The sequence below is a fragment of the Ursus americanus genome, chromosome 12 (genome assembly GCF_024610735.1).
Source record: "Ursus americanus isolate L20-20 chromosome 12, mUrsAme1.1.p, whole genome shotgun sequence".
NCBI lineage: Eukaryota > Metazoa > Chordata > Mammalia > Carnivora > Ursidae > Ursus > Ursus americanus.
In genome coordinates this window covers 63,227,667-63,371,845 of record NC_142138.1, presented here as the reverse complement: position 1 = coordinate 63,371,845, position 144,179 = coordinate 63,227,667, and the positions used below count along the sequence as shown (strand labels likewise).

Here is a 144,179-nt window from a genome sequence, read left to right as displayed (position 1 = left end):
ACAGATTCCTCATAATATATTCTGTGTTATTTTATTGAAAAAAATATAAGTATTGTGTAAAGTAACCAAAGACAAAGACTTTTTTTAGAGCTGTTTTAGGTTCACAGAAAAATTCAGAGAAAGGTACAAACATTTACTATATATCCCTCCCCCCCAGGCACAGCCCTCCCCATTACCGACATCTGCCACCAGAGTAGAACATTTGTGCAGCTGATGAACCTCATTATCATCCGAAGTCCATAGTTTATATTATGTTTCACTCTTGGTGTTGTATCTTCAGTATGGTGGGATCTGATTTGGTAATTTTTAAATTTTTTAGTTGTTGACCTAGGCTTTGTAATATACACTTACAACTAATCCAAATCTACTTTCAAATAACACGATACCACTTTATAGGTGGTATGAGTACCTTATAATAACAAAATAATCCTAACTCCTTCTTCCCATCCCATCTATCCCTGGTGTCATCGCTAACATTCATTTTACTTATATGTAAGACTACATAAGTAGTACATATACATAGAATACACATAAGCACACATAACTGAATACATTGTTTTGGGGGTTTTTAAATTTTTTAAAAAGATTTTATTTATTTATTTATTTGAGAGAGAGAGAGAGCCTAGGGGGAGGGACAGAGGGAGAGAGAGAAGCAGATTCCCTGCCGAGCAGGGACCTTGACGTGGGGCTCAATCTCAGGACCCTGGGATCATAACCTGAGCCCAACTGGGCCACCCAGGTGCCCCACTTGAATACATTGTTGCTATTATTTTGAAAAAACCAATTTCTGTTAGCTCAATTAAGAATACAAAAAATAAAAGTTTTAACAAATGTTGTTAAAATGTCCATACTACCCAAAGCAATCTCTACATTTAGTGCAATCCCTATCGAAATACCAACAGCATTTTTCACAGAACTAGAACAAACAATTTTAAAATGTGTATGGAACCGCGAAAGATCCTGAATCACCAAAGCAATCTTAAAAAGAAAAGCAAAGGTGGAGACATCACAATTCTGAACTTCAAGCTACATTACAAAGCTGTAGTACTCAAAACAGTATGGTGATGGCACAAAAATAGACACATAGATCAATAGAACAGAATAGGAAACCCAGAAATGAACTCACATGTATATGGTCAATTAATCTTTGACAAAGCAGGAAAGAACATCTGATGGGAAAAAGTCAGTCTCTTCAACAAATGGTGCTGGGAAAACTGGACAGCTACAAGCAATTGAAAGAAACTGGACCATTCACTTTCACCATACATAAAAACAAACTCAAAGTGGATTAAAGACCTAAATGTGAGACCTGAAACCATAAAAGTCCTCAAAGAAAGCATAGACAGTAATTTCTCTGACATCGGCCATAGCAGCTTTTTCTAGATATGTCTCCTGAGGCAAGGGAAACAGAGGCAAAATTAAGCTATTGGGACTACATCAGAATAAAAGGCTTCACCACAGCAAAGGAAACAACCACCAAAACTAAAAGGTGATCTTTGGAATGGGAGAAAATATTTGCAAATGACATACCTGGAAAGGATTCGTATCCAAAATACATAGAGAACTTATAAAACTCAACACCCCAAAACAAATAATCCAATTAAAATATGGGCAGAGGACATAAACAGACATGTTTCCAAAGAAGATGTACAGATGGCCAACAGACACACAAAAAGATGTTCATCATCACTTACCCCAGGGAAATTGCCTGTATGTCTTTTTGGTTCTTTCTTAGGATTTCCATCTTTCTGCCTATAATGCTTATCTGTTCTTGTATGTGGTCTACTTTATCCATGAGAGCCCTTCGCATATTAACCATAGTTGTTTTAAATTTCCTATCTGATACTTCCAATATCCCTGTAACATCTGATTCTGATTGTGATTTCTGTCTTTTCATATGCCTTGTAACTTCTTCTTGACAGCTGGACATTCTGGGTAAAACAAACTGCTCTAAATAGGCCTTGAGTAAGGTGGTGCTGAGGTCCAGGGGGAGGGGAAGACTTCTCTAGTCCTATGATTAGGTTGCAGACTTTTAGGAACCCTGTCCCTCTGGACTGTGAACTTCATTAATTTCTCAGTGTTTTCTTCCCTCCGGAAGTGGGACAGGATGGCCAGAGTGGGCAGGAGTCGCCTATTTTGTTTCTTTCCAGTGGAGGGCTAAAGCTTACTGGAGTTGGGTCTTTCCCTTCTTCTGAGTCAGTTCTTGGTAATACCCCAGCAGGTTAGGCCTTGGTTAATGAGTTTCTGCTAAAGGCAGGCATTGTTTGAAAGAACAGATTGCTCGGGTGTATTTAGAAATGGTTCCTTCTCCCTCCCCCGCAGGAAGCATGAGGACATTTTTTTCTGGTAATTACTGTAAGGATCTGGTAGAGAACCTAGACGTAAATCTCACAAAACTGTGGAGGCCCCTCATGACTGGGTCCCTGGAATTTTTATCTCAGAGTTGTCTAGAGCAACGTGTCAACCATAGTTCAGGTTTTCCCGCCCTGCTGCTGGTTCCCAGGGCGGTTTCTTTCTTCCTAGTACTTTTTTTTTTTAATAATTATATTTTTTATTATATTATGTTAGTCACCATACAGTACATCCCTAGTTTTTGATGTAAAGTTCCATGATTCATTACTTGCGTATAACACCCAGTGCACCATGAAATAAGTGCCCTCCTTAATACCCATCACCAGCCTATCCCATTCCCCCACCCCCTCCCCTCTGAAGCCCTCAGTTTGTTTCTCATAGTCCATAGTCTCTCATGTTTCATTCCCCCTTCTGTTTACCCCCCCTTTCTTTATCCCTTTCTTCTCCTACCGATCTTCCTATTTCTTATGTTCCATAAATGAGTGAAACCATATGATAATTGACTTTCTCTGCTTGACTTATTTCACTTAGCATAATCTCTTCCAGTCCCATCCATGTTGCTGCGAATGTTGAGAAATCGTTCTTTTTGATGGCTGAGTAATATTCCGTTGTATAAATGGACCACATCTTCTTAATCAAGTCATCTGTTGAAGGACATCTCAGCTCCTTCCACGATTTAGCTATTGTGGACAGTGCTGCTATGAACATTGGGGTGCATATGGCCCTTCTCTTTACTACATCCGTATTTTTGGGGTAAACACCCAGTAGTGCAATTGCTGGATCATAGGGTAGCTCAATTTTTAACTTTTTAAGGGACCTCCACACTGTTTTCCAGAGTGGCTGTACCAACTTGCATTCCCACTAACAATGTAGGAGGGATCACCTTTCTCCACATCTTTCTCCCCAGTTCTGCTCTGGTAAGCTAGGACTCTCTGTATTCACCTGTCTCTTCAATTTGGAGGGCAGTGGTCTGCCCTGTGGCGTCTTCTCTTTTATGAATCCAGGAAGAGTTGCTGATTTTTTTGGTCTGTTCAGTGTTTTACTTGTTAGGATGAAGTACCGACTCCCAAGCTCTTCCGTGTGGCACCAGAGATACGACATCCAGCAGTGTCTGTTTTGAACTCTCATTATTCGGTCTCATATACTGCTAATTATTAAGATGCTGGTCATGGTTTTAAACTTCAGAATCAGAGAACTAACAAGTCAGATTGAAATAATGAAGTCTAATATTATGAAAGAAAGATCAGGAGGGTCATTCTGGACATGTAAATGTCCTATTACTGCCTTGGACAGTAACCTTTCTGAATGATACATTTTAATAACCAGGTATACTGGAAATTTTTAAGAATATGTAGGAAGAAGGAGGAGGGGAAGAAAAATACAAAATGAAGTTAATGGCCGTTATTTTGGGATGGTGGAATAATTATGGGCTTTTTTGTGTGCATTTTTAATACATTTTCTATAATGAGTATATGCTATTTATAATCAGCAAAAGGTGTAAATGCTACAAATTGCTATTTAAAGTAAAACAAAATAAAATGCTCATTTCTTGATGCCTCCCTTATATTTGCTTTCTAGTTTTGCCAGTATTATTCTGCATAATTAGAAAACAGATTCAATTTTACAAATGTTTGAAAGTAGGAAAATATTATTAGCACAACTGTAAAGTATTTATGTCTGTGCTGGTTTTCTTTATTAAGATGTATCATGCTGAGGCAGGGAAGATATAAACAGGAGAAAACAAAAATATATGTAGGTCAGAGGCAGTAAGAGAACATTCATAAATCATTTTGCAGTACATGTCTATCTTTTCAAGGTAGCTATACAATTTCAGGGGCAAGCATTTGACAGAAATATTTGCAAGTACATTGGGAAATTTTAAAACAATCTTCAGACTACACAACCGAACTCATCACCCTCTTGCTTGGTACAAGTTCTGTGCTGGGTGCCAACAATGCAAAGATTCTACTGATTCCATAGGTTCCTTCTTGAGGTAAAGTTAGAGAGTCGAGGCCAAAGTATTAAGAATGGTGTCATCAGTCCTATACTGATGGCTCACTCCCCAGCTGGCCCAGACAAATTGCTGCAGGGAATCATGGAGAGGAAAGCTGAGAGCACATAAGAGCATACTGGGGAGGTGAGTGCTATGAAAGGTAGGTGGGAGGGAGTATCTTAAGCCAGGGATACCACCCAGACACAGGCAGATAGACACTGTCAGGGACCGTGGTCACAGCAGACCACCTGGAGGATGCCAGTTTAGAGAGATTACACAAGATACTGAATTCGAGGCTAAGATATTTTGATTTTTCCTTGTAGGCAGTGGAGAGCCTTTGAAGAATTCTGAACAATAGAACGGTATGTTAGAAACTATTCTTTAAAGTAACTTACTGTGCAGCCAGTTGTGTATGGGATTATCCACCTCAACTAGCTGGTCAGACTTGCAGGCAGAGATAGTGTCTGGTTTGCTGTTGTCATGGGACTCAGAACTGATACTACACACTTCAACACCCAGTGTGCAAATCGGGGAAGGGCGGCCTCTTTCCCAATCCTATAAAGCTAATGTTTAGTGAGCTGACCACACCAGTGTGAGCAAGACCTTCCAAGAAGAAGCAGTCCACACAAAGTTTCATGGGTTGGTAAGTACAGCACATTAGATTTCAGCCCTACTCATCCCTCACTCCGCCTAACATTAGGCGGAGACCCTGAGAAGCCACACACAGGGGACTAGTTCGGAAGTGATCCCACTAAGCAGTGAACCAGGGTAAGAGCAGTAGGGTTAGAAAGAAGAGGAAAGATCTGAGTGACACATAAAGTCTCTAGCTCCTGGACTAGAATGGCTCCTCTAAGAGCTCCTGGGTATTGTCTACCACAAGCACAGGCCTTTCTTAGACATTTGCTCCATTCAGCTCCTCAGTGATAGGAGATAGATTTCCTCTAATAGAAAATTCTGTTTTCAAAGCCTTGTCTGAAGGCACTGGTTTCTCCATAGATTGGCCCCAGCTTCCTCCAATCCCATTTGATGGTGTTCAAGCATAAAAGCTTACTCAAGGAAGCTTTGTTTCTTTGAGTCAATAGTACTTATAAATCCCTGTCCTTATGCTATCTTAGAAAGAAGCTGTGAAGGATGTGGAACAATTGGGTGTCAACGATATTCTGGTGGTGAAAAGGAAATGGCAGGGGTGGGGAGAGAGATTATTCCTTTTATGGGTTTCTGGGTTATCTGTGAAGACCACTTCTATCAAAGTGAGGTCCCTCTGAACCCCACACCAGTCAATGTCTACTATCCCAGAAACACTTGTTTGCCTTGTGGCATTTCTGGTTGCTCCGTCTTGGTCTCTTTCATTGGTGCTTCCTCTTTCACTGGATATCTCTTTGCCAGAGTTCCTTCTAATGTGGTCTTGTGTTTTATTTTCACTTACTTTACATACCCATTTAGCAGTCCTACCCACTCCCATGACTTCAGATGTCCCACTGCCATAATCTCCACTGATGACCTCCAGCTCATGCCTTTCTTCCAAACACTAGATCTTACAATACCTTGACCATTTGGCATTTCCTTCTAGATAGCTTAAAGATTTCTCAAAATCAACATATATAAAACCCAACTGATTAGTTTTCATCTTTTATCATGAAAGTAATATATTCTCATGGTAATAAGTGAACCATTTGAAATATACAAAGAAAAAGTAAGAACTCTACATTGCCTCTACATTTGTATACACATACCATTTAGGTTTTGTTTTGCTGTTTCTTTTTACAAAAATAGGATAATATTATATACACTTCCTCTGCATCCTGCCCCCTAACAATATAGTGTATAAATCCCCCCAACCATTGTTTGCTGCTATAGACAGAATTCACTCTTTAAATAGGTATATAGTAGTCCATGATATAAGGGTGCCATAATTTACTCTACTTCTGATTCCCTTTGTTTTGAGGTTTCTGCCTGGAAACGATGCTGTAACTCATTTATATCTTTCAGTAGTCTAGAATGGCTTAAATAATATAAGAAATGCCTTTTCTTCAAAGCTTAGATACAATTCATCTGCCAAAGCGTTCTGGCCTGGTCTGGTCCTATTAAAAGTGAAATATCTCCATTTTTTAATCTCTCCCAAGGCTACTGATATGTTTAATTTTTCTACCCCTTCTAGGGTCAGTGTTGGCAGTTTACATTTGACTCAAAAATCATCCATTTCCTCTAAATATTCAAGTTGACTGCCACAGACTTTATGTTCCTTTATGATTGTTTTCATCTCTTTCATACTAAATTTTTGATATTTCTCTCAAATCTGTTCTTTGTCCAGTTTTATGGAGATTAGAAAAAGGAACCACCATTACCCCCATATTGAAGTGATCTTTGACCCTTTCCCATCCTTCGCCTTCCACATTCAATCTTCCCTTCAACCCTGTCTGCCTCCCAAATAGCTCTTGGGTCTATGCAGCCAACCCTGACCACAGTGCCGCTGCTTCTCTACATCATCATCGCATCTTCCCTGGACTATTCCAGTGTAAACCATCCCTGCACTTCCTTCCTTGTACCTTGGCACCATTTCTACACCGGGGTGAGCAATCTTGTTGTTGTTGTTTTTCCAAACAGAAGGGGGGAAAAACCTGATTTAGGTATATATATGGGAGCCCCAAAGAGATGTAAGACTCCTAGGGTGAGTAATCTTAAAATTCTCATTGGATCATATCACTCTCCTGTTCAAACTCTTGAATGGAATTGCCATTTTTTAAATAATGTTTTTAAAGATTGTATTTATTTATTCATTTGAGAGAGAAAGAGCATGCACTTGAGCAGAGGGAAGAGCAGAGGCGGAGGGACAAGCAGACTCCCGGCAGAATGCAGAGCCTGATGCAGGCTCAATCCCATGCCCCCGAGATCATGACCCAAGCTGAAATCAAGAGTCAGATGCTCAACTGACTGGGCCACCCAGGCGCCCCTGGAATTGCGTTTTTGTGTTAAGTTCCAAAGTCCTTTTTTATGCCTACCATCTATGTGATCTGATTCCTGACTGCTTCTCAACTCTCATTTCTCACTAATCCTCTCCCCCATTCCCACAAAATTTTAGCCCCAGTTATCTTTTTTTATTTCTCTAAAAGCACCAACCTGGAAAAGATGCCTTATTTTAAAAATGCTAGTATAAAAACTGTCTCTCTACCCAGAAGAAAATTAAGTTTTCTTCACCCTACTGTTTTTAAGGTAAAATAAATTTGTATTTCTTAAATCTTGAAATAAATTTTAAGAGAACATATGTAAAATCTAGGAATTGGGTTTCAATCAAGAAACCCATAAGGTATATAAGAAAATACAGATATATTTGATGATACAAACATTAAAACTGATTATGTGAACGAAGGCACCACAAAAAACTAAAAAGGTAAATAATAGTTTGGGATAAAATATTCACAAGGTAAATGAAGAAAAAAGGACGATAAATGTGTCAACAAAGAGCTTTTACAAATGATAAAAAAAGACAAATATTCCAATAGAAAATATAGGCAAAGGAAAATAAAAGGAGAATCTCTTGCTCTCTCTCTCTCACGCACACATGCACACATACACACACATACACCATCATCACCACCACCACCACCAAATCAAAATGACCAATAAAATAGGAAGGACATTAAGCTCATCTTATAGTGCAAGAAATATAAAATAAGGAATTAAAGAAGTAATATTACTTTTTACCTATCTGACTGGCAAATGCTTTAAAAAGAGTAGAAAATTCTGTTGCTGACATGGATTTGGGGGAATTATCCTTCTGAAACATTGTCCGTGTAAGTATGAATCATTGTTACCTTTTTGGAAAGTATTCTGGCAATATCTATGAAAATTTAAAAAATATATATCCCAGAAATCTCGCCCTTCAAAATTCAACCCCCCAAAATAAATAATCATATATAAAAGTATCAGATACAAGTAATAATGATGATATCATCAATAATAGTAGTTAATATATCTTAAACACATTCACATCACGTACTGCTTTAAATATTTTTCAGACATTAAGCCACTTTATCTACATGACAAGCCAACAGAGATAAGTGCTATCATTAATTCCATTTTACAAGTAAGCTAGAAAATATAAGTACAAGAATGCATATTATAGCATTATTTATAGTGGAGACAAAAGGTTTGCCTGCCTATCAATGGTGGAGTAAAATGTGACCATCCACATCATACGACAGTGTGCCACTATTTGAAAGAATGATTAGAATTAGTGGTTCTCAACCCTGGCTAAACATACAATCATCTGGGGAGCTTTTGAAAAACACAGATGCTTGGACCCTACTCCAATTAAATCAGCATTTGAGAGTAGTAATATGTAGGTAGTATATATATAATAATCTGGAAAAAGTATAGAAATATACAGATAAGGTTATTGGTTAAGAAATGGGATACAAATGGCTCACGATTGGTGGACAGAGAGGAAGGAGGCAGAGACAAGATGGGAAGAAACTAAAAAAGAAAAAGAGGGCTTCAGCTGCAGTTTACCATATGAAAGAGCATATATTCTCATAGTAGTTATCTCAAGGAAGTGAGGTTTCAGGTACTTTATACTTTTCTGTATAAAATAGATTTTCTATAAGCCCACATCATTTATATAATCAGAAAAAAATTTCACGTTATTATTTTTTTAAGTGATATGTTGCTTTTAGCTCACATAATGCTCTCTGTTGGAACAAGGTCCCCTTGATTATTTGCCTGGCTAACTCTTATCCTTGAGGCCTCAACTTACATGTCAGCTCCTCAGAACTCCCTTGAGATGGATTTGTTCTCTCTCACACTCAATCCTGTCCCGCTGTCCTTTGCTTCTAAAGCACTTATCACAGTTTGAAATTATTTGTGTGGCTACTAGTCTGTCTTCCCCTCTAGAGTAGAAGCCACAAGAGGTCAGGGACCAGGCCTGTTTGCTCTCCATTGAATTCCTAGTACCATGCCCAGTGTTGGGCACATAGGGGTCTCCAAAAAATCGTGCTAACCACTTGGATCATTTTTCTGTATTTAATAACTTTCCACATGTTCCTACCTTGTGCTTGAATGGGATTTTGTGGTCTCTGATGTCTGGGACTGGGTCTTACATATTTTTATTCTCTTGAATGTTCAACAGATCTGTCTGTGGCTGATTGGATATGTTGCTGACCCTTGTTTCCCTCACGAGCAACACCATTTTCCTTTATATCATGCCCACTGCCACTGTCACCTTCTCCAGCTGCTCTGGGAGAAAGATAAATTGGGATAAGAGTCCCAACCATCCCAGAGGTTTCAGTTCTTTTGACTACACTTCAGCTCCTTTGATTATAACTAGATGATCATTAGTTGCCAAGTCAATTACAGTTCCCGTTTTTGTGAGCTTCCCCCTCCTCCACCGCCCCCAGTGGTAGAGTTTCCTGTCCTATCTTGGTATGAACTGAATTATGTCCCTCCCAAATTCATTTGTTAAATTCCTAACTCTCAGTACCTCAGAATGTGACTGTATATGGAGGCCAGATCTTTCAAGAGGCAATCAAATTAAAATGAGACCTTTTGAGTGGGGCCCTAATCCAATCTGACTGTAGTCCTCAGAAAAGGAAAAGACACCAGGATGTCTGCATGTGAGGATACAGGAAAAGGCAGTCATCTGGAAGGAGCCTCAAGAGAAGCCAACCCTACTGGCACCTTGATCTTGGACTTCTATCCTCCAGAACTGTGAGAAAGCTGGGGTGCCTGGGTGGCTCAGTCAGTTAAGCATCTGCCTTCAGCTCAGGTCATGATCCCAGGGTCCTAGGATCGAGCCCCATGTACGGCTCCCTGCTCAGAGGGGAGCCTGCTTCTCCCTCTCCCTCTGCCTGTTGCTCCCCCTGCTTGGGCTCTCTCCCTCTCTCTGTCATATGGATAAATAAAATCTTTTAAAAAATTAAAAAAAAAAAAGAACTGTGAGAAAATTAATTTCCTTGTTTAGACCACCCAGTCAGTGGTATTTTGTTCTGGCAGCTCTAGCAGACTAGCACATTCACTCGGGTTTCCCAGGGCTAGAGAGAGACATCTTAGTGGCATCACCCTTTGTTGTCCTCCCTGCCACCAGTCAACCAGTTGCCCCAGGAAGGTGGAACAACCTTCTAGCTGATGTCTTCTGAAGGGTGAGTTTTTTGCTTTTCTGGGACAGGTGCTGATGTTCTTCCCACCTCTCCCAGAAGTTGGGGACAGCAGTATCATTGCTCTTTACTCAAGAGTTTCAATGTTAGGTCCACAGGAAGCTCACTATTACCGCCACCCTACATACCCCTTTATTATTTCTCTTCAGGAGGCCTAGCAGGTACTCTTCAAATGAGTCTCCTGATGATCTGTCAAGGTAACATAGAGTTCTTGATGGAATCTACTAAAATAAAATCTTTCTTCGGACCTCTCCCTCAGGACTTTTGGAAACCAAGAAAGTCCACAAAGGCTACATTAGAGATAACACACTTACCTTCCTCTGAGAAAGGAAAAACTTCTCAAAGTACATGCTGGGGGCATCATCACGAAAAGGAACACTTAGACCCCACTTCTTTTTTTTTTTTAAGATTTTATTTATTTATTTATTTATTTATTTATTTGACAGAGAGAGAGACAGCCAGCGAGAGGGGGAACACAAGCAGGGGGAGTGGGAGAGGAAGAAGCAGGCTCCCTCAGACCCCACTTCTGTTTCACTACTTAGAACCCACAATATCTGTTATTGAAACATGATTAAGAAAACCAAATGTCAAGGAAAACGTGGCTTTTTATCATAGGTTTATGGCAGTTTATTATCTACAGTCAGTGTTGAGAAAATAAAATTTGGCCTTTTGGGCCCCTAAAAATAAAATTGATCAAGATCAAACCATCCAGAAAAAAACAATAATAACAACAAAAATAGAAAAAAAATTAATGAAGTCTGATACCTAAACATCAATGAGTCTTTAATTATTAAATATTTCATTAAAAATACCTGGTGGAACAGAGTGCCAAATGACTGGTACCAACTGAAATAACTCTTTTATATTTGGCTATAGTTCCTTAACTCATCGTACTGAAAATTTTTCATTACCAAGTCTCTGCCTCATATCTAAGCTTCTTTGGAGTCATGGGATAATGGAGTGAAGACAGAGACAAGTCTGATTTGCAGAACTTAGTATATTTTTACCATCTTCATTTTGCACTCTAGCATCAGAAATGGCAACATGATATTTCAAGCCCTATGCAGAAGAAGACTATGACAAAGTCCTATTAACAAAGGATATGTACCTTAAATCCCATTCTGCACTGCAATGCCTATCACAGCCACCTCCCAATTCATTCTCTCCCATTACCGTGACAATCCCGATCTGTCATAAGCAGCCAGAACAACCAGGAAGTAAAGACTAAGACTTTACCTCCAGCTCCTGTGGCTTTATTTCAAATAATAATCTTGTGTCTCTGTAAATTCTTGCCTTATTATAACATTGAGGAGTTAGTCATTAGCACGGGAGAGATCCATGCATTCTTGGGCTCCTGGCATCAACAACTGCTTAGATTCTGGTTTCCTCTTCAATATCCAATTGAGAACAAGATCATATAAAGCCTCAGCTTTCCAGCTCACTCTAATTATACCTCAATCATTAAATGAAACTTAAGTGATCTAAGATAAATGGCAATGTTGAATGACACCATGCAACAAATAAATCATACAAAAGCCCTATCAAAAAGGACATGAAAGAAACAGCATATAGGTCAACCACATCTGCAGTTTTTTGTACCTCAGCTTGAGGGCCTAGTACAGTTCACCATACCTTCTTTTGATTAACAATCTCTAGAAGCTTCCTAAACCAAAATATCTGTTATAAATAGTTCAGGTTAATTGAGATGATCCAGTTAAAGATATAACAAACCAGGGGCACCTGGGTGGCTCACTCATTAAGTGTCTGCCTTCGGCTCAGGTCATGATCCCAGGGTCCTGGGATTGAGCCCCACATCGGGCCCCCTGCTCCGCTGGGAGCCTGCTTCTTCCCCTCCCACTCCCCCTGCTTGTGTTCCCTCTCTCGCTGGCTGTCTCTCTGTGTCAAATAAATAAATAAAATATTTAAAAAAAGATATAACAAGCCATAGCTGTAAAAACAGGGGAATTACAATAGTTTTTCTTCACAAGCTGGGGACACAGTAATTATTCTTCATATAGTTTGTAACCCTGAATTGGGTAAAAGCCAACTACTTCTAGAAAGACTGCTATGTAAAGTAGACAGAAAAATACATAGCTGACAAATCTGTCTGCAATTTGAGGGTCTATCAAGAACTTGGTTTTAATCTCTTGATAAGTGAATTTTGCATTTCCTACCTTAAAGTGTTAAGTAAAGTCTGTAGGACAGCTGTGTACATTTAAGTTAAGCTGTAGAACACCGATAACACTTTTCATTACATTAAACATGGCACCACACTGAAATGTTGCAAACTCATCAAAGACAAATGAAAAGGACCTCTTTTAATGATGAGAGAAATATAGACAATTGTAACACAGAGTGTAATAAGTACAACAGATAAATACACACAAGACCACTGATGGTGTTAAAGTAAATAAAAGCAATGTTGCCCCGCAGGTTAGGGAAAAACTTCACTGAAGAAGGAACATTTAGACTGGGCCTTACAGGTGAAAAGGATTCATGAGGGTGTTTAGGAAGGGAAGGATGCTCATGAAAAGAAAATAACAGCTTCAAAAGCATGGAAGCAAGTGATGCCAGTGAAAATGGCAGAGTAAAGACCTTCAAAAATTCTCCCCTCCATAAAAATAATGAGAAAATTGGCAACAATGGGCAGAATCAACTTTTTCAGAAAGCAGTAAATTAACTAAAGCCTTGCAGGATTCTGGGCAGGATTTATTCAAGAACACCTGCTGAATTTTAGTAAGAAGAAAGAATTTTGCAATGTTTTAACTTTTTCTGTATTTCACTTACCAACTCTATAGTAGCCTTGAAAATTAACAGCCCATACTCATGGTGAAAACTAGCAGGCCGGCAGCCACCAGAGGAAACAGAACAGGGGTGGAGTTCCTCCAAAACCTCATTCCCAGAGAATTATCATTATTTCCTCTGGCTAGTAGTTCCTGTCCTTGCTGTCTATATCTGACCTCACTTGCTGTCTATATTTGACCTGACTCTGGGTTCTTCCAGTACAAACAGACTTTTCCCTAAGCACATTTGTTAGAAGAATTATAGTCAATTGTTTAACTTCATGGCTGCCTGAAGATGTGAATAATAGTGGGGGCAAACAATAACCAAGAAGAGCTGGAGAATGAGATGTTCATAGAGGCTTTGGAAAGCTCCCATGTATTTCTGGGACTCTAAAAGACTATGCCTATATACATTGTTGTGCACATTCCCATGGCTGTAAAAATGCTCAGAAAAGACCTGCTAAGGCCCTATGCTTTCACCTCTGGCTGACGAGGCTCTGCACAAGCAGGAAATGAGTGCTAAGGCAAAGTTGTAAACTGCCTGGCTGTTTGCTGAAGGTATACCGCCAACACATAACAGAGTTCCTTGGCAAAGAATGGGAATCATATTTGTTCCAAGTTGTTAAGGAAATCTCTGTCCAATCACCAGCTGACCTCTGAGTTAAATTAGCAGAGACTTCAGTGGCCACATACAACATAAAACACAGACTACAGAATTAGTCCAGAAAAATCACTAAACAAATACCAATAATCATAACACATAGAAACAACAACAAACACAGGGGAAAGGAAGAAGCTGATTTCCCCAATTGTCATGTTATATATTTAAGATGCCTAGTTTTCAACAATAAAAAATTATGAAACATTCAAAGAAAAAAGAAATGATGTCACATACACAAGGAAAAAAAGAGCAATTAATAGAAACGGTCCCTGAGGAAACCCACACATTGGATTTATTAGACAAAGATTTTAAGTCCATGATCTTATATATGTTCAGAGAACTAAAGGAACCATGTCTAAAGAACTAAAGGAAAATATACAATGTCTCATCAAATAGAAAATATCAATAAAGAGAATTTATGAAAAGGAACCAAGTGGAAATTCTGGAGTTTAAATGTGTAACTAAAATGAAAAATTCACTAGACAAGATCAATATCCGATCTGAACAGGGAGAAGAAAGAATCAGCAAACTTGGAGATAGGTCAGTTGCGATTTTCCAGTTGGATGAATGAAATAAAAAAGGAATAAAAATTAACAGAGCCTCAGAGACCTGTGTGGGAAATAATCAAATATACCAATAAATGCATGATAGGAATCCCAGAAGAAGAGAGAAAAGAGGGCAGAAAGAATATTTGAGGAATTCCTAAATTTGATGAAAAACATTATTCTACATATCTAAGAAGCCCAATAAATTCCAAGTAGGAAAAACTCAGAGATTCACACCTAGACACATCATAAACTGTTGAAAGACAAAGAATCTTGAAAACCTCAAGAGAGAAGTGAGAAATCATACAAAGGATTCTCAATAAGATTAACTACTGACTGCTCATCAGAAGCCACAGAGGCAAGGAAGTAGTGGAATGACATAACTGAGGTGCTAAAAGGAAAAGAAAAAACAACCTGTCAAACAAGAATTCTATAATAAGTAATGTTATCCTTCAAAATTGAAGATATACACAGATAATCAACAACTGAGAGAAATTATCATTAGCAGACTGGCCCTATAGAAATACTAAAAGGAATCCACCAAGCTAAAATAAAAGGACACTAGATAGTAGGTTGACTCCACATTAAAAATAAGGAGCTTCGGTAAAGGTACCTACACAGGTAAATAAAAATAAAATATAAATATGTATATTAGTTTCTAATTCTCTTTTCTCCTATCTGATTTAGAAGATAACTCCATAAAGCAATAATTATAAATCTGTATTGATGGGTACATAAACTATAAAGGTGTAATTTATACATCAATAAGAGCATGGCAGGGTAAGGAATAGAACTATACAGAAGCAAAGTTTTCATATACTATTCAAGTTAAATTGGCATCAATCTGAAGACTTGGACAACACTATAAAGCAACTAGATCTGATAGACATCTATAGAAAACTCACCTATCTACAGCAGAATATACTTTCTTCACAAGTGCACATGGAACATTCTCCAGGAGAGACCATATGTGTGGCCATAAAGCAAATATCAATACTTTTTAAAGGAGAGAAATCACATGAAGTATGTTCTTTAATCACAAAAGAATTAAATTAGAAATCTATAACAGTGGGCACCTGGGTGGCTCAGTCAGTTGAGCACCTGACTCTTTTTTTAAAAATAATAATATTTTTTTATTATATTATGTTAGTCACCATACAGTACATCCCTGGTTTTTGATGTAAAGTTCCATGATTCATTACTTGCGTATAACACCCAGTGCACCATGCAATACGTGCCCTCCTTACTACCCATCACCAGCCTATCCCATTCCCCCACCTCCCTCCCCTCTGAGGCCCTCACTCTTGATCTCAGCTCAGGTCTTGGTCTCAGGGTTGTGAATTAAAGCCCCACATTGGGCTCCATGCTGGTTGTGGAGCTTACTGGAAGAAAGAAAGAAGAGAAAGAAAGAAACAAACAAACAAAAAAGAGGAAGGAAGAAAGAAAGAGGAAGGAAGAAAAGAAAAGAAAAGAAAAGAAAAGAAAAGAAAAGAAAAAAGAAAAGGAAAGGAAAGGAAAGGAAAAAAAGATCTAAAACAGTAAGAAATTTGGGAAATTCAAAAATAATAAAGGGGTGCCTGTGTGGCTCAGTCAGTTAAGCATTTGCCTTAAACTCAAATCATGATCTCAGGGTCCTGGGATCAAGCCCCATGTCAGGTTCCCTGCTCAGTGGGGAGTCTGCTTCTCCTCTCCCTCTGTCCCTCCCTCATGACTCGTGCTCTCTCTCTCAAATAAATAATTAAAATCTTTTTAAAAATAGTAAAAATTAAGCCACACACTCCTGAATAACAGGTCGAAAATGAAATCACAAGGGAAATTTTAAAATACTTTGAAATGAAAAGAAATGAAAACACAATATACGAACACTTATGGGATGCAGGTAAAACACTATTTAACAGGAAATTTATAGCTGGAAATGCCTATATTAAAAACAAAGAAAAATCTTAAGTCAATAACTTCAACTTCTGTCTGAAGAAACTAAAAACATATGAGCGAACTAAACTCAAGGAAAGCTATAAATAGTAAGTAATGAAGATGGGAACGGAATTAAATGAAACGGAAAATAGAAAAATAATAGAGAAAAATCAATGAAACCAAAAGTTGGTTGTTTGAAAAGCTCAGTAAAACTGACAAACCTTTCGTTAGAATGACCAAAACAAAACCCAAAACAAACAAACAAAAAAACAAACCAAAACAGGTGCGGGGGAGAAGTCTCAAAATACCAAAATCAAGAATGAAAGAGGGCACATCACTAGTGATCCTACAGAAGTACAAAGGAAATAATCAGAAAACACTATGACCATTTGTATGCTAATAATTAGATAACCTAAATGAGCAAATTTTTGTAAAAGACACAAACTGCCAAAACCAATCCCAGAAGAAATAGGACATTTGAATAGACCTAAAACAATTAAAGAGTTTTAAGTAATCAAAAAACTTCCCAGAAAAAACACCTCAGACCAGATGGCTTCCCAGGTGAATTCTACCAAAAATTAGAAAAGAATTTACACCAATGATTTATGCTCTTCCAAAAAAAATAGAAGAGGAGGGAACACTTTCCAACTTATTTTACGAGGTCATTATTAACCAAATATGAAAACCTGACAAAAACATCATAAGCAAAGAAAACTATAGCCCAATATCCCTTATGAGTATAGATTGAAAAATCCTCAAAATACTAGCAAAGGAAATCCAGCAACATAGATAAGGACCATACACACACGATGACCAAATGGGATTTATTGCAAGAATGCAAGGCTGTTTTAACATATAATAACCAAATAATGTAACACATCATATTAACAGTATAAAGAACAAAGCCCACATGATAAGATCAGTAGAGGCAGAAAAAGCATTTGACAAAATCCAACACCTTTCATGATAAAAAAAAAAAAAAAGATAATCAACAAATTGTGAAGTTTGTTAGGCCATCTATGTAAATGGCCATCTACTAAAAACCCACAGCTAACATCATACCTGATGGTGAAGACTGAAAGTTTTCTCCCTAGGATTAGGAACAAGACAAGTATGTTCACTCTCACCATTTCTAGTCAACTTTGTTCTGGAGGTTCTAGCCAGGGTAATTAGGCAAGAAAAAACAAAAAAGGCATCCAGATTGGAAAGGAATGATCTCTATTTGCAGATGATATGATTTTATATATAGAAAATCATAAGGAACCCAAACACAAAACATAGTAGTGCTAATAAACGAATTCAGCAGAGTTGGTATATACAAGATTAAGATTAATTCACGAAAATCAGTAAAGTCATTTTCATTACTATACGATAGCAAAGAACAACCTGAAAATGAAATTAAGAAAGCAATTCTGTATATAGTAGCATCAAAAATTAAAAATACTTAGGAATAAATTTAACATAAGAAGTATAAGACTTGTACACTGAAAATTATAAAACACTGACAGAAATTAAATATGATTTAAGTAAGTGAAAAGATATTTCACTTTCATTGAATGGCAGACTTACTACTATTAAGATGGCAATACTCCCCAAATTTATCTACAAATTCAACACAATCTCTATAAAAATTCTAGCTACCTTTTGGGGCAAAAGCTGACCAGCTGATTCTAAAATTTATATGCAAATGCAAGGGACAAAGAATAGCCAAAAATATCTAAAGAAAGAAAAACGCAATTGAAGAATTCATACTTCCTAAACAAAACTTACTACAAAGCAACTGTAATCATGACTGTGTGATACTGGCATAGGTATAGATATATAGAATAATAGAATAAAATTCAGAGCTCAGGGGGAAAAAATCCCATACATCTACTGCCAATTGATTTTGACCAAGAGTGTCAAGACAATTAGATGAAAAAGAATAGTCCTTTCAAAAATGGTGTTGGGACAATGGATGTCCATACACAAAAGAAAGCATTTGGATCCCTCCCTCATACCATATACAAATTAACTGAAAATGGAACACTGACCTAAACATAAGAGCTAAAACTATAAACCTCTTAGAAGAAAATATTGGTGTAAATCTCCATGATCTAAGAATAGCACTGGTTTCTTAGATATGACACTTTAAAGCACAAGCAACCACAGAAAAATAGATAAATTGGACTTCACAAGAATTAAAAATGATTGTGCTTTAAAGATCACTATAAACACAACCCACAGAATGGGAAAGAATAATTGCAAATTATATTTCTGATAGGGTCTGGTATCCAGAGTATATAAAGAACTCTTAAAATTCAACAGTAAAAAGACAACTCAACTAAGAAAGGGGCAGAGGATATGAATATACATTTCAATAAAGAAGACAAACAAATAAGCAAATAAGCACATGAAAAGATGTTCAACCTTATTAGTCAATAGGAAAATGCAAATCAAGACCACAGTGAGATTCTCTTCACATCCACTAGGGTGGCTCTAATTCAAAAAGACAGACAATAACAAATATTGGGACGACGTGAAGATAGAAATCTCATATATTGCTGGTGGAAGTGTGACATGGTGCAGTCGCACTGGGAAACAGTTTTGCAGTACCTTAAAAATTTATTTATTTTTAAAGTTTATTTTTTAGTAATGTCTACACCCGACACGGGGCTTGAACTTACAATCCTGACTGAGATCAAGAGTTGCGTGGTCTTCCGACTGAGCCACCCAGGCAGTACTTCAAAAATTTAGAATTTTCGTATGACCCACCAACTCCACTTCTAGATATATACCCAAGATAAGTGAAAACTGACATCCACACAAAAATCTGTACATGAATGTTCATAGCATTATTCATAATAGCTGAAAAGTACAAACAACCCAGTTATCTACTGAGTGACGAGTGAATAAATAAAATATGGCATGTTATTTGTAATGGATATTAATTGGCAATGGCAAAGTGGAATATTATCTGGCAATAAAAAGTAATGAAATGCTGTTACATACATGCTCCAATATGAATGAACCTTGAAAACACAGTAAGTGAAAGAAGCCAGACACAAAAGAAGTCACATAATGTATCTATAACTAAGTAAATCCGTACAGACAGAAAGTAAATTAGTAATTTGCAGTGGCTGGGGCAGGTGGGAATGGGGAGTGACTGCTAATGGGTACAAGGTTTCTTTTTGGGGTGATGAAAGTATTCTGGAATTAGATAGTGGTGGTGCTTACACACTTTGTGAATATCCTTTTTAAAAAAAAAACACTGAATTGGGATGTCATGGTGGCTCAGTCAGTTAAGCATCTGCCTTCCTCTCAGGTCATGATCCCAGAGTCCTGGGATCAAGTCCTGCCTTGGGCTCCCTGCTCAGTGGAGAGCCTGCTTTTCCCTCCGCCTGCCACTCCCCCTGCCTACGCTCACGCATGCTCTCTTTCTCTTCCTCTGACAAATAAATAAAATCTTAAAAAAACACAAACCATTGAATCGTACATTTTAAAAGAGTCGATTTCATGGTATGTGAATTATATCTCAATCAAAAAATAAAACCTGAAGGCATAACAACTTTCCTCCAGGGAATACAGGATTCATGTGTTCCCTACAACATAAATGAAAAGTCAAGATTATTTAGGCATGCCCAAGCAAATCTTTATAATTTAAATGATAAGCAAAGAATTCTATCAACATCCAGGATGGAGAAAAACAACCTAAAAAAGAGCCAAAAGTGAGATGGCTTCAGACTTCTCCACAGCAGTAAATGACATACTACGAGCAAACTGACAAAGTTTTGAAAGTAAATGTTCTTATTCATCATGAAGACAGCAAAAATATTCTCAGATAACTAAGAACTGAGAAAGCATACCACTACATAGCCGCCCTGATGAGGGAACAGAAGGCGGACTGAAGACAAAGCATAAGCTGACACCCTGCAACTTCCCCCCACCCCCACTCCTGGGTGGGACATGTGTGTGACATTCTTCTAGGAAGCTCCCAACTATCTTAATGTTAATGCCTTGCTAGAGGGGAAAACAACCTTAACTTGACAATGGCAAGGCCATCTGTATCTTGAGCATACGAAAGTTCTTTCGAAACCTCCCTTTTTCCTTACCTCCTCCGACCCCATAGTATATCATTAGCCACATCTCACAAGCCGGGGAACCAGCTCTTTCTGCCCCTGTGCTTTAATAAACCACCATTTTGCACCAAAGACGTCTCAAGAATTCTTTCCTGGTTGTGGGCTCCTGAGCTCATCCCACCGAACGTCACGTATATTCCAAAACCCCACAAACTGATGTGGCAATTTTCATTAAAATTTAAAAATCATGGCCACTAACCCAATGGAAGTAATATGAGGGGTATGTTAACTCCCTGTATGCCTCATTTATAGTGGGAAAAATGAACAAACTACATATCTAGTAATTGGACATTGGCTGTAAGTTATAATACATCTGATGGAAGACTTTGCGACTTTAAAAAAATTACATAGTAAATAAATATTTAGTAACATAAAAATGTTAGTAATGTATTGACAAATGGGAAAGAGGCAGATCATGAAACACCACCCATATGTGCAGGTTAGGAATCGTTTTCTCTGGGTGATGGGATTATATCTAATTTTTATTTTCATATTAGCTTTTTTTTCATTGGATGACCTTTTTTTATAATGAACACATTGCTATTTTTATAATCAGAAAAAAGATATGATACGCAGATCATCAAACTCAATATTCAGAGCAGATGATGTTGCGAGAGCTCAGGGAGAGTGTATGAAGTGGGAAGGCAAAGGGCAAAGGGTAGGACCCAGGGGAACAGCTAGGTAAGAGTGAGTCTGGTAGTACTGTTTGGTCCCTACAACAATGAGACCTGTCCATCATCCTGAAGGGTGGTGCATATAATCCGTGATTGAATTTGCTTTCCTGGTCAGGTACCTAAGGCTCCTTTGGGTTTTTATGATCTAAATGCAGATCATAACCAGGGCAGAGCAAAATCTTTCCCTGAGCACACCCAAGAATGAAGACTCGTCAAGGATCATTCTCTCTCCCTTGTGGCCTAGATCTTGGTGTAGCCAGGGTCCTGGCTTCCTCTCCCCAGTTCCCAAGTAGAGGTCTAGATGACACAACACACACACACACACACACACACACACACGTACACACACATACACAGATGTACACACACATATACGCACACATGCACACACACGTACACATGCACACCCTTTCCAATGACCTCTCTCACACTTATCCCTCAAGCTGGTTCCACAAAGGGAAGAGAGAAGATCTGTAGAGCAGGGCTAGAGGAAGTGATTTTTTATAATCCTTCCACCCCTCCCATCCCACCGGGAGGCTACGGCCTCCTCCCAACCCAGGACTCCTCAGAAAAGTGGGAGAGGGGAGAAAAGGGAGGCAGCTTCCAGGCATTCCTCTTTGGGAAATGCAGATCTTCAAGTACAATAAAGGAGAGCGAGACAGCTTTAGGAAAGTCTTATCTCCTCACATAAGTCATCAGTTGGCAAATAAAGTGGATCGGATGAAGATATGTTTTCTTGAAACATTCTATATCAACTGCATTTTTGGATAAAATATGGCAACAGAGTTCATTTTTTTAAAGATTTTTTGTTTATTTATTTGACAGAGAGAGAGACAGCCAGCGAGAGAGGGAACACAAGCAGGGGGCGTGGGAGAGGAAGAAGCAGGCTCCCAGTGGAGGAGCCCGATGCGGGGCTCCATCCCAGGATTCTGGGATCATGCCCTGAGCCGAAGGTAGACGCTTAACAACGGAGCCACCCAGGTGCCCCTTTATTTTTTCATTGCTTTTTAAAATGTGTGTATTAAGTCCTTGTTTTAAAGTCTTTGGCAATTCTTAAGTGGTACCATTTATTGAAGCCCTCCTACTTGGCAGTTGGAATTTTACATACATATTGTGTAGTAATCAGCACAACATACTTATAATAAAGATGGTATCATTAACATTTCATGTTAAAGAAGAAGAAAATGAAACTAAGTCTCCCTGATTCTAAAACCATATTCATGTGATATTATGAAGACTATAAAATGTACTGACATCTCTTTTGGGAATATTTTTAACTACTCCAAAGCTATAATTTATTAAACATCAAATAAAGATGTTTAATGACAAATGTGGGGGGGGGGAAAGTGGTGGCAGTTGGGAAGGCCTGGTCTATTTGCTCTGGGCTTTGAATTGTGGCTAATCTGATAAGGGGAGAGAGTATTCATAAGAGAAAATGTTTGTTTCCCTTTGCTATCAACAGCAAGCTTCTTTTCCCCAGATGACAGGTTTTAGCCTGTTAATTAATTTTAATTATTGGCATAATTAAAGGCATACGTTGAGGAATAGCTTAGAAGCTATATGACTTAGACTTCCCTTGAAATCACTAGAAGTCTCAGCCTCTGATCTCACTTCTCAAGAAATTCTTCCTTGAAAAAGAAACCCATTTCTATTAGTAGGGAGTTTCCCAAACTTGGACCTGAGAGATTCTAATCCCGCCACCCTGCCCCCACCTGCCCCAGGCCTTTTCACCTTTGCTGTACTTCAACCCCTCCCACATCCCATGTAGGTCAAAGACTCTGGGAAGGCTCACTGCTTCAGCAACCTTGATTTTTTTCTAATGTTTTATTTATTTGACAGAGAGAGCACAAGCAGGCAGAGCGGCAGGCAGAGGGAGAGGGAGAGGCAGGCTCCCCGCTGAGCAGGGAGCCTGATTCGGGGCTCGATCCCAGGACCCCAGGATCATGACCTGAGCTGAAGGCAGACACTTAACTGACTGAGCCACCCAGGCCCCCTCTCATTGATTTTTTATAATCCCAAGCTGATTATAGTGACTAGCACACAGTAGGCCGCAGTATATCTTTCTTGAATATACTTTGTGGAATGGCAGGTTAATAGTAGCCCTAGAATGAATAACGAAAGTAATCCCAAGAGCACCCTAGAACCAGGGAGAACTTTTCCATGTCCTCTATGAGAGCTTAACTGGATTTGGCCCATTAATGAGGAGTCCGAATCTTGACAAGCTTCTCAATCCATATTATTGACTGACAAATGTATTCCTCCACTCATTTAATTCTGGAGAAAAAACATACGGGTCTAAAATACAATAACTAATTAGAATCTTTCTCAAAATGGTCGGCCTGCAGAAGGAGCCCCATCAAAATGTCTGAGCCTTCATCTAAAATCAAGAAGACAGGCGCCTGGGTGGCTCAGCCATTAAGCGTCTGCCTTAGACTCAGGTCAGGATCCCGGGGTTCTGGGATCGAGCCCCGCGTCGGGCTCCCTGCTCAGCAGGAAGCTTGCTTCTCCCTCTCCCATTCCCCATGCTCGTGTTCCCTCTCTCGCTGTCTCTCTCTGTCAAATAAATAAATAAAATCTTAAGAAAATAAAATAAATAAAGTCAGGAAGATAAGAAACAACAGGTGTTGGCGAGGATGTGGAGAAAAGGGAACCCTTCTGCGCTGTTGGTGGGAATGCACACTGGTGCAGCCACTGTGGAAAACAGTAAGGAGGTTCCTCAAAAAACAAAAAAAATAGAAACACTATATGATCCAATAATTCCACTATTGGGTATTTACCCAGGGAAAACAAAACACTAATTCAAAAAGATACATGCATCCCTGTGTTCACTGCAGCGTTACTTACGACAGCTAAGACATGGAAGGCACCTAAGTGTCCATCAATAGACAAATGGATAAACAAAATGTGGTGTGTGTGTATAATGGAATAATACACAGCCATAAAAAAGATGAGGTCGTGCCATTTGAGACATGGATAGACCTAGAGGGTATTATGTTACATGAAATAAATCAGACTACAAAGACAAATACCATATGATACACTCACAAATGTAATCTAAAAAAATAATGAATAGGGGCGCCTGGGTGGCTCTTGGTTAAACATCTGACCTTTTTTTTTTTTTTTTAAGATTTTATTTATTCACTTGGCAGGGAGAGAGAGACAGCCAGCAAGAGAGGGAACACAAGCACGGGGAGTGAGAGAGGAAGAAACAGGCTCCTAGCGGAGGAGCCCGATGTGGGGCTCGATCCCAGGACTCCGGGATCACACCCTGAGCCGAAGGCAGACGCTTAACGACTGAGCCACCCAGGCGCCCCAGCATCCGACTTTTGATTTCAGCTCAGGTCATGATCTCAGGGTCATGAGATCGAGCTCTGTGCTGAATGTGAAGCCTGCTTGGGATTTTCTCTCTCCCCCTCTCTCTGTCCTTCTCCACTTGTGCTCTCTCTCAAAAAGATAAATAAATAAAAAATAAATAAAATAAATTAAAAAGTAAAAAGAATGAATAAACAAACAAAAAGCAGAATCAGAACTATAAATACACAGAAGAAACTGATGATTGCCAGAGGGTTGGGCAAAATGGTGGAAAGGGAGAGGGAGATACAGGCCTCCAGTTATAGAATGAGTAAGGCACAGGAATAAAAATCAGGGTCTAAGGAATACAGTCAGTGATACTGTAATAGCAATATAATGGGACAAATGGTAGCTATACTTGTGGTGAACACAGAATAATGTATACTCGTCAAATCACTCAGTTTTACACCTGAAACAAATGTAACATCGTATGTCAACTACACTCACACACACACACACACACCCAAGTCTGAGTCTTGGTAACATAAAGATTTCACCACTGTCTGTTCTTCTCAACCTATTCTTCCTGCCCTGAAGCTTGTCCTGAAACAGTCTTTGAAAGAGAAGTGTCCCCTTTCCCTTGAATTAACTCTTTCATAGGAGGCAGGCCAGAAGGGGTAATTAAGTGGGGATCTAGACCCAGCACAGCCACCTACCAGCGGTGCCCTTGAGAAGGATACTGAATGACTCCAAGTCCATTATTCTTATCAACAGAGAAGGGATTATAAACCTCCTTAAGAGAGTTGTTCTGAGAAGTATGACATAACCATGAATGTATTTAACATGGTGACATGGCCCGATGGCACTTGATGCATGAGGGCTGCCATCCTCACTGGCAAGGTCTGGCTAAATCAAGAACCCTGCAAGGATCATCATAGTTTAGCAGTCCCTTAAGAAGTGAGGTCAGATGATCTGGGCTTTGCCAATTATTAGGTGCATGACTTGGGAAAGTTACTGAACGGGAGCCTCTGTTTTCTCATCCATAAAATGGAGTCAACAGCATACATTCCATCATTTTCTTCTGAGCATTAGACTTGCCAAGGAATATAAATTTTTAGAACGATGCTCAATATCTGTTATCTCTTTTAACTTAGAACCTAGAATAGAATGCAGCACATCGTAGATACTCAAATTATTTGATGAATAAATAAATGTGATTTTTTTCCCTCCTGAAATAATCTGAAACACTAGAAACTAGTTAAGGAAATCTTTTGATGTTTTGTGCACATCTTCCTAGGATAAACTTGAAGCTATCTGGGGTGGTTTGAAATGTTTGAAAGGAAACTGAGACACACCAAAACTTGGGTGGCCACTCTGTCTCTCACTAGATGCCATTTTATGACACCCTGTCAACTAAACTTGATTCTATTCTTATACTTAACTCAGATACTTTGTTCCACAGGACCAACCCAACACAAACTTTACTCCTTAGAAAATTTTTCCTCCAAATTCTCAGCTGCCTCCTTAGAACTGTCCCCCTTCTCCTTATCGGCTGACTCCTTATCAAGACTCAGCCCTCTCCAGATGGACTGGATTGGGAAGATTATAAATTCTTTCACTGTGAGAAATGTGTCTCTGCTTGAAGATGTTTGGGAAGCTATTTGCAAATTAATGAATAGCTCCTTCTGGGATGTGGCAGACTGGAGAAATAAAGACAACTATTTATTGTCCAACTTCCCCCTTAGGCTTTATTCCCAGTTGTTTTCAGGTATGTATTCATTCCTCTGACAAAGCATTCCTCTGATAAATCAAAGGTGACCTATATATTAGTCAACATACAAGAGCCAGCTTCTCAGTTATCAAGCAAACAGAAAAATCTAGACATTGGTCCAACTCCTAATGATTTTTTTTTCCTGAATGTACTGATCCTTCAAATGCCTGGAATCAAACTGACACCATTTCTAAACTTTTTACATGTTTCCATTAGATGAACTATTTTAGGAGATCTGAATGTTGCAACACTGATGGTTATACCAAAAATTCCTTAATTTAGGAATTAAGATAATACATTGCCTCTCTATGGGGGCAGGGAAATGTCTCAGTTAAAAAAAAATCACCAAACTCATTTATTCTGTAACTCAGTAGGATGAATGGTATTTCAGTAGTAAGTCTATAAATACTTGGACAAAATTATTTTTTTTACAATACCATTGGACTATATTCTCCATGCTGTACTTTACATCCCCATGACTATTCATTCCATAACTAGAAACCTGTATCTCCCGCTCTCCTTCCCCCATTTTACCCATCCCTCTACTCCCTATTCTCTGTATTACAGGGTCTGTTTTTGCTTTTTGTTTGTTTCCTAGGTTCCACATAGAAGTAAAATCATATGGTATTCGTTTTCTCAGACTTCTCTCACTTAACAAAATATCCTCTAGGTCCATCCATGTTATTGCAAATGACAAGATTTCATTCTTTTTATGGCTGAGTAATATTCCATTGTATATATACCACATCTTCTTTATCTATTCGTCTATGGATGGTCAGTTAGGTTGTTCCCATATCTTCTCTATTGTAAATAATGCTCCGGGGCACCTGGGTGGGTCAGTCAGTTAAGCAGCTGACTCTCGATTTCCACTCAGGTCATGATTTCAGGGTCCTGGGATGGAGCGCTGTGTCGGGCTCCTTGCTTAGCGGGGAGTCCTCTTCCGAATTCTTTCTCCTTCTGCCCCTCCCTCTGCTCTGTCTCTCTCTCTCTAAATTAAATAAATAAATCTTAAAAAAAATAATGCTCCAATAAAATAGGGGTGCATATATCTTTTTGAGTTAGTGTTTTCATTTTCTTTTTTTTAACTTTTTTCTTTTTTTTTAAATTTATCTGTCAGAGAAAGAGCACAAGCAGAGGGTGTGGCAGGCAGAGGTGGAGGGAGCAGCACACTCCCCACTGAGAAATGATCCCAGGGTCCTGGGATCATGACCTGAGCTGAAGGCAGCCGCTTAACCGACTAAGCTACCCAGGCACCCCTGTATCTTCATCTTCTTTAGGTAAATTCTCAGTAGTGGAATTACTGGATCATATAGTATTTCTATTTTTAATTTTTTGAGGAATCTCCATACAGTTTTCCACAGTGGCTGCACCCATTTGCATTTCCAACAGGGCACGAGGGGTCCTTTTTCTCTACAGCCTCGCCAACATTTGTTATTTCTTGTTATTTTGTGGGCAAGATTATTTAATAGTCAACCCTTCTTTGCCTATTTCCATTTTCAAAATAGGCATCTCTTGTTAAAGGGGATCATTTCTCTCTGGACTGTATTCTATTCCTAATTCTATTCCTAATTCTAATTTTGCACAAAATGGTGAGATTAGGTAGCGAGAAGGTGCAAGTGGAATCTGGTTATCTACAAGTAGCTTACTCAGCGAAGCAATCCATAGACCCCTTCTCAAGTTAATTTTGGGGAAGAATATCAGTTTGGAGTACCTTCCTTGACAGACCAGTTCAGCGAATCTTGACAGTCTTATGTCTGGGCATTCATTTAAAATGTTAAATTCCTACCGTGTCACAAATACTGTGCTAGTTCCTAGTTACTAAGATGATTAAGATACAGTCTTTGTTTGCTTTTGAATGCAGTGTAGCAAGAGAGCTGATGTGGAGGAGTGGTGAGATATGCATGCATTCCTTCAAAAATATTTGAACGCCTAGGATGGTGTCCGGTGCAATGAGCTAGCATTTAGTACAAACAAAAGAAAGCCGTGTACCTGGTTTTCATAGAGCTTATTGCCTATGAGTGGCGGAGGGAAGACAACATCATTGATTAAATTACACAATAAGTACTATGATGGAAAAGTATAGGGTGCCCGAGAGCACATAGCGAAGGAAGAGGTAGTAACAGACTTGATTTTGGTAAGAGACTGCTCGAAACTGTGAAGACACAGCAACAAATAAAACTCCGAAACAGTTTTAGTAGATTTAAATTCTTTTGTTAGCAGTTCATTCGTCCAAACAATAACTTAAAGACTCCAGGCTTAGCCAACTGGGTCAATAAGGTCAACAATAAATATACATTTGAAGCTGTTACCCATGGTCTGGGCCTGGCTTCTTCAACAATGATGAGGTTGTCCTATAAAACTTACAATTATACACTAATGAGCCAGCAAGTCCTGTCTGTCTACTTGGGATCCCTTGACAAGGCACACTTAAAACACCTGTGATAAGCTATATACTTGCCCCCAGACACCCAACTTCTAATCTCCGGAACCTGTGAATGTTACCTTTACGGCAAAAGAGAGTCTACAGATGTGATTAAGGTAAAGATCTCGACGTGGGAGATTAGTCTGAATTATCTAGGTGGGCCCAAGGTCCTTATAAGACAGAAGCAGAAGATCAGAAGTAAAAGGTTACATGGCCACAGAAGCCGACACCGAGTGATGAGGCGAGGACCAAGGCATGCCATGGCCTCTGCAAGCTGCAAGAGACAAAGCATGGAGTCTTCCCTTTCAGAAGAAACCAGCCCTGCCAACATTTTCACTTTAGCCCCTGAAGACTCATTTTGTAATCTGACCTCCAGAACTATTAATAGAATAAACTTGTGTTGTCTAACGCCACTAAGTTTGTGGTAACTTGTTAGAGCAATGGGAAACTAATACGACACCCTATTACATCAACAAAAAAGGACCTCGGGAGTCTTTACGGGAAGTTAGTGCGACTGGCATTTCCTTACCACTGGTCTTTTCTGTTGCCATTCTTCCCGTAAAAGCAAAATACTCTTCATTCTCTTCCTCTTCCTTCATTATAGTGTCCATTCAGAGGAAACTATAGTGGAAAAATTAATTACAATAAGTAATACGGGAAGATTGCTCGAAAGTGACTGCTGGTCTCTACCAATTTTCTTCCTTATAAACTTGAGAATTATGCTTTCTGATCGATGCTGCGTTAGAGGCAGGCATATTATAGACATAACGGTTCATTTCAGATCACCGTATTTCTATTTGTTATTATTAAGATTGGTGTGTGTGTGTGTGGGGGGGGAAGACATAAGGCTTTAAATTATTTGCTGATGATAATCAATCTTTATTGCCTCAAAAAGGATCAGCAAGGTGGTGAGACGCCGTCCTTGATGTTACCGCTATTTCTTCAGTGCCCACTGAAAGAATTAGTGTGCGGAAGGGAGGTGAGAGAGGCAGATCACACTCCAGTTGTAGGCAGTGTAAGACATGTTCTAGTCTCTTCTTTCACATAAACGAATCCATCAACATTTATATCTATAAACATATAACTCGATTGGGCGGCACAATTAGATGGATGCATGTCGCCTGCAATAGCAAATAGGAAAGCAAACATTCTGTAATATGAAATGCATCTATAATCATTAAAGGGGCTCTAGGAAGCAGATAAATCTGTTGTATTATCACCTGCAAAAACAGCTAGCTTCCATGATTTTAAAACCCTAATGATCTGATGTGATGGGTATTCAGCAACTCTCAAGTGCCTCCCAGCCCTGAGTAACTGTCTGACTCTCCAGATCTTCTCCTCACCTGTGCTGCGCCCCAGAAGGCTGACCTGTGTCCACTGTTATCATATGGGTTTCTTTCTGACTCCTCTTCCGTGGTGTCTGGAAGCTCTGCCCACATTTTGGTAAATCACTCATTTATTAAACTCTCCTCTGAGTCGGGTGTGTATTTTTTACCCATCTTACACAATCACTTCTTTCAATTTCTTGAAGTCATATTTTGAAGCAAAGCAATTCCATCATAATCTATTCTCTTCAAAATCAATTGCTCTGTGGGGTCTAGACTGAAGTTATTTTAATACTAACTTGGCTACATCTGCCTTTGACATTTTTCAATAAATAAGTAATCTCTTCTAAGCTTTATATAACAAGAGCTCCAGGGTCTCAGCTGAGAAGTTGTCTAAATCCTCAGATGCAAAACTCTTTTTCAAAAGAGATTTCACCCTATAGAGAGAAGGGATAAATGAGAATAACAATGAGATTTCTCTATTTTTTGCCAGAGTATCAATAGTCTTGACTCAGTAAAAATGTCATAAAAAACATTTGACTCTCTATAGTTAGCAAGTACTCCAGTCATTCACTAAAGAATTTAACCATGAAATGACTTTGATCTAGCAAAAACTTGTCAACACTATTTTGTTCAAGAAATTGGAGATCTGCCCACCTCAATGCATAAAACCCCTGTTTCATTCCATTCTCTGAGTATAACATTGTACCTATACATTCCCCCACTAAAGGTATTTAATTTCATTGTTTTACTACAACTACAATGGACATTTTTATACACATCTCCCTGCACATATGCACTAGGCAAGTATTAAGGCCAATACAAACCTTATCAAGTTTCACTTTTACCAGCTCCATGTTTTGACCTGCTTACAAACTGCGAAATCACTTTTTCTATGTCTTTACCAGCATTCTTTTCATTTTAAGGTGAAATAAGATAGAAAATACAAGTCAATGTATATACAAAGGGTAAGGATTATCTTACAAAACTTTTTTTATATATATGGATATGTATGCAGATGTGGGCACCATGTGTGTCACAGTGTAAAACATTTTTCTTATAATGGGTTAGAGTCAAAATGTCTGAAAACTATTCTGTGATAAACACATAGAAGCATAATTTCTGTATCATAGAATATGCACATTTTCAACCTGAGTCACTGTTAATCCAGTTGATGATAAATTTATGTTTCTATGAGGATGTAAGCGAATTCGTTTTTCTCCGTATCTTTAACATTTGATTTTATAACTTCCTCCTCAATATAATGGATTTTAAATGATATCTTTTTTTTTAAAGATTTTATTTATTTATTCGACAGAGATAGAGACAGCCAGCGAGAGAGGGAACACAAGCAGGGGGAGTGGGAGAGGAAGAAGCAGGCTCATAGCGGAGGAGCCTGATGTGGGGCTCGATCCCATAACGCCGGGATCACGCCCTGAGCCGAAGGCAGACGCTTAACCGCTGTGCCACCCAGGCGCCCCTTAAATGATATCTTAATGTTGTTTCAATTTACGTTTCTCTGACCCTCCAGTGAAGTGGAACATCTTTTCATCTGTGAATTGCCTAACAATATTTTTGTAAACGTCCTATTACTTTTCTTTCTGATTTGCATTTTTTTAAGAAAAATCTTAAATGTTATTGAAGATCACACATCTAGTAAATGACAGGGTTCTGAATTACACCCAGGCAATCTAATTATAAAATTCTTACTGTTTTGCTTGTAATCCACTGAAATGATGTACATTTTTATTTTAATTTCCAATTATTTGTTGCTAGGACATAGAAATACAATTGATTTTTACATATGGACTACATTCTTTCACCTTGCTAAACTTTCTACACCTGTACAACTTTTTTTTAGATTTATTTTAGAGAGAGAGAGAGAGCAAGGGAGTGGGGGGAGGGGCAGAGGGAGAGAGAGAGAGAGGGAGAGAATTTAGAGCAGACTCCCCACTAAGTGCAGAGCCAGACATGGGGCTCGTTCTCACAACCCTGAGATCATGACCTGAACCAAAATCGAGAGTCAGACGTTTAACCAACTGAGCCACTCAGATACCCACCTTGTACAACTTCTTAGCTGTAGTAGTGTTTTTGTAAATTTTTTAGATCTTTCTATGAAGTGGGAGACATTCCCTCACCTTTATTTTCTGAAAGACTGTGTAGAATTGGTAACATTACTCCCTTGGATACTTGGTAGGATTCACAAGTAAAGCCACCTGGGCCTGGAGCTTTCTCTGTGAAAAGGTTTGTAACTATTACTTCAATTTCTTTCAACAATAAAGGCTATTCAGAGTACATATTTCTCCTTGGGTGAGCTTCATAGTTTGTGTCTTTCAAAATATTTCTCCATTTCATCTAAATTATAAAATTTACTGGAATGAAGTTGTTCATAATGATGTTTTATCAGCTACAGAATCTTAGTGATGTCTATGCTTTTATTCCCGATGTTGGTAATTTGCTGCACTTTTGATATATCCTGAACATGAATCCTTATCTCTTACAGAAGTTGCAAATATTTTTTCCTAACTTACTACGTTTCTTCAACTTTGTGGTATGTTTAGTCATACAGAAGGAAAATTTAAATTTAGATATAACCAAACATACCAATTTTTTTTAATGATTTGTGATTTTCACCTTTTGTCTGAGAAATCCATCTATCCCACAAGGTCAGTCATAAGAATATTCTTCTGTATCACTTTTTTCTTTAAAGATTTTATTTATTTTAGAGAGAGAGGAAGAGAGAGAGCATGTGCGCACATGTGTGAGGAAAGGAACAAAGGGGTAGGGAGAAGGAGGAGGAAAGAATCTCAAGCAGACTCCACACTGAGTACAGGGCCCAACACGGGGTTCGATTCCCAGATCTGGAGATCATGACCCCAGCTGAAACCAAAAGTCAGATCCTCAACTGACTGAGCCACCCAGGCACCCCTCACCTATCTCACTTTCTAATAGTTTTAAAGTTTTGCTTTTTTCCAGTTAGGTCTTTAATTCACTTGGAATTTATTTTTGTTATGGTGAAAAGAAAGGACCTAATTTTATTTTCTTTGATATGGAAACCCAGAGTTCTCACAACAGGAATTGAATAGTTTGTTCTTTTCCTATGATTTGTGATGCCATCTTTGAAAATTGCCCAATTGTTTATATGCTTGGTCTTGTTCTGGGATCTCTATTATGTTCAATTTATTCTACTTGTCTATTGCTGCATCAATACTTAGATTCTTTATAAGTTTCAATATCTGGACAGTCAAGTCCCTCTGCTTGCTCTTAATTTTCAGGATTGTCTTGAGTATTTTTGGATCTTTAATTTTCTATATGAATACTAGAATTATTTTGCCAGGTTCTATGTTAAAATCTTGTTCTATGTAGGTTCTATCTTGTTCACCCTATGTTCTACCTAAAATCTTGTTAAGATTTTAATCGATGTTGCCCCTGTTAGTGTGGCTGCCGAAATTGCCTCAGCAAGACCAAATGCCTCCATCACTGTGGACCCCAGCTGAAAAGAACCTACACATCACAAGTATGGCCTCCACACCACTCCCACCTTCCAAATTCTAGCTGTATCTGACTGATGGACACTAAATCACATCTAGAAGCCTAGGTGTAAGAGAGTTTGGGAAATGTACATTTTAGCTTTAAAGCCTTTGTCGTAGAGTAGTGAACCGTGGATTTCACAGTATGGGTGGCAACCTACTAGTGGGTTATGAAATCAATATAGTGGGTCACAAATGGTGTTTAAAAAAATGAAATAGAACAGAATATAAGTTATCAGCATGCCTAGCAAGAATAAGTATTGTTTCATAGAAATATATAGAGAGAGCATATAGTTTTATATATTTGTAAAACTTTATATCTATAGATATTTATAAATCTCTCTCTCTCTCTATATATATATATATACATATGTATAAAACTTAAAGGAAACAATACTTATTCTTTTTTTTTAAGTAGTCTTTCCACCCAAAGTGTGACTTGAACTTACAACCCCAAGATCAAGAGTTGCACGCTCTATCGGCTAAGCCAGCCAGGGACCCCAAAACAATACTTATTCTTATACACACACACACACACACACACACACACACACACACACACACTTATACATATAAAATATTTTAAACATTATATAAATAAGGGGTGAGAGAAAGAGAAAGTGAGAAGTGAGGGAGAAAGAGAGAATATATAAAAAAAAGAAAACATTACTTATGGGTCATGATCAAGAAAGTTTGAGGGCCAAGGTCCCAGGAAGGTGCTAATTCACTGCATGTACTACAATATCCCTTATTTTGCTAAGGAAGTTTCATCTGCTAATAGCTTTTATTTTGAATAGGGGAATTTTGCCAAATAATATTTACATATATATTGAGGTAATCATAAGTTCTTTCTCCTTTAATATAACACAAAGATGAATTTCCAACAATGCATAATCTTTGCATTTTTCTCTAAAAATATTTTTATAGTTACTTATGGTGCCATGACTCCCTAACTTGACTACAGCCCCTGTCCCACATACCATCCATAATTTCTAGCACATTATGTATTTGTCCAGTTTGTCAAAGATGATTCTATACATCCTGACACATTCTCTAAGGAAAAAAAAGGTCTATGCTTTGTGATTCTTTATGAAATTAATAAGAAGCCAAAATATCTGCACTTAAATAGTTTAAAAATTCTCTATAGATACCTTTCCAATCTCAGAACCAATGATCTAATAAGAATTTGTAATGGAAGAGTAAGTCCTATGGGAAAGCTGTATTTTAATTCTGATATGTGGGCACCTGGGTGGCTCAGTCGATTAAGCATCTGCCTTTAGCTCAGGTCATGGGATCGAGCCACCATCGGGCTCCATGCTGAGCAGGGAGTCTGCTTCTCCCTCTCCTTCTGCCCTTCCTCCACCCTCCCCACTACCACCCCACCCCCCGCTTGCTTGTGTGTGCTCTCTCTCTCAAGTAGATAAATAAAGTCTTTAAAAAGATAATAATTCTGATATGCTAGTGACAATTATTTCAATGTTTTTGTTAAGAATATCAATTTACTAACAGTATCTTCCTCAATTTGACCTCCACAAAAATACGTGCCTAGATGATATTCACTTAAGCAGTGCCTCAGAAAATTTCATTTGCTTCTTATTTGTTGTATTGCTCATTTTTAAATACTAAAGAATGTCTATATTGCTTGAAAGCAGCCAAATGACAAATACTGCATTTTCAATGGGCAGTGGTTTTAACTCACCAAATCAGGAAACTACAACACTGTTTCTTTTAACATATCAGTACCAAGGTTCTGGACAAGATGTTCGAAGACCTTTGACACTAGAAACTGGGGGTTTCTTCTGTGTCTTACATTTTTCTTGCCACTTTTGAGGACAAAAGAAATTTAATTTTGAATACAATAAAAAAGGATGCTTTTTACAAATCATCTGCATAAATTATATTCCCTGTAAATTAAAAGCTTTCCAATCATTTCATCAGTGCAAATACACACATGTACACATTCTCTATAATCGCTATTCTTCAACGGTTAATATCAAAAGGAAAAAAATCTGTTTATAAAAGGTGGTAGAATGAAAAAACTGTAATTATTAAACTTCACCAAAAGACCATCTAGAAAGAAACAACAACCTTATTAGTGACACAACTGACTCAAGCAGCTGATAGCTGGCCTGGCCTTTTTAAGCAACATGTGTATCCCCCTTTCCTTCTTCCACCCCACAGATGGGAAAGCAGGAGACCCAGGGACAGAACTAATGGAATCCTCATTTATTTAGCCAGAGGCAGAGGGAACCCCACTGCCAATAGAGAGACAGATTCCCAATCTGCCTTCAGTTAGAACGAAGCCATCACACTGGTTACCTCTGGGTGTTAGGCCTATGGGTGATAGATTTTTTAACTTCTAGTTTCCAAATTTTCTATAATGGGACATAGTACTCTCATAATGCAAAGAGCACTCTAATTGACCAAAGAGCACAGATATACTAGTTCATTGTTTCATCTTTAATGCCCAACCACTAAGAAGATCTTCTAAGTGTCCTTGTAAGTTCCTCCCCTCTTCCTCTCCTGGTGGTGGGTAAGGTCTCCATCGGCCAGAGACGGAGAAGCAGGACTCCACAGTTTGGAGGTTTGGGTCACATTTGCCTGGGATTTATAAAAATGGTACTGCAAGGATTTCCACAGTTTTCTTGATGGTTGGAAACAGTAGCATTTATTAGGTCCTTAGTGCGTCTAGGCCCATACTCTTCCGGGCACAGCAGAGAAAAGCAAACAGCAGGAGAGACGGCCCCTATTTATGAAGAGCTCAAAACATCATCAAGGGCATACAGGACATAAGAATAATTTAACAAATACAAAGGTACAGACTTGTAGAGTGCAAACCAAGAGGATAATGTGGAAGAGGATGGGAAAATGTCAGAGCCAACTGGGGGTGACGTCTCCAAGATTTCCAGAAGCAGGCCCCATGATGTCTTCTCTTTACCTCCAATGCAACTTCTCTTTCTCCAAGAGTTAGTAAAATGGGAAATTCTGAAGACACAGAAATGTTCCTAGTTGGAAAGCGGCCTAAAGCCATATTGCACAAACCTGTTGCGTCCAGGTTAATACTCCTACTTGAGATAGCATTCAAGTTTCGAGGGAAACAGATATTTCCAGCATGTGATTTTAGAAAACTAAGTGTGACAGACTTATTTGAAAGCTGGCAGGACCTCATGAAAAAACAACATATCCTATGAAATTACTTGCTTTCCCCTCTGACTACAGAGGCAGGGACTGATCTGGGATTAGAAGCATTCAAGTTCTTAACGGTTACCCGAGTGCCTCTGTGCACAATGCCGGAAACAGAACAAACAAAAACCCGTGACAGATCATTTTCTTTTCTTCCTATGAAAGCTGCCCCTTTTCAAGTGTTCGACATGTCTGTCACTCTGCACCTGCCCTCCGCCTTCACGAAGCTCCATCCCTTACCAAGCGTGGCTCTGAAGTGATCGCTGGTACTGGAATCTGAGATGGAACGGTTTCTGGAGGTGCGCAAAAGTCAGGACTGAGGAAGTGACACAAGTCGCATGTCAGAGGGAGTGGACAGGGAGCTGCAGCCGCTCCTCTGGCTCTGAGAAAATCGCTTCAGTACAGTTGGCTTTTCCTAGGGGATCATTTGTGGGACTCAAGGCACAAGGTGCTCAAGCCAACCCTGAACCTGGGAAGCAAGGGGCGGACAGTCAGGGTAAAGCTGGAGGCCCTGGGCCACACACAATCACCTCTCAGTGCTTTCCCTCTGGCACAAAACTGGAATGCGAACACCATTTGGCCTCAAGAGATTCCTGGTGAGGCACAGACAATAAGGGGTAGGTGTCAAATATGGTATTAGGATGAAATCTTAAGGATGGTTTATCTTTTCCCACGAATGCACGAGAAGGAATTTTACATGTCTGCCTTTAGGTCATGATCGAGGACAAGCAATACGCTCAGACTTCCAGAAACAAATGAGCTTTCCACTCTGCCATGCAGATTTGAGCTATGTGGCCAGAAGTCAGGGCGCGGAAATAAACCTGAATTGTGGACTAATGAACGACTGTTCCCTCAGTACGGTGATGTCCTCGCTCATGAAATCTCTTCTCCATCCTCCTTTGTGCCTGAAAAAGATGAGCCCATGCTAAGGCCTTTCCATGTATGTTCAAGCCTGTACTTCCACAGCTCTTACGTTTCCTGGAAAAGCCTGCCTTTGCCAGAGGCAAGGAGATCATCTGCTTGTGAGGGGGGACCCGGGGCTCTTCACTTAATCATCTGGGTTTCTTCATCCGCATCAAAAAATTCCTCCTCTTCCTCACTCTCACTGCCTAAAATGTCCTTGTCTGCAAACTGAAATGGGAAAGGAGAAGAAGAATGGTCACATAACGCCATGACATTTCTAAATTGAAAATTATCCAGCACTCAACCGACAAATGCATTTTTACGACATCTTCTCCCCTAAGAGTTCGCCCTAAAGTGTTCCACGAAAGTGAATGAATCACTGGCCACCTTCATTTCTCTATGAATGTGCTGCTATGAATCCCAGACCTTTGCTTTCCAACAGTTCTGCTATTAAATCTAACCAGAACATTCTCCCCACCCCCCAAAATATCATCATCCCCAGTGGTACATGTGAATGGTTAAGAAAACTACGCCATACCTGCGGGGGGTCCAAGGTCTGTAAAGATAACGTCTCCTCCCCCAGCCTCCGGTATGAATACACCTGAAGGTCGGAAAATGTCTCTAGCAATGGGCTGTTAAGGGTTTCCGGCAACAACAAACTCAGGAGGCCGGAAGTCAGGCCGGTGGCTCCGAAGACAACGAAGGGTAAAGACCATTGCACATACCTCTGTGGGGGCAGGGAGCAGAACAAAAACATACAAAAACTCGGTATCCATTTCCCAGCACGTGACGTCAGCGGTCTTCTGACCGAGGCATGGCCGTGTTTACTATCCAAGTCATGCCTTCCCACTAGAATACACTATGAGCCACTTCTAACCCCCTGGAGAGTTACCCTGGAAAACCACGGAGTGGTTGCTCAGGCACGCAGAAGTGGGAGTGAGTACACAGAGGCCACAGAGGTATGTGGATCGGATCCGAAGCGGGGGCGGGGGGGGGGGTATTGCTTTCACTGCAGGCAACTCCCTTAGAACACAGCGATCTCCACATACTCTTTGCTTGGGAGACACCCCAAATCCTCACTCACCATAAACTCTAAAGTTCTCGACACTGGAATCAGCCAAACGATCCCCTTGCCGCCCATGGATTCACTCAGCATTGAGTTAGGGACAGGCGGGGCTAGGAAGGGAGAGATAGGGAGGGGGGCTACGTGATGGGGCTCACAGAAATCCCCAAAATGCAGAGGTGTAAGGAAACCTGAGATAAGGGAACACACCAGACCTCCCTGCCGCAGGTGTCTGAGGAGGGGGGTCTTTTTTATGCCAGTCACCTGGGACCAACAGAGAATAACCAGACCCTAAAAAAAAGTAAGCCATTGAAGATGTTATCACTAGTCCTTACACAAAGGGGCTGTCAGTAGAGAAAAAAGATTTAAATTCCCTGATCAGCTTTCAATAAAAGACCAACCCTAAAAGCCCTGAAGGGCAACGCTGTCGGGACCCCTCTCACTCCAGAAAGCTTTTTCTCCGTATCCTTGCTTAATAAAGACTCTATTGCTTTGCTCACTCCTTTGTCCGAGAGATTCATTCTTTGGCTCCGTGAGACAAGAACCTCGCTCTCCTGCCTCAGCAACATACCCGGGAGGTCAGGGGTTAAAGGTATGAATGCCCCCGAAAAGAAAGAGAAAAGCCTAAAGAAACCTAGCACATCCAGGTGGTTTGAAAACTGCTTAACTGAACAGGGTGATACAGCTTTGCTTCAGAGACCCAACAGACCTTCTCAGGAAGATTTACATAGTTTCTTGAAACACAAGCAGGTTCAAAGAGAGCAACGCAGAAAACGCTGTGCTGCTCTGAAGCCACTGGTGTGTTGCTCTGGGGCCTTTCTGAGCTGATTAACATTCTTGAGTTCCTGCACAGGAGTCGCTTAGCTTTCTGATCTTCTCGTGGGAGCTCCCAAATTGTGTGGACGGGACCACCACTAGTTAGGATATCCTCTGCCCGGTTTTTCAGAAGTAAAGAGATGACGGACAAGGTGGGGCAAGGGGCGGAGCTGGGCGGGGAGAATCTCACTTCTGGAGCCCACATGCAAACCCAGGTCCAACACTGTGGGTGCGCTGCTGAATCAAGGGGGACACAACACTTTCACCTCTTCTCAACTGAGTAGGAACAGAGACACAGTGCTAAGTATTCTGATGTTCTAGGAGTTCTAGGAGAACCATCCAGAGGCGGAGACTGTTAGAGATAAACCCCGAATGTCCCACACACTTTGCAGAATGGAACTAATTTATATTAGAGAAATGGTCTCATCGTGTAAAATTAAGCACGAAACGTGGAAAGGGATACTCATGAAAAGGAAGTGTACTGCATGTCAAAGACAGAAGGACGGACGGACAGACAGACAGAAGGAAGGAAGAAAGGGCCACAGTGGCATTTCAGAGACATCATCATGTACTAGTGAGACAGGGAAACCAAAGGGACGGTGACAGGAAAAAGCTGATTCTTCCCTTTGCTGCTTTTCCTGCTTCTCCTCGTGCTAGGACCTGTACCCCCAGCCCACTTTGCACATTCCTTGTAACTCAAATCTCATAGGTCCTTCTTGTAAGGGGCCAGCCTTAGTAATTTCTCTAGAATAGATAACATCTAAGGAAGGACCAGGTGACAATGACCAAGTGAAGATATCATATGCACATTCCAGACCACTGGAGACATTCTAGACATCTCCACGCCAAGAACCCCTGGCTCTAAGGAATAACACTAGGGCCCTTGTCTTTGTTCTAACCGGTTCCTGGATGCCTGGATGCCTGAGAGGACACGTATACCAGACCACTCCCAGCCCCCTGGACAAAGATGAGACTCCCTCCTTTCCTTTCTGAGCCTCCAAGACTGTCACTCCATCTGTATCTGCTCTCTCTAGATCTTCAATAAACTCTGTTTGACCTCCTGCTGGCTCACATTTGATTTCCATGCTGCGTGAAGCCAAGAACCCTCTTGGCTGATCCTGCGGGAAGCCCCTGGGTCCTTGGACCTGGCCTGCCAACATCGCTAGGAAGTGGGGAGAACAGTTGTCTACACAGCACATGCAGTCACCCTTCGTTGAGTCCTGGCTGGGAGGGCCAAGGTCGGACCCAGCAGACACATGCGCAGGGCCTCTGTGGATTAATCCGTCACAGAACCGGAACATTTCAAGACTGGAAGGACTTTCAGGGCTGCCATTCAGTCTATCCCCTTTCTTTTGACTATGACATTTTAAAAACGCTAAAAACTCTTAAAAGACACACTGTTAGGCATGTTTCTCTTCTAATTTTCTCGTCTAAGTGGTGTGCCTTTGGACAAGTTACTTAACCTGTTTCTGCTGATTTCTCATCTTTAATAGAACCATGCCCGCCTCACATGGTCCTCGTGAAGCTTACACGAAATGATATACGTTGAAGTGCTCAACATGGAGCCCAGCACACTGCAGACCCTTAATAAATATTCACTGACTGACGAACTTGTGAATGGAGACAGAAGGGGCACCACTGGCATGAGCTAACTCTCCAACGAACGCAGATAAGCAAACACTCAGAGCCTGGAGGGTAAAAGCATCCTCCGTCACAGCCCATCTGCCCTGAGGGACATGAGATCTAAAAGATACAAGGTTCACACTCTGGGGCTGGCTGATCTCAAGTGGCAATTGTTCATTACCACGTTCTGCTCAAAGGCACAAGCATTTCCAAAGCAGAGAATCCAGAAAAACAAAACTAGGAGGTACAAACCAACCAGTGAGGGGATGAAGGGAGCAATAATCCCACCAACTCGGGAGAACATGGAACAAGTTCCAAGCCCAACGTTCCTGAAAGGCATAAAAAAGGGGGAACAAATCAGTAAGTTCTGGGGGGGGGGTAGCGTTAAGGCCCTGTGGGACAAGGGGCTTATAATAATAAATCCCAAAGTGGGGAAGCACAGGCTCCTTTAGAGCAGTGCTGCTGCTGGAACATTCTGAGCGGCTGGGAATGTTCTATGACTGCACCGTCTAGTATGGAAACCGCTAGATACCTGCAGCCATGAGCACTTGAAATGGGGCTAGTGAGAATGAGGAGCTGGGTTTTTAATTTACTTCATTTTAATTAGTTCAAATTTAAAGAGCCGCACGAGGCTAGTAACTAGCATACTGGACTGTGCAGTTATTACAGAGGACGGTACAGAAGTGACCATGAGAGTATTTTTGTCAAATCTTCTCACGGGTCTTTGTGCGTGAGGTTTCCTACGAATTGATATACCCCCGGAGAGCCAGGGCTTTACGATCTGGGAAGTCTGCCCATTTATTTAAATTCAGCTAATTGACGATTCAAGGGTCAGGCACACGAATAGGAATTGAGCACATATTCTCAGGAAACCAGAAACATTACCTTCATGAGAGGTATGGACATGTAAGAGGTGGGAGGGAGCGGGAATGAGAGTGGTTACAGGAGGGGTGGCCGGACATCACCCTCTCACCCTAGCCTCATTGCTAGTAACGCCCACGCTCGCTCTCAAACGCGTCCCCGTTTGTGAAAAATGGTCATCCTAGCATCACAGCCAGCAGCCAGAAAAAACAGGTCAGAGGAATAATTAGGAAATGACTAGCCAATCACAGACAGCCTGGGAAAAACTGGGGGGGGGGGAAGGGATATAAAATTAATAGGCAGAAAGAATCATTAAGTTTGCATCGATGAGGGAAACATTTGGAATGATCTCCGAAAAGCCTGCGGAAGTGCTGAGCTAGGGAACACCTGCCCGGCCCACAGAGGCAGTTCTAAGAAGGCTGGGCTACGTCCCTGCCCATCACGTTTTGTTTGCAGACTTATTTTATGAGGGGAAACTTGAGCAGAATATGTGCTTTCTGATAGGAGTGTGTCCTACTCAATGGAAACCACATTTAACAACTAATATGTAAACCTCATTTTCACTTCTAAATCGAATTACCTTTTTACCAATGTGTCTACTTTGAGTTAAAATGTGGGTTCTGGGAGAACAGGAACCTAGTCCCCTTGCCTGTCACGTGCCTGACATAGGACGGGTGACTGAATAAATCCAGGCCACTGAAATCAAGATGGCATCCGAGCCCTCTTGGAGTGATGGGATGTGTTTAGTGTAGAGGACTTCTCTCATGATTTCCATGAGGGAATTCAGCCCAAAATACAGCTACAATTTCCTCGGCCACGTGGGCCAAGTGTGGTCTACACAGGCAGTTTCTGGGCTCGGGCCTGCTTGCTGAATCGTTGCCGGCCCACACTAACTAGGGTCCCGCTGGAACAAGAACCGTCTACGGCACGGCATGCAGGATGTGTGAGGCGCACCTGATGACTGTGGGGTACAGCTCAGACGTGTAGATATAGACCACGTTAAAGGCCGCGCTGATCGTCAGCTTCCCGAGCAGAGACAAGGAACGGCTGTTCACCACTGCAAACACGCCTGTATCTGAGGAGGACAAGGGTAACACCGTGAGGTCCTTCGGGGCGAAAAAACTGCCTTTAAATGACACACTGAATTCTGAAGGGGCCAGAGGCATATTGATCTCAAACAGTGAGGAGGTTGTGTGACGGAATACCCTTTCAGCAGGGTTAGTAAGCACACACAAATACTCTCCCAGGGTCTTGGCTAGCCCCCCGACATCGTCCACAGTGGTGGTCACTGTGGTGATTCAACTTGCTTCCTCCTCAGTGACAGAGCTCTTGGAAAACTGTCCTGTAGTAAAGCAAGCTTCCTGGGGATCGAAAGTCTCATCCACCATGGGGGCTCCTTGCCTCTCCTTCCCAACCTCCTTCCACAGCCAGGGACGTGGGACGGTGCTTAGCATGACAAGCTCTGGTGCGGGCGGGGAGTAAGTGTGATGGATCTAAGAGGCAGCGGGGAGGAGAGGTCCAGGAAAACAACTCTCTCCAGTGTGCGTTTCTTGGTGTTCCATTGGAAGATAAGGAATAATCCCGCTAAATGACTACCAGAGGATAGACATCATTAATGTTCTTTAAAGAACAAGACTCTAAATTTGGAACTACTTTTAATCTTTCTTCCTGACCAACTTCTTTGCATTACTCATCACTAATGATATTTCAGTTTCTTAATGTTACATTTTTACATAAAATGCAAAAATACAGATTATGGCAGTTCATTTCCCTATCAAAAATACTATCAATTATCCCGTGGTTCTTTCTTTTATTAACATTTTTCTCCCTGGGATCTTGCAATGCAATTATTCGCTTTCAAACATATTTAACCTCTCCCTTCAATAACCCACTAGACTCTGCTTTCAAAATAACAATTTCTCCTTCTGAGGAAAATAAATCTCATTGACTCTGTTGTACTTTCCCCCTTGGCTAGCAGACATCTTCAGCGAGCGACCAATCCTCCATTTCCCCAAATACACCTGCCCTGTAGCTCGCTACAATCTGGCTTCCAATAGCAAGCTCTCCTCAAAGTCCTGCTCTTGAAGGTCAACAGCGAGGTCCTAATCACCAAAGTAATTGCCTCTCATTTTCCTTGACATTTCTGCCAGATAGAATACGCTTGTCCCCTTCCTTGGGGCTGCCTGCATGGCTCATGGAAACCACTCCTCCCTTGAATAACTCAAAAGCAGTATCCTTTGCTTCCTTTGACCTCCACTGTCCCTATTCCCTGATCCATTCAACTGGCGTGCTTCAGACACACTCCTGGAGCGGCTTCCTCTTCCATCTTGTCTGCCCCAAATACACTTCGAGTTACTTCAGGCTAAGGCTGGTATCCCATTTGTATCTGTGCCCCTTGCACCATCTCCTGTAGGACAACACTCAATCTTTGTTCAACAAAGAAGCAGAAGGCCTACGACAGGGATTAATTTAGTGAAAAGAATCTGTGTTCATGCTCTTGCAACTTCTAAGGAGGGAGGCATTTAAATACTCCATCCTAAACTACGCTTCACCTCCCTGCTCGACTGTGAAATAAATAATCTATTTTAAAGATGGTTTCCTGAACCCAGTGGCCCAGGCACTGCCAACCCCGACCATCTGGGGCTTTCCCCGCTTCTGCCAGGCTATTTGGAAGAAGATGCTAGCTCTTTTCAGTACTGAATATATTATTTTAAGCCACGAGTGCTTCTGGAAAAAGAACTCTACCTTTCGGCATTTACCCCAAGATATATGTCTGCACTTGAGATCTAACGATCTCTTCCATTAATCCCATAATAAGGGTAATTCTTCAATTATTTTCCAGAAAACTTAGTGTGTTGGGAAAAGGTATTCGGTAGCCTTGAAGCAAACAGGAATATGCACATTTGCTTTACTGCAAATGAGCTCTGGGACCGTTTTCAACCCATACAGGATGGCATCTTTCAGAACTGTATAGCGACGCTCTGTGTAACATCTTTAACAACAGGTTAGGGGATTGCTGTCCTGCAAATTGAATTCAAATGGCGCGCCAGAGAAGGCTTTTTTCCAAACACCCACAAGAGCCAAAGCTGGAGAAGCCTTTCACGCGAAGCTCACGACGCTTCCAGCTGTAAGCCACTGAGGGCGAGGCTCCAGCCGTGTCGTGTACCCACAGAGCACTCCATCGGCCTAACACCTCATCAGATGCTTGAAACTTCTCTCCTGCCTTCCTTTTTTTTAAAGATTTTATTTATTCATTTGACAGAGACAGCGAGAGAGGGAACACAAGCAGGGGAAGTGGGAGAGGAAGAAGCAGGCTCCCAGCAGGGGAGCCTGATGTGGGGCTTGACCCCATAACTCCAGGATCACGCCCTGAGCTGAAGGCAGACGCTTAACGCCTGAGCCACCCAGGCGCCCTGCTCTCCTGCCTTCCCGACAACGGGGTCTGCAGTCACCGCTTGAACCTCGGGGAATTCACCTTATCCCCAGGTAGCCCATGTCAAGGTCAGACAGCTCTGTTTATTAGAAAATTATTTCTTATCCTTTCTGTGGCTCCTGCCTGGGGAGCGGTTGGGCTGTTGGTCATCCTGAGTCAATGTTCGGGAGTGCTCTGCAGCCACTGGGCTGGTTCCTTTGATTCCTGACTTTGGTTCTTTATCTGAAAGTAAAATCAGATATTACTGGCTAGTCCCAGCAAAAGTCCAGAGTGACTGTTTAAAAAAAAAAAAGGTAATTTAAAAAGGAAAACTCGGGGCACCTGGGTGGCTCAGTCAGTTGAGCATCTGCCTTCGGCTCAGGTCATGACCCCAGGGTCCTGGGATTGAGCCCCGTTTGAGGCTCTCTGCTCAGTGGGGAGCCTGCTTCTCCCTCTCCCTCTCCCTCTCTGCCACCCACCCCCTCCCCCCACCAACTTGTGCTCTCTCTCCCTCTGTCTGCCACTCTGTCTAGCCGTGCTCTCTCTCTGTCTAATAAATAAATAAATAAATAAATAAATAAATAAATAAATAAAATCTTTAAAAAAAAGGATACTAAACTCAATTATCTTTGAGGGGGAAAAAAAAGATAATTCTCAAAACACTTGTATCCTTCACAGCACTGAATTCAAGAGGTTATAAGTTTATTCCAACGATGAAGCTATAAGGACATCACTTTTGGAACTAGCTATCTGGAAGTTTCCTCAGAGCCCATCTGAGGTTGCCAGAACAAAAAACATCTCAGTTATGTTACAGCCACATTTCACTGACCCAAAATAGTAAAAATTCAACTTAATCATCTACTTCATTCACTGGGTGATTATGGCAAATTTTTGATTGCTCGTGCATATGTTAAAAATCTTTAGGACAGCAGTATGCCCTCTGCTATGATACACAGGTGGGCAAAAAACCCTACAACTCATTTACTCCCCCCCCACTTTTTTAAAGAAAAAATACCATAGATGCACGAAGTTCTGTCACTGTAGTTTCACCATTTCTGAAATTTCCCGTGAATGATATAATCCAGTTTGTAGACTTTTGTGTCCGGCTTTAGTTAGCATGAATGCTTTTGAAATGTATCCGTGTTATTGTGTGTCAGGAGGTCACAGTTCAATCTTTCTGCTGGTCTCGTTGAGCAATACTTCATTGTACAAATAGGCCACAACTTGTTTATCCACTCCTCAGCCGATGGGTTCCTTCCATTTGGGGGCTATTATTAATAAAGCAACTATGAACATTTGCATCAAAGTCTTTGTGTACATCCGTGTTCCTGCTTCCCTTCGGTAAAGGTGAGTCAGATGGCAAGTGTATGTCTCCCTTTTAAATAAGCTGCTAATGTTTTTCAAAGGGTCTGTACCATTTTACATTTCTATCAGCGGTATATGAGTTCTAATTCTTCCTTATCATTGCCAATGACCGTATGGTTGGTCTTTTTAATTTAAGCCATTCTATTTTTTTTAAAGACGTTATTTATTTATTTGAGAGAAAGAAAGAGAGCACAAGCAGGCAGGAAGGGCAGAGGGAGAGGGAGAAGCACACTCCCTGTTGAGCAGGGAGCCCGACGTGGGACTCGATTCCTGGACCCTGGGATCATGACCTGAGCCAAAGGTCGATGCTTTAACCAACTGAGCCACCCAGGCACCCCGACTTTAGCCATTCTAATAGGTGTGTAGTGGTATATCTCCATTGTGGTTTTGATTTCCATTTCCCTGTTAAATAATTGAAAATCTTTTCCCATGCTTATAGACCATTTTCTTATCCCTTTGGAGAAGTGTCCGTTCAAATCTTCTGCCCATGTTTTTTTCTCATTATTAAACTGTAAGAGTCCATTCTATATTCTGGGTGCAAGTCCTTTCTCAGGTATATGTTTTGCAATTATTTTTCTCAGTCTGTGCCTTGCTTTTCATTTCTTAAGTATGTCTTTCAAAAAGTAAAAGCTTTTAGGGGCGCCTGGGTGGCTCAGTTGTTAAGCGTCTGCCTTCGGCCCAGGGCGTGATCCCGGTGTTCGGGATCGAGCCCCGCATCAGGCTCCTCCGCTAGGAGCCAGCTTCTTCCTCTCCCACTCCCCCTGCTTGTGTTCCCTCTCTCGCTGGCTGTCTCTCTATCTCTCTGTCAAATAAATAAATAAAATCTTAAAAAAAAAAAAGCAAAAGTTTTTAATTTTGAAGTCTAAGTAATGAATTGTTTTCGCTTTGTGCTTTTTGTGTCCTATTTAAGAAACCTTTGCCTAAACCAAAGTCACGAAGATTTTTCTCCTACATTCTCTAATAGAGCTTCTATGGTTTTAGCCTTTTCCTCCGAGTCTCCCATCCATTTTGAGTTAATTACTGCATATGCTGCAACATGCAAGTTGAAGTTAAATTGTTTGCACACGGACATCCAACTATCCCAGCACCAATTGTTTAAAAGATAATCTTTTCCTCATTGAGCTGATTTATCATCTTTGCTAAAAATCAATTGACTGTGTGTATTTTTCTCTATGTATGTTATAATCGGATAAAACATTTTTAAAAGGCGATCAAAATCCTAGGTCCCCTCAAATAATAAAATAAAAATCAACTGACCCTATGTGTGGGTTTATTTCATACTAAATTTTATTATCTATACATCCATTCCTATCTGCCAATATCATACTATCCTGATTAATATAACTTTGTAGTAAGTTTTAAAATCAGGAAGGATAAGTCCTACAGCTTTATTTTTCTTGATAAAAGTTATTTTGGCTATTCTATATCCTTTACATCTCCATAAAAATTTTGGTATTAACTTGCCAATATCTGTCCACAAAAAAAGTCTGCTGGAAATTTTATTGGGATTGATTGAGCTGATGATAGACTGATTTGGGGAGAACTGACGGCTTAAACAAGATCTTCTGACCCTGAGCATAGTAAGCTCTTTATTTATTTTATTATTATTACCACCAATTCATTTATGTAGTGTCTTTTTTCATTTTCTCTCATCAATGTTTTATACTTTATAGCTTTCTACGGGTCTTAAACATATTTTGTAAAATTAATCCCTAAATGTATCACATTTTTATTACACATGGTATTATTTTCTTTCAATTTTAAATTGTTGCTAATATGTAGAAATAAAATTGTGTCACATAACTCCGTGAAACTCATTTATTAATTTTAGATTTGTTGGTATATTCCCTGGGATCTTCTATGGAGACCATCGTGTAGTCTTGTGAATAAAGACAGTTTTACCTCTTCCTTTCCTATTCGGATCCCTTTAATTTCTTTGTACTGCCTTATCCTTTTCACTAGGAATTTCAGCACACCGTCCCATAGAAGTGATAAGAATGGACATCCTTGCCCTTCTCCTGATCTTAGGGAGCAATTTTTTACTTTTTTACCATTACCAAATTTAGTTTTTTACCATTAAATGTGATGTGAGCTGTACGTTTCCCCTTGATGCCCTTTATCAACTACTTCTAGTTGCTGTTTTTGTAATGAATGGATATTGAATTCTCACAAGCGCTTTTTCGACTTGTATTGAAATGATCATATGATGTTTTTTTTTCTTTCGGCTTTTTAAAATGGTGAATCACACTGATTAGCTTTTGAATGTCAAACTAACCGGGCACTGGTAGCATACACCCTGCTCGGTCATGAGGTATTACCCTTGCTGTGCACTGCTGGATTCAGTTTGCTAATATTTCAGGATTTTTGCATCTATATGGATCTGTAGTTTTCTTGTAAAGTCTTTGTTTGGTTTTAGTATCAGGGTAATTGCTGGCCTCACCAATGAGGCTGGGAGACGATTCCTTCCTCCTGTGTTTTCTGGAAGAATGTACAGAATGGCTGTTATTTCTTCCTTAAGTGTTTTGGAGAATTCACCAGTGAAGCCATCTTGTAGGAATGTTTTTACTGACAGATTAAATTTCTTGAATATAGAGGTCTATTCAGGTTATCTGAGTTTTTGAGTATACTTGGCAGCGTGTATCTTTCAAGGAATTGATCCATTTTGCCTAAGTTGAATTTACTGGCATAAAAATGTTCACAATGTTCCCTTATAAATGCTGACTCCCCTCTTTCATTCCTGATATTGGCAATGTGTGTCTTCTCTCTTTTTCCTATATTAGTTTGGCTAGAGATTTATTGATCTCAACAGCCAGGTTTTGGTTTCATTGGTTTTTCCCTAGTATTTTCCTGTTCTTATTTCATTAATTTTTGCTCCTATTATTTGCTTCCTTGTCCTTGCTTTGTGCTTGATTCATCATTTTTTTAAAGTCTGTCTTCTATTTTTTTAGGAAAGAAGCTTAAATCATTAATTTGAAAACACCTTTTTTCTCTAAGCACCGCTTTATTGCATCCCACAAACTTCGATATGTTATACTTTATTGTTTAATTAAAAATATTCTCGGGGCTTAACTTGGGTGGCTCAGTTGGTTAAGCGTCCGCCTTTGGCTCAGGTCATGATCCCGGGATCCTGGGGGGATCGAGCCCCATGTCGGGCTCCCCGCTCAGCATGGAGCTGCTCCTTCCCCTGCTTGTACTCTTTCTATCAAATACATAAATAAAATCTTTAAAATATATATATATATATTTTCTAATTTCCTTTGCAATTTCCTTTCTTCTTTGACCCTTGGGTTTTTAGAAGAGTGATTTTTAAAACCCAAATATCTGAGGATTTCCCTGGTATTTTTCAGTTTCTGATTTCTAGCTTAATTCCACTCTCAACAAACAACTATTTTTGGAAGATTCCGATCTTCTTCAATTTATTGAAACTTGCTTTATGGCCCAAATGTTGCCCTTGTTGGTAAATGTTTCTGTGTGCTTCTGATAGAATGCACGTTCTGCTGCGTTAGGGGAGAGCGTCTGACAAACGGCAGTCAGGTTATGTTCAAGTCTCCGTATCCATAGTTATGTGCTATCTATCAGTCGTGGAGGGGTACTGAAATATCCAACTGTAGTTTTGGATTTGTCTATGTATTGTTGTGGTTCTATCCAACTGTCCTGTGTTTTGAATCTGTTACTGGGTGCTCCACGATCAGTACCGTTACATCCTCTTCAGGAACAGACTTTCTCGTCATGTGTTTACAGCCTTCATCAAACGTGGAAAGGATCTGACCACCTTTTCTGCAAATAATTTTTTCTTTACTTCCTCCTTCTTTGACTCCAATTACAAATACGTGAGGCCTGGTGTTGCCCTACAACTCACTGATGCTTTGTTAACTTTCCATTCCATTATTTTTTTCTGCTTCATTTTGCAGACTTTCTTTTGTTGTGACTTTCACCGAGCTTCTGTAGTTAATCTCAGTCGCTGCGTCTTTTCTCATATAATGTATACTTCATCTCTAGATGTCACACATATGGCTTTTATTAGCCTCTATTAGTCTGTTCTTGATGATCACGCTTTTCTCTATTTTCTTAAACACGTGGAACATATTGATAATAGCTATTTTATTAAAGTTCTTGTCTCCTCCTTCTATCATCTGGGTCTTTTCTGGTTTTATTTCTATTGATATGTCTCCTGGTTGTAAGTGGTATTTTCCTGCCTGGTAATGGCTGGATGCAGTACTCTGTGGATGTTACATTGTTGGGTGCTGGATTTTATTGTATTCCTTTAAATACTGTTGCTCTTTGTTCTACGATGCAGTTTAGTTACCTGGAATCACTTCATCCTTCTGAGATTTTTAAAGCACTCTGAGGGCAAGCAGAGAACAGCCTTTAGTGTAGGGCCTCTTTGCTCCGGGAGGTCTCTACCCAGAGCAGCACATGTGGATGAAAAGAACACAAACTAGGCACGGCCTTGGGTTCCAAGAACGGTCCTGAATGCTGCTTCCTGGTGGTCCTCTCTCTGGCCTCAGTAGCTTCCTCAAACACACACACAGATCAGTGAACAGCCAAAGATCAGTAAGCAGTCAAAGACTCGGAGGCCCCTTCTGCAGATCTCTGGAGTTCTTCCTCTGTGTATCTTATTCTTCTCCAGCATATTTTCTAGCAAATTCTAGAAATCTTGGCCTCCCCACGTTTTAACACCATTGTCCTCTGAATTCAGTAACGCACCCGGATTTGCTGGGCTCCCCGTCCTTGCGCCGTGGCTCAGACACCCTGAGCTAGGTCACGGTTAGGGAGCACTTTGTTTCCTTCCACTTGGGGATCACTGTCTGTCCTGAGCAGCCTACTGTCCAGGGTCTGAAAATCAGTGCTTCTTATATTTTGTCTGGTTTTATAGCTGTTTAACGCAGGAGGACAGCTGGTCACCGTTACGATCATGGTCCCAAGTGAAAGTCCCCATGGCATTTTGTTGTCAATTCTCCTACGGTAGCTTCTGACTTTTATTGTTGTTGTTGTTTTTCTCTAATCACTCCTTTTCTTCACCAGGTTGTAAGTTCTTTGAGTCCAGGGACTAGGTCTTGTTTATGAATAATATCCTGTATAAGTCAAGCACTAGAGAAGTCAAGTGACTAAAGAATGGGCAGACCAAGGTTGATAAAAGAAATGAGATCTACAGGTGCTCAGAGTAGAGTCTGAGGACACCCTTTCAACTGTGAAACTTGTTTGGTCATGTGCTGTGACTCCCTAGTATTCAGTCTCTGGCAGGACCACAACTGCCAGGAACCTCCTTGCAGCAAGAGCCTAGTGTCACGCTGACAACCCAAGCTCTTGAGCCCTGGCCAATTCCCATCAGTCCTGTTTACTGAAGAGTTAAGAACTGGCTCTAATTAGGCAGCACTAATTCTCTAAGACAACAGCCTCACCATGTGCAATGAATACTTTGGCTATAAAACTCTAATAGGGCAAAAGAGCATTTCCCAAACGGCACCATTTAGAGTCAGACGGACCTGACTCTAAAGTGTGTGGCTTCCTTGCTGTGCAAATTTAGACACATTGCTCGGCCTATGCGAACTTTAGTTTCCTTACCAGATGGGGATAATATGTAGTATCTTCCATGTATAAAGAGAACCCAGTATGTAGTCAACCCTTCATAAATGATACTCAGTATTGCAGGTTTAGTTAGGATCCTTTAAGCAAGGATAGAAATCAGGTAAAAGGAATGATGAGAAATCTGTACAAAAATATTAGTGGCCACCTGGTAACAGTACCTCCAGGGAGAACATTGGCTTGGAGGCCAACCAATGTGTGAATATGCACTGGGCAGGACACTTGGCCTAATAATTATAAACCACAGGCTGAGGAATGCCAAGCAATCTCTTTTCTAGCTTATTGGCGGCTTCCTCGAGAGGTGTACCTGTGTATATGTCTGTCTGTCTGCGCCTCAGACACAGAACTGCAATCATACACAGGTACCGAACAAAAGTTGGTAGGTCCTGGGACACCTCCATCGGCAGAAAGAAGAGAGTGAAGGTGTGTTTGGTGGGGAAAAGTGAAGGAAAATGGGCACAAAAAGCACGGAGAAGAGGAGTGGTCTCCAAGCTCACACAAGATGCTAATAGAATTTTTCAAACTACTAGGTCTCTTTCTTAATATATATTTATCAGAACTTTTATAAGAAGTAGCGTAAGGCTCAGAACTTTGAACGAACTAAGATTTAAACGAGAGCCATCGAAATGCTTTAAGGAGTAAATATGAAAGGTTCAAAGAAAGTTTAAAGAACAAATTTTTTCAGCTCAAGGAAGAGAAGATTCAGGAATAGTTAAGATGACTACCAGCAAATATAGAAAGGATTATGCAAAAAAAAAAAAAAAGCGGGGAGGGTGGTCATCTGTTCTCTATCTCTAGTGATGAATAAAATGAAAGGGAATGGGCTCAGTTGCGGATAAGGTCTGTTCTCATGGCTATTAAAAATAGAAACAATTTTCTAAGGGATGTAGTGAGGTTTCTTTTCCTGGAAATCTTCAAAAATAGACTAGAGGTCCACTTTTCTAAGTATAACAGAGACACCATGGTGCTGAGGCAAGCTCCTGGAGTACTCCTTACTCCGTGTTCATCCAGGGGCACGATCGACTACGGGCTCGCTCGAGCTTTTCTCTTAAAACTGACCAGAAGTGAGCAGAGAGTGAAGCCGGGTCTGGCCGGAGACCACACATCTGCTTCCACTTTGGGTTTTTGTAGAAAGAACCACGTGCAGAGTGCTGGGCTGTGGGTTGGTTCCCTGGAGCACACAGCTATGTGGGAGCGGGAAAGATGTGAACTGGCCTGGCTGGCAGAGATGTGACAGGTTACAGGGGTGCTTATGGCCGTAGGAGACAGTTTTCTCTACAAGGCGACAACCAGAATACTGGCTATTACAGATAGAAAACAACTGGATTTCCAAGTTATCTATGAAAAATGAAATCTGAATCTACAGCTATGATGATCTTGGGATGCCTGGGTTGAGCGTTTGCCTTCGGCTCAGGTCATGATCCCGGGGTCCTGGGATCGAGCCCCACATTGGGCTCTCTTCTCAGCAGGGATTCTGCTTCTCCCTCTGCCCCTCCCCCCCCATGCTTTCTCTCTCTCTCCCAAATAAATAAAAATACTAAAAACAATAACGCTATGATGATTTGAAGCCCCCTACTGTCTGTCCCAGTCAAACAGAACTGGGAGCTTGGTTCTACAAGCCCACAGCAAGGCAAGAGCTGAGGACTGTCCCTTTTCTGGCACTAGCTGAGGTAACGATTTCCTCAGAGAGTAAGAAATGGGCAAACTTATTGAATTCTCCAGTTTCTGTGATTCCATGAGAATCACTACAAGGCTGTGCTACATACGGGTCACGTCCCCAGTAGCGAGCGCACTGCTCTCTGGGTTCAAGGCGCAGGACCTGAGGCGGCGACCAGCCGCGTAGCAGGTGTACTGGGGGTTACAGAACTGGGGCGCGCGGCCTGGGGTCTTTGGTGAGCCGCTGCTACTACCGAATCCCAAGGAGAAGCAAGGACCACAGGAGCGTTTCCTTCGTGATGTGTTGTGTCAGGGAGTAAGTTCTCCAGCTGTGTTTCGAGCAGCTGCCAAACCTTCTGTCAAACCACCGCACAACGATTCCCACCTGAAGTAAAAGCTCAAAGAAGACCTATTCAGATCCCAAAGCTCCCAAAACAGGGCTCTCGTGGTACCGTACGCCTCAGCGGCGCAGTGGTAGTTATGACCCACTCTGCACTGCTGGAAATCACTGCCCAAGTCAGTTTTTGACATGACAGCTAGCACGTGTCAGACAAAACAAACAAAGGCTGAGAACCATCACTCTGTAGCATAATTTCTATAGAGGAGCAGAAATCAAGTTAGATAAGGGTGTACATCAAAGCTACAAATATATAAAAATACCAAGTTTCCGAAGATGATCTGTTCACACTTTATATAAAACTGAGAAAATGTCCGCTGTCACCAACCGTGAACAGCACTCTTACTGCGGCTGCTGTTAGGGTCAGCGGGCCCTGGGAGAATGGATGGATGTGCTCGGGGTGCCAAAGCTGCCTCTGAGACCCTGACCTCTGATCTGTGATTGGCTGGAATGGGGAGTGCAAATGCGTAGCCCTGGATGGAGTTTCTCTCTCTGCAGAGCTAAATGGTCCTCCCCATCTTCAAATAAACAACTCTAACATCACCAGTACTGCAGCCCAGACACCCCAGATGGTAGCTTAATCGCCTGAAAGAATTAATAGTGCACCTCTAAGCACATTATTCACCCAGAGAATAGTTTAGGCAATGGGAAGAATCTGGCCCATTATACCCCACACAGTCGCTAAATAATATGCAATCATAGAAATGAAGCATGGCATATGGTAATCTCTCTACTATATTGAGATTCATTGTAATGAAAGTGCTGTTCAAAACCCTTATGTGGAAATCAGAAAGGCATACCTTTCTTTTCTGGAAGAAACATTATAATAAGACAAGCCAGTCCTCCTAGGCACAGAAATGCCGCTAAAGTCCGCTTCCGACCAAACCTAAACAACAGAAAGACGTTACACATTTCTCTTGAGGATCTTATAAATTTATCTGCTTTGTCTCCCGAACCTTCTTTCTGAAATGTCCCCGGGTTTCATTATATACACTCATCGTTGCTTAAGGAATGGGTGGCAAATGTGACTGACTGACCAGGACATAAAATACGTAACCATCACAAAACAAGGGGAAACTGGCTGGATGGCAGGATCGAATGACATGTGCAGGAAAAGAACAGAGAATCATTCTATTGATTTCTGTGAGGGCTCACCATGTTCCAGGCAGTGCTGAATGCTTTCCATCAAGTATCTTACTTAGGTCTCACAGTAAACCTGTAAGGCAAGCGCTATGCTCTCCACCTTCCAGAGAATGAAAATGAACCGCAGAGAACGGAGACTTCCAACTCACTTTCTCTTCTCGTTACATGAATCTTTAGCAGTTCATTTTTAAAAATTTTATTTAAAATCAATTAATCAGTAGGGGGAATGAAGCATGAGAGACTATGGACTCTGGGAAACAAACTGAGGGCTTCAGAGGGGAGGGGGGTGGGGGAATGGGATAGGCTGGTGATGGGTAGTAAGGAGGGCATGTATTGCATGGTGCACTGGGTATTATATGCAACTAATGAATCATGGAACTTTACATCAAAAATCAGGGATGTACTGTATGGTGACTAACATAATATAATAAAAAATATTATTATAAAAAATACAAAAAAATAAAATCAATTAATTAACATACAGTGCATTAACATTTTCAGAGGTAGAGGTCAGTGATTTCATCAGTTGCATATAACACCCAGTGCTCATGACATAACCCGCCCCCCTTAAAGCCCATCACCAGTTACCCCCGCCCACCCCAGTAACCCTCAGTTTGTTTCCTATAGTTAAGAGTCTTTTATGGTTTGTCTCCCTCTCTAATTTCATCTTATTTTATTTTTCCCTCCCTTCCCCTATGATCCTCTGTTTTTTTTCTTAAATTCCACATATGAATGCAATCATGATATTTGTCTTTCTCTGACTTATTTCTCTTAACACAATACCCTCTAGTTCCATCCACGTCATGGCAAATTTTAAACACTGTAAAACAAGGCTCTCTCTCTTAAAAATACAAACTGAAGAAAATTTCTTGTTAGTATGTCAGAATTAAGTGACATGAATTGCACACTTTATTAAGGGAAATAATTTTCAAAGAATTGCTAGAGGCTTGAAAGGCACTGGCATTAACAAGCCTCCCTTCACTAGGGGCCCATGACTCACTAGGTCCCCTGCAGGAACTTCCATAGTACTTGTAACCTTTATAACAATTCTGCCAGGGCATTTTATAAGCCCTAGTTTAAGGATAAGTACATGGAAGCTTACCTGTCAAAGCCATCAGAGTAACTGAGACTAGATTTGAACTCAGTGGTAGTGTCTGCGAGACAGAACTGCACACGGGTCTCCAGGTCATTGTGCCTCATTTAATATCAGTACTGAGCACCTTTCAATGGACACGCACCATGCTAGGCAGGCAGGCTACTCCCCGGGATGCATCCTTCTAAAACCTTAAGTGGTCATCAGAGGGTAGCGTGGAAGATGTGACAGCACAAAGGACGGGCGTCTGGCTCACTGGAGGCGATGGGGGCAGATTTCTGAATATGCAGCCTGACTCGGCTCTTGGACCATGATGACAGCAAGCTCTGTTCCTAACAGAGAGGTCAGCAGAGACAACTGGGACCGCCCCCAGAGAAAAGCCTTCAACTGAACAGAATCCAAACCGGCCCTTCAAAATGCACTGAGCCCACCATCCATGACAACAGCACCAAGTGTAGTGCAAAAGGAATGCTGTTTGGATTAAAATAATGATTTCTGGATAATTGGAAACAGCACAATCTGCCTGGTTCACTCTGAATGGGATTTTCTGTTGCCCTGGTCAGGGCTCAAGAACAGAAGAGACCTAATAGGGAATCTGAGGAAACAGTGCTCTTTTATAAAAGAGCTTTTAAAAAGTATTGCAAAACTCCCCACTAACAAGTAGCAAAAACAAAGTCGAGTGGGCCTTACGGGGTAAGAAAAGTCTTCAGGTCCTGCAGTTCTATGCCTTATGTAAGAACCTCTCCATGATAGCGGCTGGGTCGATGGAGTTCTATCCACACAGAGCCAATGACCCTGTCTCTTGGGGCTACGAAATGACACACAGACGATCCAAAACGCTTCTGGTGGAGGTGCATTTTAATATTGGATTGAGAACCTAAAGAAAAACTCATACATGGGAAACCCAAGTAATACCACACTACAAAATGATTCCAACTGCATTTGGTCTGCAAAGAATTCTAATCCGCCTGGAGTACCGAGCGGATACCACCTAGAAGACGAAGACCGTAACACTTACGTATTTACGTATTTACGACTACAGGAGCGCGATCCTCCGTGCTGTGCCTCATTTCCATCTATACTCACCATGTTTGGTTAATCAAGTAGATGCAGATAGGGTAAGACGGAATCTCTATGAGGCCGGACAGGGCCAGGTTGGCATAAATGCTTCCGCCCAGGTCGCCCGCGCTCAGGGTGAGGCCATAGTACACCAAGCTGCATACAAACCTGCAGTTGGGGTGAAAGACAAGAGGCCAAGAGAAAAAGCCCCTGAGGACATGCCGGAGGGGAGCCAATCACGGACGCGGTATAAGGTCATCCGTCTAAGCAATCAGCTTGACGTTCCCGCTGACCTTCCTATTCCAGTCTAAATGTACACTAGGAAAACCTACGAATGCTAGGCGCCTTGGAAGTTCCTGAGCTAGGCCTAGATGCTTCCTGGATGAGCGGCCAGCTTCTGAAAGAGCAAAACGTCATCCGTCCTTTCATCAAGCACGTCTGCATTTAATAGAAGACATGACTATTCCTGCTTTATTTAATCCAGCAGTTGATGAATGCTTGCCACAGGCGACTGCTGTGATATTGTCAAAATGACTCTAGGAAAGAGCTCCCCAGGGGAAAGCCAACAGGGGATGGCGTTGAGAACTCAGGCTGAGAAGTGACTGGTTGGTCGAGGGGTCACCTGCAGGCCAGAAATGACTGGCCCTCCAACCCCTTGATCAGGTTCTTTTTTTTTTTTTTTAAGATTTTATTTATTTATTTGCGAGAGAGAGAGAGAATGAGAGAGCATGAGGGGGGAGGTTCAGAGGGAGAAGCAGACTCCCCGCTGAGTAAGGAGCCCGATTCAGGACTTGATTCTGGGACTCCAGGATCATGACCTGAGCTGAAGGCAGGGGCTTAACCGACTGAGCCACCCAAGCGCCCACCCCCACCCCCAGGTTCTTGACCCACCCAGACAGGAAAGAGAAGACCAGGAGCCCAGCAGAGGCAGGATCCTCAGGGAGGGTCGGGTGAGGAAGGACCCTTTGCGAAGCCATCAGTTTATTTCTGCACGCTGTTGCTGCAGCCCTTGGGGACAGCCTCCTGGGCGGCAGGCCCCGGGCCAGGAATGGAGGAGCCTGTGGGGGTCATAAGCCGACCAAAGCGCCATCCTGAAGCTCCAAGCTGGGGCTTTCTCAAACAGAGCGAAGACAAGAAAACAAACATCTGTGCCTAGGAAACTGAATTATTAAAAACAAAACGAAATGGAACAGAATGAACAAAAACAAAACCCTAAAACTCAGCTTTACTAGTCCATGGGTATATTTTGGAAACCATACACTTCTATATAATGTACTACAGGCTTTGGAAGTCCATCAGCTTTTACGATTTTGCAATTCGCTTTGACGGGTGGTTATGACAGGGAAGTTTCCACTTGCTTCCCTTTAGTTTTCCTTAGAAAACGTCCGATGAGCTGTGGCTACGATGAGATGAAACAGGAAAGGGAAAGCTTTCTCTCCCTCTCTGCCAAAACGGCGAAGTGGGCTCAGTGAAGGGGCTATTAAGAAGGGGCTGCAGTGAACAGGAGAGGGATGGGAGGAGGGGAGAGGGACCTCCGGAGCTGGACTGTTTCGTGGGTCATCCCTCCCTGGCAGACGAGCCAGCGGCAGCAGCTACTTCCCATTGCAGCTCACTGGGTGGAGCTGTCCCTCGTGTGCTAAGGGCGATGAGCGGTGTCAGAGCCAAGACATTGTGTGTAAGGACGCAAGGTGACACTGAGCTGCCTGTTTTCCCTGTCCCCTAGCACCTTGTCTGCAAATAGTGAGCTAGACAAACCCATGCAGCTTTCTAAAGTATTTTAAAAATCCTTTCTACCTGCAGGAGACACCCTCCTCTGCCATGCGCTGTCTGCGTCAGCGTGTGTCCACTCTGCACTTAAAACAGAAATCCCAGGGCACCTGGGGGGCTCCATTGGTTAAGCGTCCAACTCTTGATTTCAGCTCAGGTCGTGATCTCAGGGTCGTGAGATCAAGCCCCGCATTTGGGATTCTCTCTCTCTCTTCTGCCTCTCCAAGCTCACTCTCGAACATGCCCAATCAACCAATCAAAAAAAAATAGAAGTCCCAGTGAAGTAATTCCAGCCATGGAAACACACATATTTAAACCCAGCTGGGATGGTAGCAAGTCAGGCACAAATACACATAGCCAGGTCAGGACAGGAGAGGCGTGCAGAAGCCCCCGTGGTGGGTGAGCATGGGGACAGCATGGGCAAGGAGGGCCTCTGGTCCCAAGGCAGGGACTCTGCCTTGCGAGGTTCCTTAATGGCAAGTTGGTCATTGGGATGCGTAATTACAGCTATTAAAATCATCTCAATCCTTTTTGTGGGCCCCAAGCAAAATTTAGAACACTTGCATAATATTTAACAGTATATTTAGGGCATCAAAGAACTATTTAAAAAGGAACTACTGTGGGAAATAACCCAACGAACAGATGGGAACCACAGAGGTATCATTTTACTCCGCGGTAAGGCCTTTCTTCAATGACAGATCCCCAGAAAAGACTTCAGAATTTTATGGCATCTTCAAAAACAAAAGCAGTTATGGGGAATGACACTGCCTCTATTATTGCGTATTTTAGCATTCGGAGCCCAGGGGGCAAGAGGTTTATTTGAGAAGAACTCCTTTGGCTGTGTAAGATAGAAAATAAACAGGGACATTCTCCCTGGTTCCAGTCTACTTTGTTTGTTCGTCTGTTTTTTATCCCCCGAAGGCCAGAATCCCAAAGTTAATCTGCCTCAAAAAAAACACAAAAAACCTAAACACAAGAAGTAAATTATCCTCCAGAAGCAGGCAGAGGGTGTGACTGTCTCTGCGACATGCAAACGCGGAGTTTTATGGAACCCGAGCACCTGAACGTATTTGGTAAGTGTCTGCAATAGAAGAACCCAGAGGAGAAGCTCTGTGCTGGGTGTCAGGTCTGGCTTTTCAAAGTTCCCTCCATCTCCCTGTCTCCAAGCTTGCGTCCTCTGTTCCACTTTCATTCCGCATCTGGGATATTCCAGCACGGTGCTGGGTCCGTGGGGAAGGCAGCGGTTGGTATGCCCTGGCCCCTAAGCATACCGGTGGCAGCCAGTGCTTGGCTGGGTAGAAGAAGAGAACCATGAAATAGAAAAATATATTCACGGCTTCTTCCTCTCAATCTGCTGTTCTCTACAGCTTTATATTGAAGATCCCTTTCCTATGAAATTATTCTCCTTAATCCCCACATGAAAACGTAGGTTTCTACGCAGCCTTTGTGGCAAATACCTTCCAACCACAGCACGACAGTCCTTTGAGCCAGTGAATAGGCTGTTCACACCCAGCCCTGAACGCCTGGCAGAATGTACAGGCATACCTCGGAGATACTGCGGGTGGGGTTCCAGGCCACCGCAATAAAGTGAGTATCGCAGTAAAGCAAGTCCGATGAAGTTTTTGGTTTCCCAGTGCATAGGAAAGTTATGTTTATACTGTATTGTAGTCTGTTAAGTGTATAAAAGTATTGTGTCTAAAAAAAAGGTAGATATCTTAAAATATTTTATTGCTAAAAAATGCTAACCATCAGTCTGAGCTTTTAGCGAGTCATAGTGTTTTTGCTGGTGGAGGCTCTTGCCTCCATGCTGATGGCAGCTGACTGAGCAGGGAGGTGGCCGCTGAAGGCTGGGGTGGTTGATGCAATTTCTTAAAATAAGACAACACTGAAGTCTGCGGCATCGATCGACTCTTCCTTTCATGAGTGATTTCTCTGTAGCATGTGATGCTGTCTGATAGCATTCTATCCACAGGAGGACTTCTTCCAGAATTGGAGTCAATCCTGTCAAACCCTGCCACTGCTGTATCAACTAAGTTTATGTAATATTCTAAACCCTATGTTGCCGTTTCAACAGTCTCCACAGCATCTTCACCAGGAGTATTTTCCATCTCAAGAAACGACTTTCTTTTTTTTTTTTTTTTTAAGATTTTATTTATTTATTTATTTGACGGAGACAGCCAGCGAGAGAGGGAACACAAGCAGGGGGAGTGGGAGAGGAAGAAGCAGGCTCCTAGCAGAGGAGCCTGATGTGAGGCTCGATCCCAGAACGCTAGGATCACGCCCTGAGCCGAAGGCAGACGCTTAACGACTGCACCACCCAGGCGCCCCAGGAAAGAAACGACTTTCTTTGCTCATCCGCAAGAAAGTGACCCTTCATCCGTTCAAGTTTGACCATGAGATCCCAGCAATTCAGTCCCATCTTCAGGCTCCGCTTCTCATTCTCGTTCTCTTGCTCTTTCCCCCACACCCGCAGTTACCGTCTCCACGGAAGTCTCAAACCCCTTAGAGTCAACCATGAGGGTTGGAATCAACTTCTTCCAAACTCCTGTTAATGTTGATATTTTGACCTCTTCCTATGTATCATGAATGTCCTTAATGTCATCTAGAATGGGGACTCTTTTCCAGAAGGTTTCCAATGAACTGTGCCCAGCTCCATCAAAGGAACCACTATCTATGGCACCAATATCCTTATGAAATGTATGTCTTAAATAGTAAGATTTGAAAGTTGAAATGCCTCCTTGATCCATGGGCCACAGAATGGATGTTGTGTTGGCAGCATGAAAACATTATTAATCTCATTGTCCGTCTCCATCAGAGCTCTTGGACACCCATGAGTATTGTCAGTGAGCAGTAATATTTTGAAAGGAATCTCTTTTTTCTGAGCAGTAGGTCTCCATAGTGGGCTTAAAATATTTAGTAAACCATGTTGTAAGCAGATGTGCTGTCATCCAGGCTTTGTTGCTCCCTTTAGAGAGCACGGGCGGAGTAGATTAAGCATAGTTCTTAAGGGCCCTAGGATTTCCAGAATGGTCAGTGAGCACTCTCTTCTGCTTTAAGTCACCAGCTGTGTTAGCCCCTATCAAGAGTGTCAGACCATCCAGGTACTGACTTCTCTTCTCTAGCTATAAAAGTCCTACATGGCATCTTCTTCCAAAAGAAGGCTGTTTCGTCCACGTGGAGATCTGTGGTTTAGTGTAGCCACCTTCACGGGTTGTCTTGGTTGCATCTTCCGGAGAACTGGCTGCAGCTCCTACATCAGTACCTGCTGCTTCACCTTGTGCTTTTATATTGTGGAGACGGCTTCTCTCCTTAAACCTCACGGACCAACCTCTGTTAGCTTCAGACTTTCCTTCTGCAGCTTCCTCACCTCTCTCAGCCTTCAGAGAATTGAAGAGAGTCAGGGCCTTGCTCTGGATCAGGCTCTGGCTTAAGGGAATGTTGTGGCTGGTTTGACCTTTTATCCAGCTGAACTGTTTCTACCTTTTGATTTGAAGCGAGAGACCTGTGACTCTTCTCTTCACTTGAACACATAGAGACCATGGTAGGCCTAATTAACTGGCCAACTTCCAACATAGTTGTGTCTCCAGGACCAGAGAGGCCCCAAAGAGGGAGCGAGATGGGGGAACGGCCAGTCAGTGGAACAGTCAGAACACACACAACATTTATGAAGTTCACAGTCATATACAGGTGTGGTTCGTGGTGCCCCCAAACAATTATAACAGCAACACCAAGGACTACCGATCGCAGATCACCATGACAAATATTACACGAATGAAAAAGTTTGAAATATTGCAAGAATTAACAAAATGTGACACAGAGACACGAAGTGAGCAAACACTGTTGGAAAATGACGCCCGTAGACTTGCTCGACACAGGGTTGCCACAAACCTTCGACCATAAAACACACGATATCTGAGCAGCACAGTAAAAGCGCCTACACGGTTCTACAACACACGTGCGGGTCATACGCTGTCCGCGTTGCCCACCCACTTCTCCCCTTTCCGCCTCACTCTTTCCGCAGAGCCATCCTGAATCGTTCGGCGCGATTCACTTGAATGCTGAGAGCGTGTTGAAGGGCGGGTAGGAATAAGCTAAGCAAGAAAACCAGGTTCAGAGAATGCCTATCTCTTCACTCACTGGATCTGCACATGTGGCTTCGAGTCCATCATTTCACACTTTCACACCCCCAGGGCCCCGTTTGTGCAAGGAACAACACCGCCCACCGCCCGGGGAGTGAGCGAGTGAGATGTCACACAAAGTACAGGACGGGGTGCCACAACTAGAGCGTGCTACCCGACCGACCTGATGCTAAAAGCAAAGACAGTTACTTTAAACTCCTATTTAGAAACTCTTCTAATATGCTTGCTTTCCCGGTTTTCTTTTTTTTTCTTTTTTTTTTTTTTTTTTTTTTTGAGGTTGGTGGGGGTACTTAAATATTTACATGGAAGAGCTCGGGAGCAAAGATGTGTTTCTGCTGTTTATTTCAGTTCAGTAAACCTGCCATCGGCAAACCCTGGGTTCCTCCTTGCCCGGCGGCAGTTTGCTGTGAAAGCAGAGCTGAGCGCCACACGGGTATTAAGAGACAGAGGACTTGTTCTTGGAAAACCACTTCCAGCGGACAAATCAGGTAAACTTTTCTGTAACCCTGGAGAAGGAACCCATTACCGGCAGCCCTTTAGCAGCCCGAGCTGAGGATCAAGACAACACCGCAGGAATAATTACCAGATGAACATCAGGGTGAGCGTGTGCCCCAAGAGGATCCGGTAACGGAACAGATCCAGGAAGCTTCCGGTCTCCCCGGGGCTCCTGCTGGCCGGGTACGTGAGTGAGAACGTACACTTGAGCTTGCGGTTCCTCTTGGCAATGAGACACAGAGCCGCTTCGGCCTCACTCAGTCGACCCTGGGAGTATAACCAACGGGGTGATTCAGGAATGAATCTGAAAGAGACGTCATTAAAGGCTGTATATTCATACAGGTCATACAGGTACACGGTCACAGGAAGGAGACAATTCACCCAGGAGGATGTGGATTCCCTCACCACACCCGGATTCCACGCGAGGGTCAAAACTAACTCTCCCAGGGACAGGTGAAAGAGAGAGGGGGCCACTTTCAACAGCGTGCCAGGGTTAAAAGGTGGCAGCTTTATGAATGGAAACCAAGAACATACTCCCAAAACAGCAGTAAAAAAAAGGGGGGGTAAGCAGTATGCATTGACTTTTAAACAAATTTTAACAAATGGCAAGGTAAGCTTAGAATACTGAGTGACACAAATTTTTTCATAAAGCACAGGTCAGAGAGAGGGTTCTAAATCCCAGCCAAGTGTGAGAATAATACTATAGAGATAGCAGGTGTTTAAGTTCTGACAAAGCCTCACAAAGAAGAAAATTTTTATTGTCTCATCAGAAAAAATAAATTTTTAAAACATGTTTTGAATGTCATGATATGTCATTAAGAAGGCCGAGATTATTTTAAGACTCTACATAAAAATCAAACAGGGGTGGTCACATCTCAACTACTTTGGAGCATTTCCTGCTTCAAAATCGGATGGCTGACACACTGGCTTTACGAAGTGCTCATGATATTTCCTGCCCCCAAGACCTTAAAGAATAAAAGTCATTTTCTGGTTAACCTCCAGGTATCGAATAATTATTTTCTACTACAACCACAAAGTATCGAACAGTTATACGGTCACTGATATTTTCCAAAAGTTTCAAGACTTAACTCTCTGATGTGTCTTTTTCCTTTTCACATGTCCGTGTGCACGGCTAGAGGGCTTATCAAAGACAAACTGGGACAGGAACAGGGACACCTTGTTTACTAAATACAGCATCCAGTACCTTTTGATCTAATGTGACAGTATTTGCTTAAAATGAAACTTCTATCTGTAAGTACCACTGGCTATTGAAGACGCCTTTTAGAATTCCCCGTGCCTTTCCGTAAGGACAGTGAAGTGGCAACAAATCCCACAGAATTTGCAACTTCGTGGACAGCCAGTCCATCAATAACCACTTGCTGAGCACTTTCATTTTGTGTTGAGTCATGCAGGAGGTGCTCAGAGGAAACAAGAAGGCAGGAATCCTCCCAGAGCTTCGCTACGGGGCAGAGGATTCACGCGCATTTGATCGTCCACAAAAGCAGGGCCCAGGCCTTCTACAATGGCCTGAAAAATCCCTTGATTTACAGCTGCATTACCATTCGATTATTATTACTAATACACGAGCAGATAATCAAGCAAAATACTGTTCTATTGGAAGTTAGGTCGGCCGATCATCAAGCAGACCCAGTGGCCCCATCCACCAGGCCGCTTCCAGGCTACCATGTGAACCACCTGATTGAATCTAAAGGCAAATCCAAAGAACATGCGCGAAGCCTCCTGTGATGAACAAAGTACACCTAAGTGAGACACCAGAGGTCTGTCGTAATAAAGATGAAAACAAGGGGGACGGGGAGGTGAGAGAAAGGAGACAGGGAACAGCCAAAATACTAACAGTCATTAAGGTCACTGTCCCCTTTCCCTCAAACTGCCCTGTTTTCAGAATTGTTGATAAGCATTCACCATTGTTAAAATGTTTTAAGTTACTGTCATATAAATGTTTACATTACTGTTAAATGTTTACAAATCATTTTTATACTTGAGAGATAGTCAAGCTTTGGAAATTGGAGTTACTGAACTATTTCTGCGTGGGAAAGGGTCTGTCTCGTACACAAACCGTGGACCTGACACGTCCCCACATTTGGAGAAGCCAGTAAGCTTGCTTACGCAAAGCTCACCTAGCTGCCAACAGATGGACTTGGGAATAGAAATTCCAACGCATGCAGATTTTGCATATCAAACAGCAAGACGTGTTTTTAAAAGAAAAAGCAGTCTCTGAACACGCTGCCCCCTCCACCGTGCTGGGGCCAACTTCAGAAGCTACAGTGCTAATTTAACAATGTTGTCTCTGCTCAAAACATGTCCTGTGAATTTCTCAGAAGGTGGAAAATCTTTGTAAATTAGGGGGGGGTGCTGATTTTTAGTGTAAAACTGTTCAAATCCACGTATTGTGAAAATGAGGAATTTTTAAACTACGCAACAACGTTTCTAGTAAAACAAAAAAGACAAGGTACGACGCTAAAATAATGTGACTTTTTCTTACGTCACCGATGGCTAATTCCAGATATTTTTGTGCCCACACCTGTCCATTCGATCTGGAGGATCATCTGTGCAGAAGACCCTGGGCTTTGGTGTTGGGGGCATGTGACCGAGCCAAGTGCCTCCAGCCTCCAGGGAGGGAGCTCCTGGTGCGGAAAGAGATGGGTTCCAGCGTGAGGTGGAAATACAGCACTCGAAGGGTGCGGGGTAAGTGCTGGAGAGTTCAGAAGCCAAAGCAAAGGACTGGTAGCTGGAGGTGCGATGCGGAGAAGTCTGGAGGGGGTGGCAGTTGAGCAAACCCGGGAGGCCAGGAGTTAACTAGGAAGAACTGGGGAGCAGGGTGAGGGAAGGGCAGGAGCAGCAGCGAGCAGGGGGCACGGACGCAGGACAGCAAGCTGAGGCCGGACACTGGACACGGCAAGCAGCTTGCTGTGCCCGGAACACAGAATGTGGCAAAAGGGCGGGGAGACGATCAGAAAAGATAAACTGCAGGCTGACGTGGGAAGGCCTAATGGCATAAATACATATTTACACACTCTTTTCTCTCTGTTTCCTGTTTTTTCCTGACCTGAATTCATTTCCAAGGGTGTGGATGTCCCCACCTCGCACTAGGGCCATAACAAACTCAGACCACGTTCAGGAAAGACAGGCAGAACAGCTCATGCCATCCGTCAAAGTCGCTCTGAAGGAGACTTTTAGCTATTTGAAAAGAAAATTCATTTATCTACCCACATTTACATGACTGCTTATTAATTCAAGGATGATACTAGGCAACCATTTATTCCAAAAATGTATAATACACGAACTAATAAAATGTCGTTAGTTTCCCTTTCTGGTAGAATTATCTCATTCCAATTCACATAACTAAATACATTCAATACATTTTGCTTTTTTAAGTATAGGTAAACTATTTCTATTATATTCATTCTTTAAAGTTTATTTATTTATTTTTAATTAGCCTCTACACCCAAGGTGGGGCTCGAACTCACAACCCTGAGATCAAGAGTCCCATGCTCTTCTGACTGAGCCAGCCAGGCGCCCCACTATTATATCCATTCTTGCATTTACTTCTCTTATTTCAAAGAGACTACAAACACAGATTCCAGTTCAATGCTCAATCTACGGAATCTCCATTAGTAGAACTTGAAAAAAGAACAACTACGTGAAAGATGCATCTGAAGGAAAATTCTACCACAGATATCCCTCACTTTATGGCACAGAAGCTGGTACCATTGGCTGAAAATTTTATTTATTCCAAAGGTTTTGATGATTAAAATTAGAAGTCTGATACCTTAGGAGAAAGCCTTTCATAAGCACATTAAAACTTCTGGTGAAATAAAACTAAAAACTCAAACTTTTTTTTTTTAAGATTTTATTTATTTGAGAAGAGAGAATAAAAGAGAGAGAGAGAGCGCGCGAGAGAGACAGCACAAGCAGGGGGAGGGGCAGAGGGAGAAGCAGAGTCCCGGCTGAGCAGGGAGCCCGATGCGGGACTCGATCCCAGGACCCTGAGATCATGACCTGAGCCAGAGGCAGATGCTTAACTGACTGAGCACCCAGGTGCCCCTAAAATGTCAAACTTCTTAAGCACATCATTAAAATGATGAAATAAGAAATGGAATAGTATTACTTCTTTGTGACTAAAGATCGGAACGTAGTACAGTATTTGTGAGTGAAACTGGGTTTTTAAGCCCCAACAAGATGGTCAGTGTTTAATGTTAATTTTATGGAGAACTCTGTAAATGTCTCTTAAATATTAGTTTTACTGTTACTGGAGCTTGAGGCTATTTAGGAAGAATATTAATAAACAGTATTATTCTATTATATATCATGTATGTACACTATATAACAAGCACTATTAATAACATCATTAATGAAGTATTAGCTATGGGAAGAAAGGCCTGGCCAAAGTGCTCTAAGCTGTGGCTCACCTCACAGCCTTTAGGGCACCGCGGTGCGACATCGGAGCGAGTTGTTGGGAGCACCCTGCCCTGACCAGGGAATCACCCTTTGACTGCTCTGAGCCCGTCCACCCTAAGCATTTCTCCCATATCTGAGTCTTCCTGTGTCCACATTTAGAGGCCCTGAAATAGGAGTCACCTGTGGAATGGAGTGTTGCTGCTACATATTGGATGTGAATGGACTGTGATGTTTGCAACGTCATACCTGAGTCAGAGCCTAGCACCCGACCTCATCCAGCCTGAACTCTTTAGGCTTGAGGCATTAGGTTACAAAAGAAACTGGCACCCTGGGGTCAACAACTTGAAGATTAAAATGCAATCTATGGAGACGTTACTTGAAACAAGGGATACCTGCATTCTGAATTAATTAAGCATCTCTCTTCCCAGCAGCTGCCAAGCATTGGAGCGCTTGCGGGATTTAGCTCTTCACCAAAGTCAGTTCAGGCAAACTCCTGAAAGGGAATAACGTCGCTCATTCACCCGCATCCTCTTAAGACATTCCTTCTGCGTATTAAATTAAACCGCTAAGAGGAAAAACTACTCACAAAGACAGGAGAAAGACCACTGTTCCCTGAAGGTTAACCAGAACGGCGAGGGTCCTCCAGGAGCGGATGAAGTATCCCAACAGGGCATACTGGGCGATGCCAACCGCAAAGAAGAGGCCACCGATCGACCCTAATTCAGGAAAAAGATACCTGTTACTGGAGAAAGCGTCATCCACACCACCCTTTCCAACCCAAGTCGCAGGGCCAACGCCCTCCTTGGGAGGTGTCAGCAGGAAAGAAAAGCCTACACAAGTACTGACCGTCAGATGATAAAAGTGGCAGAGAGGCCAGCCAGTGAGTGGAAAAGGAGGAAGGACAGGTGAAAAATACAAACCACTTGTGGTCAAGATGAATTTTCAGGGTTTGCCCCGGTGCTTTCTGAACTGAAGGCTGTGCTGATGTCTGCCTGCACATGTGTGGAAGCTTGGAAAGATGCCTTGCTGGCTGGCAATAAGGGTTTTAGGTCATGAGATTATCTCAATGCTGGGACTTCAACTGATCACAGAGGTTGTGCCTCAAATCCTCATCTTAAATCACAGGCTACTCGTCAGTTCTCCCTCTTGCCCTTCCCTATTTGGTGTATCGGCGCCAGATACATGACATGTTACAGCTCTCTGTTTCTTGTCTGTCTCCATGAAGAACACAGTTTTTCCCAGCACACTGACAGGAAAAAAAAATCAACCACCGGACTGTTAAAAATCCTATATTTTTTGGGGGCGCCTGGGTGGCTCAGTCGTTAAGCGTCTGCCTTCGGCTCAGGGCGTGATCCCAGAGTCCTGGGATCGAGCCCCACATCAGGCTCCTCCGCTGGGAGCCTGCTTCTTGTTCTCCCACTCCCCCTGCTTGTGTTCCCTCTCTCACTGGCTGTCTCTCTCTCTGTCAAATAAACAAATAAATAAATAAATCTTAAAAAAAAATCCTATGTTTTTTGAAATAAATGCTGAGATGGGTATTAAGTCCACTGGCTTGCCCAATATACATGTGAATTTATACCTCTGACACACTTTCTATAACTGCGACCGTCACGATGAGTAGTACTCACTATTGTTTATTGTGCATTCAGCCTTTTACATACATCGTCCTATAAAGCAGGTGCCATCAGAGCTACACACAAAGAGGAAACAGCACTGAGAGGTTAGGACACGGAGCTGTGCACAGGATGTCTGGGACCGTACCCTGTCTGCCTGACTGCAGAGCCTCTGTGCTGACCCAGTCCTCTCTCTCCACTCTTCCAGGGAAAGGCAGGCTTCTGTGGGCAACCCACAGCAAGAGGACCTGTTGATCTCGTGACAAGCACTTTCTACAAGAATTCTATAAAAGAAATGTGTTCTTGTATTTTTGTCCATAGACTATCAATTCTCTAGCCATAATGATGTGTCTACTCTGTGCCCCAGTGAGGAAGAAGGGGGAGTAGAAGGGAAAGCTGAAGCGGCAGCATGTTCAGAACACCAAATCAGAACATGTGGTCCGGTAAGTAAGGGACTGGGGACGCTATGATTTCCCTGGAAATTTAAGACAATCAATAGCTATTACGGCTTCATTACAGTGCATCAGACAGCACCTGGCTTCCAAGAATAACACTTTCTGTCACTGCTCAGAACAGCTCCGAGCACTTGGTATCCACTGACAACACTGCAGGCAAAAGGAAGACAGCCCACAGAACGGGACTGTTTCAGAGGGACTGAGTTCGGACCCTAGTTCTGCACCTGCTGCTGTGTGACCTTGGGCAAATCATGGAAACGTCTCTGAGTCTCAGTTTTCTCAAAGGTAGTTGTTAGTATAGGGTGAAATAATGCCTGCTGTACAAATATTAGCCATACTGTCCTACTGTGATATGGGTACAGTCCCTTACATCTATTAACCTCCCCCAAAAAGCCATTAGGAAGCCTTCTCTGGTGAGTATCTACTACAAAATACTGTCTACCTAGCACTGTTATCTAATTCCGAGAATACCCCTTCCCTCTTCTAGAGAGCAGACCTCCCCTTACTTCATCCCTGTGGTTCAAGTGGGGGCTGCCCATCATAGTTCCCCTCACTGCAGGGCCCCAGCTGGGCCAGACAGAGCTCTGAGCCCAGATTTTATTTTATTTATTTATTTTTTAAGATTTTATTTATTTATTTGACAGAGATAGAGACAGCCAGCGAGAGAGGGAACACAAGCAGGGGGAGTGGGAGAGGAAGAAGCAGGCTCATAGCAGAGGAGCCTGATGTGGGGCTCGATCCCAAAACGCCGGGATCACGCCCTGAGCCGAAGGCAGATGCTTAACCGCTGTGCCACCCAGGCGCCCCTGAGCCCAGATTTTAAATACTGCACTTGGTGGTGAGAGCTGAGAGCTATGGGGGTCCATCCCTGACTGCACAGAGGAAGCTTCTCAGGGAGGAAGGGCAGAGACAAGAAGCATCGGACTTCCTGGTTCTGGGCATCTCTGGGGCCTGGCTCTTCAGGAGTTTAATTATATTAACCACACAATTTCCCTTTATATACATATGCTCATCAGAGTTGAATCTTTATCCCTTATAATCAGTAAAAGTTGGTATCAACTGGGTATAATGGACAAGAGGAAATGATTTGAAGGGGTATAGTTTAATGACCTGAAACGCTGTGATGACATTACCATCAACAGCGGTCCCGGAAGATGAAGATTATTTAGGTGAAAGAAAGCAATAATTTTTATTTGAGCGTCCAATGGACATTCACATCTCATGTCCAGCAGGAAGCGCGCATGTACGCCTGGAAATGACAACAGAGGTAAGGTGTTGCCATGTAGATGTGGGAAGGCTCTAGGTTATTTGGTCAAAAAAATTAATTAAAAAATGAACATTTCAAATCACCACTTTTGCACGTTGTCATTCTGGAGTGCCACTGGGGTTTTCTGCTTATAGGCTGTTAGATATTTATCCTATTTTTCAGATTTCCTGTCTGCTTCTTTAGAATAATTTTCAAGTCTGCTATGTTTGCTCAGTTTGCACTAGTAAAAACTAAATTTCAGCAGGTTAGACTTCATTTTTATAAGTGGTGCCAGGAATCCACCCAGTTTTCAAGCAAAGCCAGAAGGTCCCGCTGACTCCTCCATCTCTCCCCACTCTGATCCTTCAGCAAGTCATTGTCCCACCCAAATGCAGCTCACATGGCCCTCTTTCCTTGCTCCTCTCCTCCCACTGTGTCTAAGCAAACCCCCATCGTGTTCCACGGGCCACAACCACCTCCCAAGTGACCCCTCAACTTCTCCTCCGGCCCCCCAATGGTCCATTCTCCACACCTCTGCCACAGTCGTCTTCCTGCATCCTATCTGATCCTATTGCCCCACTGTTTAATTCGCCCACTGGCTTCTTACTGCACTTCAAATAAAAACAAAGTTCTCATTTAGCCTAGTACAGGCCCTACATCATCTGGTCCCTCCGACTTGTCCCTCCCCTGCCCAGGACATAAATATTTAATAAAATATAACAAGAAGGTGCTGGGGAAGGAGCGTCTAGGCTTTCCTATGTCTGCGCTATTTTTCAGTTTAAGGTGTAAACAGTAAATGCCCTTCTGAGAAAACTGACACTCTCGGAATAATCTAGAGGCAAGCCCACCATCTACGAGGCAGGCCCCAGGGGAGACTTTCTACAGAGGGATACGAATAAAATGACGTGTTCAAGGTCATACAGAACAAATTCCGGAAAGCAAATCTAATGGGGAGATAGACTGCCTCAAGTTCAAGTGCATTTTTAGGCGTTCAACTGGTTCCCTGCGAGGTTTTCTGGGGCCGCTCACCATCTCTGTCATCTGCATGGAGTGAAGCAGTACCTGCGAGTGCCCAGTAGGCGGTGCCCACACATTCGTTTAGCAGGACAAAGGCCACCAGCGACATTCCTCCGTTCATTACGCCCACCAGGAAGCGAGTTACTGCAAAGAACTCATAGGAGGGGGAAAACCCATTTGCAATAGCAAATAAGATGTCAAGAGCAAAACCTAGAATTAGAGGAACCGTAGTCAATAATCCAGATGTAAAACAGCATTTGATCAAAGTAATATACTCATTTTATGTTTGTAACGATAAATATTTATAGAGTGATATTTTCAAAACTATGCTTTTTTAAAAAAATTTTTTTCTCTTAAAAACAATAAAAGAAAAACTAAGGTTTCCCTTTCTTTGTTACAAGTTGATATCTGTCAACCATGCACAGTTTTCAATTATTTATAATAGTGTGGGAAATGGAAAAATCCCAGCTCATGCTCGGCTTGTCAAGAGAGCTATGCTGGGTCTTATATAGAGCATATTTGAAATAAGCCAATACACAAGATACAAGGAGATGGACCTAGCATTCTGGCTCAGTCTCTGTTCTCTTTAGAAACGTGGCATAAGTTAGAGTGCGGGAGTCCTGGAGAGCACCACCATCTCTGAAAAGCTTAGACACAAATCCGTGGCCATCACCAGGAATGCTGCTGGTCCTTTGAAAAAGCGTGGCCAGAACTCTGGCTGCACTGGGGCCTCTCGCCAGTATAATAAAGATCAGTTCTGTATCCACGTGGCAATTCCCCGAGAACCTTAAGAAGTAAGTCCTCCTATTCAGTTCACAAACACTCATAACTGATTACCTGTGAGATAGACTTTTTTCCTTCCGAAGCGATCTGAAAGCTGACCAAAGGAGATAACTCCCACAAACACACCACTGAAGAAGAAAGAGCTTGCTGCACTGACTTTGTAAGATCTGTTGGCAATTAAAAACCACTACAGGAAGAAAAAACAGAAGAGACGTTTAGATCACAGAAAAGGTAGATGGACTGTTAGCTATTAAAAAAAAACCCAAAGTACAACCCAAACTGGTACACTGGGAATTCTCTACCGCATTACCCACTACTAACCAAAATGTCGTGGATCGTCTGTCTTGGATAACACCCAAGGAGGTTTTGTCTTCAGAAACACTAGAAATCATTATCGTAATGTGCTCCCATAATAGTCTATACACATCGTATTACAGCACTAAATATAGTATATAACAGCTACTTTTATTTATGCAGCTGGTGATGCATAAAAGACGTCCCTCCTCCTAAGCCCCTAAGCCCTTGTATTTCTTGAGAGAAGGAGCCATGACCCACCCATTCCCATTTCTCGGCTGCCTAACATACATAGGACATATAGGAGGCAATCAACGAACAGTCCTTTTCTCCAATAGTTAGTGGGTTTTAAGCCCCGTTAGCATTTTTCTTAAAAAATTAAGCATAGAATTACCATATGATCCAATAATTCCACTTCTGGGTATGTGCGTCAAAGAACTGAAAGCAGAGATTTCAACAGATATTTGCACCCTAGCGTTCAGAGCAGCACTATTCACAAAGCCAAATGAAGGATGGCCAAAATGTAGTAGATACGTACGCTAGAATATTATGCAGCCTTGAAAAGGAAAGAGATTTTTGACAAGCTGGGTCATATAGATGAACCTTAACCTCATGCTAAGAGAAATAAGCAGACAAAAAAAAAAAGACAAATATGGTATGATTCTGTTTATGACTGGGATATTGAGATTTTATAGGAAGAAATCTCTATTTGGTGTTCATCCACTGTCACTAGCACATAGTTCCTGAAACCCTTGTAATTTCCTACAGAAGAGCCATAGGGGCATCTTTGGTTATGATAGTTTTGATCCCAGTTCCTGAAATAACTTCAAGGCATTAAAGGAGAAATGGGTGTCCTCTGGTATTTATAACAAGCCTCTTTCGATCACACTTGAGTTTATTTAATGAGGCGACTTTTGGAAAGTCCCTTAGATGGGGGCTGGTTGCCAGGGGAACCAACACCCCCCCAACCCCCCCACTCCCATCATTAGAGGGTTGGAACTTTCAGCCTCCCACCTGCCCCGCCCTTGGGGGAGGGGAAGAGGGACTGCAAGTTGAACTAATTGTCAATGGCCAATTATTTAATCAATGATGCCTTTGTAATGAAGCCACCCCAAAAACACATCTATACACATCTTATTATAGTACTATAGTATATAATAGCTACTTTTATTTATGCATCTGGTGATGCATAAAAGATGTCCCTCGAACAAGGGTTCGAGAAGTTTCCCAGTTGGTGAATGCAGTGGAGGTGCTGGGAGAGTGGGGCCCAGGGAGGGTCTGGAAGCCTGCGCCCCCTCCCACCCGCCTTGTCCTGTGCGTCCCTTCCATCTGGCTGTTCCTGACTTATATCCTTCATGATAAACCAGTGATCTAGTACATAAGAGGTTCCCCTGAGTTCTGTGAGCCACTCTAGCAAATTAATCTATCCCAAGGAGGAGATTGTAGGAACCACTGATCTCTGGTCTCTGGCAGCTCAGAAACATATGAAACAATGTGGACTTGCAACTGTCATCTGAAGGTAGGGGCGGGGTCAGCCCCATGGGACTGAGCCCTGAAACCAGTGGGATCTGATGCTACCTCCAGGCAGAAGATGTCAGAACAGAATTGAACTGTAGGACACCGCGAGGGCGTGGTGCAGCTGTATGATGGGGGAACATGCCTCACCTGCCCCCACAAACCCCACCTCACACACCTAGTGGCCAGAAGGGTCAGCAGTGAAGCAGCTGCCAGGGAAGGAGGCACAGGAGGAAGGCTGGTCCTTTACCTGGTGTCATCAAATCCAGAGACAAAAAGTCAAATAAGGGTTCACAGGGGCTGGGGGGATGGGGAATTGTTTCATGGGTACAGATTTTCAGTTTGGGATGATAAAAAAACTCTAGAGATGGACAGCAGTGATGGTTGCACGACATGAATATACTTAATGCCACTGTACCCTTAATATGGCTTAAAGTGTTACAGTTTGTTCTGTATATTTTACCACAATAAAAAAAAAAAGCCCAATCCCTTGAGTACGGTTATCTTCTACTTTAAGGAGACTTAGGAACTTAGAGAGAAAGCAGTCATCCCCTGCTTAAAACGCTATTATCTAAAACTCTGTCTGGTGATGAGTTAAACAGATCTTCGGTTGTAAAGGTCTGTAGGGGAAGCTGCAGCTCAGAGACGGAGAACCAGGGAACGCTCGTCTTTCCCCTTCGCAGCCCCTCGCGGGGAGTCTGTGAAGACAGGCTCAGGAAGAGCCCCAACACGCAAAGAGGCGCCCCCCTTGGCTGTCCCTTCACCTCTCAGACCTCCCTTCCCATGCTCCACCAAGCAGTCATCAAGGCTCACAGCACATCTGACTTCTCCTCTTGTATTTCCTGTAAGACTGTGACAGCCTGACCAGACAGCTTCTGGACATCTCCATGCAGCAACCACAATAACAACATTCATGACACTAGGACAATAATATTCACTGGAAAATAAGTAAGGATAATGCCCACTCACTAATGCTGGACTTGTCTTCTAAAGTCCCTGTTTCTTCACACGCAGTTTTTTTTTTTAAGATTTTATTTATTCGATAGAGATAGAGACAGCCAGTGAGAGAGGGAACACAAGCAGGGGGAATGGGAGAGGAAGAAGCAGGCTCACAGTGGAAGAGCCTGATGTGGGGCTCAATCCCATAACGCCGGGATCATGCCCTGAGCCAAAGGCAGACGCTTAACCGCTGTGCCACCCAGGCGCCCCCACATGCAGTTCTTAACCAGGTTAGTTAACTGTTTTCCCAGCCCCTTGCAGATGAGAAATTGTCAACTAGGTGTCACTGCTTTTAGAAATAGTAATCAGGAAGTTACTGCTCCTGGTGGCAGTTATGGCACAAATAAGAGGGATGGAAGCAAAGTGACAAAAATCTGAGATATGTTCCAGACAGTTTTTCATTTGGGTATTCAATCAATAGTCGATTCGTTTCTACTGAAGGTTAATGACTATACTAAACACCAGAAATACAGATGTGAATAAGCTGGACATGGTCCCTTCCCTCAGGGAGGATACGTGCCAGGAGAACAAACACACAGGGAGAGACTAGGAGGGAACCTCTAGTAAGGTGTTCAGGGAAGGCTTCTCTGGGGAGGTGACATTTGGACTTGAATGATAAGGAGTGACCACCCTGGAAAGCTGTTCAGAGAACATGAGAATAAGAGTGCTTCCCTAAGGTGAAGCACCCCCAGTGCTCCCCCAGCAGGTGGTATGATGAGGTCAACAGGTGCACAGGTGTCAGATCATACAGGGCCCTGGGCCACGGCGAGGAGCTGAGGTGTTATTCCAGTGCAAAGGGAAAGTGCTGGATTATTGGACTTAAGTTTCTGAAGATCACTCTGGCCATTCTTGGAGAATGCATTACAACAGAGGAAAGCAGGAGCAGGGAGGCCAGTGCACCAGCTCAGGAGACCATGGCGGCTTGGATGAGCGTGGAAGCAATGGAGATGGAGAATTATAAGCACTTAGGACTGATTTTGAAGGCAGAACTGGCAGGACTTGCTGATGAATGACATGGGGTGGGGGACAGAGAATCAAGGGTTTCACCTAAGTTGCTAACTTTGGCCAGTCGGTGGATGACCTTTATTGAGATGAAGAAGGTGGCAAGCAGGGACCACGTATGTGGTGGGAAACAAAGAGCTTCGTTGGACTTGCAGAGATTAGGAAGCCTATAAAACGCCCAAGTGGTGATGCCAAGCAGATATGCAGACTTGAGTCTTGAGCTCCAGGGAGAGGTGATGAGGGTTTATGAACCTATGGAGAGGGAAGAATTTCAAGACTGGGGCCTGGGACACTGCCACGTTCAGAGGCTGAGTACAAAAGACCCATTATAGAAAACTCGTAAGTAGGACTCAGAAAGATAGCAAGAAAATGGGGAGGGGTGTGGGGTCAATAATGCTGTGAGAAGAAATTTGATTCAGGGAGGAAGGGGAGATCACGCACATGAAATACTGCTTCAGAGGTCAGGTAAGATAAGGACAGAGACGAGCAGTTATATTTAGAAACAAATGGACACTTAAAAATAGCAATTTCAGTGAAGTGTGAATGGAAACCAGATTGGAGACGGGTGAGGAATTGGAAGAGTTGGGGAGTCGCTGGCAGCAGTTGGGTACAAAATGGTTTCCAAATGTTTTGCTGTGAAGAGAAGCCAAGAAATGGGACAGTGTGGGGACAGGTATGTGGGTCAAAGATTATTGGCTTGTTTTTTTTAAACACGTGTGCATGTTGATGAGAACAAGCCGGTAGAGAAGATATCCTTGCAGGAGAAAAATATCTGGAAAAGCAAGAAGGGATAGGCTTGAGGGTACAATGTAGAGAGTTTAGCCTTTCACAGAAGGTAGGAGATGTCACTGCAAAGTAAAGCAAGCAAGAGAGGAAGGCAGAAGGTGGGCTCAGAAGCAGGCAGTGAAGAAACTCCCACCCGATTGCTTCACTTCTTTTTCATTGAAGTATAAAGTGAGGTCCCTAGCTGAAAGAGAGCAGAAGGGGGGGGGCATTTCAGGTTTCAGGAGGAATGTGACAGACAGACTCCTCTCAGGAGTGGGACATGACCCATTCAAGGGAAATGCTGCAGGATTGCCAGGCCACAGTGAATAGACATTTAAGCTTTGTGGTTACTAATTTTGTGAGGAGGATGTTGGGTTAAGCTTACACAGAGTTGGGGACTTCCCAGAAGTACTTCAGAGAGAGAGAGAGGCACCAGGGCATTGTGGGGATTTGCAAAGGAGTGATTATTATAATAATGGAATATATGCTATAAGGAGAAAAGGTAGCCAGAGGGGGGTAGTGGGTAGAGAAATAACGTCATCATCAGAAAAATCCCCTACATCATTAACTTTCCTGTACTTTCCATTCCTGCCCTAACTGAAACATGGTGATCCCCTGCAGAAATCATTCAGTGAACTGGAACCCTCTCAACTGGAAGCTGCTTTTCCTTTTACAACCATGGACCTGAGAGCTCGTCTAAGATGATGAGAGATGGGAGAAGATAACCAAACTTCAAAATCGTCAAATAGTCTGAAGATCACATTACCAGATGGTGTAATCTACTGCCCTTCTAGAGCTGACAGAGATGCTAGCTTGTTTTGAAATAACCAATTTTCCTCTCTTCCATAGTAATAGTATGTTTGCGGGGCATATGGCTACCCAGATTGAAGACTAATGTCCCAATCTCCCTCACAAGTAGGTATGACACATTATCAAGTTCTGCACAATAATACAAGCACCATGTGGCAGCTGCCAGGACTTTGTCTTAAGAAACAGCTGATTTACCCTTTATCCCTTCTTCCTTTCTATCCTACTGCTTAGAATGTCCTTATGAAAGCTGGAGCTTTATCTGGGGCCATGATGAAGAGGGCCACATATTAGGGATGATGAAGTTCAAAGCTGAAGGAGCCTGGGTCCCTGAGAACAATGGAGTAGGATTCGGGCATTGGCATATTGTTTTAAGTTCTCCAGATGATTCTCATAGGTAATCAGGTTAAGAACTCCTGTCCTAGACCTGGTCATCCTCAAAAGCTGTATCATCTCTAAAATCTTGATTTTGAATATCCTACTCGCTGTCCTCCCACCCCCTACTCTTCCAACTCACTTCCCCCAGTACCCTACTCCAAACATTCTTGAACCTCTTCAAGACTCCTGGTCACCATACTCTACAGTAAGTATGGCCTAAGTCAGCAAAAAAGATTAAATCATGGTAAGAAGATTTAAGGATCTGTAAAGAAAAGGGTAAAATATATTGTAAAATTTCACATAAAAGAGATTAGAAGAGGTCTGGAATTTGAAGGAGAAATTCTATTTTATGAAAAATTATTTTGGATTATAGTAAGTTCTGTGGTAGAATTTTCAATTCATGAGAAATGTCTATGGTGACATTTTTCAGGTTGAAAAATAAATAAAATCTTAGCTATCTGGTTGGCCTAGAAAATGGAGGACTGTATTTGTCACAGGGATATTCCTTCTCTTACAATGGCCAATAAACAAAGCCTCATTGTACTCATTTTTAATACCTTGAAGCTCAAACAACTTCTTTTTATGCTTTGTATGGTGTTAGTGTTTGCTTTGGTGTTTTCATGCCTTTAAAATGTAGCCAGCACCTTTAGCTTTGATTATCCTGCACCTCAATTTTTGCCAGTTTGTTTATATGGCCAAGATGTTTAAGCTCATACTAGCCCATTTTGTGCTTAATTAATAAAAAGCGGCTAAGGTGTCTTGTCAATAATCAACTGTTCTGTTGACCATATTTGCAGAACTTCTCAAATCCACCAAAAAGGCCATAATAATCATCCTTCTAACAACTGGAAAGCTGTCAAGAAGAAGCCCACAGGATGTTCGACTGGCAAATTCCATATTCTGATTCTCAGGCTGCCAGTTTCATGTGTCAAAGGAATTTCTAGTAATTCTTCTTCATGTCAATGCTGATTGAGGTAATGCACTTCCTTATTTCACCTGGAATACATTCAGGAATAGGTAGAAAAATCTAAAGGAACTGTCAAGTTTTAAAAAGCAAATTAAAGCATGCAAAGCTGACATGCAGAACTCCCTGACAAGTCTAGGCAAACTGAACATGGTGGATTCAGAAATGTCAATTCAAGGACTTAGGACAATATGTTTACAACCAGCTTTCTACATGCACCATCCCCCAACATGTGAGATTTTGGTTTAGATATTTTGTTTCCAACTTTTAAAACTTTTCAAATATACTTTATATATTTATCACATAGCTATTATGTGATCTAAAGAGTTTTATTTTGTCAAGGCTCAGACAAGATACATTAGGACAGTGGTCACTGTAGTATTTGAGAAGATGTACTGGTGTAACTTATTTTTAAAATTTTGTAATAAAATTTTGTAAAGAGGTCACCTGCCAGACTAGACTCAGTTGCTAGCACATTTTCTCGTCCCTTAGTTCAATACTTAGTACCAAGGTAAAATCCAAGCCAGGATATCACCAGGACATTGGAAACTAAACTATAATAAAACTGAATGTGCTGACTGTTACATTCTCGAAAAATATGCTTTTTATGAGGCTTTAAATTGTAAAATTCATATATTTATAAGTCACTCAAACCCTTAATTGGCTAGAGATTATTAAAGGGATGACTCTCCTATTACTTTTTAAATGACAAGCCAAATTCTAGAGCTAGAATGTTCTTTTTATACTAATTCATTTCAAATTGAAAAATCACTCACAAATTGAAAAAGCTGGAAATCTTTTTTTCCTCATACATTAACAGAAGAGGAAGAATATAAAGACAAAATATTTTCAGTCTTTCAGGATGACCTAGCTAAATCTATTTTTGCCTTGTAACCAACATCTATATTTTTGATATGATTATCACAATCATTGAGTTCATAAGCCAGGCATGCATTACACTGTATTTTCAAAAAGGATTTGAGGAGGCTAGCACTAATCATTCACTCATCAAAAGAAGGTAGACCTGAGGGAAAATCAGGCACCAGCAGCAGGTGCCTCAAAAATAAAAGATGAAAGGAACATAAATATGGTGAATGCTGGTGTTGAGTATGGAGCCAGGTACCATGCAGAGCCATCCAGCCCTTAAGGATGAAAAAAAGTCACGCAAGCAAAAGTAAAGAGTGTTGACTATTGACTGGGTAGGAGTGGAGCATCCAGGAGGTTTTTTAATATTTGGATTCTCACTGCTCAGAGGGCTAAGAATAAGACAACACCTCCCATAAAGGGGTAAAGTATTGTGGATGTCAAGAAAAGGCGCTCGAGCTGCAACGCAGAGAGTGGAATAGACCCATCAAAGGTCATCGCGGTGATCCAAGCCAGCCTGGTTGAGGTGCGGGCTTCAGAGAAGAGAACTGATTCAAGCTGGAAACAGAGATTGGGTTGAGCCGTCCATGAATAGCTATTATTTGATGCCAAATAGATCAATCGCAGATTGAGTGAAGCTTGAAGATAAGTTTTAAAGAAAGTAACAAAATGTGTTTTTAGCATCTCCCTTGAAATCATTAAACCTTCACCTTTGTGGAAATGCCACAAGTCAAAGCAGTCACTTTTCTGACATGGCAGAAATAGGATGATCTAAAACAATTAATTATTGCTTTAAAGTAGACTGTGTGCTTATACGACCCTAAAGACAAAACATACATCCAAGTGCTGAAACCTGTGTATTAAAGATCTATCAAACGGGAAGTCTCAGCACCGTACAACCAGGTAATTAAAAACCAACCAACTTTCCCATAATATTCTCCCCTAATCCCAACAACCACCTTTTATAACAGGTATGATTATTATTATTCCCATTTGATAGATTCCCATTGATAGCTACCCCCACCTGTAGCTCAGACGCGATCACCCTAGAGTAAACCAGGGAGCCTGTACCGGATGCTAACATTGGTCTCAAAACTGCCTTCTTTGAGTACTGTAGGCTTGAATTAGTTAAATCTGAGGATTCTGGAGCTAACCAGTGACAGAACACTATATTTAAGTGTGTTAAACCAAAGTATAGAAATTACCATAGTCTATTTCTTAATCCTTAGCAAGAGTTCCATCCAGGAAGCTATGAAAAAAGTCCACTGAATATTAGAAGAAACACGAGAACCAGGTAGGTCTTTGTGGCTTAGGGTAACAGAACCAGGGGCTCCTGGAAAGGAGGAGGCAAAGGGAGAAAAGGAACGTCCTATGTCAGATAGGAAGTTGAGGTCACGTGGGCCGTGTGCTTGGGAAGATGAGAAGGCTGGGAGTGCGGAGAACAGAATAATGTACTTAAACATCAACTTCCCAAGGGTTTTCTTTGGGGGGAGGGGGGATTTATCACATTCTACAATATAGGTTTTAAATACAAATACCTAAAATTTCTGTATTTTTTAAAGATTTATTTATTTATTTTAAAGAGAGGGGGACAGAGAGAGCACGTGCGCATGCACGAGTTGTGGGGAGGGGCAGAGGGAGAGAATTTCAAGACTCCTCACTGAACATAGAGCCAGATGCTAGGCTCCATCCCATGACCCATGAGATCATGACCTGAGCTGAAACCAAGAGTCTGACGTTCAACCAACTGAGCCACCCAGGCACCCCTAAAATTTCTATATTTTTAGAATTGAACACTTATGTACTACTTGACATCCTCATGTACCCACATGACACAAAAACGCACCCCCAGCTTGTTTGCTTTGTTTCTCTCTGCTGAACAGCATGATGCCATCCCTTCCCTACGGCACCAGAACACAGATGATAAGATGCTTCCCAAATTGGTCGTGAATAAGGTGAAAAAGCAAGAGGAACCCTTCTTAAATGAACTCTGAGAATTCAGACACATATCCAGCTCTGCCCTGAGCCACTGCTCACCAGCTCTGTCCATGTCACAAATTTGTCTGTCTCTGCGTCAGTTTTTTCCTGGGCCCTGAACCATCCGTTCTTGTCCCCACCCTCCCACCCCTGCCAATGCATGGTGACATTTCATGGAGTAAGAGTTGAGAAACATGCTGTAGCCGCAAAGCTTTCTAATGGAAGAGACTGTACATGGTAAATAAAAACTGCACCCTAAGCTATGCAAGCAGTGGGTCCTTTCCCTTCCCCGAGGAGGCTGTATACGCCTGTCCTCCTTGTTTGGGCCCACAGCGGGGGAATGTGATGCCCCACTCACAAGTGAATAATGGGGGGCCACTGGCATGCAGAGCCCCGGGGAGGGCATGGTTCCCCACGGGAAAACAAACGTCCATCACCCCACTCTCACGTGAAGCCTGGCACCTCTAGGAACTGTCTGTCCTGGGCTTAGGCTGTGCCCCATCCTCCCACACTCACGCCAGCCCCACCTTGTCCCGGGTGAGCTCCTGTTCACCCTCCATGGCCCTGCCTGATCCGCTGGAGCTGACCACGTTCTCCATTCTGCCAGCTCTCTCCCTCTTTTTGCATCAAACGCGATGTTCGGTGAACGATGCGTTGACTTGTGTCTCACGTACAATGCTGTGAGCTTCTTACGGGCGTACTGGTGTCAAGTGCTTACGTGACGGGGCCGGCACTAGTGAAATATTTGCTGAATTCTCTATGCAACAAGAGCGAGTGCTATGGTTTCTAGGCACCTTCACATGCAATATCTCCAGGTCACGAGCTCCACGATCAAGTTGCGAGCTTATGGACAGTCAGGGCAGGAACGGCCTTCCTCGTCACCCAGGAGCCACTAGGGGTGTTCTCGTGACAGGAAGAATGAGGGAGACCTGGAATCACAGGGGTCTGCTTCTTCTATATGACATGTAGTTAGCCTCTCCGTTAATGAGACGGAAAACGATGGAGAAAAAGAGCCCCCACAAAACCATGCAGTTTTCTAACTAGAAAGGCAGAATCTGTGCCACGGAACATATTCCAAAGCTCACAGAGAGCCCCGCTGAGAGAAGCAGGGAGGAGGAAGAGCACTGCCCACAGAGCCTCAGGGAGCCCGCAAGCCAGGCGGGGGCCACGGCAGGTCTCTGAGGGGTACCCAAGCCCCTCGCACGGCTGCTGTGTCTCTTCTAAAGGAGAACTTGTTCACCAGCCTGGGGTACACCGCTAGTCCCAACTCGGACTTCCCGAGTTGGGGGCGGGGGGAAGAGACCCCAGGGCACAGCCTACCTGATCATAAAGAAAAAGGAAGACAAAGGAAGCTTCCCCCAGCAGACCTGCCAAAATGGGCAGACAACACTGTGCACATGCTTACTGCTAGAGCTCTCTGTCACCCCCCAGCCCCACTTTGGTGAAAACCAAGTCATATGACAAGGGCCAGAGCCCGACCCAGGCCCTCAGCGTGTCGGTGTTTCGGGGCTGCAGGGCTGGAACAAGCAAGCAATGGCGTCCCCCATACGCCTGCGCCATGCGAGCAGCAGGTGCTCTGACAACAAGCCCAACCAAACTGCAGCCCCCCACTGTCCTATAGCCCTATAAACATATTTACCGTTTCGTACAGGAAAATCTCACTTCAGGAGAAAATCAGGTAATCAGAGGCCTCCAGTGACTCGGGAGTACTTGGACAGGGTATTTCAGAGATGGTTTCATGGTGATTAACTAACTTGCTTCATTTCAGTGTAGTTGTCACTCTGAATTACCACTTAATGGGTGAAGTGTGCAGGCTATAACAATCAGTAGTACAGGCATAAGGAAGCAAGACATTAAAAAAAAATTAGCCCCTAAAGCAATTATTGCAGTGAATTTTTCAAATAGTTTTAATACTCGGTCTTTTGACCCCAGGGTACGGCTTGGGGAAAATATATTAATCTCAAGATAATAATCAGTCAATTTCAGTTCTTCAATATCGACGATGATATTAAAGATTCCAACCTTACTCTTTTTGGTTGCAAACATTAATTAAGCATGATAATTGTGTGCCTCCGTGATATTTGGTACTTTCTGAATGAGTTAGAGCTCGGGGAATAATTTGAATACAGCAGACAGCAATTTGCTACATAAATTCACCCCAATGGCTATTAGCTCATTTTAAAATAGTCAAGACTTCTAGATTAGAGGGGTTCTTTTTTGCATTAATACCAAGTTAATCACATCTATATAACCTTTTATTCACCCCTCCCCAAACCCTCCATAAATAAATTCTGCAAGCCCGACCTGAATGTAATAAGGTGCAGGGGGTGAGGGAGGGGGGCTTGAGGAGGAGAGAATTTTAAAATATGCATTTTTAACACAATCTCCTTCAACTATAGGGTTCTAATCGGCTCTATCTTGATATTTATTTTCAGGAGTTTTATGTGAGAGGTCAACGGGCTTTACACTTTTTTTTTAACCCTCACTTTATACCAAATCATTTCAATAAAAACCATACCGTATCTATATACCACTGATCTGTATATTAAGGATATTTACCAACGACTGGATAAGTTACCTGACAAGTTCAGGGGCCAGTTTTAATGCCACCACTTTGGAGATTTGGAGGAGCAACTGAGAAACTACAGAGGTAATTAAAATTGAATTAATGCTGAGAAATTCATGAAGGGGGCCTCATGGGGACGGCATGCACCAAAACAAAGATGAGCTCAACTGGGGGTGCAGAGACGAGCAGCCCTTAAACAGGCGCTGGCCAAGAAGCTGCTGTGGTTCCCCTCCTGCCCGGCACTGCTGGCCCCGGCGGCTCCTTGATCCTCTTTATTCTTCGCTCTGCCGCTGCTTCTCTGCTGACTCCTGTCATTTTGGTAGCGGCCGCAGGAAACTTGGAAGCCACCCACGCCACCTGCTTCGAACCTCTCCAGGACTTGGAACACCATCCACACGGGGCTCTGATGTCCAAGGTGGAAGGAGAGCTCGGGAATTCACACGGGACTCGCACACCCTGCGGGGCGGGCATCCGGATACAAGCCAGACGCTTTACTTGTATCTTGAAATAAAATGAAAGGACTGCAGGGAAAAGATGAGATCTGCACTAAAAATGTAAAGCAGACGAGCATCCTCTAGGGTCTGGCTGAATACATGCGGAGGAGAGACTTGCGCGGCGCCATCACCACGCGGGCAGCCGGCTGCTGAGCCCGATGCAGGCGAACCTCCGTGGGGCTCGCGGGCTGCTGCTCCTTGCACCTAACTCTCCTGGGCTATTTTTGGTTATATCAGTAAACTGCTGAGTTTCTCTGGGCTTGACAATTACTAAAGCTTAAGTGGATCGTTTCTACTTTCGTATTACTTGTGTGCTTTTTGGTTTTGTATTTTTTGGAGGGGTGGGAGGAACCGCTAGCCAGGATCCTCAGGAGATGGACACGAATATCCGGAGAGTTGTGTGATCAGATTGACAGATGCCCTCTTTCCTTCTGCTCTGGTCACATGCCACCATGGAAAGGTCACAGGAAGCTGTGGCCAGGCTCCTCCATTTACTGTGTGACACTGAGTAAGTCGCCAGCTACTCTGAGCCCACACATTCTGGTATTTTTCATTTGCAAGCCAAAATACAAACACCATGACTACCCTTCCTCCTTAGAATTCACTCTGTCAGAGGCAAATCCAAGCATGGGATGGGCAGGCCGGGGTAGGTATTTATTTTGCTCATGTGCCATTGTCCTACGGTCACTTGGCCAACCTTCGCTGCCACCAATCCACCGACCTATACTTGCATTCACTCTTCCCAGGCCGAGCCAAGCTCCTCCCCCTGTTCTGCGCAGAGGTGCCTCCGGGCTGCCGAGGCCGGCTGCCAGTGGCTGGGGAGGCTCTGGAGCCCTGGACCCCACGCCCCTTCACTGACAGCAGCAAAGCACTTACCTCTTTTAAATATGAAATGCCCACTGAGATACTATTAAACCTAAAGACTTCTGTTATGAAAAAAAAAAAGTTTGAAAATCACTGGGGTAGTGGAAAGAGTATGAGCTCACTGAACCCAGACCAGCGACTTATTAAATATGTGATTTAGGGCAAATTCTTTAAATTCTCTACATGCCAGTTGCTTAATCTACAGTGCAGGGCTATTGGCAGGACTAACTAAGCGGCACGTGGGGAAGGTGTCTGGGAGACAGCCTCTCATACAAGAGCCAATGAAAAGATAGTCACAGTTATCTGCTTCCTCACTGTCCTCTACCCACCAAACCTTAGGAAACTCCTCTGTGGCCACAGGCTCTTGGTATGGAACTTCTGTCTGTACTCCTCCGTCCACAGAGTAGCCAGGCCACGGCCACCCTTGTAAAGCCCCATGAACCCACTCAGGCCGGAAGCAGCCAGTTTAGCATCTAGGATGCTCCAAATCCCCTGGAGATCCCACAGAGCAGTGGTGTGTTGATATCCGCAACTGTGCGGCTGCATGACCCTGCCCCCACCTGCCATTCTGGACCCATCTTGGAACACCTGCTGGAGACTGAGGATCTTTGTCTGCACAGAGAATATCTGTGCCTGGAGATCCACCCCCGCGGTAGGTAACTACCCGACCTCCTGATGGGATGGGAACCTGACGTGTGCCTCTCCACCACGGGAGGAACGTAGCAGGCATCTCTAAATCTATAATGGTAGACGTATGACCCAGATGGATAGCATATACATCCAAGTCCACGTGCATCCCAGGTACGAGAAAGGACAGGTGAGTAACAGGAGGAGGGCAAGGGGGTGGGGAAGAAAGAGTGAGAGACAAAGAGGAAACCAGGGAGACACACGCAGAGAATGAGGCAGAAATGTGGGAGAAAGAGAGGGAGAGAAAGGCAAGACAGAGACAGCCAGTGAGACGGAGACACAGAGAACGGCAGAGAGAAAGAAATGGGAGGCAGAAGAGAAAGGCAGAGAGACTCAGATGGAGAGAGGTGCGGAGAGAGAGACATAGGTGCTGAGAGACAAAATGACAGGGACCAGGAGAGAGAGGGGAAAGAGAGAGCAAGGGAGAGGACAGGAGGAAGGGAGACACACACAGTCCCGGTGGGATGACAAAGGCAGATGGCAAGAGGGACAGTGACTCACAGATGCGCCCCAGCCGTGGTCAGGGGGATACAACAGCTGGGTGAGGTGAGGCCATCTTAGCCCATCGTCCTTTTTTTTCTCAGAGCTGCTTTAAACATCGTCAGCCCTTGCCGGGGAAGCTGTGCCACCCCATTTCTCCTACATCTACCAACTCTTTATCTGGGGAGCAGTAGCTCTCCAGGCTCCCTTGTCTCCATATGCAGCCTCCAGTCGAGCTCTGTGAAGGGTGAGCCCCTGGGTGCCAGCACAGAAGGTGCACTGGTGACCAGGGTGCCCCTTCCCACTGTCCTGGAGGGTAGGGTCTGACGGCGCTCCCCCTCCTTGTCTGGCATGAAGGTTTTCTCTAGCATCAGGCGAGCAGTAGTTGCTCAAAGAATATTTGCTAATAATGGTGTCCCTCTAGTGATATGTAAAAGGGCTCCCAATTATAGGTTTCATTAGTATTAATTTAATTCGAGTCCATTGAAATGCATTGGGGTCTGCTGTGCTGAAGCAGAGTGTTGCTGTGGGATCTGATTTACCTTACAGTATGAAGCGCATACTGTGGGATGTTCTGCATAAATATTACTTAGCTCTCGCGCTGGTATACGAGCATTCTAGTCGAGGCCCCACCGTCCAGAGCCGGTCAGCTGGCCTTCTCTTCAGAAAGCCCATTCTGCAGAGGGAGCTCCTACAAGGACTTCAGTCATCATGGTCTCTATTAGTCATGCCTGCTTTTGCTTCTATCTGATTGAAATAGTGGCCTGATGACTAGCAATGATGACTATAAAAAATGGGCTATCTCTGGTGCAATCAAAGACACCCAAGGTACATGAATTAGATCAATATATTTTAGAGTCATTCACTGCCCTTCCGTGAATTTGTGAGATAATCCAGGGTGCTCTGTATTCTTTATACAGGAGTGATGCCCTAGGCTAAAATCCCTCCTTGGTCCTGAGACAATATGAACTCTGGAAGATTCTGCCTGCTTGATGCTGGTGGGGAGGGGAAGCATCAGTAGCCTTCCTATGGAAAATTGGGAGTTTTTCTGTAGTGACCTGCTGTGTAAACAGTATTTAGAACACCAACAAAACCACAGAGCTAGGACTTCTCAAGCCTGCAAGATATTTTATTGTGTGCTTCTCTGATAATAAGAACTGAGTTAATAAATGTTTCTACATGTTGGCAGAATTTGGTCTGAGATCCACTTTCATTGTAATGTGGTAATGGATTTGTTGGAGTGCAGACTTATGGCTCTCACCCATTGCAAAATCCTATGGGGGTAATAAACAGAACAAGTGCCTTTTGGAGAAATGGCTAATTCCACAGTTGGAGTAGGGGGAGGTGAAAGATGAATCTGGAATATCTTGTTATGCCAAAAAATTTTTAAGTGCTCAAAAAAACCCCAAAGTGATGGGCACATCAAAAGGACTTTCAGCTCCAGGAAAATGGAATAAGTGTATTTTTCCCTGTTTCTCCCACTACATACTACTAAAAACCCTGGGCATCACATATGAAACAAACATAAGACAACCCTTAAAGATGGAGAGAAGACCAGCTACGACCCTGGGACCCAAGGAATGACCCGGCGGTGAGTCCCTGGGTTTCTCTTTGCCTCACATACCCGAGATTGGGTGCTGGAGACGGCAGCAACTCAGAAATGCCAAGAGGAATGACAAAAGAAACCCCAACCAAGCCTGCTATCTCCAGCCAATGGCCCAGGCAAGGGGCAGCCCAGCAGGACAGAACATTTTTATTTATTTATTTATTTTTAATTAATTAATTAATTAATTAATTAATTTTTAAAGATTTTATTTATTTATTTGGCAGAGAGAGAGAGAGACAGCCAGCGAGAGAGGGAACACAAGCAGGGGGAGTGGGAGAGGAAGAAGCTGGCTCCCAGAGGAGCAGGGAGCCCGATGCAGGGCTCGATCCCAGGACCCTGGGATCACTCCCTGAGCCGAAGGCAGATGCTTAACAACTGAGCCACCCAGGTGCCCCAGGACAGAACATTTTTAGACAAGAACTGCTTTACTCCAGCCATGCACCACCACAAAACAAAAAGACAAAAACAAAAGCGATGTCTCCAACTCCATCCACAGGAACAAAGGCTAAGTGGGGAACCTAAATATCCACCCCCCACTCCCACCCCTGGCTAGACAGTAACAAGTCACCCCACTTCACTCCATTTGGATGTGTCAGAAAAAGACAAGCAGGGAGCCAGCACTCTCATTACTGTCGTCTGCAGGGAGGAACCCTCCATACCATCACCGCCACTGCCACTGGTGTCAGCGCGAGCACATAGGGAGACTGGATTTCCACCACCACGAGGTAGTAATGAGCACCTCTCCCCTCTTCTTGTGTCAGAGCTGGGTCCAAGAAAGTCAGCTAAAACAGAAGATTTAACTAAGACCCAGAACCTCTAAACATAATCCCTGTAACTTCAGGTTTCAAACAAAAATAATTTGTGATGCCAACAACGAGGAAAATTTCAAGTTGAATGAATAAAAGACTGCCGAGATGACAGAGATGTTAGAACTATCTGAGAAAGATGTTAAAGCTGCCATCACAGCAGTGCTTCAACGAGCACCTATGAACATGCTCGAAACAGATGACAAAATAGACTCAGTGAAAATACGGAAAGTCTCACCAAATAAAGAGAATGTATTTAAAAAGAACAAAATAAAAAGTTCAGAACTAAAAAAATATATGACGAGTAGGTTCAACAGCAGAATCAAAGGGACAGATGAAAGAATCAATAAACTTGGGGGAAAAAACAACAGAAAATATCCAATATGAATACAAAGATAAACCAGACAGAGGAAAATAAACAAAGCTTCAGAGATCTATGGGGCTATAACAAAAGAACTAATATTTCTGTCATTGGAGTTCTGCAAGGAAAAGAGAAAAGGGGATAGGCTAAAAAAAAGAGTACTTGAATAAATAATAGCTGACAATTTCTCAATTTGTCAAGAGCCATAAACCTACAGATTCAAGAAGCTCAGTAAATCTCAAAGAGGCTAAACTTGAAGAAATCCACACCAAGAAACATCACAGTCTAACTTCCAAACACTGGCAACTAAAACACTAAAAAATCTTGAAAGTAGCAAGAGGGAAATGAGACCTTCCTTATAGGAAAAAGACAATCCAAATTACAGCATATTTCTCATCAGAAACCATGGAGGCCAGAAGAAAGTGGCACAGGAGTTTTTAAATGCTGAAGGAAATGAACTGTCAGCCAAGAATTTTATTATGAGGGAAAACAAGAGATGAAGGAGAAATCAAGATATTCTCAGATGAAGGAAAATTAAGAGAACGTGTCACCATCAAAACTACCCTAAAACAGTGGCTAATGGAAGCTCTCTAAAAAAGAGAGAAAACATAAAAAAGGGACCTTGGAACATCAGGAAGGAAAAAAGAACACTATAAGAAAAAGTTGGGGTAAATACAACAGACTTGCTTCTCTTGAGTTTTCTTTTTTTTTTTTTCAAAGATTTTATTTATTTATTTGACAGAGAGAGAGACAGCCAGTGAGAGAGGGAACACAAGCAAGGGCAGTGGGAGAGGAAGAAGCAGGCTCCCAGCAGAGCAGGGAGCCCGATGTGGGACTCGATCCAGGACCCTGGGATCATGCCCTGAGCCGAAGGCAGACACTTAACGACTGAGCCACCCAGGCGCCCCAGTTCCAGAACTTATTATATAACTAAAGTAATACAACTAAACCGAGATGAGACTGCACAGAATCATGCTGAGTGAGAAAAGTCAATCCCAAAAGGCTACCTACAATATGATTCCATTTTTATAACATTCTTGAAATGACACAAGTAAAGGAGAACAGATTAGTGGTCACCAGGGATTTGGGATGGGTTGGGAAGGGAAGTGGTTGTGGCTACACACACACACACACACACACACACACACACACACACGAGGGACCCCTGTGGTGATGGAAATGTTCTGTGTCTTAGCCATATCAATGTCATTATTCTGGCTGTGATATGATACTATGCTTTTGCAAGATGCCATTGGGAGAAACTGGATAAAGATTCACAAAATTTCTCTGTATCATTTCCTGCAACTGCATGTAAATCTACAATTATCTCAAAGTAAAAACTTTTATTTAAAATAAAAGGACACAAAAGCCAGCTTGAAGAAGTTCCCACTGGTAACCTGGGGATAATTTGAGCACCAAAATAATTAAAGACTGTAAACAATTATAAATAATTGAAAAGAATAGGAATCCATGAGTACATAATAATAGATACATAGGTAGGTAAGTAGGTAGATAAGTAGATAGATATAGATAGACAGGCAGGCATACAGACAGACAAGGAAGAAGAAGAAAGGGCTTTTGCTTACAGCTGAAAGGAAAATGCCATGGAAATCTTAAAAAAAAAAAAAAAAGCTTATAGATACAGAGAACAGATTAGTGGTTGCCAGAAGTGGGGCTGGCGGGGGGGTGGCTAAAATAGGTCAAGGAGGTCAAAAGGTACAAACTTTTGGTTATAAAATAAATAAGTCCCAGGGATGTAATGTGCAGCATGGTGACTACAGTTACTAGTACTGTGATTGCAGATTTGAAGGATGCTAAGAGGCTAAGAGAGTACATTCTAAAAGTTCTCATCGCAAGAAAAAATGTTGTAACTATGTACGGTGCTGGCTGTTAACCAGACCTACAGTGGTGATCATTTCACAGTGGATACAAATATGGAGCATGTTGTATACCTGATAGTGATACAATGTTATCTGTCAATTGCACCTCAAAAAGCAAAAAGGCAGAATGCCAACTGGTAAATATGGAGGAAGTGCTAGAGTGAAGAAACCACCATAGCCTAGCTTGGCTTACAAAAGAATCATCCAGAAATGCTAAATTTGGGGTGGGAGGTTCTGATACGGAATAGTAAATTTGCATAATCTTAAAATGATTCTCCACAGATCACTTATTCCTTGAAATGAAAAGAATATTAACTGTACAGGGGAGAAATCAAGCAATCCCTGGAGGTGATGATCAGAATTATCACTGAAAAGGGGCAGATGGATAGTGCATGCCCAGATGTGACCCAGAAGGACACGACATTACTTACTACTATGCCGACTCCGGATACACAACCTTAATGAGAAATCATCAGGCCTGAGATAAAAAACACTCTTATTTTTAAAAAGAGAAGGGGTAGGTCTTCTTCAAAGATATCAATTTCATAAGAGGAAAAGTCTGAAGGTGAAAAGACCCTAAGAATCATGACAACTAAATGTAACCTGTGACCTTAAAATGGAATTGAGTATAAAATGGGGGAACCACTGCTATCAAGGACCATACTGGGTCAAGTGACAAAACTGGGTATGGGTGGTCTATGTAACTATAGAATCAATGTTAAATGTCTTGAAGTTGATAATTGTACTATGGTTACATAAGAAAATGCCCTTATTTTTAGGAAATACACACTGAAGTATTTGGGCATAAAAGAACAACAGTACTTATATAGAACTTTCAAAAGGCTTAGAAAAAATTGGGATGGTAATGATAGATGAAATTATGGGATATAAGGGTATTCTCTATATGAGTGTTGAAATTTCTGTGAGTTGGAAATTATTTCCAAATTAAAAAAAAATTAAGTTCTTTGGCTACTGTTACCTATCGAAAGGAACTGAGAGATGTGCATACCCATTTGGATTGGATGGGTTCCTGAAAAGCACAATAATTAAGAGCATAGGCCTCTGAATTCAGACAAATCTGGGGCAAAGAGCCCCTATAAGCTGACCTGACCTCAAGAAGTCTCAATTTCTTCATCTGTAAAATGGGGGAAATAATGTTCTCATAAAATTATCTTGAACGCTAAACGAGTTCAGGGCTGTAAGATATCTGGACGCCTGGCAGGTGGTCACCGTCCACACTGCTACTCGCTGCTTCAATAGGTTAGTGGTGGTGGTGCCTGGTTAGCACTCGCAGTGATGGTGGTTGTTGCTCTAGGCCGCAGAACTACAAAGATGACCAAATCGTGGTTTCTGACTTCAAGGGACCTTAGAGTTGAACCACAAAGTACAGTGTGTAACGTAAGTGCGAACAAAATGTTACTGGAGCGGAAACAAGCATATTTACTTCTTCCGGGGGGTGGGTTGGGAAGGACTTCACAGGGGAGGTGATGGTCAAGGTGAGCGGTAGAGGGTAGGTAAGGATTTCACCCCGTGGACGCAAGGGTGAGTGAGGGCATTCCAAGGTTAGTTACCTACTGAGGTGACAGGTAGGCCGAGCGCTCAGGGCCTGCGTGGGAAATGGGAGGCAGAGGGAGTGCAGACGGGGCTGGACCAGACTGTGGAGGGAAAAGGGCCTTGAATGTACCACCTGCAATGGAATGGGTTTCACTGCTTCCTGCGTGCAGTGGGAGAATCACTGGAGGTCCTGAGTAAGGGATGACATGCCTGGATTGTTGTCCTGGACAAATACCACCTAGGCAGTAGCTCGAAAAATTAATTCAGTAATTATTCCTTCAAATGGAAACTCTTGCAGAAAGGCCAGGCAAATACTGCAGACACAAATACACAAAAGACACACATATGCCCAGACACACACACACACACATGCACACCCATGTACACACACACAAGACATATGTGCAAACACGCAGAGAGGAGGGTGGACATGGGATGCAGGCAGAGTGTCTGGCAAGCACTCTGGGAGCCCTGCAGAGGAGCAGCCAAATGGATGCGGGCGGAGCTAACCAGCATGGCGGTCAGCACTGAGAGCTAGAAAGTGTCCCGGAGGCCCTCTGCACACCAGGCATTAAGCCCACTGGATCAGTGGGGCCAAGGGCTGGGCCAGGGTGGCAGTGGGCAAACGGAGAGCTTGTGGGGAGCACGCAAAGGACTGAGTATTCCAACTTTTTAACAACCAATACACTTGCCGGCCACCTGCACATGAGCCCCTCTGAGCCCAGGGTTTCTCTTCACCGGACTGCCCATTCTCAGCTTATTTCCCTCAGGCTGGCTCAGAAGGCGCTATCCTTACCAGAACCATGGTGACCACAAAGCCCCCTTCAGAGTAAGGCTTCCTGCCCCCACGAGGCAGTACCATCTGTATCCTGTGTTGTACAGTCAAGGGGCCCCATGGGGTCTACACACAGGACTGGACCAAAACTGTGGGTGTTGCAGACGGTCATCACATTTCTCTCTCTTGACTTTGTTAATTTGGGGGTAGGTAAGAAAAAAATAAAAGTTTTAATTCACTTTTTCAAGGAACGCTCTAACTGAAATGTGGCTCTTCTGGAGTTTATATATTACTTCAACTGACCAGTTTGGGAAGGTTCACACTTTTCCTGTTTGTACAAGAAGGAAAAAGAATGTGTCTTCACGGGATAGTCTCCTGTAACTCCCAAATTTACTAGACAGCTACTTGAAGATGGGGCGGACATTGAAATCTACAAGACAGGCATGCGGTTCCATGGGGACCAGGAGAAACGTTCATCTCGTGGTCAGGACAGCCTGCCTTCGTTTTCCCGGCGGCCACTCGTCACTTTACCTCAGAGGCGATGGAGGTGAAGCTGCCGCTGAAGTGCACGTGCTTCCGGACCTCGCTGCCGTTGGCGGTCAGCAGCCAGTCCCCAAGGGCGCGCTCGTCCCCCGCTGACCGGTTGCCGTGGCTCTGATTGGGCAGGAGCTCCGCCAGGTCCCAGTGGTACGAGGGCGTGGCCCCCACCAGGGCAATGAGGATGGCCTCCGTGGCCACGTACAGCTGAGGGAGCAAACACACAAACCCATCCGCGTTGGAGTCACAATCAGCAAGGGTACAAGCCTCACAAGATCAGTTTCCTGCTTTTTGTGTTTCTCTGAGCTACCGAAAACCAGACGCATCAAAGCAAAGGAGAGAAATGTGAAAAAGAAGCTTGCCCATCTACCACCGACAGAGTCATCAGCAATCCCCCTTGAAAAGCACCCTAGGGCTTTTTCCAGGGGGATCTCCTACATTTGAGATACGCTGATGCTCAGGAAATTGCACATGGATGGTTCAACCATGGCGGAGGATGGGGGGGCGGGATATTACTGGCTCTGATGTGGAAGACTGACATTCCAGCTATTTCCCCTCAACGCTACACCCTCCGTTCAGATAATCAGGCACCAGGGCCCCAGAGTATCTTGGCCCTGGATTCACAATCTAAACTAAACCTTTTGTGGCATAGTCAAATGTCTCAGAAAATAGCATATATAGAGACAGGATATTTTTATATACACAGTAAAAGAATATACAGAGTATATACATAATCACATAGAGTATGTACAATGTGTATATATGGAGAGAAAAATATAGAGAGTATATATATATATATATATATTGATAACATAGAGAAAGAGTGAGCACTAACCAAAGTACTTTATTAAGTATTTAATAAAGCAGGTAATCATAATAAGTACTTGAGTAGGTACTATTTTAAAACATAGTACACAATTATAAGATGTAAAGAAATTCAAAATCCTAGTAATAGATACTCACTTTATAACATTAGCCCTACTTAATCATTGTTTAATCTAAACATAGTTGTTCTCCCAAGGGGAAAAAATTCAAGAAATATTTATTGAGCACATATGCCATTTGTCTCTGATTGTTCTGGGCCTTATAGCTATTCACAATCAGGTTTATAAGCTGTTGAGCCCTATGTAGCCTTTTTATGCTATGAATTTCCATTTATATTAGTTCTCGTTGTTGGATGATTATTTCAAGCTTCAAATGCATTAGGAAAACACAGAATTCATCTGTTCCGGTGAGAACTATCTCCCTTAGTGAGACAATCTTATTTTAAGAAATTACCCCTATTAACTTAGAACCTGGTATCTTAAAATACCTTTAAGCAGAACAAGTGTTTACAAAATACAAGGCTGTGACTTCTCCACAGCATATAGCAACACCCCCAGTGGATGGATGCATTGACTGAGGCACGAAGGGGTGGAGACTTGCCGACCGCTTCAGCTCCATCCATCAGGGAACCCCGGGCTGCTTCCGCACCCCCCTGTAGGGGCATATTCAGCTGCTAAGTGCATAAGCTAAACCGTCAAAGGCAGAGTGATTTATCACAAGCAGATGATGGAATTACTGTCAAGGAAAGAGAAAAGAAGTCATGACACTGTGTGTGTCATAGCAGAAAGCTAATGTAAAACCCAAGATGTGATTTTTGCACTCTGGGAAAGGCTGCGAGGATGGAAGGCAGCTCCAATTTATTTTGAGGGGAGTGACGGTGGGCCTCTCGAGAGGTACCACGCCACCACGCGTCAGTCTGCGTGGCTGATCTATTGTAGAAGGCAAAGGAAATCATGTTTCTGGATTTCTACTGCTTCCTGGCCCCTATTTGCATACTATTAAGGAAGTTTTAGAACAAGAGGCAGTTTATAAAAATAGAAACCTTAATAATTACAGGAACAAATAGATTACACATTTAGCAGCCACTGTAATTACAAAGCTGCTCGCATCGTTTTAGTAACTGTCCCTCCTTATTACAATCTGCTGGACTTAATTGATGGGTAAAGAAATGAAAATAGGGGGCAAGGGAACTCTGGAGATGAGGCAAAACACATGTTCAAAACACAGCCTTCAATCGGGCGAAGCAAACTAGTTATATTTTCTCTCTAAATATGCTATTTTCTGCTTTTGTTCCTACCATTCGCTTCACCTGGAAAGCACTTCACTGGGTTCAGCAGTCTTTGAACCTTTCCCATCTTCCCAGAGGCAACTCGGGTACCACCTCCTCCCACCTCGCCTTCCTCCCCAACCCTCCAGAAGCCCTCTCCTGCTTCTGCCTACCCCCCAAAAGTTCCAGCCTAGACCTTTGTTAGAGACATATCCCTTTCTTCACTCCATTATATATTTATGTGTTTGCTCATCTTCTTTTTCCTACCGAAAAAATCCGTCCCTGAGGATAGGCTCTTTGTATGATCCAGCCCTGGGCATCCAAAGCGAACACCTCAGGACCTTGATACGGGATAGCACACACTCAAGTGAATGAATGAATGAATAAATGACCAGGATGGAATGCTAATAACAACACTTCTCTAATGCTAATTATGCGCCAGGAACTGCTCTAAGTGCTTGCCGGAAATATGTTCACACATCATATTTTTATCTGGATTGTACTAAGATAAGCCACATTCTAGGTGAGAGAGGCAATGCTCAAAGGGACCTCTAATCTGAAGTGTGTTTTCTCATGGAAACCACCATTCTCAGCAATAGCTACGATGTGTATAAAGTAGTTCAGAAACTACACACACCCAATGTTTATAGCAGCATTACCTACATTGGCCAAACTCTGGAAGCAGCCCACGTGTCCACTGACAGATGAATGGATAAAGAAGATGTGGTATACACACACACACACTGGAATATTACTCGGCCATAAAAACGAATGAAATCTGGCCATTTGCAATAACATGGATGGAGCTAGTGTGTAATGCTAAGTGAAATAAGTCAGAGAAAGACAAATACATATGTCGCTCATATGTGGAATTTAAGAAAGAAAACAAATGAGTAAAGAAAAAAAAAGAGAAGGAGACAAACCAAGAAACGGACTCTTAACTACAGAGAACACACTGATGGTTACCAGAGGGGAGGTGGGTGGGGGGATGGGTGAAACAGGTGATGGGAATGACGAAGGGCGCTTGTGATGAGCACTGGGTGTTGTATGGAAGTGCCGAGTCACTATATTGTACACTCAAAACTAATATTACATCATATGCTCACTATAGTGGAATTAAAATTTTAAATTTAAAAATTAAAAAAAGCAGTTCAGATACAAAGAGGGGGTGCTGATATATACCCTAATTCACAGAAGAGAGCGGTGAAACCTAGTTCATCAGCATTATCCCTAGCAACCTGGAGACTCAAAAAGCACTTTCACCTTCTCATCTTCTCCGCCCTCCTCCCACCCTTACAATGTTTCCAGTGCCCACCCCACCTCTGCGCACACACATGTCCACCCAGGGACCTCAACTGCACGCCCGGGGCCATGGCTTTATGTCACCAGAGGGGTCAGACACAGGCAGCTCGGAACTCTATGATGCCACCTGCTTCTCTCCCCCAGAGTCCAAATATTCTCTCGATCGTGTCTCTATCATTCTGCAACTACCGCACACACATTCGCCCACATATTCCTGTCTAATGATCGCACCCATCAGCAGATGGGCCTTAAAGCCACAATCAGAAACCACCATCCACGCGCCTTCGGAGTGGGGCCCACAATGTGGCAAATAGACCATTATCTTCTCCAATGCTACCTCCAGGGAAGAACAAGTACCACAGATGGCTGCACTTCTTCTCCCCTTTCAATGTCATTATAATTAGAAAAGTGACTAACGTGCACCAGGGGACTGAAATTTTTGAAGTTGCAAAAAGTGAAGGTTTTAAAAATGACTTTATATCGACAGCATTATAAGCTTTTATGATAGTCTAGAAACCAAAAATGTCCCCCATAAATGATCTCATCACAACATCTTGTGCTGTGAAGTCATGGCAAGTATGACGTTGATGTTTTAAGCAGGAAAAATGGGCAACAGAGCAATTAAGTGAATCGTTCAAGGTCACGTATGACACTAATAGCAAAACCAGGATGAGAATGGAAGTCGCTTAACTTTGAGGCCAGAGCTTCTCTCAGAAGAAAAACAAAAAAACAAAAACAAAAAACCTAGAAAAATGAAAGATGACTCTATTGTTGTCATTACTGTTAATCTTTTCTGCACTTAGGACTCAGTTAGGTCATTGACTCAACCAGTAGCATGACATGAGCAAGCATATCATGGACGACAGAGCCAAACGCCCGTGCCCAGCACAAATTGGGTATTCAATAAATATTTGTTGGGTGACTGACTGATACCACTTATATTTATTTAAAATATGTAGTCTTTATGTCCTACGTAACTGGAGTCTCGAGTCCTGTTTCTTCCCAACTCTAATTCATCCACGTGGTGCCACCGGCTAGGTCTCCCTGAGACCCTCCTCATGAAGTTCTTCTGGCCCAAACATATTAATGGCTATGTCCCAGCATAAATACCCTAGCGATAAATGTCCTAGCAGTCCAGGTCTCCACCGCATGGCCCAACTGCTACCTAAGCCACGTTCAAGCTTTCTGTACGAGCCCACTTAGATCCCCAAATGTGACTTCTCATCATGTGGTGTGAAAAGCATACGGACTCTGCATACCTGAGTTAGACCCTCAGCTCTAGCAAACTTTCAGCGAGTCAAAGCCTCTCCAAACTTCACGTTTTCTTTCAGTGAGATTGAGCACTAGTAGTCCACCTCTTTATCTAATTCATTCATATCTAATCAACCTATTCTGAGGTTCAAACGGGATGCTGCTTTAGCCAACCGCAAACTGTACAGCCCCACACAAATGGGATCTAACAGGGCTTCCCAAACGTTACTGGGCAGGGTCTGATCCCACAGCCTGGCGGAGAGCTGGTTCCACATCGCGAGAGCAAGCTCTCATGAGCTCAAGACTGCTGGGCTGGGTCACACTTTGGGCAGCAAGGGCACAATCTGTTCTCTGTTTTACATATTTTTTTTCCAATTGTATGGTTTTCCATCTGAAATGACTTTCCACTTCTCTTTAAACCCAAGCTCCAAAGTTCAGCTCAAGCTCAGCCTTTCCAAAGTCTTCCACAAACCACTCCAGACCACACTGATGGCGCCCTTCTTAGTTTCCAAAGCTTCCATTCGGTGGCTACACTATTACTGGGGAAATGTTATTTTGTATTATTTAACAGGGCAGATATAGTGAAATGCTAAGCTGTTAATGATTCTCTCCTGAAGGAAAGAAACCCTAATTGACATTTCTATATCCTTCCAAGTAAACCCGACACATCGCTGTATACAGAACAGCCTATGATACATTTTGTTAACTAATTCCTTGCAGAATGGTGCAGGGGGAAAAAAAAAGATGATGATGGATGACAACCCAGTAATTCCGGGACCTAATCCTGGTTCCAAGCACTAATTAAGACTTTGGACAAATTAAGCATTTGGGTAAACAGTGATTTAACCTGCATCTGTTTCCCCCCCTCTCTCAATCTTTCTCCCAAATAAAATGGGAATACCACCACCTGACCACTTCCTTCTGTTACTTCCACTTCATTCTTAAAAAATTTGAGCGAGTACCAGCCCTTTGCAACATGCCTGTTATCAGGCGATAACAAGGATGGATAAGAAACAAGTACTTCCTTTCAGGCAAATACATTCAAGTGAGGACAACAAATACACACAAAGCGATAAACACAAGGCCGATTTTGACAAATGCGGTGTTTGCCATGGTAGAAATGAGGTTAATGAGAACACAAAGTGGATGGGAATTCCAACGGGGAGAATAAGGAAAAGGTTGCAAATGTGACACCTGAGCGAGGTAGTAGGTTAATCAGAACCAAAATCAGGGGAAGGGATTTTTAGGCCAAAAAAAAATTAATAATAATAGGCCAATCAGAGTCGGGAAAGCAAAGAACACATTTTTAGCGTTCTCTGAAGAAGTATTACAGGGCTAGCTCAGCTTTTCCCAAACTTTGGTCATCTGGATACCCCCTGCAAGAGTTTTATGTGCTCATTTTCTGTTTTCTATTATTTACTTAATAGTCTTTTAAATCGTTTCAAATTTTTTGAGTTTTTATTTAAATTCCAGTTAGTTAATTTATGCTGTAATATTAGTTTCCGGTGTACAATGTAGTGATTCAACACTTCCATACATCACCTGGTGTTCATCATAACAAGTGCCCTCCTTAGTCCCCATCACCTATTTCACCCATCCCCCCCCCCACACATCTCCTCTGGTAACCGTCAGTGTGTTTTCTATAGTTAGGAGTCTGTTTCTTGGTTTGCCTCATTTTTTCCCTTTACTCATTGGTTTTGTTTAATTTCACATGAGTGAAATTATACGGTATTTGTCTTTCTCTGACTGATTTATTTTGCTTAATACTCGCTAGCTCCATACATGTCACTGCAAATGGCAAGATTTCATTCTTTTTATGGCTGAGTAATATTCCATTGTATATATATACCACATCTTCTTTATCCATTCATCAACTGATGGACACTTGGACTGTTTCCACAGTTTGGCTATTGTAGATAACGGTGCTATCAACATCGAGGTGCATGTATCCCTTTGAATTAGGGATAAATCAGGTAAATACCTACTAGTGCGATTGCCAGATCATAGGTTAGTTCTATTTTTAACTGTTTGAGGAAGCTCCATACTGTTTCCAGAGTGGCTGCACCAGTTTGCATTCCCATGAACAGTGCAAGAGGGTTCCCCTTTCACCATATCCTTGCCAACACCTGTTGTTTCTTGTCTTTTTGATCCTAGCCATTCTGACAGGTGTGAGGTGGTATCTCGTTGTGGTTCTGATTTGTATTCATCTGATAATGAATGAGGATGAGCATCTTTTCATGTGTCTGTTGACCATCTGTCTGTCTTCTTTGGAAAAATGTCTATTTATGTCTTCTGCCCATTTTTAAATTGGATTATTCATTTTTGGGGTGTTGAGTTTTATAAGTTCTTTATATATTTTGGATACTAGCCCTTTATCAGATATGTCATTTGCAAATTTGATCCAAATTTTTTAACTTAAGTAAATTTGCTGAGGAATACAATTTTATATCAATAGAGATATGACCAGCCAGATTGAGCTATGAAAATAAACACCATATCATAATGCCAAGTATTGGCTAGTATGTTTTTTTTTTAAGGTGGGCCACAAGAGAGATTTTCAAGCAAGATTTGGGGGGTAGGGCGGAAGGACGAAAGCAAAGGAGTAGCCATCTTGTTTTTTGTGCTCAGAAGGCTGGGGCAGGTGCTCCCGTGCCTCACATATATGGCCGCTTCTTTGCTGGCTCACTTTGTTGGTGCAGCAGGGCAGTTGGGCCTGTAACTGAGCCACGTTCCCCTGGACCCTCCCTCAGCATCTCTGACTCCTGGGCCAGGTGTGCGTTTCGTTCCATGATGAAAAGCAGTTGCTTCAAGGCTCGAGGCAGAGAACGACACAGATCCCGGTCATTTCTGATGGCTTCCAGATCATAGTTTTTCTTCCAGACTGCCTTCCCTGCAGACTTCAAGCTCCAACAGCAGACACGAAGACAGCAGCCTTACAGCCAGCTCCCACAATTGCATATGGTCAAATCTCTGTAATAAATTATTCACTGACTACAGGTATAATCATATACATATAAATATATATGCTCCACACACACATACACACACACGTGGGTCCCCGTCCCAGGAGTTCTGCTTCCTGCCTCTCCGGTTGAACTATGACTGACACCACCTTGAACAAATATGGCACAATATCAGCACTTACCAAATCTGGAAGTAGGTACACGTGTGTTTGTGACATTATTTCCTGTGTTTCATTGGAAATGTTTCATAATTTAAAAAGAAGCTTTAAAAGAAAATGAATAATAAATACAATAAAAACAGAAAAATGTCATTACATTCCAACGAGGCAATGTTTTCTGCCGAAGTCTGAGCCTTCTTTGGTTCTTACTTCTAGTTCATTCCCTTTGTGACAACAGAAATATTTGCAAATGTTTTGAGAAGTGCTAGCATCGCAGGAGATTTTCTTCTTAGACAAAAGACAGATTAAGGAAGAACGGAAGAGGGACTGACCCTCTCACTTTATAAGCTAATGCTATTTAATACTATTTCCATATGCCACCTAACTCTACCATGCAAGCCATTCTTTGGGACATCAGAGAATGCAGAAAGATAGAAGATTAGAAATAACGAGAGAGCATTTGTGATAAGCAGGTGTTGTGTGTAAGTGATGAATCACTGAATTCTACTCCAGGAACCAATACTGCTCTGTATGTTCACTAACAAAATATGTTAAAAAGAAAAGAATAGAAATGACTGATGGAGTAATATAGAATCAAGAACAACAGTGAGAGGGTATTTCTGGAAGTGGGGGAGAGATGTCTTCCGCTTGGACACTGTGGAGAAAGCCTGAGCTGTGTGTGTCTTGGGATTTGCTGGCGCTCCCTCCTAAGGCAGCCTCTGACCGTGGTAATGAACCAAGCTCCTATTCTGCAAACCTCACGGGGACACTGACACAATGCCAACCAACGACCGGGCATTGGGCAACTTTAAGAAATTCTGAACTTGCAAAACATATTAATTAAACCTTCATGATCCAGCCATTTCCCAGAGCACAGTAACGACCGAGGGGTCACCTCCAGAAACTCACTCAGCCATCTCACGGCAGAGGGTCACAGCATTCAAGTCTAGCGTTCTTTCTGTCACACACTGTCTGTCTTCACACTGTGTGTGTGTGTGTGTGTGTGTGTGTGTGTGTGTGTGTATTGTCTCATTAAGCGAATACCTTCTCTGTCAGGGCACATGCTAAGTGGCTGTGCTGTGGGTGGCCCTGCCAGGCATGCTGCTGGGGACCTGGGTGCTGTAGAGGTGTTGAGCTGGTTGCTTTCCAAGGCACATCCCAATTTTGAGATGCCCGAGGCTCAGAGGAGCTCTCTAAACCTCCCCGGGGCTCCCTGGATGTCCATAAGCGCCCTGGATGGAAATCTGGTCGGATCAAGTTGCAACTTCATCTGCTTTACGCCAGGGGGCAGTGTCTGTCTATAGACAGCAGCTTTCCTGAGGACAGACTTGGGGACAAGCGGAGCTCTGGTCTCTCTGAACTATGGTGCCCCGCTCACCTAAAGTGATGGGAGAACACCAGTAAAGGTTCCCCGGATTATCACCCTAACTCAGGGCCACTGTCTGAAGGCAGACAGAACTAAATCTGAGGGTAAGGGCAGCATAAACACCTGCTCAGACTAGCAGAGAACCCTGGTAGATGCTCCCGTGTTCTGGAGTCATGACAGAAGCTCTTACTAAGGCCCTGTGTTCCCATCATGGCTGAACCCCCGGTGGTGGTGAGAAACCCCGAGGCACAAGGGCTGGTCTTAATGACTAACCCAGTGAGCTCTTGACTGATATGTACGGTAGGCACTTCATTACTTGCTTATGGTTGAGAGGTTGGAACCACCTCAGAGAAACCTCACCCAGAGAAGTCCTTCCACGAATCTCCTGGGGAGATTAAGACATGGAGGCAAATGCAAGCAGGCGGGAGACATTCGTCGTGACAGTGTTCTATAGAGTTTAATAAAGTACCCTGAACAAAACTCCCTCTACCACATGCTCCTCAACGTTCAATTCACAGACCACAACTCACAGCGTTAACTGGTTAAAGAAACAGCAATAGGAGAGTGGACGGTTAGTCTCATAGAGTGAACGGTAGCATTTTCTTCTAAGTACGCACATCTTTTCTATATCCCATTTGTATTTTTTCAACATTTAACACAGAGAAGCAAAACAAAATTCATGAACCCGCCATCACAATGAACTAGTTTCATTTTAATATATTTGCTTCAGATTTTTAAAATACAGTATTACGAATACAGAGCAAAGCTCTTTTGCAGCCCTCCCACTCCGACCTGTCCCTTCATCCCCTGGAGGTAACCAATCTCCTGAACTGGGCATGGAGCCTTCTACTCCATATGCTTATACTCCTACACTGTCCATATACATTCATAAACCAAATATGGTATTGTTTCCTACGTGTTTACAAATTTTTACGAAGTTATGTGTCACACTGTATACACCAGGCTGGCTATTTTTTTTCATTTAACATTGTGTTTTAGAAATTCATTCCTGTAGCTGTTTATAGATCTGGTTCATTCACTTCATCTGTTATATTCTATCAAATTTATACCGCATTTTAATGACCTGGAACCTTTTTGAGAGTCATTTAGGTGGCTACTCATTTTTGTTATTACAAACAGTGCTGCAATAAGCATCCTAGATATAACTCCTTACGCACAAGTTCAAGAGATATTGGGAGGACACACACCTAGGAGTCCAATGCTGGGTTTTAATTGTACTAGCCAGTGCCAAATAGTTCTCTAAACCAGTAGTTCCCACTTCTCATTTTCATCCCACCTGTACTGTTAGACTATTTAATGTGTGCTAATCTAATAAGTGTGAAATGATATTTCATAGTCATTTTAATATGCCTGTCCCAGATGACCACTGAAGGTAAACATCTTTTCATGTGTTGACACATGCACTTTCCTGTTCTGCAACACTCCCAGGTCAACCATCCCACTTTCTAAGTCACCATGAAAAGACATTTATTGTGTGAATGATTTGAATGCACTGGTAGCTCTAGGATCTGGTAAATAAGGTTGGGGTTATTAAGAGTTTACGTTAAAATAATGCATTCCGGAACACCAGAGGACTATACCTCAAGCTCGGGTCCTCAATGTCATCACAATTTTGCTGGTGAAACTAATGCTTGTTACAGGTTACATGTTGGCTAATAGGTGTTTTAAATCCTGTGCAAATCATACTACAATCTGTGCTTTGTGATCCCTAAGAAAATGAAGGAGCCGGAGTCTGTGGCTTAGAACAAAGAAGTAGGATCCATTTTCACTTTGTGTCTAAAGGGATCCAAAAACAAAGAATTGTATTCCAACACTTCTCCTCCAGACAGCCTGACAAACAAACATATACATATGCGAACACCAAATAATGATGATGGCATGAAGTCTGAATCACTATCAGGAAATAGAAACAGAAATAAAGTACACAGAATTAATCATATTTACATACTACAAATAGCTCTTACCCAAGGGAGGGCACATATATCTGGAGAGTAAGAATTTTTCTAACTGCAAAACGAAATATTACTGCTTGTTCATAAGACAACTATTTTGACATAAGGCAATCATCTTTTCCTTTAGCTTCTGGCTTATGTACTTTCAAACTACATAGCACTATTATGAGGGGCATTTACATCTTATCGTAGGAAGAGAAATCTACAACATCTGCATCTGTTCTTTTTGTATCTGAAAGTTGACTGCTACAGAGATTCCGAAGACTGTGTCCGCAAAGAGTGTCAAGAGAAGTCTCCTAAAGGAAACCGCATATTGAGGTAACTTTTGATGAGCTACGTGATGGTATCAATAATCCAAGAAAACAGTTAACCTAAAGACCTTTAGAGTTGGCTTTGTAACATGGTTTTGGCCTTTTAGTTTGAACTTGGATGTGTTCGAAGGAAAGGGAGTTAAAACCATTAAAAATAATACTAATGGCCCCAGAAGGAAGAAAATGCAAAAGGATATAAAGTTGCTCTCTCTGTCCCTCTAGTTTTGTGTTTCTCAGCTGGGGATGGTCATTACCAGCCCGTAGATGCAGAAAAGGCTCGTGCTGCAGCACAGCCCGCTGTCTGGCTGCCCCTCTCCCTGGCAGTCCCATGCACAATGTGCAACGCTGTCTGGCAGGGCCCCCTCTCCCTGCAGGGCTGCTGCGCAGGTGGTCTCTACGCTCCTTGGGCAACGGGAGACCGGGGCTTTGGTTTTTATTTTTTATGTTTTTCCAAGACTTTATTTTTTTTTTAAAGTCATGTCGACACCCAACATGGGGCTCAAACTCACAACGCCAAGATCAACGTCCCACCAAAGGAGCCAGTCAGGCACTCCAGGGCTTTGGGTTTTAAAGCAAATATCGATCTCCCACCTAAGCCTACTCTGAAATGGGCTTCTTGCTTTTTCCTCTGTTAGAAGAAGCAACCTCCACAAGATGATGAAAGCATCATGTTACAACTGCGTAACGGGGCTCCCAGGACTCCCACCCCACAGGCCAGCCCTAGCCGAAACCATCTCCAACAAGAGACTTGGTAGAGAGGTCTTTGGTGACACACTCTCATTTCCAGGATAGTGTTGGGAGACCCCAGGACCACGAGGATCATGTATCTCAACGGGGTGGTTAAGTCCTCAGAAACAGGTACCGTGGTGAAGGATTCACTTCTACTTGGACTGACGCACCGACTCTGTTGGGACAGACACAGCGACAGGGCACCTCCCAGCCCACACCTAAAGATGAAGTCACTGATTCCCAACACTCTTAAGACCCAGTTCTCTGATGGCAAATCCTGACCACATGTCAGGCAGGCATCAGTGAACAGTCACGGTCCCACGCTTAGGGCTCTTTGGTACTAAATTCTAACCAACTGGGTCAACCATAAAGAAAAGTGAGGGAAACAACAGGTCCTGAAGCCAGCTCAGTGGCCTTTTCAGTGCTGCACACCCTCAAGATAAACTTATTCTCCGTAGGTGGACACCTGGCCAGGCCTGTAAGAAGATAACAACAGCAGGTGGAGTATAGGGATGGGGGGCGGGGTGGCATTGCTCAGAAAAAGGAGTCACGTGCCTGGAATTCTTCGTTAGAAGAGGAAAGAAAAAGAATTTTCTCAAAGAAAAAGTATTATAAATGAATATCAGGCATCATGGATACAATTTTATTTTCTCTGTGTTAAATACTCTTTTGTTTTAGGAAATACTTTCCCCCCACAGAAACATTACATTTAAAGCTGAAGGAATGAATTTAAAGGGACTTCAGAATACTGCATGTTTGTGAACTGAGAACTTGCTTTGCTAGAAGGACTGATATCATCTATCTGTCCATCATCTGAACAGCTCTTCTGGCTGGGGAGAAACTCAACTGAACTTGCAAACATTGTAATGGAAAACAGAATCAATAAGACAACGGGTACCGCCCTCCACACCCCTGTCTGCCTGCTGAGCGCTTGCCTTATGCCAGGTTTAAGCAACTGGTGGTGATTAGACTCAGGACTGCCCTGTACTTTCCTTAGGATAATTATCATCACAGGGTCATTGTACTTAATTTAACTGTCTGCCTGCCTCAGCCCAATCCCCACTAGAAGGCAAGCTTCACCAGAAAGGGGCTTTGATTCGGCCGCCATTGTAGCCCCTGCCGAGCACACAGTAGGCACTCATTAAATATGTGTGGACTGAAGAAATAGTGCAATGACTCACACAGTAGATACTAACAAAGAGTTTGTGAATGAACCAACTTTAGAATATTGGGAGCAGTAACTGATGTTAAATGGGCCATTTAGGCTGGCAAAGGAGGAGTAACTCTTGCCTGGCAAAGTGTATCGATAGTGACCTCGAGCATACCAAACCCACATTTTTAGGCTGGGTGGGCAAGCAGTCTGAGAATTCTGCACAATGAAGAAACGATTCCATTTTATAACCACACGTTGTAGACGGCATTTTTCAACTTATGAAAGTCTCCGCCCAAGTCTGGCTTCTGAGCAGAATGACCCAGCAGAACTTAAACGGGAGAGAAAGCCTTGCACGGAAAGCATCTGACACAGGAGGCCCCTCGAATCCAGGAAAAGGTGGTAAGGGGACACCCAGAACTGAAGGAGGCCGCTCTAGATCGGACCTCCGTGGGCCGGCGACCAGGGCTCTCTCTGTGCTCCAGATTCCAAGGTGACGTAGCCACAGGTGAGAAACAATTCCCTCGCGCATTCACGGCGTATCCCAGGGCACCGCGGGACTGGGCATCATTTATTCACCAGCTCAAGGGCGGAAGTACATCCCCACCCTCTTTCTCGCACTGCTTCTCCCACTCGAGGTGGCGGGGAGGGTGGGCCTGGCGGAACCGCCCACGGGGGTGGCTCTAAGGCTGGGGTGGGCACCGCAGGCCAGGCCCGCGGGCGACCTTGGCGTGCCGCGGCCCAGGCCGGCCCTGCGGGGCTGGGGGCTCGCGGCCCCTCGGGGTTTGGGGAGACGCGGCGGCGGCTGGCCAGGCTTCGCGGCGGGGGGGCGGGGGGAATGGTCCGCGGGAGGCCGGGAAGCGGGGCGCGGGAGGAGGCGGCGGGGGACTCACCTGCAGCAGCACGGCCAGCAGGAAGCACAAGTACATCTGGTAGATGCCCATCTCCCCCACCGCCTGGAACGCCTCTTCCACCTCCATGGCTGGCCTGGCCCGGCGGCCCCGGCTTGGCCCGGCGGTGCGGAGCGGGAGCTGGAGCGGGGGCCGGGGCTGGGGAAGGGCGGGGGCGGGAGCGGAGCCGGAGCGGGCGGGCCGGGCTGCGCGTCTGCGCGGGCGGGGCGCGGGGCGCGGCACCAGCCGCCCCGGCCGCGGGTCTTCCCGGTGGGGACCTGGGTCGGAGACAGCTTGCAGGGCGTGCCGCTCACAGGGCCAGGGAAGAGGAAGTGGGCTCGGGCTGAGGCATCCTCGCCGATGGAGAAACACGGAAACAGGAGCCAGTCGGCCTCCGGGCCCTGCTTGGGGCGGGGGGCGCAATAAGCGGGCGACCTGGTGGCGGCTCAGCGTTGTTTGTCCCTTTGCACAAATCGGGAATGGGGGCGTTCTAGAGCCTACGGAGAAGAGTGCTGCTCGGCCTTTCTTTGCAGTCCTACTCTGTACTAGCTTTGTAGGGGTCACAGGTAAACAAATTCTTGCAAAGCCGCGAAATTCATTTGCAAACAGAAATAGGAGGTATAAAGGAAATGCAAAAGAGCAAAGGTAAAGGTATGGGACAGGACGTAATGGATGCCAAGGTGTTTGAAGGGTCGGCAGCATTTGCCAGGCGGGAAAGGTGGAGGAAGACGAGGCAGGGCCGAGTGAGGGGTCACCTGCCTTAAGTTCCCTCATTGCCGCACCTCCTGAGCCTGGTGTTAACAGCTGCCTAGTATTCTCTTGTCCCGGCCACGACCCCCAATACAATGTGGACGCAAGAGGTGACCAACTAATATTTTATTTAGGCTTTCACGTCTAAGAGAGTGAGATGGGCCTGTAGTTTTCTTTTCTTCCTACTGTCCCTGTCTGCATTTGGCAGTAAGCTCACAGCAGCTTCCTAAAAGGAGTTTGAAATGTTTGATAAAAGTCTCCTTTAAATCTGGATTGGCTTGTTTTGCAGGGCGACCCCCTTATTACAGAGATAGATAGATAGATAGATAGATAGATAGATAGATAAATTACATATATTTTTAGTGCTGTTTTTAAATTACTTTTTTTTCTAAAAATGTTTCTATTTTATCGATTTTTTTGGTTTTGTAATAAACTTGTTCATCTTGTTCTCTTAGGATTTTATAAAATCATGCTCTGGCTCTATGCCCTATTTTTCATTGTTAATATCGTTAATTGATTATTTTTCAACCTTATCAGTCATGCTAGAGGTTTCTTTTTCTTTTTTAAAGACTCAATTTTTATTTTGTGGTTTTCCTGTATTTCTTTGTTTTCTATTTTATGGATTATGTGAATTCTTTTCCTCCCTACTTACTTTTGTTAATGGGTAATTCTTTTATTAACTACAGGACTTAAAGTTTAGCTTATTTGTTTTTAATTTTACTTTTTTAAGAATAATTACATTTCGGGCTATGCATTTCTCTTTGCTCTGTCCTACAAGTTTTGTCATGTGGTTTTTGTTGCCTTTGGTTTGGAATATTCCATTCCATGACGTCCTAATGTCCTCATTAAACCAATGAACTATTTGTTAAGGCTTTTTCTTTCTTTCTTTTCTTTCTTTTTTTTTTTTTTTAGTTTCCAAGTAAATGTTACTGCTATTTTTTAGCCATCCTTTTATTATTGATTACTAATTTAAATATTTAAATGCTTTTTGAACAGAGATGATATTAAATCTTGGAAATTGTTTGAGGTTTCTTGTGACCAAGTATGTGGTCATTTTAGAAAAATGGACTGAGTGTATTGAAAATATTCTCCATTTGTTTGGGTGTAAGGTTCTCTATATATTAGATCAAACCTGTTAATTGTATTCAAGTAATGTGTATTACCACTGGATATATCAATAAATGTGTCAAAATCTTCCAAAATGTTTATCATTTTTGAATTTTTATCAAGTTCTTTTTATTTCTGTAAGTTCATAAAAGTACCAATTGAATCATTCCTTTTATATCATGATAAAATAGCTCTCTTCTAATGCTTTTTGTCTTGATTTTTATTTTGTCTAATGTTAATATTGCTGCATCGGGTTTTCTTTTTGTATTATTTTCCTTGTAATCTTTATTTTCATCCTTTTGTGTTCATTATGTTCTAGGCATGTTTATGGAAGGAAGGTCTTTTTGTCCATCCAATTTGATAGTCTTTGTCTTTTAACATGTGAATTAAATCCATTTATATTTATTGTGAGTGATATATTTGAAATTATTTCTACTATTTCATTTTCTGTTTTCTGTTTGCCATCATCTTTTTTTCCCCCTTCTTGTCCATCTGTTGGAGTCCGAAAGCCATTTTCATCCTGCCCTTCTCTCTTTTTGCTATTTTGGGGACAGATTGCATTATTATAATTAATATTGCATTATTATAATTAATATTATTATTATTATTTTGGTAGTTATGCCTATATTTTTAACATCTATGTAACCATATATTCTTCTACAACGTTCATAGTTGTTTAATACATCTATTCTCTTTTCAAACTCATAGGAACCTACACAAGATTCTGAAGGGATGCAGAACAAGTCTCCCCAAAATGTGCCACTTTAGCATGTTAACTATTTTTAGCGGAAGGCAATAAAGGCACAGCAGACTCAAGAAAAATTTTCCTCTCCTTTAAACTACCTAAAAGAATCTAGATAGGGGCGCCTGGGTAGTGCGGTGATTAAGCATCTGCCTTTAGCTCCGGGCGTGATCCCAGTGCTCTGGGTTCGAGCCCCACATCAGGCTCCTCCACTAAGAGCCTGCTTCTTCCTCTCCCACTCCCCCTGCTTGTGTTCCCTCTCTCGCTGGCTCTCTCTCTGTCAAATAAATAAATAAAATCTTAAAAAAAAAAAAAAAAGAATCTAGATAGGAGGTCTATCCCAGAAAGAGAACGATTACTAAGAGATAAGTTTTTTTATCTGAAAGACTTATCTGTATAGCAGCACAAACATCTACTTACCAAACATCTGCTCTTCTTATTGTCCTATGAATCACCCTTTACCCCTTTGCAGCGCCAGGCCCCTATCCCATTCCTTAGTTCAGGATAGCATATAAGCCTCAAGTGCCCAGCTTTTCCTTGGATCTCATATTCATATTCCCTGTATGGATGAAATTAAATGTTTTTCTCCTGTTAATCTATCTTACGTTATTATTAGACCAGCCAAAGAACCTAGAATGGTTAAAGAAAAATGTTTTCTCCCCAACAATTCTAAGAATGCTTTATCTGAGAAAACATAGGAGGGCATAAAGATGTTATATTCCAGAAAACTTCATTAGGTCACTCAAGAAGTTACTGTTGTGGTGCTAAAACGTTGGTGGAGAAGATTTTTGTGAAGCGTTTTATTAAAAAACTTCTATTGTTAAGAAAGATTAGCCTGCACTTGTAAATAATAAGAAAGCAAGAAGAGGACTGTATGTCCTTTCAACGTAGTAATGAAGCATCGTTTAACAGGCCCACCCTAGGATTATTTAATTCTCTAAGAGAATTTACCTGTGTTTAACTTTGTATTTACTACAAATTAGATTCCAGATACTGTGCAATTCCATGTAAATTTGTAGATTTTTGTTTGGTAGAGATATAAACGATTATGTTCAATAGAAAAGATAACCTATTATTTCATTACCCTATAAAACATTCACTTGTTTTGTACAAATCTACAGATCCTATTTTAACATGATTTTTTTTTTCTAGAAATTACCAGTTCCTCAACTGTTCTTAGCACCAGCTTTTCCAGAGTACTGGTTCTTTCATCAGTTAAAATAAAATCTTTGACATGAGTTCATTCTCTATTGGTAAGAGAGTCATAGTTTTAACTTGAAAATTTTTCTTTGATGTCATGATGTATGGGGAATGAAAAAATTATATATTAATAGTCATATGATATATAGCTAACTTAATAAATTGTTAAGTAGAAATTGGGTTCTTTCATCTTCTTAAAAGTTTATCTATTAATTCATCTTACATTAGACGTATATGGACATATATGCTAAAAGCAGTTGGCTAGTGTGAGGACAGGAAGTGCAACCTGTAGATTGTCAGAAATGAGATCTGATGGGTTAATAGAGGCCAGGTGTGCAGTGCTAAGGAGCTTAAACTTTCTCCTGCAGGTGACAGGGAACCACTGAAGTGTTTTAAGCTAGAGTGGTAGGATTTTTAAAAGATAAAAGATGACTTGACAGCAGTGTTAAAAGCATGCAACACCAGTTGAAACAATGCTGTAATGGACCAGGCAAGAATCAATGAGGACCTGAGGGCTTAAACCAGAACAGTAATAATATAGATGGAGAAGTGAAGTCAAATTTAAAGTAAAACTTCAAAAATTGATAGTGACTGCATTTTGCACAGGCAAAAGAGAGACACATCAGGAATGACTCCTATGTTTCTGACCTTGATGACTGGGAAAATGGAGATGCTATTAATTGAGGTAGGGAACGCAGAGGGTGGAGTAGGTTGGTGGTGGTGGGTTGCAGGGCCTAGGACAGGAATGGTGGCGCAGACCGGCATTGCTCTTTTAAATGGTCATTGTCCCTTTAAGATCCTGCCCTTCCCCCTTAACCCACCCAGGCCCCTGCTGGATTTGCTTGCCCTAATTTACAGGCAGCACCAGAGCTTCTGAGCATGCGCTGAAGAAAGAGCTGGACTAATTAAAGCTCTCCTGACGCTCAAGGTATTGCATCTGTGGCTCTTAGCAAAGAGTTCCATTTTGAGAACGTATTTTCCCATCTGACTATTATTTTCTCATTTTTCTTTTTCTTAAGCCCTTTTCTACCGTAATTTTATATTACCTGAATCTTTTCTTTATCACTCAGGAGTAATGAGCATTGCAGGGTTTTTTTTTTTAAATAATAAAAAATTAAAATAATGTTTAGAATAAGGTGTCTGTCAAATACATACTTTTGGGGATCTGAGAAGAAAAATGGTAAACTTTGGTAAATCATATAAAGCTTTGAGGCACATAGACTCAATCATTATAATCTTTCTAAATTATCATTCTAAAAGCTGCACACCTAACCACTGTATCATGTCTTCTGCTCTATTGGTAATTCATGTCCCAGAAGGCTACTGAAATTTGGTGTGCAAGATAACAAGACTTCATGCATGTCAAGTGTTGTTCAAGTCCTTGGAAATCAGTGTCGTAGACCCACTAAATGTGCCGAGAATTACTGTCTTCTTTAAAAATCTGAAGAACATTTTTCCTTCTGCATAAACCTTCACGCTGTAATAACCCTCCATTATTAGTACTTCACAGCAACATACCTTAATTAAGATAACCGAAGTACAAATACCTCTGTCAACATTAAGTTGATATAAAGAAAGCAAATTTGGGAATAACCAGATCACAAGGAAGCCTCCCTCCTAGAAGGAAGGAGCAAGAAGACCGAGGCAGGAGAAGCAAAAAGCAGATGGAATTGGCAGGGAGATGAACGTGTCTCCATCAACCAGCCTCCCAAACCAACAACTGTCATTCATATAAAATAAATCTAAATTAATGGGGAGAAATTGGCCATTCCCATGTCTTAACCTTAGCAATAAAGGAAAAGAGCATGGGCCTTAAAAAGGTCATGTGATGTCATCGGCACTGGGTGTTCTATGCAACTGATGAATTATTGAACTCCACATCTGAAACTAATGATGTACTATATGTTGGCTAATTCAATTTAAGTTAAAAAACAAACAGAAGAGGATGAGTAGGGTCAGGTCTAAAATTCAGGAGGTTATAGTAGAAGTATATGAAATATGAGGGATATCAGCCATTAATTGTGCTTGAATTTAGATAATAGAGTGTTTTGCTTGCTAAGAGTCCAATTTTACATGCTGTCCCAAGAGGCACTGAGCTTAGATAATAGGACTTTCATTTAATTCAACAAATTCATTCCTGAGTGCTCAACTTTAATGAAAATGTCCGTGTTGTTGTTCCTGTGGTTGCTGCTACTATTTCTTACAGGGAGTTACCCAACAAGGGAATACAGCCTGAAATGATGAATTTGCTTTACTGAGGGGGTCAATAAGCTGGGACTGCAACGCAGTAGGATGGGTGAACATTTACCCTATACAAGGACAAGGGCTTCCAAGTTGCCCCTGAATTAAAATCTGGGTGCTGTTGGAACTGCCTCCACCTCCTTAGCTGTTGAGTGTTGCTCAAAGCTGATGATAACCTGCATATCTAGAGTTTTAACCACAACTGGGTCTTCCAGTTAAAACCAGCAATTGACATTGCATTCAGAAAATAGGCAGCCAAAGTAGATTTCAGAGAATCAAGTGCAATCTACTCAATCTCAGAAAGGAGAGGTCCCAATCCTAAACCATTCCGAAAATGCAAGTATTAGATTCATTCGACAAACAGTTGCTGAGCAACTCATCTGTCCTGGGGGATGTCCTGGGTGTGAAGAGTATGGCATTATACCAGCAGAGCCTCTCCCTCTCCCTCTGTCTGAGCACATGCTTTCCAGTGAAGACTTCCTTCTTGGCTGCAATTCTGGAAGGCCCCGGGTGGAGGAGGAGGAAGAGGAGTTGGTGACTATGTAAATTGCAAGCTTCCTCTATTAGCTGATCATGAAATCAACCCCAAATTCAAATGTAACAATGCGGACCAAGTAAATCATAAAGGGGGGCTTTGCAATCCAGTCAGTCTTCTTCAGTCTAAAGGCTCTTGTCCCTGTGTTTATCTGCCTTAAGAAGAAAGTAGTCAAAGGTCATTATCTCCTGGTAATGAAAGTCACTTAGTCGAAAGTTACAATAGTGCACAAATCCACAAAAAGAATTTACATGATCTTCAGAACCAAAGGAATTCCTCGTTTACTGGCATACAGCTATTTGAGCCAAAAGATCATAATGCGTTTTAAACAGTATAAACTCCTCTTCATCAGTCTTCATTTGCATGAGAAGAGTGTCTTATTCACAGCCAAACAGAACCAGTCAGAGCCTCCTGTCAATGATCTAGTCTAGCACAAGACTTTGAATATCCTCAGTTTCATTTTCCACTCCTACCAGGGCTGAGATGCTTCCATCACCTTTTTTTAAGTCACGTGGCCTTTTGCAAATCTAAATGCAAGCGAATGGTTTTTCTCAGGAAAAGGAGGGTGCAGGAGAGGGCACACTCATACACGTATTTTGAGTACTATTTTTTAAAAATCACCGATTCCAACCCCGCCAGGGTAGAAATGATGAATTAAAGGCTGTCGGAGTTTAGATAATACGTTTAGAATGCTTTGGAACCATTGAGAAAGTCACACTGTTGGTAGAGAAGTACATGAAAACCCAAGTTCTCAAAAGTTTGTGCCTTTCTGTTTTTTAAAACTACCAGGGACCACTCTCAAGTTATAGGCCCCATTTCTGAGAAATTTTTCTCACCTGGAAATATGAATATAGAACAGTATTATCTTTGTAACACATTCGCGCACTGATTCCTTTGTAGGCAGAGTAACTGTGCCCCCGGATCCACAATGATGTTAAGGTTGGGGCTGAATAGGGCCTTCCGTGCCTGTCTCCCAAGCCAGAGACTCTAGGTGGGCGTGTGTGATAACTCAGCAACGTGAGCGCAATCACACACGCAGAACGAGTTCTCATCTGTTGTGTTTGAAGCCGAAGAATGGAATCGTGTTGTAGCTTTCCTTTGTGGATTATTCCTCACTCAACAGCCATTCTGCTTTTGACCTGATAAAACTGGGCCACAGAGATCCTGCACCACCAGGCATATTTCCTGTTGGGCTGTGAATGTCTAGGTATGGCTAATTACAATTCGCACCTCCTTAAGTCCTCTACCAATCCACTGAAGGCTATTTTGTCTCTTAGGTTGACTGTTTGGAGCACCTTTTGCAGACAAAGCAGCAACCGGCCCTTTTGAAGGTGCCTTTTAATCTCAGATGATGACGGGAGATGATGGTCTTCCGTCCCGGTTGTCGATGATGTATTCTCAGCCTGGTCTGTTAAATGGCTGTATTCCTAATGCTGTGTCATTGTCATGACAGTATCACGGTGACCAGCTTTCCTTTCCTCTCCATCTTCCTCCCACGCCTGTGTGTGGAGGGTCCGAGGAAGAACTAAGATAGGTGAAAGAAGGCGGGATTTTAGGAGCACAATGGCGATGGCATGAAATAAGCCAACACAAATGATAATAGAGATATTTGAATAAAGATCCCTGAGTCCTTTGGAGTTTACGTCTTTATTTTTATCTCTCCTTTTTTCCAGCTGTGTGTCTGTGAGAGAAAAAAGTGCTTAGTTGCAAGGAGATGCGTGTCTCTTCGAATGACGTACAACAAAGATATTTCCTCAGACTTCATTTAGTTTTTAAAGATATTTTTTAAAGATATTTCCTCAGACTTCATTTAGTTTTTAATTTGTGGGATATTAAAATACAAGCTGATAACTAAACATCACTTAAGCAGAGAGGTTTCCTCTTCAGTGGAGTGGCTTGCACGGGGAGTAGTGAGCATTCTGATGGAGATATTCTCTTGGAAGCTGGATGCAGAATGTAGGAATGGATTTCGTCCTGGGGCTCTCTTCTGGCCCTGCCAACAGGTGACCAGCTGGCACCAAATATAAGTATGACAGCTTGGTGCACTCAACTGAGACCCACGTTTCTATTTTTCTTCATCCGGAGAATAGCTAAAAAAATGATCTCTAATTCCCTTACTGGCATGGGGCAGTGCAGAAATAAATGAGCTCTCAGTTAAAGATTCTCAATAAAAATACATCGAAACAGAATTTTCAAGTTGACACTTGGTAGTCGTGTTTTAGGAACTGGGTGATCTATGAACCGAAGTCATGGGAGCCCCATCCATTCTCCACCCTAGGAACAAACTTGGGAAGTTCGATGATATGAGAGATTTCACATTTGAAAATTCAGCTTTGAGGGCATCCCATTTATGGGATGAATATCTTTCTGGGAGACCTACACCACCTTGATGGGGATGCAGAGCTAAGCGAGAAGATTCAGCCCTTCTCCTTTTTCCCTAAATTGCCTGATTTGACCTAGAATCAGCATAACCATGCTAAAGACTCACAAATACTTCAAATGAGCTCTTAAATGTTAATGCTTTCTCTTTCATTAATATTTCTTTAGGAGGTAATATAGCCAGCAATTAAACAGAGCTCTGGAGACACCTTGGTGGCTCAGTTGGTTAAGAGACTGACCCTTGATTTCTGCTCAGGTCAAGATCTCAGGGTCCTGAGATCGAGACCTGTGTGGGGCTCCATGCTCGGCGGAATCTGCTTCTCTTCCTCTCTCTCTTCCTCAGCCCCTTCCCTCTCTCTCTCTCTCTCTCTCTCAAATAAAGAAATAAATCTTTTTAAAAAGAGAGAGAGCTCTGCTGTAAAAGGCTCAGGACTGTTAGACCTCAGGTTCAGATGGGCCACAAGGGAAGTGCACCTGAGACTCGAGCAACATAGTGGTCCATTCCGCCCTAGCCGGCTGCTCTGTGCTCGGACACCTGGAAGTGCTGTGTTTGCTGCAAACAACGTCCGTTCTGGGCAGGAATGCACTGGAACTCATCGGCAGTCATACCCACTTCCCAGCTTCCCCAGCACCTGCAACGTCACTTTATTCCTTCGGGATTATATGTGATATGTCCAAGATCACTTAAAAATTCTTCCATACAGGGAAACAAAAGGAGACACTTAAATGAAACAATACCTTTCCTGGGAAGAAGCTGCCCGGCTGGTTATAGCTTTGGGGGGGAGGGTCGTGCAGGAGGCCGAGGTTTACTGAAAAACAAATCTTGATATGATTGCTCATATTTTCATTTTTTATAGCTTCCACTTCTCATTATATGTATGTTTTCCTTTAACTACAAGGGCATATTTATACTAACTTTTGAAGTCCTCGTCTGCTAGTCTGCCAATTCTGTGATCTCTTCCTTAATGGGTGTGTTTGTATTGACTGATTTTGCTCCAGATTATAGGTCCCAATTTCCTGCTTCTCGTACATAATTTTTTTTTCTATTGAATGCTGGAAATTGTGAATTTTGGTCATTGAGCCCTGGAGTTTGTCTTAGTTAAAGCGTATTAGATTTTATTCTAGCAAGCAGTTAATCTATTTGTGCATCAGCTTGACCTTTTGAAGCTTTTTCTTAAGCTTTGTTGGAGTGGGTTTGGAGTAGGCTTTACCGCGGGGCTAATTTAGTCTTCCAACAAAAGCATGACTCCTCTGAAGTGTCTAGACCTACCCCAGGTGTTCATTGTAGTCACTTCACACCAATTTGGCTTTTGCCTTTTCTATACCCTGGAATTGCTCTTTATGGGAACACCAACAACTCTGACATCCAAAGGGGAATTTCACTTTTCGTCTTAATTGAACTCTTGGTAGTGGCAGTGAACGCTGTAACCACTCCCACCTTCTTGAAACACTTTTCTTGAGACTTTGGTTTCATGCCATTCTTGTTCTGCTCTTATCTCCTTGGCAATTTCGCTGGTGCCCCTTCTATCTTATCTTTCAATATTCCTCAGTGTTTCCCTGAAGCCCCCTTCCCATTTCACTCCACACTCTCTCTTTCTCTGGGGGATCTCACGCTGTGCCACGGCCTCCACTCCCATCTAGCTTACAAGGAAAAAAACTCAGTGTGTGTGTGTATGTGTGTGTGAAGTCTGTGTCTGTGTAGGTGCGTGCTCTCATCCTGGACTTTTTCCACCCTTCAGACTCCGCATTACCAACCCCATCTTCAGAATCTCTTCCTGAACATTTCAAACACATCATGTACAAAAGTGACCCCATGACTCCAGCCCACTGCCCTACACGTGCTTCTCTTCCAACATTCTCTCTCATGAAAAGTCACTACCCAGCTTCTCATGCAAAAAAAAAAATCTGAGTCATTCCTGCAGCCTCACCCTTGTGTATGTGAATATCAAATACAATCATTTTTTTCCTTCTAGATATCTGTTGAATCTGTCTCCAAGACCCAACAGGAATCTGCTGGTCCTGCACGCCAAGTGTGGTTCTTGAACAGAAGGGAGACACAGACAGTGTGAATATGACAGGGTTGAAACAGTCTCAGAGTGTTGTCCACAGCCAGATTAAAAAAAAAAAAAGAATCTATTTATTTGAGAGAGAGAGAATGAGAGAGAGAACACGAGAGGGGGGAGGGTCAGAGGGAGAAGCAGACTCCCCGCTGAGCAGGGAGCCCAATGTGGGATTTCTTCGGGGACTCCAGGATTATGACCTGAGCCGAAGGCAGTCGCTTAACCAACTGAGCCACCCGGGCACCCCAAACCAGATTGTTTTGGAAGAAGTGAAACATTTTCTACACCTGGGGAGAACAGATTAGACATGGTATAGACAAGAGGGGACCCAAGGAGGTTTCAAGATGGGACAGAGAGGGTGCAGCAGAAGGCCGGGTGAACCTCTGACCGCAGGTCGGATGGGACCAGCAGCTCCACGGTAAGACATGATCAGGGAGACCAGATTGTTCACCCTACTCCCTACGCCCGCCTTGTACACCATCTCAGCATACCTTCCTCCCCAAATTCAGATCAATACCGAGGAGGTGGAAAGACCCACAAACGGACTGAAATCAGACTTACAACTTTCAGAAGAATGAGAGCTTGAAACTGAAATTAACTTCACATCTATACCAAATAATATTGTCCTTCTTTGCAAAGAGATAAAAATCAGACCCAGTATATGAACAACATCGCTGAGAAAGACTTGCTGTTTACTCTAACTTGTGAGTAAGTGTAAACGCAAAGGTGAAGGAGGCCCTGCAGCCAGGCCGTCCTCACTGCCGCCACCCTCAGCCAAGCCACTGTCATCTCTTGCCTCAACACCAGTAATCACCTCCCTAATATTCTCTCACCTAAATTCCTGCTTTCCTCCAATCTCATTTTCCACACCAAAACTGGAGTGCTCTTTTTGGTATGCAAGCCTGATCCTGCAACTCCTCTGCTTAGAACCAGAACAGCTTCTCTTTGTCCTTAGAGTGGAGTCCGGATCCATTGACCCCATTTACCAGCGCCTCTGAGGCCCTGCGCTGTCTTGCCAGCGGCCCCCTAGGGGGCCCCTCCTTCATTTTCATGCACTGGACTTCTCCCAGCTCCTCTGGGCTGATAATTCCACAGGCCTCCCTCTGCCTGGAATGTGCCTTCTGGGTCCCCTGCACACATACCCCTCATCCTTCAGTTCTTGGCTCTGGGGCCACTCCTCCCGGAAGCCTTCTTCCTTCGCCCCGATCAGTCTGGGAGCTCCTCGAGTCCCTCGGCTTTGCTCCCTGCCACTTTACCTCATCATGCTTGACTGCCACTGTGCTCCAAGAGGGCAGGGCCAGGGTCTCCTATCCTCAGTATCCAGGACACACACTGCGCCCCAAATGGGGCGGTCTGGCACAAGGGGGATTGCAAGAAATGCTGGGTGAAGGAAAGGAGTCCAGAAAGTTCATTCGCACCAAAGCATTAACTGATAACGTGTTCAAGGGCTAGTCTAGAGGATATTCTGATAAATGTAAAGGAGCCTGTCTCTCTTGGAAAAGCTTCGACTCTTGGCATATTTCTTAGGTAGACACTTCTCGCTCCTGACGCTTCCAGTCTGCTGTTCACTAGGAGAAAAGGCAACAGGGACTCTGCCATTACCCCTGAATCCCAAGGTCATCGTCCACCTGCTTCCCTAACCGGGTCCCCCTTCCCATGGGGCTCTGACCAGAGGGGTTTCGTTTCTGTTCCAGAAACACTCTAAGCTCTCCCCTCACCGGGGTCCTTGAGTGCTCTCTGTGGGATGCTCCCTTCACCCCCACCTCGCTCCTTGACAACACTAGTGAGGCTTCCTAAGAGAGGCCAGCTCTGCTAGTCCCCGTCCTCTCTGTCTCTGCCACGGCATTTGACCACAGGTGGTAATTTTACACATTTGTGTATTTACTTGCTTCAACACTGTTCTTTACTAAGCTGCGAGGGAAGGCAGCGAGCACGTGGGCCTTGCTCCTGTGTTCTGCCAGGATCCAGCACAGCGCCTCGGGCGCAGTGGGCACTCAGTAAGCATTTGCTGACTGAAAGAACGGCTATGTATAATAAACCATGAGCCGACACATAGTTATTAACCACCATACCACACACAGCTTCCTAAGAAAAATTGGGATGTTTTTGTTAAACTGTGGGGGTTTGGCAAGTCAGACATAAAAGTAACCTGGAGGTTGCTTCCAGATGGTTCTCTGGCACTAGGAGTGGGGGGTATTGGGTGGGGGTGCGCAAGGGCTGGAGAACCCAGGGGGCTGGAGAATGGGGTTGAGAGGAAAGCTAGGGGAGCAAATGCCATTTGGAGCATTTAGCCTTTGATTTGTGTTCTCCCAAGACCTTTCCCTTAGAGATTTCTAGTTTCCATGCTTGAGGCCTACAAAAACTAATGTGATTGAAGGGGGAAATTATTCAGCCTCTGGGTTAATTTTGTGAAGTCACTGGAGTCCTATTTGAGCTTCCTATCGCTGGTATAACAAATTGCCACCAATGTCATGGCTGAAAACAACAGCAATTTACTCTCTTACGGTCGTAGAGGCCAAAAGTCTGAAAGAGTCTTATGGGGCTAAACTCAAAGTGTCAGCAGCCTCCTTCTGGAGGTTCCAGGACAGAATCTGTCCCTGCCTCTTCCGGCTCCCAGTGGCTGCCACTATATTTGACTTGACATCACTCCAATCTCCACTTCCTGTTCCCATTGCCTTCTCTTCTGTGGTCAAGTCTCCCTTGCCCTCCCTCTCGCAAGGACACGTATAGTTACATTTAGGGCCTGCCAGATAACCCGGGATCCTTGTCCTATACCACAAATGATCTTTCTCGCTCAGGATCCTTAATTTAATCACATCTGCAAAGTCCCTGTTTTTGATGTAAGGAAGCATTCGCAGGTTCCAGGGATTAGGGTGTGGATATGTATATTTGAGGGCTATCCCTCAGCCTAGCGCGGGTCCATCTCAAATGTGAATTTCTAGCCTACTGCCTCTTTAAAAAAGCAGGTGCTCTATTTGCTTGGCGTGGGGTTTATTTTTAGAACTCAACATGTTCTTTATACTTGTTTTATTCTTCAGAGCTCCAGCGATTTTCAATGCTAATCAAACTTTGGTTCTAAATAGTAGTGCCTCTCATTTCTCATTGACCAAAACTTTATTTTTATAAGGAAGAGCAAATGTATCGTAAGCCAACAACATAACAGTCTTGTTTTACGTCAGGCATCTCTTTGGAAAGGCGCCTCTAGTGAAACTAAACTAAATATTTATCTGATTAAAGATCTGTTTCAGAGATGTCAGAAAATAAAACACCTGGAGATTTCTGCTCGGCAAGGTGCTGAGAGACAATTTCTCATGTTTCTGATCTTAGCGGACCCAGACCACTCCACTCCTCCTAGGTGTGGGAGAAATTCACTGCTGGGGGTCTTGTGCTTTTCTGCATTGACTTGATGGAACTGGTGCTTGAAAATCAACTGAAATGAGTTGGCCCTAGAGGCCATTATCTCCAACCCCTGGAAACCTGCTAAACTACATATCCCCAGGTGAAAGTCAAATTATTCTTAACTTTAATGATCACTCCCTGAGGGCACATAATTCAAGACAGCCTAAGTCGTGAAGCCTGGAGCTGCTCTTTGAAGGAGACCCTAGTCTCAGGACGGTAGAGAGGAAGTTGCTTCTAGAAAGAACCCCAGCCTTCTCAGCTCGGTTGCAATGGACAGGTGTTCAGGACGTTCAGTGCTGTGCCGTGATAGGAATATGATGTAAGCAGTATATTTAAAAACAGAATTTAAATTTTTCCTGTAACCACATTAAAAAAAACAAGAAGAGGGATACCTGGGTGGCTCAGTCGGTTAAGCATCTGCCTTCGACTCGGGTCATGATCTCAGGGTCGTAGGATCGAGTCCCGCATCAGTCTCTGCTCAGTGGGGAGCCTGCTTCTCCCTCTCCCTCTGCCGCTCCCCTTGCTTGTGCTCATGCTCTCTCTCTAATAAAGAAATAAAATGTTTTTTTAAAAAAGGGCAAAAAGAACAAGTGAAATTAAATTTAATGATAGTTTAATCGAATATATCCAAAACATTATTTCAACATGAATCCATAAAATAATTATTGAGGGATTTGTACATTCTTTTTAAATGTTTTCATAGTAAATCATGATTCTGGTGTGTACTTTACACCTCCAGTGCATCTCAGTTTGGTCCAGTCACATTTCGAGGGCTTGGTAAGCCCCATGTGCCTAGCACCTATGGTGTTGGCCTTTTGGGGTGACTAATAAAATTTTACTTGGTCAATAGTGGCACTTCACCATTATAGATGCACTCCTTTACTCTTTTTTACATTTTCCAGTTTTGTTGTATTTTTGCTTATTGGATTTCTTGTTAGGTGTAAGTCTTGGTTTTTATTTTCTTCAATGGGGAAATGGGAATTTTCCCCTAAGAGATAGAAGATGGAGAATAACCCATGTACTAAAAAAGAGATAAAAAGTCCAGAATGTGATCTAGGCCCAAAAGACAGCACGTGGATGCTGGGAGGGTGATAGAACCACCTTACGAGAGCTCTAGCAAAAGCCACATGCCTACCAAGGCAGCAGTCACAACTTCTCAAAACAGGTCAGATTCTGGAACAAACGTGCTCTGCTTAAAGAAATAGTCCTGAACTGGGATTCAGGAAACCTGACTTTTATAGCTGGTTGGGAGACCTTGGATAACTTACTTAAATTCTCTGAGCCTCAGAGCACTCATCAATAAAATGATGAAGTCAGATAGGTCAGTGGTTTTTTCACACTAGGCAGTGAACTCTGTTTCCGGAAGTCTATCTTTTTTTTTTTTTGTTTTAAGTAGGCTCCATACCGTGGGTGGGCCTCAATGTGGGGCTTGAACTCATAACCCCGAAATCAAGACCTGAGCTAAAATCAATAGTGGGACGCTTAACCAACTGAGCCACCATGCACCCCTGAACTCTGTTTCCAAACAAAACTTTACGGAGAATCTCAATACATTAAATATATCCAAGGGGAGCTACTCTGATGGCAGGAAGAAGAGGGAGTGGAAGAAGAAGAGGGTACAAACAGGAGCAGGATGGACCAGAGCCCCCTGCCTCAACCATCCCTTTGCATCTGAGGCACAGTTTGAAACTCTGGCTAGATGGTGTCCACTATAGCTTTCAGCATTAAACATTTGAATTCTCTGTTATTCTCCATTGTACTCTATCAGCCAACGCTCTCAACCAACAAGAAAAAGAACCAAGCAGACAAACAACAATGTAGGTGGGAGATCATACTTATGAAGGTTCAAGGCTGCCTTAGGACTTGCAAAGGGTCTAAGCACTTTTCCTTTGGAGTCCCATTACCCCATCCTATAGCGTATCAAACATACAAGTTTCTCTTGGTATTAGAGAGACAATTTTTTCAGATCTCAAACATTTCTGAAAGTCCTTAAAAACTCAGAGGCTGGTGGCACTGTGCCTTTAGTACCTAATGGATAAAGAGCCTGGAGGCAGGTGTCTCAGTGTCCTGTCTCCAAGGGTCCAATTTTCTTGATTTCCGGTGATGAAACAAGATGGAGCAGAACTGGCCAATGTGCCCAACCCTCCATTTCCTCTGGCAATATTTCTTTAGCCTCAAAAAATCCCTACCTTGCAGTTAGAATATAAAAAGAGTAAATCCTGGATATCAAAACCATCAGCAAATGAACGAAGAGAAATATGAGCTATGTAAAAATTGCAGTAGAACCACAGCTCGGTAATATTAAAATATCTGACCTGAATCTGAGTATTTCAGGGTACGTGGCTGTGGACGTAATAAATAGTGTCTGACTTTGATATCACTGAGAGAAAAAAAAATGGACCTAATTATAGGACAAATAAGCATTGGCTGATGAGCTGCTATTATTTTGTTTTTCTAATCTGACTGCCTATTAGTAGTATTATTCTAAATGTAGGCAATATTCCATTTTGTGGCCAATCAGAGAATGAGATATTCTACTGGAATAAAAAACAAATTAACCCTTTTCATAAAATCATATAGATCCTCCATTTAAGCTCTGGGGCAATTTCTTGATATTTTCACTGAAACCACTTTTCTTCAAGCTTGAAGATCATAGCTGAGGCATGGGAGGAGTTTTCTGATTCCTGACAAGAGGGTAAACATTGTTTCATCTCTCAGTCTCAGCCCCAGGGATGCCAAAGAAGTGAAAGAAAGGTTGACAAACTGACCACACTATCCAAACAATTAAGAGAGAAACAAAACAAAAATATTGAGAGAGGAGAAAAAAATAAACATAAGAAAAAGTCTTAATAATTTAAGAAAATAACCAGAAGAATAAAGACAGAATGTGTGTGACTTTTGACTATTATATTTTCCATCTCTGCTGAAATTCCCTCCTGCTCCTTGTCCTTTCCCACTAGATCCTTAAATGTATTAATTATAGTTCTTTAGGACCATCTGGGTCATCTCTGAGTCAGGATCTTTGATTGCTTTGTCTTGATAATGTTATTACCCTTTGATAGTTGTATGTCTTAAAATTTTTGGTTGAATGCTGGTCATTGTATGTAAACACACAGTCAAGGACTGAGATGAACAGCAGTTATGTCTAGAAATAGGTATGCTGCTTTTTTCTGACTGGCCCTAGAGATGGAGGGTTAAGTCAATATAACCAGGAGCTGAGCTGAGTTTGGCACCTTCAGTATACCACAGCACTTCTGTTCAATAAAGAAAATCTAAGCAAAGGTAATTAAAAGGTGATAATTTGGGAGAAGATATTTCCAATGTCCACCATATCTAAAATAGGCCAGAAACAACTTTGAATCAACAACAACAACAACAAAGACAGGAAACCCAAAGTATATGAAGTATATGGAGACTCGCTCAATCTCACTTTACACAGAGATGAAAATAAAGATATGACTTTTCACCTATCATACTGGCAAAAATTCAAGGTCTGCTGACACTAAGTGTTGACAAAAGGGTGAGGAAACAAAAGCCTTCATGTAGGCAGGGGGTCAACATTCAGGTAAGCAACCCATTCCTGGGTATATGCCTCTGGAAAACTCTTGCCCACGACCAAGATGAAATATTGTTCAGCAATAAATGCATATTGAGTGAAAGTCTGAAAGTGTTCATCACTTTCAGTTTTTGGTAAGTGGAGTCGAGGCAACCCAATAATCTGTATCTAGAAGCGCAAGAAAGTAAACGGTATGGGAGGGATGTGTTTGACAACAGCTAACACTGGCCAAATGGTGGCAGTGTCCCAGGCAGTCTTTTAAGTGCCTCGTGTGTATTAACACAATTATCTTCACAACAATGCTATAAAGTGTTTGTTTTACACAGAAGAGGTTGAATTGGATCAAGCCAGAGGTCATGCAAACAGTAAGAGTCAGGGCTGGGTTTCAACCTAGGCATCTGGCTCCAGCAGCTGAGCACTGAACCACTTGTGATAAGGGGCTGCCTGCCTTTTGGACTGTGTGTCTCTCCCAGAGCCCTGCCCTGTGGTCTGACCATTCCCCCCTTCCCAGTTTGTCCTTTCTGTTATGGGACTTATCCTCTTCAAGGGGAAACAGTTTCCTGTTTAGCAGATAGGAGCACACCTTAACTAGGCTCTGAGTGATCTTCTCCTACCTAATTAGGGAAAGCGTATTCTCCTAGGCCTTTCAAAATTTTAAGGTCCTGTGGTGAGGTGCTGGGACCTCAAGCAGCCTCTTTCCTAGTCTTCTCGAGGTTCATTTTCAAATAACCTGAGACAATATGGCGACTGCCTCCTCCAGGTCCCTCTGCCCTGGGCTACAGGCACATTCAGCCCTCATGGGATCTTCCAGCGATACCCTTTATGTATCTTTGTGTACACCGAAAGGCTTGAGACAATTGACTGTCAGTCATCCCAGCGGGCTGTGTGGCAGTGAGTCCCTCAGAGGTGACTTCGGTCTGGAAAGCTATTTTTGCCTACACTAAAAACGCCAGACTACTCCACTTTGGAATTGTTTTTATTTTTATAAAACATTCCATCTTCTCCTTCTTTGTGTATTGACTGTATCCTCGAGCCTTGTCTCCTTTATCACTTGTCAGCATGTTTCTTCCCCAGCGGTCTCCTTGAGCTGCCCACCTTGTGAGTCGGTGGTGGCTGGGGAATGAGATGGCCCAGCTTGCTAGCAGAGTGCCTAAAGAAGTCACGGTCCTGAGCCAAGCACCGAAGGGCTTGTGTCCTGAGCCAAGCACCGAAGGGCTGTGTGTCTGGGCTCGGCGGAAACTACTTTCAAATTTAATCCCCAACACAGTGGAGTCAGTAAGCACGAGACCTCGTGGCCTGCCCTGTGCTGCATTTCTTACTTCATCCTCGGGACCACCCTGTGAGTTGGGTCAAAGTGTCCCCATTTTGCAGACACTGAAGCTCGCGGAGGGAAAGGGTCTTGCCAAAGGTCCTCTGAAAGGTTGCAGAGCTGGGATTCAGCCCAGGTCTTCTGGCACAACTCCCTCAAGTCCTCCATGCTTTTGCACCGTCGCTGATTTCCATGCTCTAAATTGCCAATTAATTAACCTCGACCTAAATGATGCGTTTCTGTATTTAATTTCCTTTCTTCTAAAAACAAGTTACCTAAAATTTGAAACTCTCTCTTACTTTAGAATATTCACTGCCTTAGTGAAGATTAATTAGCAAATGGAAATTTCCTGCAAGGAAAAAACAATCACTCGATAATAGGAAACACCATTCAGTTCTTCTGAAGCCACGCTCTGTTTCTACCAGCCTGGCTACTCTGTTGGGGAGGCGTCTCCTTTCCTTGGAGCTGGTTTGTTGATTGATTTAGCAAGCGCTTCTATGGTGCACTATGTGCTAGGCCCTCTCCAGACCCTTTACAAGTATGAACTCTCTCTTACCGTGGAAACTAATAATATCATGCACATCTTGCAGATGAAGAGACTGAGGTTCAGAGAGATCTATTTGTCAGTGGCACAGGCAAGTTTTTAACGTAAGAAGCCTGTGTCCAGAGTCCAGGGGCTTAAGCGCTGTACCAGTTTCCTTCCTTGCTAACTCATGTTCTGTGCTATGGCGGGCAAAGTAAGACAACAGCATAGAAGAGGGGATAGAAACAGGGAGGAGCCAGGAGACCCGGCTCTGCGGACTGGTTGAAGAAGCTTTGAAAGCCACACGGCCTGAGATGGAACTATCTTCCGTGTGTCCGTCAACTCCCGAGCTGTTCCAGGGGATCAGTATCGTGGGCTCAGAGAGTGAGAGAGGCCCCAGTCTTCGTTAGCCGACACCTCCAGTGTGAAGCAAATTCATGAGAAGGACAAACATGTTGGTCTTCAGGAAACAAAGAGAGCAAACGCCCACTGCGCCTCTCCTCACCCACCGCCTGCCTGGCATCGCGGAGGTGTGATCCGGTGTGCCTGTCTGGACCACGTTAGTCTCAGTACAGCAGGCTGTTGAGTCGGAAAAAGGATACCTTTTTTAAGGAAATGGACCTATGTGTTGAGTTCACAGTCCTAAAATGGACAGAGAAAGAAAGAATTCCATTTCGCTTCTGCTCTTAGAATAGATAGAATGAAAAATGCTCTCAGTTCTGCCTTTATCCCCCAAGGGGAGCAGAAGGGTTATCAAAGCGCCGGTCTCAGCACCACATAATCAGGTCCTTCCCCTCAGAGCCTGCTTCTGAGGTCTGTCGAGGATCCCCACGGCTTGCTTCCGTTTCGTATCTCTCAGGGTTCTGGCCTTTGGAACCATTAGTCAGGTCACAGGAGGAAGAATGGGGTAAAACCAAAATGAGGAAAGACAAATTCATTTGCAAGCTTCCTTTTTAAAAGGAGATAGAATGAGAGTTTCAAACAGGATCATGTGATTGTGAGCAACAGATCTCCACCGAAGTTTCCTGAGAAATGCAGAAAATCCCAGAAGCCTGGGGTCAGGTCTCTCTTTTGGCATCTCTGCTTTCCTCCCTCTCTCTCCTTCCTTGTCCTCTCTCAGAGCTTCTGTGTGTCCCTCGGCCTATCTGCTCGGTCATTTTCTCTCTGCCAATCAGCTTCCCTGCCCTCTATTTCCCAGAGCATAGACTCTACCTCCTCGTAACATCAGCTTTGGTGTGATTTTTCTCATCTGTTTGGCATCAAGCACCCTTCACTTCAGCTCCACTGCTAACTCACTCACTCTTCCCGTTTCCCAATTCCTAATTCCTAGGAGAGCTCTCTGAGAGGCCCATCTTTTCAAGACAGGCTGCATAAGCCACAGGCTAGTCTGTCTCGAAATTGGTGACCTTTGGGCCAGTTGTCCATCGCCCATCAGCAGCCTGATTAGTATTAAATGCATCTGCCTGGGCTGCCAGGACAGATGGGGCTGGGAAGTTTCTCTTACAGGGCATGTGGGTGGACATGCCCCATGAACCAGGGCAGGACAAGGCAGGTGAAGTGAGTTAAAATGAGCACACTGCCTGCAGCCACACTTTCACAGTAACCTCAGTGTCCACGTCGCTGACCCCCCCTCTGCATTAAACAGTGATCAGTGTCTTTACGGTCCTTCCAGAACAAAACCCTTTGGATGGACTCCAAGATAGATGCTTTTGGTACTAACTTCGTTATGGCTGAGCGTCTTATGAAGATTGGTAGGGGAAAATCTGTTGTTTTACCCTCTGATAGCATAAAGAGATGAAAATAATGGTCTGGTACACTGGAGAGGGCCTGGGGTATTTTCGGTCAGGCAGGCCCCAGTCATGTGCCATGTGTACCAAGTGTGACCAGTCTCCAAACTGGCTTTCTTATCTGCAAGCATAGATAGCACAGTACCACCTTCTTCATGGGGCTATTAGGAGTATTTTTCTTTAAAAGTACTTTTTTACAAGTAAAGTACTTTTTTTTTTTTAAAGATCTTATTTATTTGTTTGAGAGAGAAAGAGAGTGAGTAAGAGAGAGAGAGAAAAAATGCACACGAGCCAGGGGAGGGGCAGAGAAGCAGACTCCCCTCTGAGCAGGGAGCCCGACGTGGGGCTCAGTCCAAGGACCCTGGGATCCTGACCTGAGCTGAAGGCACATGCTTAACCGACTGAGCCACCCAACAAGTAAAGTACTTTCATGTACTAAAGTACTTCTTGTAGTACCTGGCTCATATTCAGTACTCAGTAAATGGTATTTGTCAGCAGCTATAGCCCTTTCCCAAGGAGAACTTTTTGGCTTGCATTTGACCGTGGAGGGGCCATGATAATAGACTTGGTAAAGTCTACATGGTCTACACTTCAGTGAAGTATATTTATTCTCCAGCCATCTTTTAAAACCCTTGAGAACACCAAAAAGAATGACAACAAAAGGAGAAAACCTCTTTTCATTTTCAATCGACTGATTAAACAGCCACGTTATCAGTGAGGCTTCTGAGCTACAAACAACAGAAATCAGTTCTTGGAGGTAGAAGCAGAAAAAAGGTACATCGAAGAGGTGCTGGTAGCTCACTGACTCACGGGGAAAGCTGGAGAAGCAGGGTCAGAAAATGACCGGGGACAAATGGAGGCGGGAAGGGAGAGCCACAGCCCATGGAACTGCCTGCAAAGCTGAATGGGGGTGCCTGGGCCAGCACCCCACCAGCACTGGACCTTGATGCTGCCACAAGTACTGCTGGCCTGGAAACTGTGAGGGCCAGGTGCAAAATATATTCTCTGCTATCCCTTGGTTTGGGGTGCCTTTTTTTTTTTAAGACTTTATTTATTTATTTATTTATTTATTTATTTTTAGAGTAGTTTCAGGTTTACAGAAAAATTGAGAGGAAGCTACAAAGGTTCCCCATCAACCCCGTACCTGCACACCTGCACAGCCTCCCCCCTAACCAACACCCCCCAGCAGAGTGATGCATTTGTTGCATTTGGTGACCTACAGTGACACACCATTATCCCCTGGAGTCCCTAGTTTGCCCTAGGGCTCACTGTTGGGATTGCACATTCTACAGATTTGGACAAATGTATAATGATGTGTATCCACCATTACAGAATTGTACAGAGTATTTTCACTGTCCTAAAAATCCCCTGTATTCTGCCTACTGGTGTCTGGAGCTTTGCTTCCCACACTTCCTCTCTCCAGGCTGGGTGGCAGCCATCTTGGCGCCACGCAGGGAGACGTTGCCAAGCAGCTGAGGATGGAGGAGCGGCAGGCTGGAGAGAGCCTGGTTCTCGGATGACATTCTTGAGAGGCTGAATTCACCCTTGGATGCCTCCCACCAGCCTTCCCGTGATTAAGGTTGTTATGATTTAGATCACTGTTAAGTTCATTGCTGTCGTTGCTACTCAGAGCCAAATGAACCCTAATATAGTCCCCTTAAATAGCTGGGCTCAAGCACCCTGACCTACAGCAGAGCTCCCTTTTTTGCCTATTCACCATTGGCATGAGGAGCTTAAAATGGCCAGGTGACAGTCTCAGCTTCGAATTCAGTGGGACTGTTGTTTTCTTCCCTAGGACTGTTCCTTCCTTGGATTCTCAGTTCTCTACATCGGGGGCCCTGAGTTATGGGGGAACATAAGCGGAATTTCACAAGTGGTAGTGAGACATAACTCCTGCTTCCACCTTCCTGATTCCCAGATAGGTTTATCCTCGCCATGGCTGAAATGGCGCCATATATTGGCCGCTGGTTTAGAGAATAAACTTTGTCTTACGAGGCCACACTGTAACCTCACCTGGTTTAGCTTCCAGTGAGGTTCCATAACCGAGCCTTTGACGTACTGTTCCACTCCTCTGTTGTAAGCTGTATATAGTAGTGGTTACGAGCACAGGCTCTGTAGTTACGTGTCTGGATTCAAATCTCAATCCCCCCCTCCTTACTAACCAGGTGACCAGAAGCAATTTATTAACCATTCTTAGAAATTGGTGTAATGATGTAATTACTTTGGAGGGCTGTCATAAGGGTTAAATGAGTTGGCACATGTGAGGTTCTAAGAACAGTGCCCGGAATATACAGATGGTCCCTGATTTATGATGGTTCAACTTAACCATTTTTCGACTTTACAATGGTGCAAAAGCGGTAAGCATTCAGTAGAAACCATACTTTGAAATTTTAATTTTGCTCTTTTCCTGGGCTAGGGACACATGCACTATGATCCGCTCATGACACTGGGCAAGCTCCCAGTCATCCACGTCATCATGGGGGTGAACAACTGATACACTGACAACCATTCTGTCCCACACAGCACTTCTGTTTCTCATTTTCAGTAGAGTAGTCAATAAATTACATGAGATACGCAACACTTCACTATAAAATAGGCTGTGTGTTAGCTGATTTTGCCAAGTGTAGACTAATGTAAGTGTTCTGAGCATGCCTAGGGTAGCCTAGGCTAAGCTGTGATGTTCTGAAGGTTAGGTGAATTAAATGAACTTTGACTTACAATATTTTTGACTCAGGATGGGTTTATTGGGACATAACCCTATTGTAAGTCAAGGAAGATCTGTAAATGTTAGTTGTCATTACTATTCTATAAGGCCAGCTGCTTTGGGTAATGGGAAATAGATCCTGTGAGTCTCATTGCTTTACATCTTTCAGAGATCAGCAAATTCTTTGGTTAGAACCAATGCTCTGTGGGATGCCATGGAAGTATGTCAGGCATCTTTTTATCTAACAAGGGGCAGAATCATGGTGGACAAGAAAAATAATTCTGAACTCAGAGCATAGATCTATTCTGGAGATGACAGATTTCCGACTCCCCACTTGAAGTCTGGAGTCCAATGTTACTGTGGGGGAACAGGGATGTGTCAGTGGGGCTCCTGAGGATATGGTACCATATTAGGACTCCATGTTGGTGAATGCTGAGAGCCAGTTGGCCACTCAGAAATGCAAAAGCCAACAGCAGGAGAGAAGGGCAGTTCATGATGTTAAGCCTGGGAATCATAGCCAATGATGGTTGTTCAGGATCCTGTTGAATAAGCCCTAGAGTACCTTGGGGAGGAGGGTGACTAACTCGCAGAGCAAGTAACTTTGACCACCTGATTAAAATTTTCCTCTTTGAAAGACACATTTGGGTAAACATTTACATGGGACACTGATAGCCTCACATTTCTGGACCATTCTCAGGGATCTGCCATCCACTCCTCCAAACCTTCTTGCAATCAATCCTCCAATCTTGTGCTTTCTTAGTCCCTGACCATCCAACCATATCACTGGCTACTGTTTATGAAACAGAATAGATCCTGACCTCAGGCCACATCTCATTCTAAGAAAAATGCACCAGTGTCCCTCTTGAAGTTCTGCCTTCTGGAGTGATTTTCTTTCCTGATTGTCTTTCAGGACCACCCCAAGTAGGGCTGTCATGCTTTGCCATCTACTTCCACTGATGTCATCGTATCATGCAGAGCCATCTTTCAACAAGACTTTCCCCCTCCCCCCTTATCCAAGACCATAGGAGTGGATTGAAAAAGACCTGCCATGGAGAAGGTTCTGCTCCTGTGACTATGGTATCTTTAGGGTCTTTTAGCCTGCCGTATACATGACACTACTTCTCCTGATGATTTGGAGCTGCTGGACATGCCCAACTTTATGGCTAGGAGAGGATCAGCTCTCATTTTTCAAAGACAGGCAGGCCAGGTTGCTTGGGAAAACCTTGTAAATAAAGGTGCATCCATTTCATAAAAAGAGAATAAACCCTTGAATTGTATACAGCAGGGGTTGGCAAACTGTTCCTGTAAAGGGCCAGAGAGTAAATATTTTGGGCTTTGTGGGCCATACTCCTCTTTGACATTATAGTATTAAAGTAACCATAGATAATATGCATTTACGCTTATTTGCATGGACACTGAACTTTGAGTCATATATAATTTGCACATCATAAAATATTATTCTCTTTCTCAGCCATTTAAAAATGTAAAAAAAAAACACTCTTAGTTTGCGAGTCATACAAAAACATACAGTGGGAGGGATTTGGCCTGTGGGCCAGAGGTTGCCACCCACTGATGTAGGATATTAGATTTCACAAAAGGATTTCATACACCCAAACGTACCTCACTTGTTTCTGAGCTCAACCCACTGAAGTGGGTAGAGACGAAAGTATTTGCCCCATTTTACAGAGAAGGAGAAGGTCTCAGAAGGACCAAACAATGTATTATGGATCACAGTTAATAAGAATTACAGGTTAGATCTGACCCTAATCTCCAGAATCTGCTACTCTTTTCTTTTCCATGCTCCCAGGTAGATACTCACCTAACACAAATTTTGGAAAAAACTATCAGCTCTTGGCTATGTATACCCAAGGAAGGGGCTGCTCGCACAGGTGAAGGGAGTCCTAACTGGGGGTTTGTTAGTACTCTGTCTATGCGAGGTTCAGAAGTGGTTTGTATTCACTGTGAGGAGGACGGGGGGGGGGGGGGGCGGAATTTATCTCCTGCTGCTCTCTAGTTCCAGAAACTTGACCTCAGGAAGCAGGCCCCAAGGGCTTTGCACCTCCTCTGAAAGCTCTTGTTATGGCAACCCCAAAGTGCATCCAGCACACCCCATCTAGGGACCACCTGGTCTGTGTTTTTTGTTTTTTTCTATCTATTATGTATCCCAAAGGCCCAATACAAAGAGAAAAGAAAGAGAGAAAACAAGAGAAAGTGAGCTGCCGCGTGTGGATTTGTGCCTCACCCATACTACAGAAATCTGAATTTCTTACTTGATATGCTGCCTACATGCTGGGCCCCGTGGTTTAAATACCAACTTCTCAGATGTGGAACCTCCAAGTCAGAAAATAGTGGGATTTTCATTCAATTAGGAAGTTATTTTACATTCAAAGTTAACTACTTATTAAAAAATGAAACATTAATACAACAACAAAAAAAACATCGTATACAATATATAGTGTATATATATTATATGTGTGTATATATGCATGTCTATGTATGGTATAATTATATGTGTTCCCAAGTAGAGCAAGAGTTAAAGATATATAAGGACTTGGGTGTTAAGGCCGCCTTAACAAAATACCAAAGACTGAATGTTTAAACAACATTTTCTAACAGTTCTGGAGGCCGAGAAGTCCAAAATCAAGGTGGTAGCCTTTCTGGCTCCTGGTGAGAAGGCTGGTCCTGGCTTGCAGATGACCCACTTCTGACTGTGTCTGTCCTATGGGGAGAGAGCCCAAGTGCTCCGGTGTCTCTTCTTACAAGGGCACTATTCCCATTAGACCAGGGCCCTATGCTCATGACTTCTAACCCTGATGACCTCCCAAAGGCCACAACTTCAAATACCATCACAGTAGGGGTTAGGGCTTCAACATACGAGTGGGGGGGGGCAGGGAGGACATAAACAAAGCGGGCACCACTTTCAATGTGTTTAAGAATACAAACATCGTTCCTTTTCTCTCAAACTTGGGAGAAAAAAGTCATCCATCCATTCATTGATAGCTGGTTATTTTAATTTGATTTTTGAGCACCTACTAAGTGCCAGACCTTCAGCCGTTCAGGGATTGAAAGCCTCGGGATTCACAGAGCTCTTTGTAACCCAGAGTAGACATCTTTTTACTGCCTTTTTCATTGGCTCTCATTATCACCTATTCTTTTTCATGTGTAGTTATTGAATAAATTCCCCAAGGGGTTTTAAATATTTTTTCTTAGATCTCCACCTTTCTTCAAATGTGGCTCAACACACAGAAAGCGACAACTGCTATGGGCACCCCATGCTTCCCAGTGTGACTTCTCAGCAACTCTGTTTTTGCAATTAGTCTTTACCTCCTCAAAGGAGAGGGCCTGTCTGCCCACGGGTACTATATTTGGCTGTTAGGTGTTTAATAATTAATTACTTGGATTTACAATTTTTCTCCTTATTAAATCTAATAGGCACTTATAACAGTGATTCAGATTTTAAAACGACCATACTCTTTTCCCAAAAAACATAAAGTTTAAACACACAATCTATATAACATTAGAAATTACGTTTAAAACAAAAATAAAATGGTGTCCCATAGTCACCACCACCCTGATAGAAACAGGGTGGGAAACTCCAGCTCTGCGAGAACAACGAACAGGGTTGTTACGGTTCTTCCACACCAATGTAAGAAAAAGGAGAATGTATCCAGACCACAGCTCTTCTCACGTACAGAGATCACTGATTCGTTCCCTCCATCTGTGCTCACAAGTCTCCCTGTTGGTGCTTCCCGGTCACAGTGTCATGACATCATGACGTCATGGCGCACTTTCGGGCAGAATCAGTTGTGGAGAGCATCACATGTACTTGTTACTTATATGGCTTTTAAGTATGTAGATAATTTTCTTTTCCATAAATTAAGGTAGAGTTGAGGTATTTTTCCTCAGTACCATTGCTAGAGGAAACAGGAGGCAATAAGACATGACATGGAAGAACACTCTAGTTCCACACTCCTTAAGCTCTCAGCCAAGCTACAGCAAGGACAAGTTGAACAACGTTAGTCAAGACAATTGAAACTAATAAGCCTCCATTCTTCATCTCTAAAATGGGGGTTTAAATTATTTAGGTTATAAAAAATTTTGGTTGAAAAATTACAAGAATTAATTCAGAACATGAATAAAAGAGTAGAGTGTTTGGGATATAGTAAATAAAGTTGAGCTAAAATAACACTATTTCCAAAACTACTACTACTGCTATTATTATTATTATTATTATTATTATTATTATTATTATTATTACTGAGAGGCCATCTAATGCAGTGGTTAAGAAAAAAACATTTCAGTTCAAATAAACCTGGTCAAGATCTAGCTCTGCCATTTACTAGTTCTGCAACTCCAGGCAACTTGCTTAACTGCTGTTAGCCTCAGTTTTGTGATATCAAAAAAGTACATACAGCACTGTGGATGTTACATGAGCAAAAACTCATGTGTATAAGAAAATATAAAGTGGCTGATGAATAGTAATTGTTCAGTAAATGTTATCATTGATGATAATGATGATAGTGCTTCCTTAAAAGTGGAAGGGAGGGAGGCATTGTGTTAAGGAAGGTCAGATCCATGATCCATTTGGTGAAGAAACTTATTATTATTGGTAATGGAGTGGCTGTCCTAACCAATTTGAGACATAATAAGTATATAAAGACATATCAACTCTTCTCACACAATTCCAAACCTCCAGAGAAATCTCGTGTCCCGAGACAGACTGGGGCTCCCTAGGTATAGTTCAGAACTGGGAGTTGATCACTTAATGATATAAAGAACATACAATATTGAAGAACCATTAGAAATTATATAGTCCAAATCTTTCATTTTTTTAAGTGAGGAAACTGAGGCCCAGGGAGATAAAATGATTTGCCCAAGGTTAAGATCAGGTCCTTAATTTTAATACACAATCAGACCTGGTTAGAAGAATGTGTAAGAGAAGGATGTAGTTTGCATCTCTATTTCTATATTTGTGTACTGGCATGATTCTATGTGGGTTTTTTTGGGGGGGGGGGAGATTTTATTCATTTGAGAGAGAGGGAGAGGGGTGCAAGTCGGGGGGTGGGGGAGTGGGAGAAGGAGAGAAACTCTCAAGAAGACTCTGTGCTGAGGGTAGAGCCCTGATGCACGGGGCTCCATCCCATGACCCCGAGATCACGACATGAGCCGAAATCAAGAGTCAGACGCCCAACCAACTGAGCCACCCAGTTGCCCCTACTCCATGCTTTTGATTAAAGATTGCATTGACCCATCAACTGAAAACTAAGAGAGAGAGAAAGAAAGAGTTATCAAAATCTTTCAAGCATCTGGATGTTTCATCTGTCCTTTTTTATATACAAATCATAAGAGAAGGAAAATTAGTATTTACTAAGTACTCACTAAGTGCCAGTCACTTTTATATAAAAAAATCTCACTTGAACTCCATAATAATCTTGGAAGAAGATATACCCATCAGGATTCAGTGCAGAAAACAGAAACTACTCTGGTTATTTTAAACAGAAAGAGACTCTGGTACCTACAAAATACTGGAAGGCCTCAGTGAGCAAGCTTCAGACAAGACCTTGAGGAATAATGGCTCCCCAAACACCGCCATCGAACTAACCTGTCATGGGAACTGTTCCCTCGACTGCACAAGGAGTCCGGAAGCTGCCCTGCTACAGCAGACTCTAAGAGCCTTCCATCAAAGCCGGGCGTCTGGGACATGACTCCAACAAGGACTGTTGGCCCCAGGGCTGTGCCGTAGCTGCTAGATCACAGCAGTGACAGCTGATGCCCTTTAAAGCCTGTTTGCCCACAATTCCCAAAGTTGGCTTGCGTGCTGTACGTCTGATTGGTTGCAGCCATGTCACATCAAGATCTTTAGCTGCAAGGAGTCTAATGAATATAGTTTTTATTTTTCTAAGGCTTTGCAAATCGGGAAGCCATATTGGAAGGAGGTTGCAACAGATGTCAAGTGGGCCAATATTTTGAGAGGTTAAAGAGCTTACCCAAGGAAGGTTCATACCAGTTCATAAAAAGGAAGAGATTCAAATTATCTTCTGGCTCTAATGCTGTCTGTGCTTATGTCCTTAGCGTATGTTGGTATCTCTAGTACATCATTTACCACATTGGGTAAATTATATACTCACTCATTTCCCTTGATTAGGAGCTCCCCTAAGGTAGAGACATGTTGTGATTATTACATTCAGGGCCTCCCAAATATTCAGGCCCTTGTGCAATCCCCTCCCAAACACACGCTTGGTTGCATGATTTTCTGATGCTGAGATGTCAGCACACTTGATGCAAGCTCAGTAAGGATTTGTGCATGGGAACACTGCTACCACCATGTTAGGAAGTCCAAGGAACCAACGTGAGGGCGAGAGAGAATTCCAGACGCTCTCCCCGCCCAACTGAGTCCAACCCTTACAGACCCCCAACTGAATGCAGCACCACGAATGGGCCCACATAGAAGAGCAGAAGAACTGTCCAGTCGACTCACACAGTCATAAGAAATAATAAATTATTGTTATTATCTTTAATTATTATTAAATTATTAATTTATTAATAATTGTTGTTAAATTATTAATAAATTATCTCAGCCTTGGGGCTGTTTATTATGTAGTAATAGATATTAAAACGTAACTTATTTATCATTGTATCTATGTCCTATTTGTTTACTCATTCATTCAGCAATGATTTAATTAGCACATGCTATGTAGCACAGACTCTGTGATAAGCACTGGGAGATGCAAATGAGCACGACAAAGTCCTTGCCATAGAGAAGCTTCCAGTAAGGGGTATGAAAAAATGAAGATATGATTACAGCACTACGAGATATGGGTTATCTGAAGGGTAAACTCTGGGTGCTCTGGAAGATCCTAGCAGTATACATAACTCAGTTTGGGGACAGAGCATTATAGGAAAATGCCTGATGTAGACATTCAGTGCATATTTATTTTTTGGTTGTTGTAGATGAGAGAGAAGTTCAGCTATTTGACTAATGTCACTTGATTATTGGGACTAATATAATTTCTCCTGACTCTCATTTGAGGGCACTCTACTCAAAGGTTGTTTACTTACATAAGTTTGTTTTTTTTTTAAAGATTTTGTTTATTTATTTGACAGAGAGAAAGACAGCCAGCGAGAGAGGGAACACAAGCAGGGGGAGTGAGAGAGGATAATGCAGGCTCCCAGCGGAGGAGCCTGATGCGGGGCTCAATCCCAGGACTCCGGGATCACGCCCTGAGCCAAAGGTAGCCGCTGCTTAACGACTGAGCCACCCAGGTGTCCCCAAACTTACATAAGTATTTTGATTGTTTAGTTGGTTTTGTGTTGCCTACAATGGAAGTATAGTCTCACCAATAAGAACTAGAGTCTTGTAGTTTCAATAACTGAGTTTTCTGCAGGCATAATTTTCTAAAACAGATCAGCCTACTTTCTGGCCCAATAAGTCTTTCTTTCTTTTTTTTTTTTTTAGATTATTTATTTATTATTTATTTGAGAGAGAGAGACAGAGAGCACAAGTGGGGGGAGGGGCAGAAGGAGAGGGACAAGCAAACTCCCCTCTGAACTGGGAGCCCAACCAATGCGGGCTTGATCCCAGGACCCTGAGATCATGACCTGAGTCAAAGTCACACACTTAACCCACTGGGCCACCCAGGCGCCCCGGCCCAATAATTCTTTATTAAAAATTTAAAAAGTAGAATAAATTATTTAATAAAGATTAAATGCCAAAAAAATGTTACACTGGAAAGTTATCTTTATAGAGCAGGATTTAAGAAAACAAATATTGAGACACAATTTGGTGCCTTTCTTACTTATCTTCAATTATTACCAGTCATGGATAATCCAACTGTTTTCTTCCCATCAAAGCCTGAAGGAACACACAAATTCTGGTACAAAAGTGATCTTCGGGCCAATGAAATGGCTGCTTCGGAAGGTTCTATAACCTCTCAAGGAGTTGTAAGTGTCACAGGGGGGAAATGAGTACATTAGAAAAGGACAGACATAATTAGTACCCTTATTTTAGTTAAAAGGCATGCTTGTACATCGAAACAAGACCACCAGTCTAGAGAAAAGTCCTCCAACAGGCAGTGCAGTTTTAATTAGTTGAGTATGGAGACTAATTAATATGCAAATGAAGAGCTTACCAATATTAATCATCTGTTTTACTAGGCAGCTTTTACTAAAGAGTTTCTAACGAGTTTGCAAATTAAGTTTCTTTGACATTAAAAATCAGCTAAACGCCTGTCTGAGAATAATCTCTTCTAACTCAAAAGCAGGAAGGGGGGATTTTTTTTTTGGATGAAAAACAGCAATGTTTAAAACCAATTCCCATGTTGGCAAGCACTGTGCAAGAGTTCGATATCAAGCCTTTCCAGGCTCTAATTGAAACCATTTCGGCAAGAGAGACACCAGAAAACAGTTGGAACAAGAGACAAATAGGAGTCGTGGTGATTTAAAGATGCATGACCTAAAAAGCTACATCGCGAAATTGTTAGTGACCCGCATTGTTAAAATCCTAAAGGGGTTTGAACACACATTTTTTTAAAACTCCCCTTTATGGCCTTACACAAACTACTCTGGTTCTCTTGGAAATGTTTTTTAAAACTCCCCTTTATGGCCTTACACAAACTACTCTGGTTCTCTTTTCTTGGAAATCTCTTTTCTTGGGTTGGATCTTGATTTTCAGAAATGATTTGAAATATGGGGGTGGATTACAAGGTGCTCCTGTGGTCACTTCCGTTTTAGGATTCATTTTCCTTCAATTTGTCTGGAAGTGCATGGGTTTGGGCTCAGCTGTGTCGATGGTTTTCAGTGTCCGCTAGCTCCATTATTGTGCCATTCGGCCATTAATACAAAACAATCCAATACAAGTTAATAGGATACTTTTAAGTTCCCTTCTTTCAGGCAGAATGTCAGAAAAGAAATTCTGTAAAGGAGACGATAGACCAAATGCAGGACTAAAATACACAGTTGCCCTTAGAAAGATGTTTCCTGTCCCACTGCATCCCTATGGAGATTCAAAGGAAGCTTTGAAGTGATACACTTTCAATTAACACACAATCTGTGTTTCTTCTCAAATTTTGCATCTCTGCTTCCTGCCCCCCCCCTTTCAAGTAGGCTCCATACCCTGCATGGAGCCCAACGTGGGGCTTGAACTCATGACCTTGAGCTGATATCAAGAGTCAGACGCTTAACTGACTGAGCCACCTAGGCGCTCCTGCCTCCTTTTCTATAGCTGTCAGCTGAAGGTTATACTAACACAGGCTGGACACATTTGCTACCGGTAATCTTTTATTCATTAATTTGTTCAACTGTTACTTATTGATCGGGTTGAACCAAGGTGTTGAGCACCTCCCACCGTTATTGTGGAATGCAAATATGTATGATCAGCAGCCTTAAGGGGCTTACAGTCTACTAAGAAAATAAAACATGTTCCTAATAAGCCCGAATCAGATGAATTATGCAATAAAATAACAATGTATTTATCATTGTTCGCTGCAAATGACTGAGCAATCTTACAGAAACACCATGACTTGATCTCTGAGTAGGTATAGCAGAGATAGTGAGACACATGGAGGACAAGGATACCCTTGGTGATTTAGTACTTTGAAGTTTACAGTGGCTAATGCAGTGAACACTAGAGATGGTTTCCACTTTCTCCATCTTAGGAAGAGACCCTTCTTCAGTCTATGGATATGTTTACCCCTGACTAGACATGATGATGAGCCAGTGAATGGCACTCACCTAAAGATGAGTCCAGGAGCTCTGGATTGTATGGTTCAGTCTCTGTTATAATTCTGGCTTGTCCGAAGCCTTATTTCTTTTGGTCAGTGCCCATGCTAAATGTCATGGCTGATGGAAAACACTGCTAGGTTCAGATTCATTGAAATTCATGGCAAAAAGAAAGAAAGTCCTTAATC

At 42.7% G+C, this 144,179-nt stretch overlaps 1 protein-coding gene across 1 annotated transcript; it reads right to left on the bottom strand.

Moving 5' to 3' along the window:
* Positions 1-35,739: 35,739 nt before the first annotated feature.
* Positions 35,740-110,462, bottom strand: SLC22A15 (solute carrier family 22 member 15). The gene is made up of 12 exons (XM_045801433.2): positions 109,986-110,462; positions 95,792-96,004; positions 73,677-73,809; positions 72,885-73,049; positions 69,095-69,224; positions 64,178-64,393; positions 57,716-57,856; positions 55,194-55,279; positions 42,932-43,052; positions 41,373-41,445; positions 38,153-38,341; positions 35,740-37,842 (listed from the first exon to the last, which is right to left on the bottom strand). Exons 1-12 carry the CDS (start codon positions 110,070-110,072, stop codon positions 37,756-37,758), a joined length of 1,641 nt encoding a protein of 546 aa, XP_045657389.2. The 5' UTR covers positions 110,073-110,462; the 3' UTR covers positions 35,740-37,755.
* Positions 110,463-144,179: the final 33,717 nt, after the last annotated feature.

Bases quoted from the DNA above. Each gene is read 5' to 3' on its own strand.
- SLC22A15 (XM_045801433.2), bottom strand. From the start codon at position 110,072: ATGGAGGTGGAAGAGGCGTTCCAGGCGGTGGGGGAGATGGGCATCTAC. The intron at 73,050-73,676 runs GTAATCAGTTAT...CTCTAATTCTAG, and splicing joins GAAAAAAGTCTATCTCACAG to GTTTTGCTCTTGACATCTTA. The intron at 38,342-41,372 runs GTTGGTTTGTAC...CTGCCCCCACAG, and splicing joins CTCCCTTCATCCCCTCACTG to AGGTATGTGCAATGGTCTTT.